Here is a 144,179-nt window from a genome sequence, read left to right on the forward strand (position 1 = left end):
TCCTTTGATTGAAAAAACTCCCTTATATACTCCCTTCTCGAGGGCGTAGCCGAAAAAGGAGGTGTGACAGCTCTGGCGACTCCGCTGGGGAACGGACCCAGAATCTCTGGTTCAGGGTTCAAGAATTCGAGCTTAGAATAATTGTATTATTTGGCTTTATTGATTATCTGATTTTTACATGTTTGTGCCTAATGTGCTAAATGTTGCTTTTTACTGCTTTGATATTATTAGAATTGTATATATAAACTGTTACGAAACCCTTCTTCTTTCTGAGTCTTCTGAATTTATGGTGCACACGTGCGCGTGGCCCACCTTTCTGTTAGAAGTCATACCAAATAGCGCGAAGTTGGGCCAAGTAACTAGGCCGGGTAGACTTTTGTGCTCCCGGTACGTTGCCCCCACTTCGGCTCAAGTTGTCCGCTTGGGTAAGCCAGGTCTAAAACAGTATACCCCAGGTTTTACACTTAGAATAACTCAGCTTCATATCGGGTCCCTAGTAGGAACGTTTGTTTGCATAATGTGCATTTGACTTCGGAGACTCAACACAGGGGGTGGGTCTGTCTAGGACAGGTGTACCCGAAATGAAAAGACCATCTTGATGCATCTTACTTGCTACTTGTGCATTCATTTGTTTCAGGTTTGCATGTTGACCAGCTTATAGGAAAAAATTAGAAAAGAAAAATCAATGTGAAAACCGAGAAAGAAAATTGGTTGTTTTCAAAAAAAAAAATTCCAAAATATTTTGAAATTCTGAAAAGAAAAGGAAATGTTGTGTTTCTTTTTAAAATAGTTTTATTATTTCGAACTACGTAAGTTTGATTCTCGCCAGATGTGAGATACGTAGGCAACCCACATCGGGCCCAATTATTTTAAAAAAAATAAAATAGATAATTAAAAGTGTGGGTACATAAATGTCATTGTGTTGTCATAAGTAAGGCGATGTCATTCTTGTCCAAAATATGCTGAATGTCCCCAAAAGGGCGTCGGAAGGCTGTTTTTGCAAGAACAGCCGCCTTTGGTCGTTTTTCTTCAAAATATATATATATATATATATATATATATATATATATATATATATATTTTGCCGGTCAGCAAACACAGCCTTCAAACCTTCTTCATCGAAGTGTTTTATTTTTGATACCTGATTTTTTTTCAAGATGAGTCTTGATTTTGGGTTTTTAAAATTTCCAGCGCTCATAGGTACAAAATGAGCACCATCCAAAACTCACCATTCACAGATGTAGATGAGTTTCTATTTCGGCTTTAGATGTGGTGGCATGAATTAGGAGGAGATGGTCAGAAATGGGTCATTAAGTATTTGGGAGCTCTCACATATATTATGAACGTTAAACCACGCAATGATTTGATTACGGCGCTAGTGACTTTTTGGGACCCTGTTCACAATGTCTTTCGCTTCTCTAATTTCGAGCTTACTCCCACATTGGAAGAAATAGCCGGATAATCCAGTTTTGACGGAGATTTGAGTAACCAGAATCTTATATTCCCAAAGGCTCCCTCAGTACACCGATTATTTAGTCTTTTGAATCTCAGTAATCAAATCAGAAAAAGCAACGTTGTCAAAGCGTGTTATTCTTTCAACTTCCTATATTCAAGGTTCGGAAAGCCGGATGGATTTGAAATTCATGAAAAGGGCCTTACCAACAAACAAAACAAGGACACCTGGCAGATTCACCGACGCTTCGCTTTCATGGTGGCTTTTCTGGGAATCATGGTTTTCCCAAACAAAGAGCGGACGATTGATATTCGCATAGCCAGAGTCGTACAAGTCCTCACTACCAAGGAATGTCACACCCTTGCCCCGATCATTATCTCAGACATTTATCGGGCGTTGACTTTATGTAAATCCGGGGCAAAATTCTTCGAAGGATGCAATATTTTGTTGCAAATATGGTTGACTGAACATCTCCGACATCACCCCAAGTTCATGCAGTATGGTCCAAGCAAGGACAATTTCATCGAGAGTTATGAAGAAAGAATAAAAGATTATAAATCTCCAGAAGGGGTGGAAGCCTGGATATCCCATTTAAGATCTTTAATGGCAAGTCAAGTTGAGTGGACTTTCGGATGGCTCCCGATAAGAGAGGTGATACACATGTCAACCTTGAAGAGTTATTTGCTGCTATTGGGTTTAAGAAGCGTCCAGCCGTATGCGCCACAGAGAGTTCTAAGACAGTTAGGGAGATACCAAGTGGTGCCTGATGATGAAGATTTGAGTGTGCAAGTGATCGAGCTACACCCCGAAGCCACTCTTACTGAGGCTTTAATCCAACAGATTTGGAATGGTTGTTGATACTTGAAAGATGATACTCAAGTTCCAGATCCTGCGAAAGGCGAGATAAATCCAGGATATGCTAGGTGGTTTGAGAAAAGATCCCGCGTTGATGATGCACCAGAACCTGATCTTATAAGGCCCGTAAAAAGACCGCATGTTCAAACCTTTGATGACAAAATCCAAGAACGGTTGGCTTGGGGTGAAAAGAAAAAGGGGTACAAAACAACTATTCATGCCTTAGAAGAAAGCCTGAGGAACCTCAATTTGGAGAAAGACTTACAAGCACAAGAAGCAGAAGGTGAAAGAAGAGTCTGATTAGCGAGAATAAAACTCTCCGTGCTCAGTTTCAACAGATAAAGAAAGCCTCTGAAGCGCCAGTGAGAAGTTGGAAAGATCAGAAAATCATTGCCAATCTGATGGAAAAAATGCAAGATTATGACTCCATTTTGACAAAGACTGAAAAGGCGTTAGATAAAGCTAATGGAAAAATCATACAGTTAAATGAGGAGGCCAAATCCAGTAAGGAACGCCAAGTAATAAGATTTGAAGAAGACATGGCTCAATTCAAGAGAGAGAAGGACCATTGGATACATTCAGAAGCTCGACTCCATGCACAGTTGGAAGAAATAAGAAGGTACAATAGAGAACATCAACACGCAGATATTGATAGGGAAAGAGCACAGGCAAGACTCGATCAGGCCAGACTTCGAGCTCAATTGGAGTCAGCTTTAGATCGCGAAGACCGCATAAGAGATATAGCCACCACTCGCCAACAGCAATTGCAAAACCAAGACCAAAACCTCCAAGATTTCAGAGCACAAATCCATGATTTGGCTGTTTACACCTCTCAAAGTTATGTAAACTGCCAAGGATGGATTATGAAAGGTTTCTAAAGCATGCACCTACTTTTGCCCGTCATCTTGCAAAGGAGTTAGAAAGAATGTACCGTACACTAGGAGGTCAGCCGGGTCAAGCCCCACCATGAGCAGATGTTCCAGTGATTGAAAGCAAAGGATTGCGGAATGGAGCGTAGTCATAGTTGTTGGAATTTTTTTTAATCATGTTTTAGTTTGAGTCTGTGTCAAGTCTTTTAAACCATTTTCTTAAAGTGTTGTCCCAAAGTAATGACATTTCTGTCTTTGTACTATTTTGTTTGTTAAAAAATAAATAAGAGTATTAATAATTATTTCCGCGAGAACTACGCACGGTCTGATGCATGCAAGGACATGATACGTAGGCAATCTCTATAAGATTCGACCACAACCAAAAGAAAAGAATAAAATGAAAAAAGGGAGGGAAGTAAAGTTAGGCGTGAGTGACAATAAAAGGAAAGATCAAGAAAAGCTGGGATGACACAAGCAACCGAGCAAATACATGATAGAAATGGTTAATTGCCTAGGTGCGTTGCATCCCAACGTGTAATTGCATATGTGTTAAACTCTAAAAACTAACAAATTTATTGTTTTTCAGAGAATTCAAGCAGTTAGTTTATCTAGAGTATACTGGCACATTATCATTACCAAACCAGATCAAAAGGACCAATACCCGAAATCATGTCTATCCCGGATGTCGACGCAAGTGTTGAGGTAGAGGAGCTGGATGTCAATAAAATGAAAGAGGAGATGCTTAAACTTAAGCAACAGATGTCCGAGATGTATCAGGCCTGGTCTAAAGGACAATCACCCCCAGGTTACCCTACTAACCCTGCTTCCACCCCACCACCGGCTCAAACTCAGGATCATCCTGCAACTGATCTATCCCCGAGCTTTCCCATTTACCAGCACTACCGGGGCACCACTTCTCATACACCACAATCTCCACCCCCTAAACCAATTCCATACCCTCCTTCACCAGTAACTCCTGTCTTCGTAGCACCTCCACCAACTACACTCCACAAATCTCCTAGCGAGCCTATATTCCAGGCCCACGACAACCAATACTACCCCTTGGAGCGCACTTTCAAAGCTTCAGAAATCCATTCATATCCTTCTCGCTTTGACCTCCCAATAGAAGCTGATAAACCAGTCAAAAATACCGAACATGAGGAGATGTTCAGGAAAGTTAAAAGCTTAGAACAATCGTTCCGATACATGCGGGGGTTAGGAGGGCAAGTCAGTGTGGCCTACAAGGACCTACTCCCAAATATGGAATTACCGGCCAGTTTCAAGATGCCCAAGTTCGATCTATACAACGGGCACGGTGATCCAGTAGCCCACTTAAGGGGGTTTTTGCAGCAAGATGAGGGGAGATGGAGGAAAAGACGAATTGTTAATGGCTTACTTCAGTCAGAGTTTGAGTGGATCGGCATTGGAATGGTATACCCACCAAGACCATAGGAGATGATACACATGGGATGATCTGGCGCAAGCATTTGCTTGTCACTTCCAGTACAATCTTGAGATCATTCCAGATCGACTGTCCTTGACTAAATTTGAGAAGAAGCATAGTGAAAGCTTTAGAGAATATGGTTTTCGGTGGAGGGAACAAGCAGCAAGGGTGGATCCCCCAATGAAGGAAAGTGAGATGGTAGATTACTTCCTACAGGCTTTGGAACCCACTTACTATGGTCATTTGGTCTCAGCTGTTGGAAAATCATTCAACGAAGTAGTAAAGATGGGGGGCATGGTAGAAGAAGGCCTCAAGTCGAATAAAATCATGAGCTATTCGGCTATCAAGGTGACTACTCAGGCTATTCAAGGCGGCATAGGAGGGATTGGAAAGAAGAAAAGAGTGGAAGCGGCAATGTTTGATTCAGGAACTTGGTCCGGATCCAAAGGTTCACCTTACCACTACAATCAACCTCGACCCCACCAACAAACCTATCACCATAATCCACCCCAACACTACTATCCCCCACCGGAACCTCATTTTTCCGTCCACCATGCACAAGCCTACAACCAACCTCCTGCCCACGCTCAATGGCGTGCTCCTGTCCTACCAAATACTTATCCACATCCACATGCCTACCAAAACACTCCCGGACCAAGTTTCAGGCCGAGTCAAGCACTCAAGGGTGAAAGGTTACAGAAAAAGAAAACCTTTACTCCGTTAGGAGAATCATACACTAGTCTGTTCCACAGGCTAAAACAGCTAGATATGCTAAGGCCGATACAGTCTAAACTGCCAAATCCTCCTACAAAGAATCTTGACTATACTGTCAGCTGTGAATATTGTTCTGGTACTCCGGGTCATGATACAGAAAGGTGCTGGCATTTGAAAAATGCAATACAGGAGCTGATTGATACCAATAGAATTGAAGTTCAAGCTCCCGAAGCACCCAATATCAACAGGAATCCGATGCCAGCCCATCAGGAGGCGAATATGATCGAAATAGTGCATGCAGAGGGGGAACCCAAGAAGCCATCGCAAACCGTCATGATGATTCGGTCTAGTGGAGTCAAGACAGATAAACAATCAGCAGATGAGAAGTTGGTGCTCAAGTAGAGCAAAAAGAGTGTTAAGCCATCTGTGGCAGTTGAGAAAGGGTATTTAAGCAAAGTTGCAATGAAATAGGAAGGGGTAAAGGTGATTGTACCGGGAGCGGCCAGCAAACCCATCATAATCGTGGAAGGAGACCGCTCAGATCGGGTTATTATCAAGCCAGTAACCCAGCTACCAGTAATAAACAGCAAGGCTATTCCATGGAATTACGAACGGGTAACGGTGATGTACAAAGGGAAGGAAGTCAAGGAAGAAATCTGTGAAGTACAGGGTTTGACTCGCTCGGGAAGGTGTTTTACTCCCGAGGAGTTAAGAAGAGCTAAACATAATCCAACACCAATGAAGAAAGCCGTAACTGAAGAAGAAGCAGAAGAATTCTTGAGGAAGATGAAGCTGCAAGACTATTCTATCATGGAACAATTAAGAAAGACGCCCGCTCAAATTTCACTATTGTCATTACTAATCCATTCGGACGAGCACCGTCAAGCTTTAATGAAGATCTTGAATGAGGCACACGTTCCCGATAAGATCTCCATGAATCACTTGGAAAAAATAGCCAACAAAATCTTTGAAGCAAATAGAGTCACGTTTTCTGATGATGAATTGCGTGTAGAAGGTACTGAGCACAACAGAGCTCTTTACCTCACATTAAAATGTGAAAACTCTATGGTGACCCGGGTATTGGTTGACAACGGGTCAAGCGCAAACATCTGTCCTCTCTCCACTCTAAGCAAGTTGAAAATAGAAGAGGAGAGGATCCATAAGAACAGTATTTGCGTGCGGGGATTTGACGGCGGAGGTAAAAATTCAGTTGGGGACATAGTGTTGGAGCTGATGATAGGGCCAGTCGAGTTCACAATGGAGTTTCAGGTGCTGGATATAGTTGTTTCCTATAACTTACTGTTGGGTCGACCCTGGATCCATGCCGCTAAAGCAGTCCCATCAACACTACACCAGGTAGTCAAATTTGAATGGGATAGACAAGAAATAGTTGTGCATGGGGAAGACAACTTATGTACTCGCAGCAATGCCATTGTACCAGTCATTGAAGTGGAAGATGACCAGGAACCGTGGGTCTACCAGGTTTCTGACACGATGTTAGTAGATAAAGTTCCGGAGGGGAAATACATTCCAAATCCAAAGATAACCACCGCATCAGTCATAGTAGCCTATGAGATGTTGAAGAATGGTTTTGTACTCGGTAAAGGTTTGGGCTCGTCACTGCAAGGCATCATACAGCCGGTGTCTCTTCCTGAAAACTTGGGAACATTTGATTTGGGATTCAAGCCCACTGCCACAGACATAAGAAAGGCCAGAAAGCTAAAACAGAAGGTATGGGTCCTTCCAAAGCCAGTCTCACGTCTTTCCAAATCATTTGTCAAGTCTGGTACCAGAAGTCGCCCGGTAACAACAATTTCCAGTTCTATGATTAATCCTGACGAGGAGTTAATTAAAAGATTTGAAAAGTTGTTTGATAGTGTGAACATGGTGGAAAGTGGTGAAGGTCCTAGCAACGCAGAAATTCAATTCGTTGGGCCAGAAACAAAGCTTAATAATTGGAAAGCCACTCATCTCCCCATTCGAAGGGAGTCTTGGTAGTTTATTTTGATTTTCCTTCAGTTTGTTTGGGTTATTCCAGGGTTGTAATCCAAATTTTTATCTTTCAGTCTGTTTGAAGTGTGCAAACCCTATTATCTTTCATCATTAAATAAAATGCAGTTTCCCTTCCTTTATCATTCCTGATAGTTTTTCTTTTGTTTTTTTTCTTTTCTTTTCTGTACAGTTCTTTTTACGCTGGCTCTAGTGATATGGCATGCATAAGGAATCCTCAGCCCAGTCTTAAAAATCAATCTGATTCTGAAATAATAGTTCAAGAAGTAGATTGTGATTACGAATCAGAATACGATGAAGATGAGGCCTTCGAAGAGATTAGTAAGGATTTAATTCACTTCGAAGAAAAACCCAAACCCAACCTGAATGATACAGAAGCCGTCAATTTAGGAGACACAGATAATATCCGAGAGACTAAAATAAGTGTCCACCTAAAGCCAAAGATCCGGGAAGAGTTAATCAAAGCACTCATCGAATTCAAAGATGTTTTTGCATGGTCATATGACGACATGCCGGGCTTGAGCACTGATTTAGTGGTCCACAAATTGCCCACCGATCCAGTGTTTCCTCCCGTCAAACAAAAGTTGAGGAAATTCAAAACTTATATGAGTGTGAAAATTAAAGAAGAAATCACCAAACAGTTGGATGCAAAAGTCATTCGCGTCACTCGATATCCTGCTTGGTTGGCTAATGTCGTGCATGTGCCAAAAAGAACGGTAAGATCAGAGTATGCGTCGATTACCGCAATCTCAACAAAGCTAGTCCGAAGGACAACTTCCTACTACCCAATATCCACATTTTAATCGATAATTGTGCCAAGCATGAGATAGTATCTTTTGTGGATTGCTATGTCGGGTATCATCAGATTCTGATGGATGAAGAACATGCAGAAAAGACGACATTCATCACACCATGGGGAACTTATTGCTACCGGGTAATGCCATTTGGTTTGAAGAACGCCGGGGCAACTTACAAGAGAGCAATGACTACAGTGTTTCATGATATGATACATAAGGAGATTGAGGTATACGTGGATGATATGATCATAAAATCAAAGCATCAGGCCAACCACGTTGGGGATTTGAGGAAATTCTTCCTAAGACTTCGCAGGTACAACCTTAAGCTTAACCCTGCCAAGTGCGCATTTGGTGTTCCATCCGGAAAGCTGTTGGGATTCATAGTCAGCCGGCGAGGCATCGAGTTGGACCCATCAAAGATCAAAGCCATCCAAGAATTTCCACCTCCGAGGAACAAGAATGAAGTAATGAGTATGTTAGGGAGGTTGAACTATATCAGCAGGTTTATTGCTCAGCTCACGACAACTTGTGAGCCTATTTTCAAATTGTTAAAGAATGATGTTGCGGTCGAATGGACTGATGAGTGTCAAGAAGCATTTGATAAGATAAAAGGATACTTGTCAAACCCACCCATGCTGGTTCCTCCAGAACCAGGAAGACCTTTAATTCTTTACTTGACAGTCTTGGAAAATTCATTTGGTTGTGTACTGGGGCAGCATGACATCACCGGCAGAAAGGAACATGCCATCTACTATCTTAGCAAGAAGTTCACGGCTTATGAGGTTAAGTACACTCATCTGGAAAGGACATGTTGCGCCCTAACTTGGGTGGCTTAGAAATTGAAACATTATTTGTCATCCTACACTACTTACCTCATTTCGCGTTTGGATCCATTGAAGTATATCTTTCAAAAGCCTATGCCGACAGGAAGACTTGCGAAGTGGCAAATATTGCTCACAGAGTTTGACATCATCTATGTAACTCGGACTGCGATGAAAGCCCAAGCATTGGCCGATCATTTGGCCGAAAACCCGGTCGATGAAGATTACGAGCCTTTGAGAACTTATTTTCCCGATGAAAAAGCGATGCATATCGATGAACTGGAGCAAATTGAAAAACCAGGCTGGAAACTTTTCTTTGATGGGACTGCCAACATGAAAGGAGTCGGGATAGGAGCTGTGATTATTTCTGAAACAGGGCATCACTATCCCGTTACGGCTCAGCTTCGGTTTTATTGCACCAACAATATGGCTGAGTATGAAGCATGTATTTTGGGTCTAAGGCTAGCTGCAAACATGGATATCCAGGAGATCTTGGTCTTGGGAGACTCGGATCTTCTGGTACATCAAATTCAAGGAGAATGGGAAACACGCGACTTGAAGCTCATACCGTACTAACAGTATTTACATGATCTTTGTCAACAGTTTCGATCAGTGGAATTCAGGCATATTCCAAGGGTCCATAATGAGGTCGCCGATACATTGGCTACCCTGGCATCAATGTTGCACCATCCGGACAAAGCTTATGTCGATCCTCTGCATATTCAAGTCCAAGATCAACATGCTTACTGTAACATGATTGAGGAAGAACTTGATGGTGAACCATGGTTCCACGATATCAAGGAATACATCAGAATATGGATATATCCAGTGCAAGCCACAGGGGATCAAAAGAGAACAATTAGACAGTTGGCAAATGGATTCTTCTTAAGTGGAGGAGTTTTGTATAAGAAAACGCCAGACCTTGGATTATTAAGATGCATAGATGCTAGACAAGCTACAGTTGTCATGTCCGAAGTACATTCGGGAGTCTGCGAACCACATATGAGCGGATATGTGTTGGCAAAGAAAATTCTCCGAGCAGGCTATTATTGGCTTACCATGAAGCGAGATTGTATCAATTTTGTGCGCAAATGTTATCAATGTCAGATACACGGAGATTTGATTCATTCTCCACCATCGGAATTGCACACAATGTCAGCATCATGGCCCTTCGTTGCTTGGGGCATGGATGTCATTGGACTAATTGAGCCAGCAGCATCCAACGGGCATAGGTTCATTCTGGTAGCCATTGATTTTTTCACCAAGTGGGTTTAGGCCAAAACATTCAAATCAGTGACCAAAAAAGCAGTGGTCGATTTCGTTCACTCGAATATCATCTGTCGATTCGGAATTCCAAAGGTGGTCATTACAGATAATAGTGCTAATCTTAATAGTAATTTTATGAAAGAGTTCTGTCAACAGTTTAAGATTACACATCGCAATTCTACCCCATATCGGCCCAAGGAAAATGGAGCAGTCGAGGCAGCCAACAAAAACATAAAGAAGATACTTCGGAAAATGGTAGAAGGTTCGAGGCAATGACACGAAAAATTACCATTTGCGTTGCTGGGATATCGCACTACCATTCGCACTTCGGTAGGTGCAACTCCTTATTTGTTGGTATATGGCACTGAAGCAGTAATACCTGCAGAAGTTGAAATCCCTTCCCTTCAGATTGTCGCTGAGGCTAAGGTTGATGATGATGAGTGGGTCAAAACCCGTTTGGAGCAGTTGAACTTGATTGATGAAAAAAGATTGGCAGCAGAATGTCATGGCCAGTTATATCAAAGAAGAATAGCAAGAGCATACAACAAAAGGGTGCGTCCCCGAAAGTTTGAAGTGATTCAGCAAGTGCTGAAACGTATTCTTCCACATCAGGTTGAAGAAAAAGGCAAGTTCGCCCCGAATTGGCAAGAGATATTATGTATAATTTCTTTGTTATAATTGTTGATTGTTTGTACTTGGCATTGTTTCAAAGATTGGAATGACGAAGACAATTTGTTCTACTATCTAAACACTTTACCCTTTGTTCCCCCTTTTTGAGCCGCATTTGTTTTTTTCATACCCCTCTTTTGGAATAAATAACAAAAAGAAAAGGACAAGAAAGAAAAAGAGAAAAGGAAAAGAAGTGAAAAGAGAAAGTATAACAACAAGCAATCAGGGTGTGAACTACGTTTGACCTGATTCCTGTTAAGGATATGTAGGCAGCCTCACGGCTCGGTCATAGTAAAATAAAATATCAAAAGATCCCCAAGCAAGAAACTGGGGCAGAAGTTGTACTTGTAATAAGAAATGTGATTCCAAGAGTTGTAATTTTAAACCCATGTCAAATTGCTTTGAGCCTTTGATACCCTTTCTTTCTAACCCCATCCAAAAGCCCACATTACGGTCCAAAGAAAGACCTTTCGATCAGTCTTCGAGAGATGCCAAGTTGAGCAAATAAAGGTAATTCGTATCAGGATAACACTCTGGTCCAAGCAGGAAAAGTAATGAAAATGAGAGAGTCTTATTGGTGAAAACCCTCATGGGCACCATGGGGCGAAAGTTGAGAGAAAGTATAAATGAGAGAGCCTTATCGGTGAAAACCTTCACGGGCACCATAAGGCGACAAGGAACTGAGGAACAAACGAATGAGAGAGGTTTGTCGGTGAAAACCCTTCAGGGCACTGCAAGTCAAACAAGGTCCGTAAGTTGGCGGAAAGTAAAATTGGGTTGTGGAAATTTTGGAGAACAAAGTAAAACAATTTGAAAAGAGATTGGTTAAATAGACTGGGCTGATTAATCCAAAATGCATACCATGATCATTGGTGTTAGTGACTCCGCTCAGATAAGTTCCTTGTTCCTATCTCCAACATTCATCCAAATTTGGATTTTCTTCTTTATTCTTAATTTTCAAAATTGTCGCATTTCATTGCTGTTAATTTTTACTCCTCTAAAGCTCTTCTGAGGTTAGCCTTGTTCCAACAAATAAGAAGGAATGTCAAGGTATACTACCAAGATTCAAAATTGCACAAAGGCAAAATACGGCTAGGATATGCTGGAGGTAATATGATGAGACATAGGGTGTAAGGAAAAGTTAAATCGGTGAAATAGTTCAGTAATGTCATGAGAGATGTATGGTTACGAATGGAAGGGTCAGAAGTGAAAACAACAGTTGGGGATCTTGCAGTTAAGGATCAATCATGAGGTCAAAACAGTCCTTTCGACCGGTTCAAAGCAGTCTGATGAAGCAAAGCAGGGCAAAGAGAAAACCCTCCCCAGCAAAAATGGCACAACTAACTACCACATTTTAAACTGACAAAATTTTCTTTGATTTGAAAACAGGGGCAAAGACGGCATTTGTTCCAGGAAGCACCCTGTGAGGAGAGCAAGTACCATGCAGGTTTGATTGTATAAATTCTCAGGACCCTCCTGGTAAATGGGACTTAGCTTTAATTCAAAACATTCATGAATACAAGATCTGGCATAAGCTCTACTTCGTGAAAATATAAGTTGGTTTGAATTTTATTTTATTTTTAAAAAAAAGACAAGGCTCGATTAGAAACTTCAGGACCCTCCTGGAAAATGGGACCTAGGTTAAACCTTAAAACAATCATAAGTAGTAAATGTAGGACAAATGTGCACCAAAGGGAATATAAGTTGGCTTCAAAGTTCGCGTAAGAGTTATCAGGACCCTCCTGGATAATAGGACATAACTTTCAAATTCTTAATTATATTTGGTAATATGATTTAGTTTTACAATCACATCTGTTCCCAACTACCAAACTAGGGCAAAAATTTTTCTTTGCTTTTGTCTATTTTGTTGAAATCAGGCGTCCACCTAGAAAACAAGGAACAACAGTTGAAGTTTCAGCAATCAGGAGCCCACCTGGAGAAAAAGGGAATACAATTCGAGTTTTCAGCAATCAGGCGTCCACCTGGAAAACAAGGAACAACAGTTGAAGTTTCAGCAATCAGGAGCCCACCTAGAGAACAAGGGAATACAATTCGAGTTTTCAGCAATCAGGCGTCCACCTGGAAAACAAGGAACAACAGTTGAAGTTTCAGCAATCAGGAGCCCACCTGGAGAACAATGGAATACAATTCGAGTTTTCAGCAATCAGGCGTCCACCTGGAGAACAAGGAACAACAATTCAAGTCGCAGCAATCAGGAGCCCACCTGGAGAATAAAGGAATGTAATTCGAGTTTTCAGCAATCAGGCGTCCACCTGGAGAACAAGGAACAACAATTCAAGTCGCAGCAATCAGGAGCCCACCTGGAGAATAAGGGAATACAATTCAAGTTTTCAGCAATCAGGCGTCCACCTGGAGAACAAGGAACAACAATTCAAGTCGCAACAATTAGGAGCCCACCTGGAGAACAAGGGAATACAATTCAAGTTTTCAGCAATCAGGCGTCCTCCTGGAGAACAAGGAACAACAATTCAAGTCGCAGCAATCAGGAGCCCACCTGGAGAACAAGGGAACACAATTCGAGTCGCAGCAATCAGGAGCCTACCTGGAGAACAATGGAATACAATTCAAGTTTCAGCAATCAGAAGCCCGCCTGAAGAAAGGAATGACGCTTTATTTTTCGAAGTTGTTGTTGAAGTCAGGAGCCCGCCTGAAGAAAGGAATGACGTTTTTATTTTTTCGAAGATGTTGTTGAGGTCAGGAGCCCTCCTGAAGAAAGGAATGACGTTTTATTTTTTCGAAGTTATTGATTGAAGTCAGGAGCCCGCCTGAAGAAAGGAATGGTGCTTTATTTTTCGAAGTTGTTGATTGAAGTCAGGAGCCCGCCTGAAGAAAGGAATGGTGCTATATTTTAAAAAGTAATTGTTGTTGAAGTCAGTAAAGCAGCGGGAAACAACAAAAATCCCCAGCAGAGGAAGGCAGTTCAAGATTCGAAGGAAAATAACGCGAAGGAAATAAACAATTCGAGATCGGCAATCAAGGGAGAATACAAGGCAAGTCAGAAGTAAAAGCAACATCAGAGGAAACACAAGACAACGAGGCAACACCAGTCACATGACCAAGTTTGAGAATAAATTTTTGTAATGCATAGATCATAGCTTAGTATAACTTCTTTATCTTTCATCAAGGTGTAATAAAGAGGTCAGTAAGAGGTAACATCAGCAGTAACAGCAGTAACAGCAAAAGGCAATCCTATGGTAGTCCCAGCTATCCAAAACTTTCTGAACTACATTGACCTGATTCCTTTATAGCCAAGAATATGTAGGAAACCTTTGAAGCAGAGGTTCGGTCAAATCTTTCAAAAAATGCTTCCCACGGAGTATTCAAACAGGCAAAAATCGCTCGTATCCGCTCACTTTATCTTTGCACGAAAACTCTTCGTGTTTCCGGACAAAGAGGGGCAGCTGTGAGCACGTGATTTTTGCCTCATACGAATTACTCCAAAATAATTCCCAAAATTATGTCTTTTCTTTAATTATGTGTTATTTTTAGGAAATATTGTGCGATTTTCCTGTTTGTTTGCATAGATATGTGTGCATGTTTAATTTTATTAATGCATTAAAAATACAAAAATATATAGCATTTGCATTTAGGATTGAATTTTTTATATTTTGGAATTAATTAATAATTAGGTGTTTTACAAAAATGAAAATTCACAGAAAATAACATATTATTTGTATTTTTGTCAAATTGTGTGATTTTCTTTTAATTTAAGTGTTTAATTGTTTGTGATGGGTGATATTTAAAGTTAATTAATATTTTTAAGTTAACTTAGGTTTTCTATAATTTAATGTAGGATCTTTAAGTTTAATTTTGAGAAAAAAAAAAGAAAAGAAAAGAAAAAGAGTTAATAAAAGAGAGGAACTCAAATTTGGGCCAGAAGATCCTCAAGCCCAAACAAAATCCGTCTAAACCCACGCCAAACCAGCCCAGACCCATCTACCATACCTGGTCTACCCCCACCAGAACCAAACGACGTTGTTTGGACACGTTTCAATCTGGACCGTTGATCTCAACTGATCAAACGGTCCCAAAGCCTTGACCAAACCCGACCCCCAACCCGTCACTCCAATACCCGGACCGCCCCAGTACTACTCCAAATGACACTGTTTGAGTTAAGTGAACTAATCTGGACCCTCGATCTCTCTTGATCGAACGGCCAAGATCAAACCATCCCCTCCGTATATAAACCTAACCCCTCTCCTCACACCCCCCTAAGCCATACCCTGTTCATCGTCTCTTTCAGAGACGAACCCAAGAAACCCTCCCAAACCCTAGCCACCCTGAAACCCCTTCGCTTGAAAGCCGGCGGCAACAACGCCGGTGACCACCAAAATAACACCCCTGAACCTCCTAACCACCCTCTCCACAAATCCCTTAACTGTTTTGCTCGAATCAGACTCCAGCTTCTCGAATCTCCAATCGAAGATTCGAGAATACTTGAAACCCACCCCAACCAGTCCCAAACTCACACCAAGGCAACCCCTGGCTACCCTCGTTATGGATCTGTTAACTTGCCTCGAATCAACCTCCAGCTTCTCGAATCTTCAATCGAAGATTCGAGCAAAACCTGGACACACCCCAATCTACCTTGAACTCACACCATGGCACCCCTTGACCTCCCTCATGACCAAACCACTGTTGGTTTGGTTCGAATCTGGCTAGAAACACTCGAACCCCAAATCGAAACAAACAGAACCCTAGAAAAACCAAAACTGGTTTCTGTCCGAATTTTAAGAGGTTTTGGGTGTTTAACTGACCTTAGTCGAAGTGTTCTCGGTTGAGAACACTCAATTAAAGTCCGTTTGACCTCAAAAAGTTCAAGTATGAGTTGATTCAAGTCCGTCCGTTCGTTGTTCCATTTTAAGGTATGTTTCTTATTTTTTCTTTTATTCTAGTTTTGATATTTTAAATGTCTATTTATGTGTTTAGTATTGTTATATTAATTTTCCAGTTCTGTCAATTGTTCTATTCTTCTCCTTCAGACTTTTTTATTTAGTCGAATTTATTTCTGTCTTTGTTGTGTATAATTAGGTTGTGTAATCGATTCGAATAAGTTCGTCGATTAGTTGTTTTATTATAAACCCCTGTCCTTGACAATGCCGAAGGAAATTGCCTGATTATCTATTTTCAGATTGGTTGTTATCAATTGTTGTAGGCAATCGGTTAATTAGTTTTCGTCGATTAATTCGTTCTTGTTTGTAAACCAATAAGTTCGTCAAATGATTGTTGTGTATGCTTGATCTGTGGACACTTAGCTTCAGGGCATTGTCAATATACTGACAAATGAACCTGCATTCATGTTACCTGCATTCATGATCATTTTGATTCAATTTTCAGTTTCAGTTATAATGATTCTGTTGAGTTCTGTGTTGTGATTCAAATTCAGTCCATGGGTTTCAATGAGAACTCGACCTTAATCATTCAGTTTGTTAGGAGAATTGGCTATAGTTGTTAATCAGAATTAGTTTTAGACAATTGTTAGTTTGAACAAGATTTTAGAGTTAAAGGTTTTAATGCAGATGAATGGTTTGTATTGGGACAATATTATTAAGGGGTTTCAGGGGTGATTTGGGAATGAAACAGTTAGGATAATATTAATGATAGTGTTTTGTTAGTGGGATATTAGTGCCTTATATGATAATGGGAACAAAAGGGAATGAGGGGCTGAAAATAAGGAAAAGTTTTCCTTAGTGGGATTTAAAGTGGAATGATTCAGATTTTAGTAGGAAAGGGGGGTAAGGCAGTAAGTTAAAAAAAGGTCGGGCATGATTGTATAAGAGGGGAGGAGGTCTATAAAGAGAGGGGGATTTAGAAAGACATTCAGAGAGAAAGATGGGCATTCAAAAAAAAAACAAAAAAAAACATTCGGGAAAATACTGGAAAGGATACAAAATATTACTGTTCCATTAAAATTTCTGAAATTCTTAAGGCTTTTCATTTCTGAAATAATTCCTAAATAATTAGATGTTAAAAATAATTTGAACTTGTTGATTTTCAAGTGTTTGGAGTGTTGGTTGCATTTTTTTTTTTTGATGAACTGATCATCATTTGATCTTTCTACTGGTTTGAATTTGGCTCAAAAATTGGTTTTCCTTGGTGTATTTCTGTTGCTGGGTCTTGCTGTTGATACTGCTAAATCTTACCCCTTCTTACTCTCATTTCCAGGTATATGTTTTTAGACTTATCTCATACAAGGTTTCGATATCGCAAGGAAATGAAATCCGGAGTTCCAAACATGTCCTCTGCCCATTTAAATCTATTAGTTTAAGTTTCAATTTTTTTTAGTTAATTAACATATCATATGCTCAACATGGGAGCTATTAGCCAACTGGCTTCTGTTGAAGTTAGCATAAGCTCTGCAGTAATTTTACTTATTTCTGAAGCTCATTGGTTATAGCTGCTTTCGAACTGTTGAGATGGGGAACTTGGTAGAAAGTTGACCATTAGTTAAATTTTGTTTTTAAGCCCTGTTAGCTAAGTGCAGGGTAGTATGGAAATATCAAGGAACCACAATAGTATATTTCGTCAAACATCGGAATTTTGTTTTAATTCTAGTTGATATAAGTATTCTTGTTTGTATGTAATCTTGTATGATAACAGCTATTGGGATAACCATAAGTTAAAGGTAAATTGATATAATCCATTATGCTTAAAGTATTGGAGTATTCTGAAAGGTTCAGTTGTGTATTCGTGGTATATGTAGTGTGAATTTATCAATTTGTAAACTAATTTTCTTTCTTAACAACAAATTGCCTATTTTAACTTAGGAGTACAATTAGCCCATTTCTTATAACAAAACATAATGTCAACATTATTACAAGGTATAGATTTGGTAGTTGTAAATAGTTTTCACAAGTTTTGGACAATAATTGGTTCGATTTTGTTCGTCTAAAACCCAATCGTCATAAGCAAATTAACAGAATAATTAGGACTTGTACTAAGAATAAAATGCGTAGAAGAGGATTGGGTTTATGAGTACTGATTTCGGCATTTTAAGTAGAGGATATACAAAGGTTGAGTTTGCTCCGGGTGGAGTGACGGTTATTTCATAAAACAAATGGTATGCATATCAGCTAAAATTTCTCCCAACTTTACACGTAAACCATTTTGCAAGTTTTAAACACATACAATTGGTCTCAAGCATAGGAAGAGAACAAACAACTTATGAATATGGTAATCAAGCTCTAGGCACATAATTAAATCACGGGTACTGTTTTCGCGGTATGGTTGTGATTTTTAATTTCAAGTTAGTTTTAATTATCTCCTTAATTCTTCTAGTTGAATAATTTTGAGGCATGTCATTCACACTTTTAAATCACATAACCTATGGCCATCACTTAATGAATCTTGATTCTTTGGAAATCGAGGCGCGCCATTCAGCGAATTCCCATGGCTCTCGTATTAATGTAGATATAAAAATAATAAACATTCGTAGAGAAACCTTTAGGGCCGTTTAAAATATTATCGTAATTGTGGACACGTTAGCGTGACATGATTACAATTCTAAAGACAATTCGGAGTATGCGTTCGCGCAACTTCGAACAAATTTTCTCAATAAAAAATGGGTTTTCGGAGGTTATTAAATTAATTTGTCTCATATAGTCCGAGGCGCGCCGCTTACCATTTAATCATACAAAAAATGACAAATGTTCGTAGTTTGTTTTAAGCACGCGTAATTTCGGCCAAATTCGTTTTTTTATAATAAAAAATGTTATTAATTTAATTGTGTATACGTACGCGTGACATGATTCTTTACATACTAAAAATAAAACGAATATACGTACGCGTGATTCGTTTCAAGACAATTCTATAATTACAAATAGTCAAGCTAAAAGCGGTAATAAAAGTTGAAAATACGCAATAAGTTCAAAAAATGTGTAATAAGTCAGATAATTAGGCCAAGTATAAATTGTTAAGCGACCGTGCTAGAACCACGGAATTCAGGAGTGCCTAACACCTTCTCCCGGGTTAACAGAATTCCTTACTCGGATTTCTGGTTCGCAGAATGTTAAACAGAGTCATATTTTCCTCGATTCGGGATTAAAACCGGTGACTTGGGACACCATAAATCTCCCAAGTGGCGACTCCGAAATAAAAAATATAAAAATCCCATTTTGATTGTCCTTTAATTGGAAAAACTCCCTTATATACTCCCTTCTCGGGGGCGTAGCCGAAAAAGGAGGTGTGACAAAAGCCACATAAGAAAATAAAATACTATATATTAGGTAACTTAATAGCAATAATAAAAAATTTAAAAATATTTAATATTATAAATAGAAGGGAAAGACGATTTGAACTTGAGATTTAGATTAAAATTATGGTGAAAACTCTCAAACTATGGATAAAACTACAAAATTAAATTTTTACTAGATAAAAAAACTAAAAATTAGATAACAAATTAAAACTAAGGAATTACAAAATAAATATCTCATATGGGTAATTTTATGAACGAAAATTAAAGTCTAATTTGTATCCTAACTTTAAAAGAGAAAGAAAATTTAATTACACGTGATACAAAAAACAATTATAAGAAAATTCAATAGATTTAAAATATAATAATAAAAAACTTATGTATTAATGTTTTTAAACTAATTCAAAGTTATAACTTAAAATAACATGTAATATTATATATTTTGTTTATTGGTAAAATATTAATGTAAAAAAACTAATTAAAAATTCATAGTAGGAAGAGGATGTATAAAGAGGAAAATAGAGATAGTGTGAGAATATTTATATTTGGAATTAATTAAGTATAAGTATATTAAATAATTAAATAATACTCAAATATATTATTGAAAGATTTAAATGAAAAAAGAGTTCCAAGTAAGAGGATAAAAGTACAATAATAAATTAAATTTTAGGAATAAAAAAACTTTGTATTTATATATGTTTATCAAAAAGGTAATAAGCAAGATATCAAGTCAATTGGTAAGCTAATAAAAGATGACATGAATATAACATTATTAAGTAATAGATAATGTAATAACTATAGGCAAAAATTAAAGAGAGAGTTGTTTTGGGTGAAAATGTAGAAGGATAAAACTTATTCGAATTTGTGATGAAACATAAAAAGGTAGTCAGAATTTTGTTAAATAATATGCTCAAACAAGATATATCACAAACGTGATATGTTTAGTATTATTTAATATTGACCACAAAATAAAATACAAGTACTAAATCAAGGAGTTGCATTATTACAGATATAAAATAAAAATATAAATAAAAAGAAACATGTTAGCTGGAAGTTTTAAATTTTAAGATAATTGCAATAACTCAAATTATAATTTGTTATTTTTGTCCGCGCATCGCGCGGGTACTAATACTAGTATTGTCTAATGACATTTTAACACGTCCAAATTATATCTTGTATATATACCAGCTCATTTGACAGCCGTAAATCACATTAATAATTAAAATGTAAAAGAGAAAATCAAATTAATTGCGTATAATAAAGTAGAATGTCCCCATTTATATCTGCTCTTTTATTCTGAAACGAAAGCTTCAATTCTTTCTTTAAAAAAAATTAAAATATCAAAGTTTCTCTTCTTAAAAAAATTGCTAAAGCACGCATGAATAATAACTTTTGTTCGTATTATAATTTATAGCAATAAAAACATTTCTTCTTTCCCTATTTTATGGATTCCTTTTAAAAATTCTAAAGTAATATTTCAATATTCAAGAATTTAATCACCACGGTAAAAGACGAAGTATGAAAAATCATTTTCTGTATTTATTTCAGCTTATATATGGGGAAAAAAAAAGGAAAAAGAAGAAAAGACCAACCATTTATCGTGAGGTTAAAAAGCAGGTATGAGTTTCCCTATCATGTCCAATGAGTCATTACATAATACTCATGAATTTCTCGCAGGTTTTCTAAAATGACAGTTGAAGTACTTCACTATACAGACACATTTGTTGTTGCTATCTATCCCAAGTTCTCTTCCAGAGTGTCTTTCACGTTATTCTTGCCCCCCCCCCCCCTCCAACCCCCCAATATATCGAGTGCGGATAAATTTTTACCCTTGTATATTTTTTTAAAATGTATGTTATTAGCCATCCTGAGCCGAGGGTCTATTGGAAACAGCTTCTCTATCTTCACAAGGTAAGGGTAAGGTCTATGTACACGCTACCCTCTCCAGACCCCACAGTGTGGGATATTATTGGGTATGTTGTTGTTGTTAGCCGCTTCCAAAAACAGTAGCTGACAAAGTATATATTTTTTGTATGTATGTGTATTTTATACAAAAAATAATACATTTTTTATATACTTTTCGACTAGCAAATGCAATAAATTTTACCCGACTGGCCGATTTTGTATTTTGCCTTTTTTTTTTCCTCAATCGAGACACACAAAAAAATTCTCTTTTTCTTTCTTTAAAAATATTATCATTGTTGAATTTTGTGACCAATTTATATAAAAGTTTTAAGGGATTAAGAATAGTAGTTTTATTTACGTAATTATATTTCCAACCCATTCCCTCACGTGCAAACCTAAATTTTTGTGATCCAAAGTGATTTTTTTTTTTTTTTGATAATAGGTCACAATAAAACTTAAATCCAAGACTTTTACAATCACATTAATGAATTGTGTGATCATCATACATGAAAGCTTAAAATGCTAGAAAGTATTTTTATCCGATTTTAAGAAATGGCAAATGGGGTTATTTGCTTTTTCAAGTCAATGGGGAAAAAGAAAAGATTCGTACCAACAAAAGGAGAGTTGAAAGACTAAAGTTCATAAATACAGTTATATATAAACTAGACTTACGTAAGTTTGTCTAGCTTTTTAAGGAGGTTAAGATTTTGTCTCAACTTGTCCCATGAACCTCAAAAATTGATTTATACCACCTTTAATGAATTGCAATAAAACATTTCTTTATATTCTAGTTTTCTTGAGTAAACTATTAGCATAAAATAAAACAGAAAATTCACAAAAATGACCAATATTAACTCACATCTATTCTATTTTGATGATTGAGAAGACAAAGATAAATAGAAAATTGATATTATTGTTTTTTAACTATATTAAACCTCAATATATGACCCATTATGAGCCATAAATAGGTAATATAATCAAGAAATATGGATAATGTTGTTAAATTGTTTTACAATTTTGTAAATACTATTTCTTCTCTGAACAACAGTTGCTCAAATTTACAATAAATTCAACGAGGAAAAAAAGTGTCATAAAAATAGTATTTATAAAAAGTTGCAATGAGCTTCTTATAAATTCAAAAGCATATATAATGAAATGATGCAATGCAGGTCTTACTTTCAACAAAGTTGTATATTCCTATGCATTAATTGAAAAAAGCTCTCCCCTGTGGATACGTTATTACTATAGCTAATTAATGGAACATAAAAATATAAGAAATATGATCATAACACACTTTAAATTGAATCAAAACCTTAGGCAGGGGAGCAATATTCCTTTTGAATTAATGGTTAAAGTGAGGAATGAACATGGTAAAAGTTGTTAGAAAAAGCAAATCTTTTCTTTACACATAAGCACTTTCCAAAATCCAAACTAGTGTAGTTCACTCAATATTCTCAATTGAAGTTAATGAAACGAGTGAAAATTATAAGGGATCGTCAAGAATAAAATTTCAACGTAAACAAAAACTTTAAGTAATTTTTTCTTATTTATTTAAATTTTGACTATCAGAATTATCTAGCATCTATACTGATAGAAAAAAGCAGAAATTCAATAAATAAACATAAATACACACAAACTGCTCCGGACAAAAAAAAAAGCTTGCAATTTGAATAGGGAGAAGCTAGGCACACTATCCAAGAGCATCAAAAAGCTAATAAAAAACAAATTTGTAAGAACACCAAGCTCACTTAGATTCTTTCACTCAAAATGTTGATACAGTCTTGGCATTCATTACAGTTTCAAGCCACCACTTTATGAGACACCACCAAAATCACAATACACTGCAACTCTAATTATTATGAAAAGCCCCAGGCAATGTGTGTATGTGAGAGAGAATTATGCTGAAGCAAAGACTATATATATATGTGTGTGCAGAGCAGTGTATATATTATATAGGTATGAAACAGTTGCAGGTATGGCACAGCAAAAAGGAACTCAGTCACTATTGTATAATTTCTAACACATGAGTAATAAAAGGGTAGCCCGATGCAATAAGCTCCCGTACGCAGTCTTATCCTGTATTTCTGTATGCATGAGGCTGTTTCCACGGCTCGAACTCGTGGCCGAGTGATCACATGTCAGTAACATTACCAATTACGCTAAGGCCCTCCTTCTAACGATGACTAACACATATACATTTATTTGAGAAGTCTGAGAATTGGTTATTCAATTGGTTTACCTGATAAAGGGAGACAGATTGACATAGCGAGACTTCTGAAGTCTGACTCAATAACATAATAACAAATCAAAAGATATGCCGTTAAGTTTCCAATTTATTGACTGACTCTACCAAAAAAAAATTCAGACTATCACCAATCCCAAGAATATATTGAAGTAAGAAAAATAATAATTAGACTATGGGATTAACATTTCAAAATCTTAGTATATTATTATCAATATTGCAAATAAATAGAGTGATCTGCCAATTAGAATTTGTAAGAACAAGAAACCAACATGTATAAACAAAAAGAGGGGAACAAAATTAGAGTTTATGTTTTATGGACAAATAAGGTCAAAATAACATTATATACAATCATAACATTTTCACAATCAGATCACTTAAAAGCTATTGCAGATAATTATTTAGTGACATTTATTGGTAACCTTGAATAAATGGTAATGCAATATATAACAAATTAAATTATACTAGTACTATACAAATATTCATTATACTGTCAATAATATATAACTTACATCCAAAAAATTGAAACTAGTAGTAGGACGTGCGACATCTTAATGCATCATGAGAATAAACAATAAAAGATCATCATCATCATCTTAAAACAATTACAATAAGTTCAATACTAAAAACTTTTAATTAGTGTCTTACTGAATTTAAATAACAAAAAAAAGAAAAGGAGAAAACAAAAACTAATTCCTGATTGTCTTAGCTATTTTTTCCATATTGATCTCCCTATTAACCAAAATGAACAAACTCAAAGAAAAGAAGGCCTAAATAGATTAGTATAAAATATGATTTCTTTCACCATTGTTTCATCAAATTGAACTAAGGCAGTGTACTATACTGATTCAAATTGCTCCAAGCTTGAATACTATTCCAATTGTTGTTGTTGTTCTGATCATTTGCATTTCCACTGCTACTATTTGTTGAAGTTGGATTTACTGTCCCAAATGAGTTATCAAAGAACCATTCAGTAGCTAAATTATTATTCCCATGATCACTTCCACTACCATGATCTTTTCTTGAATTAATATTATTTCCAAAAACTGCAGCTTCTTCTTCTTGTTGTTTTGATGAAATATCCAAGTTTTGAAACAAAATAGGCTGTGGCTTTTGAATTTGGTTTTGATCAAGATGAGGAATATGAGATGAAACAATGTTCTCTTTTTGATTTTGATCCCCACCAAAAAGCATGGCCAATCTTTGTTGTTGTAATTTCCAGTGTAAATCTTGGTTTATTGAACTCAAGGATTCTATTGAAGATGCCATTGTGCCGTGATGAATGCCCATCGACCCCATTTCTTGAACTCCTGCATTACCTGTCGAGACATAATATAATTAAGTAATTAAAAATGTAAATCGTTTAATCTTGTATATTAGTCATACACTTCAACATATATCTCATTTAGTACTTATTTTCATCACTTTTTTGGCCCATAAAAAAGTATGGTTACATATTTGAGGACGGATATAATATAATAAAAGTACTTTTTCGAATAACTTAAAATGTTAAATGAGATGGTTATACACTTCAACATTATCGAATCGTTTTGCACCACTATATTCTCACCTTGTTTTAGCATAGAACTTGAGAAAGGGAAATTATTGAATCCCAATAAAGAACCAGAACAACTTCCTGAAGGATCAAGACTAAAACAAGAACTTGATCCAATTGCAGCAGCAGAAGTAGTAGAAATGTCCCCAAACGAAGAAAACTGGTTGAAAATACTGCCAGATGTTGAAGTATTGCTACTTAATCTAGGAAAGTTTAGTCCTCCTAGCTGAAAATCCATAGCTGGTGAAAGACCATGAAAAAATTTAAGCCCACCAATATCTGAAGAAACGCTTGTATCTTTTGAATCACCAGAAAGCCTTGAAGAAGAAGAAGTCTTTATCTTCTTGTTTTTCCGGCAACCACCGCCTATCGGAACGTTGCGTAGCGCTCCCCCTTTAGTCCAGTATCTGTTGTCACATAATATAATTAAGTAAATAAAAAAATGCTCTCTCGAATAGTTTAAACTGTTGAATAGTTCATGAATTCAAATCTCACCGACACACACAAAAAAAAAAATATTAGATGAAAAGGTCACATAATTCAAAAGTATGTACCTTCTGCAAGTCTTGCAGAAATGTCTTGGTTGTGAAAGACTGTAATTGTTGTAATAACAAAACTTGGTGTTGGGAGAATCACATCTTGGACAATTCAATGATGGTTCTTGTGGCCTTGCCGCCGACGTTTTCCGGCCACCGCCACCGGAGCTCTGGCTTTCCTCTTTGTTATCTGGACTCGTCATAGGAGGAGGATTACAGTAGGCTAAATAACTAGCTTCTAGCTAGCTGTTTTTTTTTTTTTTGGGTCAAGTGTGAAGAGCTAGGGAAGAAACCCTAATAATGAATAGTGTAAAAATTGAATATAAAAATTATATATAGGAAAAGGTAAACAAAGGAGAGGTGGAGGAATAGAGGAAATTAAATTAGTTGTGTTTCAGTTTCCTTTGGAAGAGGCAAAGATTTCTTTCAATGATTTCATGCATGGATTTAATAGAGGATGTTGATGGCTGCTTGTGAACTTCATCAAGAAGGTTTTTTCTTTCTTTGGGTGTGAAGAGAAAAGAAAGAAAAAAATATAGAGAGATATTTGATTATTATAGAGATTGTGATAGAATAAATAAAGTAGGTTACATAGGAAAGAGAATTAGAGATCTCACTAGAAAGTATATATATTCTGATGTTTAAGAAAGAGAAGGATATAAAAAGACAAAAGAGAGTAGATGATCTGATACAGATGAGGCAGAATGGTGAGATCCACATGTAAGTGAAAACAAATAAAGTTAAAAAGGTAATAACTGAGGTTAAAAACAATAAATAATTGGGGAAAAAGAGAGGACTCAGGCTATGTATTTTTCATTTGAAAACAAATACTCACATGAAATAGTATTGGATGAAGTTGATTAATTAATTAACTATACTGTAATAAAAAGTTTTTCGGTCAGAGGCGGAGTTAAGATTTTGAGTTTATGGGTTCTAGAATTCTAAAAAAGATAATTTAATGGGTTCTGGATAATTTATTTATACAAATTAATTGAATTTTATAGTATAAATATAATGTTTGAAACACTGAGTTCTACCAAACTCGTGCGTGGGCTTGTGGCTCCGCCTCTGTTTTCAGTTATAATTAAGTAAAGAATTTGAAAATTAAGTTTTTTCTTAATCATGTATAGCTTTTACATTGTTGGTAATCATATGCGGATCCAGAATTTGAAGATCGGAGGTGCACTTTTTGGATTCAACTAAAATTTGTTTTGTATATAGGGTGCCCACTATTAATATATATTATTATTTTCCAAAAATATAGTTTACATCATACACGGAATTTTTGCCAAACTTTACAGGTGTCGATGACCCCTCTCAATATAGTATATACAGGTCCTCCTCTAGTTGGCAATATATACGATAATGTATCGTCTGAGATTTGTCTAAGATGAACTTAAACGGAACAGCATAGTTAGTGATGATTTATATATACCACCTCAATTTACTTGAAATTGAAGCATAATTATTGTTGTTATCGCGAGTAACAGTCTGTAACTAAGTTGTTACATATTAATTAATCCATTTCCCCAAAATATATTTAAAAATGGTTATTCCTTTGTAGGACAACTGCAGCACAAGCTCGACTGCAGTAAACTTAGATAATAGCTTTAATTCAAGCACCAATTGAATGCATGCATGCATGCAAACAACACCATTATCGAATTGTGGGAAGATGTCTAGCTCCAATAAATAGAATTTTTTTTTCATGCTAATGCATTGAATTACTGAATGGATGTGATAGGAGAGAATGTAGGTATCAAAGTGGAAATTAAGTATAATAGTACTCTAATTGTCCCTATATACTTTCTTTTTTAGTCTGTCAAAAAATAATATTTTCCTTGATTCTATCAATAACATAATTTTAAGACATAAATATGTCTATAACATATTCCCTTCATTCACTTTTACTTGTCATGTTTCGTTTTTCGAGAGTCAGTTTGACTAATTTTCGAAGTTAAATGCATTAGATTTAATTTTTTAATATTTTAAAATTATAATTTAAATATTCGAAAACCATATGAAAAGTATTATAATTTGTAATTTTTCTCATACTAATACGGTGAGAAAATACATGTTAAAATGTTGGTCAAAGTTTATGTAGTTTGACTTTCGAAAAGCGAAACATGACAAGTAAAAGTGAACGGAGAGAGTATTTTATACCACAAATTTCAAAAGAAAAATTCTTAAACTTCGTGTTCAACCAAATACCGTCGCATAAATTAGGACGGGCGGATAATGTATAGTGTGAAGAAAGTACAAAAAGAGTAGGAGAAGGATCTCAGAGTATAGGGTCAGTGCTAGTAGTGATGAGTGTGAGAAAAGAGGAAACAGTTGCTGTGTGGGAATGGCAGGGACAACAGCCTTGTCTCTTCCTTCTTATGTAATGTCCCTTTTACTCTCATTTAACCCCACCTTTTTTGCAGGCTTCCACATATTAAGAAGCTTACACCTTTTACAACCCCATCCCTGGCCCCCTCTACCGCTATTTAATTCTCTATTTCATTAATGTAATCTATTATGAGTAGCTCGTGTTTCGAGCCTGAGTATGAAATCGTCTTTGTTATGATCAGTTAGTTTTAATATGGGATCTTTTGATCCGTGCAAATTTGGATTTTGTTTGTTCTTAATACGAGTATCGGATATCTAGTGAAAAAATCAGAAAAAAGTCTTTTATAAGTGTACTACATTCTAGGCATATATATGCCGGAGCGGAGCTAGAGACCGAGGTGCAGAATGATTTCTCTTATAAGGATATATTAACTAGGAGGAAGCTACAAAGTTGACGTGATGCCACAAAAATAGCATTGGGTGACTTTCTTTTTTAAATAGAGAATAGTATTATTTAGAAAGACTAGACTTGTTCTCTAACCAGCTTTACATAGCTTTTGATATCACTGTTTAAAATTAACCTTCTTAATAAAAAAATTCCATGGAATTGCCAACTTATTGGAGATGACTTAATTATTATTCATTTACTTTTAAAATCACTAGCTAGGCTGCTTGAATATATTCGTACTATACTTTACTCGACATGACGGGATCTTTATTTTCTTTTCCATTCACTATCGGATACCCGCATTGAAGTCCAGCTAATCCGAATTCGCTTTGCATAAGCCCTATTAAAGAGAAAAGTGTTCCGTACCAATATCTTCCTATTCCAGAGATTGAACCCGAGAGGTCGAGACTTCTGATCAAGGATAGTGTGATCCTAAAAATATTTATCCTACTATAAGCCGTGGTAGTTGATCTTTATATTATTATTATTATTATTAAAATAACTCTTTGGCAAGAGAAGGACAAAGAGAGGAACAGTTGATGGTACCTTTCTTTTGTTATGGGCAAGATGTACGTACGATCACTGAATTAATGCAGTAGAAAAACGAATAATAACTGTAGCGACCAAGTTCTGATTGTGATTCATTGACTAAATTTTAGTTAATATACGACCAAGCTTCTACCTTTATGAACTGTCTCTACTTACTATTTGTATTTTGTACCTTTTGCATTATTTCCCCCCGGCATTTAAGTTTGTATGTTGCATTCTAATTAGCATGTTCTTTAATTCGATACCAAGGGAAAACTAAAAATATCATTTTGTTTCTCAATCTTAGTAGCAATAGAATATAACAATAGAATTAGGGGTGTACATAGATTGGGTTGGTTCGGATTTGACAATTACCAAACCAAACAAATTGTGTCGGATTATTAAATCTAAAGATCAAATCAATAAAACTCGGGGTTTTCACTCTCGGTTTTCTCGGGTTTGGTTTTTCGGGTTTTTTTCCCGAGTAAAATCTTCGTAGAACAAAACATATAAATTGTGCTCAAAATATTTCTTTAATCTAGTAAGATACAACTATATAAAGTATTTTCCAAGAAAATAATACAAAATATGAGATGTGTCATGGCATTATCCTAAAATATTCAACAATAAAGACAATAAAATTATGTAATATAAATATTGCTAATTAAAAAGCCATAATAAAAATAAACATAATCTAAAAGTACTAAGTCATGCTAAAATAAGTAGACTAATAAGGGAGTATTAATTACATGACTAAACGCTAAAGAAAAAATAAAAATATGTTATGTATTTTTATCTAAATTATTGCAAAACAAAATATAGATATTCAATACATTCTTGTTCATAGTATTGAATTAAATGTTTTTTGTTAGCATTAGCATTGATTTGATTTTGGTTTAGGCTTTTGTTAGCATTATTTAGTTTACTATTGTTAATGGCTATAAAACTTATTGGAACATTCAAAAGTTCTAAGTCCAACCTTGAAATAATACCTTAAAAGATAAAATTATGAAATTTTTTAAGAAATATTTATAAATTACATCACAATAAGTATATTTATATATTAAATATATCTAAAATTTCTATATATGTAATGTCGGGTTGGTTTGGTTTCGGTTTGACTTTCTTTAATTAAAACCAAACCAATTATGGTCGGGTTTTTTTTTATAAACACCAAACCAAATCAAATCAAACCATAGTCGGGTTTTTTTTCTCGATTTGGTACGGTTTGTCGGTTTCCTTTGTACACCCCTAAATAGAATTATTACGTCTGAGATGAGTTTGGGATATATATATATATATATATATATATATATATATATATATATATATATATATATATATATATATATGGCCGGACAACTATTTTAATTCTCCTCTTAAATAGGCCTTGAATCGACAATGTGAGCTAGCACGATTACTACTAATTTTTTTCCAATATTAGTCTATGGGACTAGGAGGTCATGAGTTTAAGCCGTGGAAACAACCTCTTGCAGAAATACAGGGTAAGGTTGCGTACTATAGACACCCTTGTGGTCCGACCCTTCCCCCGACCCCGTGCATAACGGGAGCTTAGTGCACCAAGCTGCCTTTTTTTTAATTAGTCTATTTGATGTATGACTATCCAACAGGACGGGACAGGACGGGACGACATTTAAGCGGGACGGCAGTGGGACGAGACGAAATGGTCGTCCCATCCCGTCCCGCTAACAAACGAGACGGGACGAGACGGGACGGGACGAGATGGGACGAGACGGGACGAGACGGGACGGAACGGGACGGGACGGGTTCGTGGGCGTTAAGTGTATTTTTTTTTTTAAAAAAAAACGTCTAGTTTTTTAAAAATTACTATGTTTTTAAAATTTGCAACGGCTAGATTTTTGACTTATTTAATAAACTTAAATGTTATTATGTTAAAACAAAAATTAGAAAACTAAGTAAAGAATTATAAAATATTAAAACAAAAGACTTGTAATGAAATATTCTAGTAATTGTAAATTTATAATAGAGTTATAATTTATTTAATATAATTTCAAAGTATTAACTATTAAGTAACTAAGACAATTCATAAAAAAAATTCAATGCTTAGAGCCTTTTATTTTATTAATGGAACTTTCAAATCTCAAATACAAATATAATTCTTTTGAAGAGTACCTATTCTACGCAGTCACCTTCTAGGAAGGGTTCTGTTTGAACTAGGCCTCTTAGTAGCCAATTACAAATTATCATACTAATATTTGTAAGCTCCTATATAGCTTCTTTGTAACTTATCAATAATATCTCTCGGACATTGTTCTGGAATTGGCAGTGTTGAATGTTGATTGATGTTCTATGAGCTCCATGTCGTCATCGGTCCCAGTGCTAAGTATCTCATTGTATTTTTCTTCTTCCCTAGTGTTAATTTTTCAAAACCAAGATTTCTTCTTTCTGCATTAATCCAATCTCTGAATAATACGGAAATCTCTAGGTTGTCCTCTGCTAATGAATGTCTATGATCTCCAATTTGAAATATTGTTGCGCTAAAAGCATTCTTTGGTACTAAGAATCAAGTTCATCATCAATAGAGGAATCAAAACATGTTATATCATCAATATCTTCCCATAAGAATTTTTACTCTAGACTTAGAAGTAAAAGGAACAGTTTCACCACTTGTTGTTTCTATAGATTTATATTTATCAATAAGTAAGTAAGACAATTCATAAAAAAAAATTCAACGCTTAGAGCCTTTTATTTTATTAACGAAACTTTCAAATCTCAAATACAAATATAATTCTTTTGAAGAGCACATAATCTACGCAGCCACCTTCTAGGAAGGGTTCTGTTTGAACTAGGCCTCTTAGTAGCCAATTACAAATTATCATACTAATATTTGTAAGCTCCTATATAGCTTCTTTGTAACTTATCAATAATATCTCTCGGACATTGTTCTGGAATTGGCAGTGTTGAATGTTGATTGATGTTCTATGAGCTCCATGTCGTCATCGATCCCATTGCTAAGTATCTCATTGTATTTTTCTTCTTCCCTAGTGTTAATTTTTCAAAACCAAGATTTCTTCTTTCTGCATTAATCCAATCTCTGAATAATACGGAAATCTCTAGGTTGTCCTCTGCTAATGAATGTCTATGATCTCCAATTTGAAATATTGTTGCGCTAAAAGCATTCTTTGGTACTAAGAATCAAGTTCATCATCAATAGAGGAATCAAAACATGTTATATCATCAATATCTTCCCATAAGAATTTTTACTCTAGACTTAGAAGTAGAAGGAACAGTTTCACCACTTGTTGTTTCTATAGATTTATATTTATCAATAAGTAAGTAAGACAATTCATAAAAAAAATTCAACGCTTAGAGCCTTTTATTTTATTAACGGAACTTTCAAATCTCAAATACAAATATAATTCTTTTGAAGAGCACATAATCTACGCAGCCACCTTCTAGGAAGGGTTCTGTTTGAACTAGGCCTCTTAGTAGCCAATTACAAATTATCATACTAATATTTGTAAGCTCCTATATAGCTTCTTTGTAACTTATCAATAATATCTCTCGGACATTGTTCTGGAATTGGCAGTGTTGAATGTTGATTGATGTTCTATGAGCTCCATGTCGTCATCGGTCCCAGTGCTAAGTATCTCATTGTATTTTTCTTCTTCCCTAGTGTTAATTTTTCAAAACCAAGATTTCTTCTTTCTGCATTAATCCAATCTCTGAATAATACGGAAATCTCTAGGTTGTCCTCTGCTAATGAATGTCTATGATCTCCAATTTGAAATATTGTTGCGCTAAAAGCATTCTTTGGTACTAAAAATCAAGTTCATCATCAATAGAGGAATCAAAACATGTTATATCATCAATATCTTCCCATAAGAATTTTTACTCTAGACTTAGAAGTAGAAGGAACAGTTTCACCACTTGTTGTTTCTATAGATTTATATTTATCAATAAGTAAGTAAAACAATTCATATAAAAAATTCAACGCTTAGAGCCTTTTATTTTATTAACGGAACTTTCAAATCTCAAATACAAATATAATTCTTTTGAAGAGCACATAATCTACGCAGCCACCTTCTAGGAAGGGTTCTGTTTGAACTAGGCCTCTTAGTAGCCAATTACAAATTATCATACTAATATTTGTAAGCTCCTATATAGCTTCTTTGTAACTTATCAATAATATCTCTCGGACATTGTTCTCGAATTGGCAGTGTTGAATGTTGATTGATGTTCTATGAGCTCCATGTCGTCATCGGTCCCAGTGCTAAGTATCTCATTGTATTTTTCTTCTTCCCTAGTGTTAATTTTTCAAAACCAAGATTTCTTCTTTCTGCATTAATCCAATCTCTGAATAATACGGAAATCTCTAGGTTGTCCTCTGCTAATGAATGTCTATGATCTCCAATTTGAAATATTGTTGCGCTAAAAGCATTCTTTGGTACTAAGAATCAAGTTCATCATCAATAGAGGAATCAAAATATGTTATATCATCAATATCTTCCCATAAGAATTTTTACTCTATACTTAGAAGTAGAAGGAACAGTTTCACCACTTGTTGTTTCTATAGATTTATATTTATCAATAAGTAAGTAAGACAATTCATAAAAAAAAAAATCAACGCTTAGAGCCTTTTATTTTATTAACGGAACTTACAAATCTCAAATACAAATATAATTCTTTTGAAGAGCACATAATCTACGCAGCCACCTTCTAGGAAGGGTTCTGTTTGAACTAGGCCTCTTAGTAGCCAATTACAAATTATCATACTAATATTTGTAAGCTCCTATATAGCTTCTTTGTAACTTATCAATAATATCTCTCGGACATTGTTCTGGAATTGGCAGTGTTGAATGTTGATTGATGTTCTATGAGCTCCATGTCGTCATCGGTCCCAGTGCTAAGTATCTCATTGTATTTTTCTTCTTCCCTAGTGTTAATTTTTCAAAACCAAGATTTCTTCTTTCTGCATTAATCCAATCTCTGAATAATACGGAAATCTCTAGGTTGTCCTCTGCTAATGAATGTCTATGATCTCCAATTTGAAATATTGTTGCGCTAAAAGCATTCTTTGGTACTAAAAATCAAGTTCATCATCAATAGAGGAATCAAAACATGTTATATCATCAATATCTTCCCATAAGAATTTTTACTCTAGACTTAGAAGTAGAAGGAACAGTTTCACCACTTGTTGTTTCTATAGATTTATATTTATCAAACGTTGATCTAGATTCTAACATAAGAATATATGTTAGCTTGGAAGTCTTAAGAGATGGTTGTTCATATTCTTGAATTGCTAAATTTTGATAAATTTTACGAACAAGTCCCTTTGCACCTCTTAATTTTAAATATGAATTAAGTATTGTAGAAATTAAATAAACTTGGGGAATAGAGAAAAAATACTTTTTAAATTTTGCAATCATTTCATTAATGGCCGATGCATAAGTTGGATTTGTTTTATACTAACCAAATATAATAGAAATTCCACAAATATACCATAAAAACTCGCGGGACAGTTTGAACAGGCGAGACGGGAACAAGCGGGATGAGACGGAACGGGACGAAGCGGGACGAAATGGGACGGGATAAACGGGACGAAATGGTCGTCCCGTCCCATCCCGTGTTCCGTTTAACATTGGCCCATCCCGTTTAAACAGGACCGGCCGTTGGACAGCCTTAATTTGACGTCCAAACTCATATACTTGATTTTGTCCTAACCCATTCCTAACTTGATGAAGAGATAACTTATATTCCAACTCATGACAACGTATGATTTTTATATACGTACCTTAACAAAACAAATTAAAATCGATATTAACTTTTTACCCTTCAATCTTGGAATGTCCTAGTTTGGTCCCAACCACCAAACTTTTCCATAGGTTTATTGCTACAATATACTAAAGAAAGCAAGAAATGATGAGGTGGGGAGTTGAAGTAAAGCGTGACAAATATGATTTGGCACTACTACCGCCCAAAAGAACTACTACTTAACATGAGAAGAGATGGACATATAATTGTATGCCACAAAATAAAAATAAACAGAGTGGCATACAAAATAAGTTGTAGTGTATGTGCTGGAAAATAAACGTGTAGACGCCGTAAAACAAGAGCTAAGTGACAGATAGAGAGAGCTAAGAAAGAGAGATCTCGTGAAAGGAAGAAGCTGGCTGGATTCCCGTGAGAAACAGACACAACACAATATGCATATACACATGAAGCCGTGATGTAAACTCCTCCCCGCCTTACGGGTTCGGCAGAACTTAGTAATTGTATTTATTTTAAGTAGTTTATTAATATAGAATCCTGAAATTATAAACTTTAAATTTTGGCTCCGCATCCCTAATCCTCCCTCCCCACAACACAATTCTTCTCATCCCACTCTAAAGATGGACTATATTTTTTATGGGTAAATATGTATTCTTGTCAGATGATTACGTTAAATCAAGCAGTTTAACCTTAACCGTTAAATATTAAAGCGAGAATGCATATAATATAATTATGGTTTAAGTGAGATATGTGCTCTATGAAAGTCACTTGTCTTGTATATATATTTATTGATTTGGTATAAACAGCAGATGCGACTAAGTTTTTACTTATTGACGGTGCAAACAAATTCATTATATATTCGACTTAAACTGTATTTTATAATTGAAAGTTCTTTTCTCTTGAAAGAATACTTGAATATTTATGTTCTAATAGAGAGTGTTTTCCCATTTAATGAGTTTTATGTGATGCGAATTCAAATTAATCAAACCCCAAAATATGTATGGGTAAATATGAATCCGCACCAGATGATTATACTAAATCAAACAGTTTAACCGTAATTGTTAAGTATTAAAGCGAGAATGCGCATAGCATAATTATAATTTGGTATAAATACCGGGTACGAGTAAGTTATTACTCATCGATGGTGCAATCAAATTCATTATATATTCGACTTAAACTGTATTTTATAATTGAAAATTCTTTTCTCTTGAGAAAATACTTAATTTATAGTTTATATACTTAATGAATTCAAATTAATCGAATGTTAAAACGCGTAATGAACCTAGAATAGAAAACAAACAAATTTGAAGAATCATCATCACCGTCATCATCAGACAAAACGTTACATCGCTTCTCACGGGCCATTCTCCTTATCTACCCTGCTGGGCTGCTGGCCACTTATCCTTGATTAATTTACCTTATTCTTTTTTTCTTTTTATTAGGGCCAGATGTATTTCCTTATTAATTACATTCCTTTTTCTCTTTTCTCTGTCAGTAAATCATCAATGGACACGTCATATTCTTATGTTACATTTTTTAAATCATTTATTAGTTTTTTTAGGTGATGGAATGTCATCCAAATTCATATGCTAAAAGTTTCTAGCGCCAGCTAAAAGTGATAATACGCAATAATATTTTGTGTGAAACATATTTAATGTCACCAATACTTAATGTGTGAAGACTTCCACATAAATTAATATCGCTAGACTATAAGCTTTGGTGACATCCATTCTTATTAAAAACATTTTAAGTTTTTCTTTTTCAATAGAAAACCTTTCCTAAGTTGGTATTTTTCGGAGCAGACTTAGGTTGTGGCAAGGGGTTTAATTGAATCCTATGCCCAAAAATTATAATTATAATTAAATAGGGTAAATATGAATTATTTTGCTATACACCCTTGAGCTAATGTAAGATTTTAGTATAATCGCAAATTATTGGGCATTAAAAAACTACTTTATATCATATGTCTGAACATTAGGTGTGATATTTTAGTATTTTTTTTAATCATCTTGTATAAATTTTTGGCTTTCCACAGCGGCTAATAGAACTTGAAGTTTAGTTATTCCGAGAAAGAGCCAAAGAAGGATACTGCTTCTATCTGGTAACTTTCCTCACTCTTTATTTTCCATATTTTAGCAGCTTTCATCTCTATATTGGCATATTGCAAGGATTTTTTGAAGAAAAAATCGTAGTGGTAGTAGAATTTTTAAGGAAAAATAATAAAATGAACGTGAAAGAGAAGAGGAATTTTGAGTTTATAGACTCTTAATTTTAGTTAAATTTTTTAATTAAGTATTAGATAAATTATCTATACATATTGTTTGCAACTAATTTTCAACATACGAAAAATAAACTGCAGTCACAAAATAAGAGAAAAATATTTTTACTAATCAACTGTGAGTACAATTCTGTTTCTCCCTTGATTCTTCTCTCCTAATTATCTCCGTGATTCGAGGGCTGAAGCACTGTATTTCTCGAATGTAGGATGGGCAAACCTCCTGAATATGTATTTGATCTCTAGCTTCTTGAACTATTTGATTGTCAAGAAGTATTCGGCCATATTTTAATCTCTTTGTGAATATCCCAAGATTTTATGGGAATTTTGAGACACCTTTTCAAGAGAATATGTATCTCTTTATATATGTGTGAGTTAGGGTTTTGGGTAGAGTACCCTCCAAAAAACCTAATAGACTCCTAGAATTTCAAGAGTCCTGTAGTATCTTTAATTTAGGATTTGACTTAATCCCTTAAAACTTTGATGTCTAAGACAAATATAAAAATCTGAATCAAAATTATTGAATTCCCAACTCCTTATTTCCATTATTATAATTTCTGCTACAAAATTATTTTTTGTCTCAGGAAAAAGTACGGTGCCTTGAAGTAGAAGCATCGCATGCTAGTATTATTTCGCTCACGTGCTTGTCATGTCGCTCTCGCCTCTCTATCTCTATGGTTTTGTTTTTGGTTTGTCAAACCGGTATAGAGTATAGTCGGAGCTAGCATTTAAAATTTTTGTGTTTGGAATTTTAGTTCTTTTAAATTACTAGGTTATAAATAAAAATTTGTACCTATTAAATGCAGAGGCGGATCTAGTGCAATAGGAGATTAGAGTTTTTGTATTCGGAATTTTAGTCTCTTTAAGTTACTAGGTTATAAATAAAAAATATGTTCCTATTAAATACAGAGGCGGATCTAATGCAATAGGATATTATTGTATATTAATTTGAGATTGTTTAAGAACCCATGAGTTAAAATTTCTGGACCCACATCTGATTAAATGGTAATTTTGTACAGAGTTTGAACAAAATTACTGCATTCGGCTGAACCTGTATCTTTAAGGTTAGTTCGGCCCCTGTCACTCGATGTCTAAAACTTGCATTGTAGTCTCGATTAATTCGAGTTTATGTAGCATAAGGCTTATTAAATGAGAAGCGCCCATATCGAATTTTTTTCATTCTCAAGGCTCGTAACTAAGACCTCTAATTAAAGGTGGATGGATCATCCATCCCTTCACAACACTTTTTGTAGTCTGGTTTCCTTTTGACTATTTGGTTTACAGCTTAATGTTTATTACGCTTTTTGTCTCTATTACTTGAAGAAAATAATTATTCTCATCCAGTTTTATTGTAAACCAATTAATATGACTTAAAAACTAACCAAGGAAGGTAAGAATACTTATTCAATAAATTTTTTAAAGGATGAAAGTTTATTTAAATAATACATGAAAAACATTTATTATCTTGGTACCCTAAGAAAAAAAATTAAACACTTACCTCAAAATTTTAATTTTGACACTTTTTAAATTTTTGAAACAGACAAATAAATAAATAAATAAATACTACTATGAGCTAGAAGATGATCCAGGCCCAAAAGAGAAGCTCAGAGCCCATAACATAAAGAAGCAAAGTGATTTTAATTCATTTGGACAGTTGCAATGATGACTTGTTTCAAGATGGATTTTTTTTGAGAAATTTTCATAAAACACTATCTTTTAATAGTAATTAGCCATCTATACATACCATTTGCTATATTACGGATTATAGATATATTTTATGTGGTTATAAGATGTATTTGATGTATTTAAGCTATTGTATTCATGAATACTATAGCAAAAATAGGCGTAAATCAAGGAAGTCCAGCTAATCAGTTGTTGTATTCGAGTGTATTCGACTGTATTCATGGAGTGAAATATGGGATTACAGCTGGACAAATTATTGTATTTGACTGTATTCACAGCGTGAAATAGGGGGATTACACTGTTTTTAAAACGGAAAGTGAATCAATTAATATAAAAGACTCCTAATATAACTCAACAAACTCAATTATAACAAACAACATTTGTATTTTCAGTTATAAAAAAAATTCTCAACCAAAAAATACCCCAAAGACATAGCAATCTTCAGAGAAATTATATATTACATGTGAATACATAAATTATATTAATTAAAAAGAACTTATGAATACATTCATGGCATATAGCGAGACAGTGAATACAATGAAATATATAAAATACAATGGGATACATTGAAATGCAATGAAAAAAAGACAGAGAATATAATAAAATACATGGAATACAACGAGATACATTGAATTACAATGAAAAATAAAGACAATGAATACAATGAAAATTATGAATACAACGTAATACGTTGAAATTACATTAAAATATATTAAAAGAAAATTTCTCATCACGAAAGAAAGAAATTGTCACTCGTTGGATCTCCGAAACTGAATCCTCTTTCCACGACCGCCGCCATCTCCTCGTTGGACTTGACGTCGAGTGGCGGCCCAGTTTCCACCGCAACGAGCAATTCAAAGTTGCAACTCTCCAGCTATGTGTCTAGCGTTGTTGCCTCATATTCCAACTCCTCTACTGCAGTTCAATTCCAGAAGAAAACAAAGCAAAAAGAAAGAAAAAAAGTTGGATGTTCTGATTTTCACCAAAAGTAGAAGTGTGTGTCGGAATTAATGTGGTGAATTTCATGTTTGATAGCTTTGATATATAGTGTTGTGGATTTCCTTTCTCGTAAATGGCACTCGTTAGATAATCAAGAGTTAAGAACGGCGGCGGAAGCTTTAATACGCTGGTGTAACTGATTTTACTTTTAATGGGATGAGAGAAGAGAATGGGATGTATCAAAGTAAGGCTGCTTGGTGGGCCGGGCCTGAACCGGACCGGACCGGGCCCGCGGTCATAACGGGCCTGGTGGGCCTGGTGGGCCGGTCCTGGTGGTCCTGAGAAGCCCGTGACGGGCCGGTCTTGTAGTATTAGCCCACGAGCCCGGGACCGTCAGACGGGCCTGGGCTGGTCCTGGCGGGCCCAACGGCTATTTTTTTTTTAAAAAAAAAATTAAAATTCTCCAACGGCCATATTTAAAATCTAGCCGTTTGGGCTGAAAATATGACCATTTTTAAGTTTAAAAAATGGTCATTTGGCCCCCAAACTTTATATAATTACACTTTTCCCCATTTTTCAACTATAAATACCCCCTCATTCTTTCATTTTTATTCACCAATTCATCAATATCTCTCAATATCTCTCAATCTCTCTCAATCTCTCTACTACAATTACTTAATTTATTGTTGAAATTTCGTGAAAAATTGTGAAGTTGTTGAATTGAAGTTTTCAAGTGTTCAACGATTTTCAATTTTCAAGAAGTTGTTCGGCAATCCGGTAAACTCGTTTCAACTCTTACGTTTTAAGAATATATTTTTGTGTGGTTTAGTTTGCATAATTATAATTAATATGGCATTTACTTTGAAAAAAATGTTTGGTAAAGGAAAAGATAAAACCGGTGAAAGTAGTGGCCAACCAACTACCCTTCCCCCGGCTCCCCGACCTAGAAAAGATAAGCAAGTTGAAAGTAGTCGCCAACCTAGACGTCCTCCTCCTTCCGTAATTCTTGATAGTGATCACCCTTGTTTTCAATTTACCGATAGTGAATTTTACCATAATGTTGCACCAGGTGAAAGATTAGATGATGAAATTATGAATGCTCTTTATCCTAATGAAACCATCTTAGAAAATAATGAGGAAAATGAGGATGATGATGAAACCCAAGCACCGGATTTAGATGATACACCTACTAGTCCTCTTAATAACCCAACTGATGCACCGGTCGACCCACCTGTAGAAACTCCTACTTTTAATAGAGAACCTGCTAAACGCCTAGAAACATCATTAGTTTGGAATTTTTTTACTCAAGTAAGAGAACAAAATAAGGCTAAGTGTAAAACTTGTGGGAAATTAATGGTGCATAAATATACTGGAGACCGTAGCGGCACGGGTAGTTTGACTAAGCACATAAAAACACACCCTAGAGATAAGGCTAGATTTTTTCAAATGAAAGCGCAACTAGAGGGGACAAGTGTAGATTCTGCGGTTAACCCTAGTACAGGTTCAAATCTAGTTCAACCAGGAATTAACACTGTCACCGGAGGTATTTTATATTACGATCCAAATAGAGATCGTGAAGAATTAGCAAAGATGATTACTGTTATGTGCTTACCTTATACTTTTGCATCTAATCCTAATTGGGTTCATTATATTAGAAGAGTTTTTAATCCTACTTATAAAGGTTGGCCTCGCGCAACAGTTAAGAGTGATATTTATAAATTCAAACATGAATATGAACAATATTTGCGGTATTTATTTACTCATATACCTAATCGGATTTCTATTACTACTGATATTGGTAGAAGTGGTAATGATTGTGATTATCTAACTGTTACAAGTCATTGGATAGATGAGGAATGGATAATGCAAAAACGCATAATTGCATATAGAATAATTAATTCGCGTCACACAGGTAAGTTTATAGCTAACACTGTTGCAGATATTTGTAGATATTTTTGCTTTAGCGATAAAATAATGGCAATTTCAATGGATAATGCTTCTAGTAACACCAGTGCTATAGGCATGCTTACAACAACACTAAATCCTGCATTTACTAATATTTTCCATGTTAGATGTATTTGTCATATTTATCATTTAATTGTCGGTGATGGTATGCGAATATTAAACATAGAAATTGAAAAGGTTAGAATGGCTCTTAATTGGCTTTTTTATTCAAACCGTAGAAGTAGACTTAGAGAGTATTTTAAAAAATGTGATGAATATGGCCTTAGAGAAAGAAAGGTTCCTAAACCTTGCCCGACTAGATGGAATTGTATGTACGAAAGTTTAGTAGTAGCATATGAATATAGAAACCCAATTAATGCAACGTTTAATTCTCGGGTAGGTGGTGAGGATGATGATGAAATGCTTACTACTCAAGATTGGACGAATGTTAAAATTCTTTTAGATTTTTTAGAACATTTTCAAATTGCTACAAATGCATTTTCTGGGCAATATTATCCTACTATTTCAAACTGTTTAGTTTATATTGCAGCACTATCTGATTTGTTTGTTGAATTTGGTGAGGGTGGGGACATTTATGAACTTGCTATAAATGAAATGAAACAAAAGTTTAAAAAATATTTTTTTCCTATCCCTCCTATTTATGGTCTTGCTGCAATGCTAAATCCTACAATGAAATTGGGAGGTCCTCATTTTTGGTATTCAAATATTTATAAGGCTTTAGATCTTTCAAATGAGGAAATTGCTACACTTGCAGATGCAAAAGCTTCAATTAAAATTAATGCTCAAACAGTTTATAATGCTTATCAACTTGCCTTAGAGCATGCTAGGCCAACTATTCCAACCCCTACTTCGTCTAGCTCACAATCGTCTAAAAGAGTTGCGGGCTTAAAAGCTCTTAAATCTTGGACGGAGTTCAGGGGTTCTCAAGGTGAAAATTATGATGAAACTTCACATCTAAATGAGCTTCAAGTTTATTTGTCTCAGGGACTTGAAAAGGAGAATCCAGACGGCTCTTTTGATCTTTTGGAATGGTGGAAGGCAAGGGAAAAACATTTTCCTGTTCTTGCAAGGATGGCTCGGGATATTTTATCAATTCAAGCTTCAACTGTTGCATCAGAGAGCGCTTTCAGTCAAGCAAGACTGCAAATAGGTGATCATAGAGCGTCTATGAGGGATAGCTTGGAAAAATCAGTATTGTTTAGAGATTGGATCCGCTCGGAAAGAAGAAACTTTGGAATTGCAGAAGCACAACCGGCGATAGATGAAGCTTATGAAGAAATGATAGCGGAACTTGCGGAGGATTCGGCTTCGCCCGGAAGTGGTGATGAACAAGCTTCTTTTCCACCACCACCAACGCAACCTCCTCCGAACCTTGAAGGATTTATGAGATTTGTTAGAGATAATACATAGACTAATATGTAACTTGTATTTTGGCACATCTTCCTTAGTTTTTTTTTCCTTTTAATGGTGGTATAAGTACTTTGTTGTGCTCATTCCATTGGGGGAAGGATGACTAAGAAAGATATGCCATTTTTGGTAATAAAATTTATTGCTTCTACCCTTGAATATCATTTCGCAATATTTCTTTGTCTTTACTTAGAATTATTTATAAGCTACAAAATATACATAAGATACAATATATATACTACAAGAAAATATATATAAGAGAATATATATACATAAGATACAATATATATGCTACAAGAAAATATATAAGAGAATATATATACATAAGATACAATATACATACTACAAGACAATATATTATGCGAATATATATACATAAGATACAATATATATACTACAAGACAATATATTATGCGAAAATATATACATAAGATACAATATATATACTACAAGAAAATATATAAGAGAATATATATACATAAGATACAATATATATACTACAAGACAATATATTATGCGAATATATATACATAAGATACAATATATATACTACAAGACAATATATTATGCGAATATATATACATAAGATACAATATATATACTACAAGAAAATATATTATGCGAATATATATACATAAGATACAATATATATACTACAAGAAAATATATAAGAGAATATATATACATAAGATACAATATATATACTACAAGACAATATATTATGCGAATATATATACATAAGATACAATATATATACTACAAGAAAATATATTATGCGAATATATATACATAAGATACAATATATATACTACAAGAAAATATATAAGAGAATATATATACATAAGATACAATATATATACTACAAGACAATATATTATGCGAATATATATACATAAGATACAATATATATACTACAAGAAAATATATAAGAGAATATATATACATAAGATACAATATATATACTACAAGAAAATATATAAGAGAATATATATACATAAGATACAATATATATACTACAAGACAATATATTATGCATGACAATTTAGTGTTTTACTATTGTTTTGTTATTTTCTTTTTCGTCAAGCACTTTAATAATTAGATCTACATATATACTACATATATATTTTTAATATAGCCATGATACTACAAGAAATTGCCTTAAAAAAAAAACCGCTAGGCCCGCGAAGCCCACGAGCCCGACCCGTTAAGCACAAAACCATGTGGGCTTAAGCCCGTCACGGGCCGGTTCCACCCATTGAGCCCACGAAGCCCGGGACCGCCAGAGCCCAGGCCCACGAAACCCGGCCCGTTAGGCCCACTAAGGCCCGGGCCCGGGCCAGAATACAGCACTATATCAAAGTAGAGAGAGAAAGAAAATAGTGTAACTGATTAGCGTATTTAGTGGCTTAGGGCTAGGAGGTAACCAAAATTAAATATTTTGCTATAAACCTTAAAAGGTATCTATAGAATATAATTTTTTAAAATGGTATTTATTTAAAATAAATAAGGTGTTAATATTTGCTACAGGAGGTAATTTTTTTTTTTTTTGAAGAATTAACCCAAATAGCACCCCAGTCTATCACTTAAACTAAAATAGTCGGTGAATGTATAATATATGCATAATTTATGTATTACATATGTATAATTATATATAATCAATGTATAATATATGCATATGATTAAAAAAATAAACAATTAATATGACCGGCTATTTGTGTAAAGATGTCATTTTTTTGTGGGAAGAGAACTTTTGGGAATTAATAAGAGAAATTTTCATAAAGCACTATCTTTTAGTGGTAATTAGCTATCTATGGATACCATTTGCTATATTACGGATTGTAGATACATTTTCTGTTGTTATAAGATGTATTAGATGTATTTAAGCTACTGTATTCATGAATACAGTAATAAAAATAGGCGTGAATCAGGGAAGTCCAGCTAATCAGCTGTTGTATTCGAGTGTATTCGACTGTATTCATGGCGTGAACACATGGGATTACAGCTGGACAGATTATTGTATTCGACTGTATTCACGGCGTGAGACGGGAGATTACACTATTTTTAAACGGAAAGTGAATCAATTAACATAATAGACTCCTAATATAACTCAACAAACTCAATTATAACACACAAAATTTGTATTTCCAGTTATAAAAAAGATTCTCAACCGAAAAATACCCTAAAAATATAGCAATCTTCAGAGAAATTATATAACACATCTGAATACATAAATTATATTAATTAAAAAATATATATGAATACATTCATGGCATATAGCGAGACAGTGAATACAATGAAATACATAAAATAAAGCGGGATACATTGAAATACAATGAAAAAAATAGTGAATACAATGAAATACATGAAATACAACGAGATACATTGAATTACAATGAAAAAAAAGACAATGAATACAATGAAGTACATAAAAATACAGTGTAATACGTTGAAAAAATATTGAAATATAATAGCAGAAAATCAAGGATAGTCCAGCTGCATGAAGTAGCTACTAAAGATCATGCCAGAATTCATACTGTTTCTGAATCGTAACTAATAGTTCTTGTATCTTTCTCTTGAAATCTCTATAGAAAATTACATCTTTGTCGGACACAGTCAACTAAGCATATGCCTAGGAGGACTTTGAACAGAGATGCGCGCAAGAATGGAATGACTTCAAGTTTCCCATAAAAAATTCCTCAAATTGTAGCAAAGGTTTCAGGAAAATTGCATCTTTACCATTGCAGAACGAATGTTAACACATTAGTAAAATAACTAAAATCCAATACAAATTGACCAAACTCCGTCGTCTTTGTTCAACAAAAAATCCTAATTTCCGGCGAATCCGTCGTCGAGAAAAAAACCTGAATCTTACTGTGGATTCAATTTCAGTTGCAGAAATTACTAACACTGTTAGGGGACCCGTGACTGTCTTGTCAGAGGAGACATCCATAGCCGCACGACCATTTTTCTTATTCTTGTTTCTGTTCTTCGCCATAGCTATGCGAACACGGAGGCGTAAGGATTTCTTCTACAGTTGTAATTGCAACGGAAGGGTTTAGTATTCAACACATCGAAATAGTCTAGCTTGTCTTGTCGGATTGCCTGATGGGCCAGGAGGCTGCTCACTAGCTGGAAGTCTTCGTGGTATACCAGGCAAAATAATTGTTTGTGACTAATGGTAGGTGATGTGGGTGAGAGGAATTTTGAGATTGAGCATCGTGTGGGAGAAGAGAATGACATGTATCAAAGTAGAGAGAGAAAGAAAATAGTGTAACTGAATAGCGTATTTAGTGGCTTAGGGGTAGGAGGTAACCAAAATTATATATTTTGCTATAAACATTAAAAGGTATCTATAAAATATAATTTTCTTAAATGGTATTTATTTAAAATAAATAAGGTGTTAACCTTTGATATAGGAGGTAAAAATTCCAATTAATAAAGTAAAATAAGTTAGACAGTGTAAAAGAGTTTAACCATATGTACAGGTTAATTTTTACCCTATTTTCTTGGTTACTAATCAAACTTATCACAATTTAAATGAACTTTGAACAAATAATTACTCCACACATCTATTAGTTTAGTTCATTTTAATCCGCTCAAATTTAGACAAACTTTATTCATCTGATCCCATTTGATCGAAGTAGCAAATAGATTTCACAATGTGTCAATTGAGTTATATGATGTTAGCTCTAAGTGTGAGATCTTATCGAAGCACTTTATTTCATTTGATTAATCATGCTTATTCCATAGGCGAATCTACCATTAGGTAGGGGAGCCACTAGCCCCTATATATATATATCTTAAATAACATCATTTGTTTTGATTCATCCTAAACTTGATGCTTAGTCAGTTGCATTACTCAATTTGGGGGTACATCTTGACTTTTAATATTCATTCTTGGTTCAATTTTCTGTTTCAACATATGCTCAAATTTTTATTCGATAGCGATGTTCCTTCTACTTTCAAATCCTGAGTCTGCCTTTATTTATTTCAAGACATTATTATTTTTAGGATTCGAATCAATTATTCAATTAATAAAAATTATTGTTGGATATAAAAAGCCATTACGGGGCATGTACCGATTATCAAAATTACAGAAAGTAAAAGTAATAAAAGTTAACAAAAATAACCCCAAAAAAAAGAAATAGAAAAAGAAAAAGAAAAAGAAAAAGAAAAGGTATTGATTTTATTTTATAAAGTTCCAATTTATAACTTTGCCGCTCTAAACTCCTAAGAAAGAGAAATACGTTCGCTCCCTAAGCTCTGAGAGGGCAAAAAAAAAAAAAAAAGCTGTTTGTGAAGTAGAGAGGCATATATCGAAGAAGATAAAAATTCCATTAACGCCCATCACTTGTAAGCACTCCTTAGTCCTTTCAATTTTTCTTTTACGTTGCAGTTTGAATGTTCTTTGTTGTTGACACTATGCACACCTGCTATTTGATAAAGTGCTTACAAGAAGTATCAGCCTCTTATGTCAACCGATACATAAAAATCAAAATTCCCAATTGTTGGTGTCCTCAGTTGCTCTGAAAAATAGCGAAAAAATTTGAGATATGAAGAAAAGATGTAATCTTTGCTAATTGTAGGTTTATTATTATTGTGTCACTTGTGTAATATCTTTTTTTATATCCTATCGGGGTTGTTACCATAACTGATTGAATTTCTATTCTTAAGGGACATTAGCATGTTCTCAAATGCTGAAAATGTGAGCACATTTCATATACTTACAATGTACAAACATTATTTAGCTTGTGTAAATTCATAGGTAGAGCCAACATTTGAAGCTTATGGGTTCAGGATTCTAAATTATAATTTGCACATGTTCCATAGATCCCTTGATAATAACAGAGTTTGAACCAAAGCTAATGGGTTCCACCGAACACGTAACCAAAGAGCTAGCTCCGCAGCTGTGTGCAATAGGTTTTGCGGGGCACATGAACTTGGTTGAGGTTCATGAATTATGCTTTATGATGGTGCTGTGACTATTTTGTGGTGCTCATTATTTGTTATGTTGTATGTTTGGTTTTGTTTTCTTTATAGTTCTGCAGTTGCCCGATATTTTATTTTGGTCATTTATTTGTTCTTGGAAGTGACAAGTCTAGAAAGAATAACCTCTATGTTCTATTAAGATTATAGTAAGATAAGTTCATGTGATGCCACAAATTTTTCAGTTGCTAGCTGTAACATGTGACTTGAGATTTGTTTACTTTGGTTGAGCTTTGTTCTCAATTTTGCTTCCTTCTTTTTATGAAGAGTTGATCTATAAGAAGCTTCATGGCTTCAAGTAGGCCACGTGGCAGCAGTTTCTCTCGAAACATATCTAGTGCAGCTACATCTCAGATTCCTGGAGTAAAGCTTGGTCCAAATGGCACATCATTTCTTTCATCAGGCATACCAGATCTTGACCGTAATTCCCACTACACCTCCTTTAATGTCTCTTTCCTTTTCTTTGTTCTCAGCATTATTATTTTTCTTTCTTTTGTTACTAGCTAGCGTTATATATATGAACTTTTTTTTTCCCATTTGCTTGTTATATTCTCTTTCCAGAGATTTTGGGAGGTGGCTTTACTTTGGGAAGCCTAGTCATGGTAATGGAAGACCCTGAGGCACCTCATCATATGCTTTTACTGAGAAATTTCATGTCTCAGGGCCTGGTTCACAAGCAACCCCTGCTTTATGCCAGCCCGGAAAGAGATCCACGAGGCTTTCTTGGAACTTTGCCTAGCCCAATGGCTTCTAAGGATGAGAAGCCTCATGAACGGCCTGCTGAACAGGTTTATACCTTTCTTTCCGACATCTTAACAAAATATTATAAATGAAACTATGGATACATGATGTTATGTTAATGTAGACCTTGTCAGTTCTAAAAAGCTGAACTTTTAATCCATTTTACATTACAGGATTCGAATTTAAGAATCGCTTGGCAATATAAGAAGTATTTGGGGGAACAGAATTCAGAGGTCCAAAGAGGTAAAACCGCTTGAAGCTGATTTGTTTCAATTCATTCACTTTTGAACTCGTACAGCTAATAATGACTATTTTTCCTCTGAAGAAGTTGGCTTCAGTTTGATACGGTAATTTTTTCCTGCGGTGTCTAAGTCAAGTTTGTTTTGAATTGGGCTGTCTTGCGAAGAGGTGACTAAAAATGTCCATGTATCATTTACTGGTTAAAGCATAAAGAAAGAGGAAATGGATCTTGTCACAAGTATGCTAAGGGCATTCTGCAATGAGATTGACTCAACAATGCCCTAGGAAATCTAGTAGATTAAATTTTATACCTCTGGTTAAGTTTTCAACCAAATGATGCCTTTTTGAAGTGCGTATTTACTATTTTGAAATTTCCTTAAAGCCACAAATAAAATGTTTCTACGCTTAAACAACTTGTAAGATTGAGTTGCAATTTCCATAGCTGTCCAGATTTTAGGTGGACATGCGACTCCAGTTATCTTCATGAAATTTACTTCTAGAAGAAAATCTTTAGGGCCATACGTTGATCATTACATTTGGTAGTGTCTGTTGATTTTTGGCTCCCTGTTTCTGTCCTACTTGACTCTTCGAAATAATATCATCCGTCATAAAGATAAAACGGCTAACAGTTTGAAGGCTTTGGTAATGCTACGAAATAATCGTTTAAAATGTGTGACAAGTCACATTTCTGTAATCAAGTACTTTGGGCAGTGTTCTTTTTGTAGTTGCCCAAAGACTTTCTATTCATTTGTTTGTAACTATGCTGTTAATTGAAAGCGAGACCTATGCTGAATCTGACGATTAGCTTGTGCATCATCATGCAGGTGGAAAAGCTGAATATTGCAATGACTTCGACGTGCGAAAGCCCCTGGAAAGGCACTTCTATAGTGGGCAGCGGGTTGATTGCATTAGTCTTCGAGATTCTCCCAATCTAGTGCCTCTACTGGAACGTTGTGCAGCCTTTTCATCTCAAATCTCAAAGTATTGTCACTCCTTCTTTCATACATTCAGTTACAGTTTTCATGTTCACTGTGTTTTATGAACCAAAAATGCAATTTATTAAGTTTCCAAATAAAGGATAAGGATATCTTTGATACATGTCTTTCAATAGGATACGAAAATGGGATATGGGTCTGCATTTGGAAGATGTAAAAAGTTGTTGGATACCATTGTGAGCCGAGGCCTGCCATAGTTATCTTAAAAGTGGTGGTATGACATAGGGATAACCTAGAGACTCTTCTGTGTGGAAACATGCATCAAGGAATTGGTAATAGGTAAAAAGGCTGGGAAAAAGGATAGAAAAATAGACAAAGTTGATTGCCTTTCCACGATAAGAATGTAATCTGACATAAGTTGGCTGGATAATCTTTCATATCATTTGATTCAAAATATCTAAAATATGGATATAGAATCACAATCCACTTTAAGCGTTTCTTAAACGCTTCTTCTTTACATTTGTGCAATTCTGATGTCTACTATAGGTATTCTGGCAATTAAAAGATCTAGCAGATACGAGTTCGAGCCTTGGGTATGGAAAAATACTTGGTAAGGAGCGCTACCCCCGAATGGGGCCCTACCCGGCGCGAATACGGCTATAGTCGGGCTCCAATGCGGGTACTGGACACCGGGTGGGAAACCAAAAAAAAAAAAAAGATCTAGCAGATACACAATGTCCTTCTAACCTGTAGTTTCATTATAGTGTATCACTACATGGAAGCCTATTGATTATGCTTTCTTTTTCCCTTTTCAAGTAACTTTAGAGACTGAATAATATTTTTCTTATCAGTGAATAATGAAAGAACAAATAATATTGTTAATCATTCTTCTTTCAAAACATCATTACTCCATCTCAACAAAGCAAATAAACATGCATGATAAGTCATAATTAAGCTAGTGGCTTAATTGAAAAGAATTGATGATTTGCTGATAGTTTAATAAAGCATCAGACTGCTATTTTATGTCCAGTTTGGCCCCCTCCTCAATATTGCTGTTATCAGGATTATCTCTCAAATTGTTGTTTTTGTCAATTAAGGTCTGTTACCTTTTGAACGATACTTGTATGAGGATTCTTTTTGAGATTAAGTTTTTGATTACGTGGATCCTTTAGTTCTGATTAGATAGGATTGAACTGTTGAATATGTGTAAAAGTTTCTTCTAATACTCTGTCAGATCTGATGGCAACATCACATGTGCCGGTCGTATTGCCATTCAGTCACTATGTTCTCCTCAGTGCGACTTCTCTGACAAGGTTATTTTCTGGACTTTGGTTACTTGTAATCTAGTTATTCTTTAAGAAAAAATATTCTCCATTAATAACTCACCGCAGGACTAATGGCCATCAAAATCATTAGTTTTTTGTTGTTTCTAGAGAGGTGGTATTTTTTGGGGGGGTGTTAGGAAGGGCGGCATAACGGAATATACGCATGAGAAATTGTTTTTGGGCTCTTTTTGGGTTCATGTTGCCCTGTGGGACTGTTCAGTGAAAAATTTGATTCTGTACTTGCATCTCGTTGCAGGATTGGGATATGCTTTCTTTTATAAGAACCTTGAAAGGTATGATTCGATCTTCGGGTGCAGTTGCGGTCATATCTTTTCCGCCCTCACTTGTCTCACCAACCTTTTTAAAGAGATGGCAGCATCTGGCTGATACCTTGATATCTGTCAAAGCAATTCCTGGTATGCCTCCATTTAATCCATTATAGAAAGCTTCATCTCGTTCTGCTATCAAATGTGACTAAAGCTTGCTGCAGATGAGCACAAGGAGTTGGCCAAGCTCCTCACTGGTTACCAAGATATGCTGGGCCTTCTGAGTGTACACAAAGTGGCTCGCATAAATACACAGGTGAATGACCTTTTCTGCATTGACTATTAACTACAGCAGTTGATCGCGTCCTAATATTTTCTGGAATGCTTATTTTCTTTGAATGGGTAAATAAGCTAAACATTCAAATGATGTTTGGATTTTAACTTAAAAGAAACATAAACACTTTCTAAAAGCATTAATGAGTCGATAAAATGCATGTTGTTCTTTGCTCTCTTCTTTCCTTATCTAACCCTCAAAAGCATAATTAATTTACATGAACCTTATCAGAAATGATAGAGAGAAATACCGGTAAAGTGGAGTTTGATGATAATTAACAGACTTGTTTTGGAACATCAAAAGTGCAACCAATCATCCTTGGGGGAAGCGATACTATTTCTAAATTCTGTGTTATTTGCTGTTATTTTCTGTCTATCGAATTTATTGCGTAAGTTGATGCGAAACTTTTAACAGGTCCCTGCAATTCTGGAAGCCACAACATTCTCAATAAAGCTGCGAAAGCGAAGGGCATTGATTTTAGAATGCCTTAATCAAGCCCCTGTTGATGGTTCAAGTGGAAGTTCATATGGTACTTCTAGTAGTTGTTCTGGAAGTTCTAAGACAGGGAACCTTGACTTCTAGATGATATTAAGCGCGTTTGCTTCAATTTGTCACAACCTAAGTCATGCTCCTGTAATTGCTGGATTTGCTGGTTCAAACTTTGTCACTGTCAGTTGCAAGCTGCAATCAGGGGTCGGATGGAAGCTGGATTTAGCATACATTCTTACAATTCCGAATTTTGTTGATGAAAGCCGGTCAAGAGGAGGAATGCCAGGACGGATAGTTCTACTCACTGTATCATAATGTTCTACAGTTGCATCAATTTACAATTATGAGCTGGACTTGTTAGGCTGTGCTAATTGAGTACATTATGTTTATCCTTACGATCAAATATTTAGGAAATTGTATTGAAGGATATGCATTACAGTTAAACTTATCTTGAGTCAGCTTTCTTAATTCCTGAATTTCAATAATGACTAGAATCAGCATAATTTAATTTAGCTATTTCACTGGGATTGCCATCAGTGTGATGAGTTTGGATTCAATGATAGCAACTCAAAGGCTGAACTCATAAAATTTAAATTTTGGCTATGTCTTTGACGACCCCTTGATCAAGTTTATTGCACAGTTTTTTTGTAACATATGATTAATCTCATTGATACTAAACCTCCATCCTATAGAGAGGTAACACAAGCGAATGGTTTGACTGCATTGAAGATAAACGATCCTCAATATAATTTCCAATATTTGAGAAGCTACTCTTAATTCATCATATAATTTTCACAAGAAGAAATCAAACTCATCAGTTTTGCGCCCAAAACATCATAAAATACTAGAATTAGACGAAGCAAAACTCCTAATCATTCTGTTTTAAGAGTCTTGGCAACGTCAATGACAAAACGGTACTTAACATCACCTTTAGCGAGACGCTCCAATGCAGTATTTACATAATCCATTGGAATGACTTCAACTTCTGCTGTTATATTGTGTTTTGCAGCAAAATCAAGCATTTCTTGTGTCTCTGTCATCCCTCCTATCCCACTTCCAGCTACAAGCTTCCTCCCTGTCATTATATGTAGTAACTCTCAACTTATACATTTGTAGGAGCTAAAAAAGAGTTTAAATATGAGACAGTAATTACTCTAAAATCTTGATAAAATATAATCCACTTACCCATAAGTAATGGAAAGACAGGTAGCTCGACGGGTTTTTCAGGTGCACCAAGAAATATAAGCTTCCCATGAGACTTCAATAGCCCAATCAATGGATGTATGGGATGATCTGCGGAGACTGTGTCAAGAATGCCATCCATTGTGCCCATAGCAGCCTATGGATATAGGAAACAATGTCAAGAACCAAAATGTTATTCAATGACAACAGATGCTTGAAGTAAAGATTTCAAGATTACAAGTAATTACCTGCAGCTGATCCTCATCCGTGCTGACCAAAAACGAATCAGCACTGAGGCGCTCAAGAGCTTCCTTCTGTTTATTTCGAGATGTACTAATTACTGTCACCTTTAGCCCCATGGCTTTGGCAAACTTGACACCAACATGACCAAGTCCACCTAGACCTACTACACCAATGTGAAGGCCTGGTTTGTCTAGTCCAAAGTATCTCAACGGACTGTACATTGTAATTCCAGCACAAAGAAGAGGGGCTGCAGTAGCTAGGGGCAAGTTTTCTGGGACATGAAAGACGAAATGTTCATCGACAACAATCATGTTCGAGTAGCCTCCATACGTTGGTGTTCCGTCATGGTAGATTGCATTGTAGGTGGCTATTCCCTTGGAACAATAATTTTCAAGATCGTTGGTGCAGTTTTCACAAGATCGACATGATCCACAATACCCTCCCACAGCAACTTTATCCCCGGCTTTGAACTTCTCTACCTTGATACCAACCTCAGTTACTTCGCCCACGATCTCATGTCTGAATCCATCAAATAACTATAAGGGGTCGTTTGGTATGATGGATAAGTAAAAGTACTAATCCTTAGATAAGTTATTCTAGGATTAAAAATAGCACCAGAATAACTTATACCTGCCAAAGGGTGGAATAATAATCCCAGGATAAGTTATCCCATGATAAAACAATAAAAATAACAATCCCAGGAATGATTCAATATAGTACCAGCTAGTCAATAAGAAATAATACCAGGATAACTAATCCCATCATAACTAATCTCATTGTAACTAATCCCAACATTAAAGTTTAGACAAATGACTAATCTTTTTCATGTAAGTGTAAATGACACCTTACTAATAATCAAGAATCTAAAATTGAGACCATACCCAGGGACCAGAGGATATAGAGAAGATCCCCATTCATTCTTCAACTGATGAATATCAGAGTGACAGATACCACAGTAAAGAAGCTTCAATTTAACATCCTTGTCACCAGTTGCCCTGCAAACATCATTTGAAAACAAAAGATTACAAACATTAATCAAGATGATCAAAACAAAATCTTGTCTTTGTTACAAAATAACTTCATAGATAAACTCAAGTGTATCACTTATTTTCCGAAGAGGGTTCTCTCCGCATGAAGGAGAGCCTTGGTGTAACTGTTAAAGTTGCTGCCATGTGACTAGGAGGTCACGGGTTCGAATCGTGGAAACAGACTCTTGCAAAAATGCAAGGTAAGGCTGCGTATAATAAACCCTTGTGATTCGGCCATTCCCCGCACCTTAACAGAGTCGGACCCAGGATTTTAACGTGAGAGGGGCACCATTATTTTGCTCGACCAATGCCCCCTAAAGACTTAGTGTTCATGAGGGTGCCAAGTTATTTATATAATCATTTTCAAGATATACACATAAACATATACAAGATTTTTGCCGAAGTTTGCGGGGTCCGGTGACCCCTCAACACTATACATAGGTCCGCCTCTTACCTCACGCATAGCAGGAGCTTAGTGCACCAGACTGCCTTTTTAGGGTTCTCTCGCATGAGATTGTTTAAATGGATGTCGTGGTTTGACCAAGTGAACTACAAGCTAAGGCAACAATTTTCCATGATTTTGAGAGGAATGCTCAAACTTGCGAAGTGAAGTTTTTTCTCCGTTTACTCCCAGTCGCATGAGCTATAGTGAAGCTATACTCACACTCCGAGTAAATTTCATGGGTGGCCATTTAACTTTGTGTTCATTATCCAAAATTTACTCTTTTTTTTGTTACTTAAATGATTCAACTATGCGTTTATTACCCAAAGTCACTTTTCTTTTTTTTGTTACACAAAAATTATTTTACTTTGCTCTATTTATCATAAAATAGAGCAATGGAAGGTTCTTTAAATGTAAGTGATAATGCATATAGAGAAGACGATTATGTGAACGCACGACGATATTATTGAACAACACATCCAAAAGGTTAGAGAATAACTCAATCTTGACTATGTATTGGATGATTTGACCTTGATATGATTATCCTGAATCCGATGACAAGTTGAAGACATTCTAAATCAGTTCAACACAAGTTAAGATACAGAGTAACAGAGATTTGAGAGTATATCAATATTCCCTCATATAGTATTTTAAAAAATAATAATAAATATATTATATAAATAAAAGTACCTTCTGGAGAATTTGAAGGAGGAGAGGAAACCAGAAGTGTCTCTAGCAGCCCAACCAAATGCCATAACTGGGTGCAATTCCTCTGGTGATTTCTCCATATCCCAATTCTTGAATTTTTTACTAACTCAAAGATAATTCAATTTCACTGCACAATTCTGCTACAAATATAACTATAAGGTATTATTATTTGGTGGTGTAACTATAGCAATGAGAAGGAAAAGTGTAAATTTAATTGTTATAAGCATTTGGCAATAGTTAGAGAACAAAATTCTTTGAAATTTTGATTTGCTTCCTGCCATAGTTGCCAATACGGACTGGAGTTAAAAAAGTGTTTTTATTTTTGAATGGACCTTAGACACAACATATTGGCCTTCATAATTGACGTTCCGTTTATTTTAAGAATTATTTGAGACACCAAAAAATGGTTGACAAATTTCTGTTTTTAAAATCACTAACTCAATATACTCACTATATTCTACTCTTTCTCTTATAATAATAATAATAATAATAATAATAGAAGCAACAGTTGAGGTTCTTCAACTGTCTGTGTCATCAACATGCTTGATCAGCATATAAGAAGGGTCATTTTAGTAAATTTAGCTAAGCTGGTTATTTTGATTGGCCCGGACATATTTATAGTTACTGTAGCTGCTTCAATGTTTTATGTTTGTCTAGACAGTTTTGCCCGTGGATGATGCATTTTACACTAACAGTGCGACGCATTTTCACTTTTCTTTTGCAATCCTGCAAGTGGCGATGAGTTGTAAGCCTTCAAAGCATTTCTTCATGGCTAAAGAGATTGATTGCAAAGCGCATGGCAAAGAAGCAGCCAGCGGCAGGTACCCACAACCGCCGTAACGAAGGAATGAATCTATTAAGTGGGAAAGAGCCCTCGTAAGGCCTCTCTCATCCCTTGCTTATGCTGAATCGAGATTTTATTGGTCTTCTTTGACCCGCGGGTGCGAATCGGTAGCTGTGAAACTAGCTCTGGCTTGATGACTGCTTTACTTTTAGCTTTTTCCTGGGGCATAGAAGGAGTTGATCCTGGTCGAGGTAAATGGATTTAGGAATTCATACCCGGTTCAAGGGAAAAGGCAAGGAACCTTCAACCGGCATGCAAATGAACATTCACAATATATTAAGTTAAAAATGGATATAGTAAAGAAAGAACTTCACTCAAATTTCCCTTTCTCTTGAGAGTATCATAGCCCAATCCCAAATATTCACACACAGCTCTTTAACTGCATTTTACAAATGCATTATAATTATGTTTTTCCTTCAATTTTATTGTGGCTATTGGCTTCAATAGCTTCTACCAAGTTATTGACTTTGGAATCAAAGACTCTTGCAATTTTGTTACTATTAATTATTTTTCTTACTTGATTGATTATTTAATATATATTATCCATGAATAACAAATTCACGAGATCCCATATTTATTATTCGTCAATAACAAATTCAAAAGGCCACAATAATCCGACGATGTCAAAACACAATATCATTATCTTCTTCTAAATAATTTTCATCTAATACTTGAACTGAAATTGTTTTCTATCTATAAGTATTTTAATTTCAGCATGAAAAAAATGTTTAGCCAACTTAGGAGGAGAAGAACAGATGCCCCAGTTACGATGTGTGAGAGGTTAACCTTGGGGGTAAGAGGAAAGGTAGAGATAGGCCAAAGAAGTCTTGGGAAAAGGTGATCAGGTGGGACATGACACAGTTTGAGCTAATCGAGGACATGGTAGAAGGTTAGTAGGCAGTCGTATGTTTACCTTTATCTTCAATAGTTCATTAGTGTTAGTGTTAGTATGGTACCCTTTTATCCTGAGTTTTCTATTTTTGCATATCTTATTCTGTTACTACCTGTCACCAATACTTCCTTAGTTTGCTATCAGTGCTCCTTTTATATTCTCTATTGCTATCAGACCCCACTTGTGAAATTTCACTGAGTTGTTGTTGTAAAACAAAAGATGTACCAAATAGTCTTAGCCAACATAGATCTTAGTTAAAATTGTGAAAGATAGGCTGTTTTAATTGTACTTCGAATATTTTTAAAAAGGGAAATTGAATTTGTGAGTTTATGATAAGGTTTTGATTATATTATTGAGAGCTTTCATTCGCAAAATTGTGTATAGAGAATGATAATCACTTAATAGGAATTACATATATGCAATATTTTAAAATATGAATAAATATTATTTGAAGTTTGAGTCAATTAAATTTTTTAAAAAGTTTAGCTTCTGTCGGGAAAAAGAGAAAGAAGCAAATTCTTTCAAGCTTTGCTTGAATGTAATGAGCATTTAAGACATTTAAAAGAATTAATTTAAATAGTTACCCACCCAATTATATATTTAGTTAATAGATGTATAATATATGTATAATTCATTTATACATAGAGGAGAAAAATAAAATTCCACCCCTTTGGCTAGGGCATTTTTATATATACCCACTTTTGGGGTCACCATTGAAGTTATACCCTCATAGCATAAAATTTTATAAAGTGTATCCGCTTAGATCTGAAGTAGTTTAATCTCTTTAATGTAATTTCAGAAATTAAATCCGAAGTTCTTCTATCTTTCAAGTGCAACTTCAGAAATTCGAATCTGATGTAGTTTAATCTCTTCAATGCAAATTCAGAAATCGAATATGAAGTTTTTCTATCTTTCAAATACAACTTCAGAAATTCGAATCTTAAGTAGTTCAACATATTGAATGAAACTTCAGATTTTGAATCTTATGTTCTGAAACATAAACTTGTTCTTCGATTTTCAACAATCAAATATATGATTCAATGCTCAAATCCACTCAAAATGAGCTTTAATTTGAAACATAACTTTTAAATATCATAAAAAATAAATTTCAGTCATCAAATTGTCGAAACAACATCAAATTTAACAAACCTTTTTTGCAACTAAGAAGAAGGACAAGGAACTCTAAGCACAAGAAGAAGAAAATAGCATTAAAGAAGAAAAGAAAGCTATATGTATCAAAAGTTGTTTAAAAATTTAGTATCAGCTTTTTTTAAAAGTAGGTATAAATTCAACAAATGATGCAAAATTGGACGCTACTTGAAAATTTAACCTTTGACTATGATTGTTGGGCCCACACAGCCCGAGCTAATCATAGCTAGTTTAATTATAGGTAGCACTAATTATTTTTTTTAGTGCTTAAAGAAAATACATCTTTTATGTTACCTTTACTACATGCTTTTATATTCACAAAAATGACATGACAATGTTAAGACCATTACTTTTAAAAATCTTTTTATTTTCTTGAACTTAATATGTAACTATATGAAAAACAGACTACAGAGGCAATATAGGAGAAGACAAAGTTCCAATAGCGCCATCACTTGTAAGCAGGGGTGTTCATGGTTCGGTTTGGATTGGTTTTTCCCTAAAAAGAAACCAAACCAAGTAAGTCGGTTTTTTAAATATTAGAAACAAACCAAACCAATTAAGTCGGTTTTTTCTTGATTAGGTTTATGTCGATTTTTCGGTTTTTTCGGTTATTTTTCGATTTTTTTCTTAAATATAAGACATACACTACCAAACACATATTTTGGCGACCACATTTTTAATGTAACACTATCAAATCAATTGCCCTTAGAGAAATCTATTATTTACCAAGATATATTGATGATAATTGAATCAAATAGTGATGAATAATTTAAGGACTCAATTACAAATATATTATTTTTAACATGAAATAGATTCTTACATTTAACAAAAGAAAACTACCAATCAAACTAGAATATAAAGGTAAAGAACTGTACTAAAAGTGCAAATGATTAACATTTACTATAAATTTTTTGAAACTTTGTATAACAGTATACATATATATAAGTGTAATTCTAAATTTAAAATAACTACTCCTATATTCGGTTTGGTTCGATTTTTTTTTTTGATTAAAACCAAAACCAAACCAAATTTGATCGGTTTTTAAATTTCAAAACCAAAACCAAACCAAAAAGTATCGATTTTTTTGGTCGGTTTTTCGGATTTTTATGAGCACCCCTAATTGTAAGCTCTACTTCCTTTTTTGATTTAGTTAATGTCTGTAACAACAAGTCCAAATAATAGCTACAGCTCCAGTTAAGATTGAAACAATTGGAACTGAAACTAAAGTTAATTAGCAGAGAAATTCGGTAATTTTGTTTTTACAGTAATGCATACTAGCCGTTTGATAAAATGCTTAACAGAAGTACCTGCCTTTCTTGTCAATCAATTTTTAAATTTGAATATTGAGATATGAAGAAAAGAAAAAGAAGTAATCTTTGCTACCAATAGACAGTGATTAATTCTTGATAGTGAGTAACTGAAAATATGCTGAGCATGAGATCATGAGTATAGATGGTAGTCCATAGATAGAGTAACGTGAGTGTAGAAGCTTTAGTAAGGTGCTGAAGTTCGTAAACATAGTTATGCAGAAGCCTGTGAGAAAAAATAGTATAGTGGATTTATAGCAGAAACTGAGCAGCACAGAGGCAGAAGCAAAAAAGATGGAAAGCTTTGTTCTTTAAGGAACAATATTAACATGTTGAATATGTTATTCTTTAGGTGAACAATATTAATATGTTTCAGATGCTTAAATTGGATGCACATTCAAGATGTTTACAAGGATTATCTAGCTTGTGGAACTCTGGTTTCCATAGGCTTATGAACTGGTTAGATGTTCAGGAATTCTACTTTATACTGGCATGATTTTATTCTTTGTGTCTCCTATGGTTCAGATTATGTAGGACTGAATAGGGCTGTTCATTCGGATCGGATATCTGAAATCCGAACCGATCCATTCAATTTCGGATTTTGGATTTTGGATTGTATTTATTAAAATTTCGGATTTCGGATCGGATTCGGATTGGTATATTTTAATCCGATCCGATCCGAAATCCGAAATTATTAGGCAATGTATAAATACTACAATTTAATTTCGGATAGTTTACTTCCTTTACATCTTACTCCAAGTTATTACCTTTACAATTGCTAGATTTAACTATATTGGCACCATAGTACTCTCATAATTGCATAAACATGAATTTTTCTTAATGTATTACCTCTTTTACAGAGAAAATATACATATTAGTTTGCAATTTTGAGTATAATACGATCCGAAATCCGATCCGATCCAAACTTTAAAATCCGATCCAATCCGATATAATTCGGATCGGATTCGGATTGCATTTTCTAAAATCCGAAATCCGAAATTCGAATCCGAAATGTGCTAAATCCGATCCAATCCGATCCGTGCACAGCCTAGGACTGATATCTTGAATTGAATGGGTTGTAAAAGTTTCTTCTTATGTATTGCCATTCAGTCGGTATGTGCTCCGTTTGACTTCTCTAACAAGGTTAGTTTCTGGATTTTTTGGTTACCTGTAATGTAACTTGTTTATGGGAAACTATTCTCCAGGAAGAAATCGACTAACTTTTTTCGTTGCTGGTGGAATTTTCTTGTTTAGTAAATCATATAAATTTATTTCCATCTTCTAGAGAGCAACACATATATTTGGCTTCACTGAAGATAGGGCAGCCCGTGCACTAAGATCCTACTACGACGTGAGGTCCAGGGAAGGGCCGGACCACAAGGGTTTATTCTACGCAGCCTTACCCATTTCTACTAGAGACTGTTTCCACAGCTTGAACCTCCGGGTTCATATTGAAGATAAAAGACATAAAATAATTTCCAATATTTGGAAAAACTACTCAACTTTCATTATTTATTTTCTTAACAATGTTTCACTTAGTAATCAAAATCATTGTTTTATGCCCAAAACATCATAAAATACTGGAATTACATGAAGCAGAACTCTTAATCATTCTGTTTTAAGGGTCTTAGCAACATCAATGACAAAACGGTATTTAACATCAGCTTTGGCAAGACGCTCCATTGCAGTGTTTACATAATCCATCGGAATAACTTCAACATCTGCTGTTATATTGTGTTTTGCAGCAAAATCAAGCATTTCTTGCGTCTCTTTCATCCCTCCTATACCACTTCCAGCTACAAGCTTCCTCCCTGTCATTATATGCAATTCTCAACTTACTTACACTACTATAGCAACTAAAAGATTTTAAATATGAGATGATAACACATTCCTTGCACCGTCATACCAAAATCTAGACAGTGAGAGTAGTCAACTCACCCATAAGCAATGAAAAGACTGGTAGCTCGACAGGTTTTGCAGGTGCACCAAGAAATATAAGCTTCCCATGAGACTTCAATAGCCCAATCAATGGATGTATGGGATGGTCCGCGGAGACTGTGTCAAGAATTCCATCCATTGTGCCCATAGCAGCCTATGGATATAGGAACCACAGTTGAGTACTACTATGTTAATCTATGACAATTAGATATTTGTTTTTATTTAAGTGATTCAAAATTTAATGTACTCCCCTATTGTTGTAAAGATACAATATTTTCTAAAAAGATGTATCAAATCTTTGTAGAACACATCTATTCATTAACGGAATAGATGTATACATTCTTCGTAGAAGGACATATCTATTCACTAAAATGTGCCTTGGTTATATTTCACGCACTATATGAATACCTACCCCACCATCCCAAGGAATTGACCAGTTAATCTTCCATATGACCTTGCCTTCCTCTAACTTTGTTCTTTAGTTCTTTCTCATTTCACTCTCGTCAAAAAGTGTCTTATCTAAATAATTACAAAAGCAGTTGAAGATTTAAGAGTTATTTGGAGCTTCTATTTGAGTGCACATTAGAAGACTCTTGAGTGGTTAGTTGTATTTTAGGAGTAGGACGTCATTTTGCTAATGCAGTTATCTACTACGGATACAGAGTCCTCAATAGCGTGCCTCAAACCGGTTTTCTTGCATCCTCAATTTTATCCCTTCATTTATTGTTAGCTATTGCATCTTGTGTGTCATAAAGTGTTCTTCTAGTTAGGACATTCATCTTTAGTATTTTATCCAGCAATAAATGGTAGAGAGAAAGAGATAAAGATTGATTAAAAGTAGTTACCTGCAGCTGATCCGGATCAGTACTAATCAAAAACGAATCAGCACCAAGATGTTCAATGGCTTCCTTCTGTTTGCTTTGAGATGTACTAATTACCGTCACCTTTAGCCCTAAAGCCTTGGCAAACTTGACACCAACATGACCGAGTCCACCAAGACCTACTACACCAATATGAAGACCTGGTTTATCTAGTCCAAAGTATCTCAATGGGCTGTAGGTTGTAATTCCAGCACAAAGGAGAGGAGCTGCAGCAGCTAGGGGCATGTTTTCTGGGACATGAATGACAAAATGTTCATCAACAACAATCATGTCTGAGTAGCCTCCATACGTTGGTGTTCCATCGTGGTAGATTGCATTGTAGGTGGCTATTCCCTTGGAACAATAATTTTCAAGATCGTTGGTGCAGTTTTCACAAGATCGACATGATCCAACTAGACACCCCACACCAGCTTTCTCCCCAACTTTGAATTTCTCCACCTTGCTACCAACCTCGGTTACTTCACCCACAATCTCATGTCTGCATCCATCATAAGAGTTAGAATTCAAATTTAAAGTATGAAAGCAAATAGAGCTATTGAATTTGAAGGTTGCAAGGAATGATCCTTAACTGAGCCAAAAACACTTGGACCTTAGCCAAGAACTACTAATGTTTGAGTTATATTTCGATACACTTACTGTCTAAAAGAGGTTGTGAGTTCGAGTCTCCCCAAGAGCAAGGTGGGAAGTTCTTGGAGGGAAGGATGCCGAGGGTCTATTTGGAAACAACCTCTCTACCCCAGGGTAGGGGTAAGGCCTGCGTACACACTACCCTCCCTAGACCCCACTAAGTGGGATTATACTGGGTTGTTGTTGTTGTTACTGTCTAAAAGAATTTTTAGACTATCAAGTCACATAACCGATAACTACCAGTAACGGTCCATACAAAGTGGGATTAGTAACATAGAGATAAGTCATGTTACTAGCTAGAAGAGGTTAAAATATGCAGATGGTGTAAAATATCTTTATACCGTCGGTGCTTATAAGTTAAATCCTAATGTTTTGACAAAGGACAAATTTTTCGGATGCAAGCATAAATGACCTTACTAATAATCCACTAAGCTCCCATTAACATGTTTCTATAACTCAAAAATTAGTTCAAGGGAATCATAGTTTAATTTATTTTTCTCTGAACTTCATACAGTTTCAGCAACAAATTCTCCTGTTTTAAATGAGGGGAACTCATGCCCACCTCCCAGCTATGACTTGTTAAGAGGTTATTTCCAATTCCTGGCTAAATTAAAATATTTGGTGGTACCATATGTCAAGAGCAATGTTATAAATGTGCAATATGTTGTAAATATCATAAGGTAGTAAGAGTTCTGCATATGCATGAAATATAATACTTTCAAGAATCTGAAATTGACACCATACCCAGGGACCATAGGATATTGAGAAAATCCCCATTCATTTTTCACTTGATGAAGATCAGTATGACAGATACCACAATAAAGAATCTTCAATTTCACATCCTTATCCCCAGTTTCCCTACAAACATTAAGTTGATAAAATCAAAATCTTGTCCTTATTACAAAAAATGATATCTTGTATAAAATCAATTACCTTCTGGAGAATTTAAAGGGGGAAAGTAACCCAGAAGTATCTTTAGCTGCCCAACCAAAAGCCTTAACAGGGTGCACTTCCTCTAGTGATTTCTCCATATTCCAATTCTTGAATTTCCTCTTTTCTTTTAGATGAAAAATTTAAAGGAAAAATGGGTGGTTCAGACAATGTTATTATTGGTAGTGGAACTATGGAAAATGGTGAAGTAAAGTGTAAGCGATGGGCTGTTTGTTAATGATGTATATAAGTAGAGTTTTTGGTCCCTCAAATATAACCTCGAGCATATTTAGTCCCTTAAGTATGCTAAGATAGAGCACCTTTAGTCTCACTAACACAATGTGTTCAAAAACTAATGGTGTTACCCAACTCTAATTCATGAAGCAAATCTTTTGCTCTGAAGCAAAACGTTTCCTATCCTTTTATTAGATAATGCAAATTATCACTATAATTCCTCATTTTTAGATAATGTCTTCTAAAATTTTGACCTTGAAAATATCCCCTTCTGTGCCAGTTTTCAATGAAAAAAGACATTGTATTGCCATTGTAAAAATAATAGCCAAAAAATATATAAAATTTGTATATATATATATATATATATATATATATATATATTATTTTGTATATATATACATTTTGTATGTTAATATACAAAAATTATACAAATTTTATATACTTTTTCGGCTACCAGATGTAAATAGTTTCTAGCACTGGCTAAAAGTGATAATACAACCTGGTTATCCGTTTGCTGCAATAATATGCCTAGAAGTGATCCTGGCAACTCTATTTTTTTTTTCAAATTTTAACTTTTCTTTTTGGAAAAAACAACCAAAATTTTTAAATGTTAATATATATATAAAAATATACACTTTTAGTAAAAATTTTCGGCTAATTATTTTTACATCGGTTACACATTATCATTTTCTCATTAAAAATCGGCGCAGGAGAGGATATTTTCAATGTCAAAATTTTAGAAGTCATTATCTAAAAATAAGGAATTAAAGTAATAGTTTACGGTATCTAATAAAACGAGAGGAAATATTTTGTTTCAGAGCAGAAGATTTGCTTCACGAATCAGAGTTGAGTAACACCGTTAGTTTTTTAACACACTGTGTTAGTGAGACTAAAAGTGCTTCACTTTAGCATACTTAAAGGACTAAATATGTTCAGTGTTATATTTGAGGGATCAAAATAAATATACCCTAAAAGATAAGGGATAATATTGGTCAAAAACCCTATATAAGTATGGCAAAATGACGTCATTGGTGATGTATTATAGAACTAAATTCTTGAAAAGTTGCTGTTGCTTCCTACCCATAGTTACCAATGTGGACTGGCAATTATGGACAAGAGAAAAAGTGTTCATTTGAATAGTTCTTAGACACAACATATTGGCCATCTTTAAACATAATTTGGACACGTTTGACGTCTTTGTTATTACCGTCATTATCTTTATCATTTTCTCCAAAGAAAAAGAAGTTAATAGAATAAACTTTAGTAGCTTACTAAAAAAAATGGTGGACAGATCAATGTTTGAAAATGACTAACATAGTGGCACTATCAATAACTCAATGTTTCGTTCAAGTTCAAAAGAAAAAATAGTATCAAATGAGATTGTTCGTGTTCCTTTGGGTAAATAACTAAGACCTAGTATCAAAAAAGAATAAATTATTTGATCCGATCCGTATTTGAGACGGTTAAAAATGGGTTATCCGGCGGATATTATCCATAATATGAATATTCATATTATCGATGACTTCTTGAATATGATCACTTTTGGGAGAATTCCTAATCTCCCAAACTTGAGGAACCCCCAGTTAGGGGTGTACATGGACTGAGTTGATTGGTTTTGATAAAAACCAAACCAAACCAACCATATCGGTGTGAATTGATTCGGTTTTATTGGGTTTTTTCGGATTTTTCGAGTTTTGTCACTTAAATACTATTTCAATCTTACTTTGTTAAATTTTTTTATAAGTAAATATATGTTTAGTAGAAATATAAAAATTGGCAAGCATATTATCTATTAAAATATTCTTACGAGTGAAGTTTCTTAGTAACATATAATAGTTATATTTTTAGTCGTTTGACAATAATTTTTCGTTGATGTACACTTTCAAGGTTAACCGAATTAGTAATTAAACATAAAAATCAATATGATACCTAACTAATAATAATCACTTCACATTCGAAATATATATAAGAATTTAATAGATCTTAACTTATGATACGAATATGGAAGAACAAAGAGATTACGCATTTCAGCAATACTTGATGAGAAATCGATCATATAACTCATTATTTAAGGTTATAAATATGGATTACTTCATATTCTATTAAATATTATATCCTGCAAGAGAATCCCAAATATTTCTAGATTTTTTTTAGAAAAAAGTCTATATAAAATCTTAAAAATATATATAAAAATTATATATTTATATGTCGGTTTGGTTCGATTTTTTTTTACTCAATACCAAATCAAATCAAACCAAACCTAGTCGAGTTTTTTAATCGGTTTGGGTAGACTTTTCGGTTTTTTGTGATTTTTCGGTTCGATTTGTACACCCCTACCCCCAGTTTGAGGCTTTACAAATATAAAAGTTAAACACATTAGTCATTCATTGGTTATCCATTTGGTTATTCATTTTTCAAGTGGATAATATGATTTTTATCCATATTCGATCCGTTTATAAAAAGTTCATTGTCTAGCCCATTTTTTAATGAATAATATGGATAGATAACTCTTCCTTCGAGATTTTTACACGGCTGATCTCTTCTTAAAAATTATTGTCATAAATAATAACATTTTCTGTTTATTCCAAAAATAACAGATTTTTTTTTACCTTTTTAGCAGTTTTGATAAATTATGTGGTTGTTTAAATTTAACTAACCCGCAATTTAAGGGATAGTTTTGATCATTATTAAATTTAACTAATTTAAAACTTTAACTAAACGTGGTATCTAATTAATTACTACCTTACGGCTGCCACCCCAGGGGCGGATCTAAAGGTGTGAGTATGGTTCCCGGGAACCCAGTAGCTTTTGGCTAGATCCCGTATTTGTATTAAGGAAATCTTTTAATGTATAAGAATATTTAGTTGGGAACCCAGTTCTTTAGTCTGGTTATTATAATATATTAATTTAAAATCGATGTAGGAACCCATAAACTAAAAATTCTAGATCCGACTCTGTGCCACCCTATTTTCTGATGCATTGTGTCCTTATCCTCACACCTTTTATATCCTTATTCATATATTTTTCTATGATCTGTAAGAAGTCCAGTGATCAGAAGCATTTTTCATATTTCTACTCAACCAAAATTAAATGGTATTTGAGACTTATTCTTCTTCAATGTCTCTTGTTCTTCGGGAAAAAAACATCATTTCACTTTTTCCGCACAATTTTTCTTTTCTATTTTGCTATTAAAGGAATAACATACGGATATACATGTATAGTCCGAAATTATACATTATATATATATACATGGACGAAGCTAAGTTGGCCCAATGGTGGTCAACTGAACATCCTTCGCCGAAAATTATACTAGGTATAAGGCAAAATATTACTTCTAATTAATTAAATATAGACTTTTAGTACCCTTGCATAGCCCATGGCAAAAGGTGTTCATATATATATTAATTATATTTTATATAATATAATTGGTAGTGGTTTGGTAATCCTTGTATATTATTCATATAAATTTGGTATAATATGTGTATAGAATTGAAAAAATATCACATAAACTGCTTATACACATATTATACTAAATACATGTATATATACATGGGCTTTTCCTTATAAATACATGGTTTCAAATGTATATATACCGAGCTGTTTATATGCATATTATACTAAATATATGTATATACATATGGTTTTTTTTTTAAGTAACTTTATTACCAAGGGCAAAATATGTACAATCATGATATTACTACTAAACATTTATCTACTATCCCCTTCTCGCTTATGGTATTATCTATTCAATACTAAGGAAATGTTCAGACTCATTACTACTAAAATGTCAATATTATCCTACTCTTCTTCTAACTCTTTTCCTCCGGGACAATTTTCAGGGGTAGAAATTCATGGATTCCAGTTGCTTTGTAATCTTCAAGTTGTGGCTCCCTCGACAGTGTATATCTTGCACTATTAGCATGCCCAGATTGTCAACAGTTCTTCTTCTTCTTTGAAATATTCTTTGATTTCTCTCTTTCCAAATATAGTAAACACTACATGCCAGCACCATTCTATACATTTCTGCTTTTGCGTTTTTCTCATTTGCAAATTTAATCGCCCACTCCTGCTCTTGCACCCATCCCATAATTTGTTTATGCACTCCTTGCCATATGAGTAATTTATTCCATAGAGCTGCAGAGAAGCTACACTTAAAAAATAAGTGATCAAGTGATTCATTATCATGTTCACACAATGGACAAACCAAATTATTAGCAATGCCCCACTTGGCTAATCGATCTCTTGTGTACAATCTTCCATGTGCTACCAACGTCAAATTGAATACCCATTTAGGACACCCTGCATTATTACAGACAAGTCTCTTCCAAGTAACCTTTGGGAAAGTAACTCTCAATCTCTGATAAAGTTTTTTGATAGAAAAGGAATTCAGGGCTAGAATATCAGAATGAGTGTATCTTGCTTCTTCAAAATTCTTTTTGGCCTTCATTATTTTCCTAACCATCGAGGAAGCTTGGTTTGGATATGTATCCCAAACTTGCCTCCCTTTAATATAGTAGCAATTAATCCATTGAATCCACAACTTGTCCTTCTTTTTGCTCAAGTTCCAGTAATGTTTGCTTACTGCTGCCTTATTCCATATATGGACCATAACATTAAAGCCACCAGCTGAGTGAGGATAGCAGAACTTCTCCCAAGCCAGGAGAGATTTATGTGACGTTTCATTTCCCCCAGTCCAAAGGAACTTTCTACACACAGCTTCCATCTACACACAGCTCCATTCATCCCGGTGCTTAAGTTCTTCCAAATTCGTATGTTTAGGGTTGGGTACATTTTGACCTAATAGTTTGATGGATCATTTCAAATTTAACTTGTTAGGTCAAGTCAACAAATAGGTCATGACCTATTTAGTCCATCGCATCCCCGTGCTTTCATGTCATCAATATCCTTTAATGCTAGGAATACTTCTGCACTAGTTACTGACCTTATTAGATCCCTCTGTTGTTTATTGAGAAGTACCAGACCATCCCTTATAATTGCTGGATAAATTGCAGGCAATGCCACAACTGCTGTACCCAAAAGCTTCTTGAAAAAACCTATTACTTCTGTTTTTATCCCAGCGGCAGCTTGAATTTGCACACCTTGTTCATCTGACAGACTGCTAATATTATTTTGGGAATATCTGCTCGTCATGTTTGCAAAAAAGTAGGCTGAGTTTGAATCCCCTACTTTCAACCATTGGACTCTTGACTTTTGTTTATAGATACTCTCCTCAATCATCCCCCATGTCTCCAATTGCCTTCTCAGTTTTTTTTCCTCTTCAATCAAAATACTATCCTGCTTATGTTGTCCCATTCTTTCCTGTATTTCTCGTAATTGATTCCTGATATGCTTCAGTTTGCCTTCTACTCCCTTAAATTGCTCTATGTTCAGTGTTTTCAACCTCTGCTTAATGCACTTCAATTTATTCCATATTCTTCTCATATATGTTTCAGGAGTAGGTAGCTTCCAACAATTATCAATTAAAAGTAAGAAGTCTTGATGTTCAGCTATACAATTAAAAAATCTGAACGGCTTATTTTTTCCCCCTATGTATTGATCAAATTTAATCTTCATGGGAGAGTGATCAGAGAACTGTGGCTCCATAATATGGGTGTTTTCTTATAAATACATGGTTTCAATGTATATATACTACATACATGCATTAAATTTTTAAGCAAAATATATGCATATTCTTTTTCTAGATATGCAAAGAAATGATAGTTAAATAAATATATAAATGGTATAATATGTTCTACATAAAATAGACAAAATATTTGATTTTGTACATAGAAACTAGTATAATTTTGCTAGGGTTATATTTATATAAAAGAGTCCATGTACGGAAAGGAAAAAATTTGCTATGGAATGATTTGGTTTCCAACGAAAAAATAGGAAAAGATATTTCCATTAAGTTTTTTATAAGAAATTGATTTACATTCAAAAAAAGGAAAGGATATTAAATATGATACGGCCGTTTTTACTGTTGTAGCTTGATTTTGGTAAGACATTACCATATTTGAATCGAAAAGAATCTGCTATATGTATAAATATCTTACTGCCTTACTTGTTAATCATTATCTGATGCCAATCTTCCGTGATATCTCTTTAAAAGTGTGCTAGTAATGAAAATCTCTCTTTCTTATTCAACCAAGTGCATCATTCGGCTTTATTAGAGCATGTGTACCAACAGATAAATACATACATAAAATACCTAATTTGGTGGAGAGACTATGGATTCACATATCCATAAATTACCCTATAAATACGCCCAAGTTTAAAGGAACGAGACCAGAAGTTGTGATAAAATAGCACAGCCAAATAAAAAAAATACAGAGTAGTTATTCTCTACTAAGACAAACCAGAAAGTCTCGAGCCTTTTTAAAAGATTGGACAACTATAGAGCTAAGCAAAGACAATGCTATTATTAAGACTTGTTTAACACACGAGCTGAGAAAATCAACAGTGATTTTCAAGAACCAAAAAATGATTTAAGCTTAAGTAGAGTTTGACTGGTTGCCAATATCGAGCACGAATCGATACTTCACATCAGACTTCAGTAGGCGATCGACAGCAGTGTTCACATAGTCCATTGGCACGACTTCAACATCTGGTGTTATATTATGCTTTGACGCAAAATCTAACATTTCCTGAGTTTCTTTTATTCCTCCTATAGCACTCCCAGCCACTAGCTTCCTTCCTGTTTTCCACGTTATGTACATCAGTATGAAGTTTAATAGTAGTTTAAATTATATACACCGTTATTGTAAGAAAGGAAAAAAAGGAAAAGAAAAAGCGATGTGCTTACCCAAAAGCAAGGGAAAAACTGGCAGTTGAAGTGGTTTTGCATATGCACCAACCATAACAAGCTTCCCATTAGGCTTTAACATACCAAGCAATGGCAAAAGTGGATGATCTGCTGAAACTGTATCGATAATGCCATCCATTGTGTTCAATGCACCCTGTTATAATAGCCAACATAAAACAAAGATTTAAATTACATGTGGTAAAATCAACCCATTTTTTAGTAATCCGCCCAATTTTAAACCGTTTAGGTCATGACCTATTTGTTGACTTGACCTAACAGGTTAAATTTGAAATGATCCATCAAACTATTAGGTCAAAATGTAACCCGAACCTAAACAAACAAATTTGGAAGAATTTAAGCAAATGATTTGTAAAAAAAATATATTCGCTTTTACAACTTCTTTCAATAAGGAGGTAAGATTGTCTCGTGTTGGACGGATTGAGTATGACAATGACCCGTTATTCACCCATCTTAAGAAAAAGGGTAGCCTGATTCACTAAGCTCCCGCTATGCGTGGGGTCCGAGAAAGAGCGGTACCCAAGAGTTTATTGTATGCAACTAGGGCTGTCAAATTTGGCCCAAGCCCAAATGACCCGCCGAACCCGCCCAAGGTTGGGTTGGTTATTGACCCGCCCATTTATTGAACTTAGCTCATCTTTACCCAACTCATCTCAACCCAATTAAAGTTGGGCTAAATTTTAGCCCAAATTGATCCATGAACAAGTTTGTCAAAATATCTTAAGAATAATTTTATTTTTTGTTTAATATTTTAAATATGACCATAACAAAAGCAAAAAAGCCTTATTTAGTAATTATACAATTTATAAGAAAATAACACATATTAATTAAAGTTTAATAAGAGTTGGGCGGGTTGGGTTATAACCCGAATTTTAACCCATTTTGACCCAACCCATCTTAGCCCAAGTAACTTTGACCCGCCCAATTATTGACAACCCATTTTAACCCGCCCAAAATTGACCCAACCCGCCCATTTGACACCCCTATATGCAACCTTACCCTGCATTTCTGCAAGAGGCTGTTTCCACGGGTTGAACCCGTGATCTCTTGGTTGGGTCATTACACAATGTACTAATTAACCAGTTTAGACCTGCCCAAGTTTGACTCGTCCATTTGCCATCTCCAATTTAAAGCAACATACCATATACAATCTCCATTCAACAAATAAAAAACCACTGAATTATACACACCTGAATCTCCTTAGGCTGGCTGCTAAGTACAAACAAATCAGCACCAAGATGTTGAAGAGCTTCATCTTTTTTACCAATAGAGGTACTAATAACTGTGACTTTAGCTCCAAAAGCCTTAGCAAATTTCACAGCCATATGACCAAGACCACCAAGACCAACAACACCAATATGCATTCCAGGCTTATCTAGTCCAAAATATTTCATTGGACTATAAGTTGTGATCCCAGCACACAGTAAAGGAGCTGCTTCCATTGGCAAATTCTCAGGCCAATGAACTACAAAATGTTCATCAGAAACCATGATATCGGAGTAACCTCCATACGTTACTGTTCCATCGGAGTTAGTACCATTAGCAGTCGGTATCTGACCAGGACAGTAATTCTCCATATCATTGTCACAGCTTGCACATTTACGACATGATCCTACCATGTATCCAACTCCTACTTTGTCTCCAACTTTAAAATTCTCAACTTTTGTACCGACTTCAGTCACCACACCCACAATCTCATGCCTATTTCAAATAATTCAAGTAAAGACTTTAGTTCTATACACGGAAAGTATAAAAAAGTATTTTATACAATCAGATTATCTTGGTACATATGAATTGATTAGCGGATAAACATGTAACTAGCTTTAGTATCACAATTACTACATAGTGAAAAAATATTATGTGCATATAAGTTAAATCCTTTACGGAAATAAACAAACGTCAAATATGTTAATGTTTTGTAGTTTCGAACTACTCCCTCTGTTTTCAATTTAGATGACATATTGACAACAGCTTGGCCTCGTTATTGCTCATGACTTGATATAGAGCCGTGTAGTCGTCGGTTTACCACCAAAATGCCTATGAGATTGTGGTCGGCCTTTCGAAAGCTTTCTTCTTAACTTTTCTGAGAAGCCTTTTACAACTATACTGTAAAGGACAGGGGATGTTCACCTTTGGAAACTTAGCTACTTAAGTCCTTCTCAAAAAGTCCTTATCGAAAGTCAATTGGACTAAACTTTGAAGCTAAATTAGATTAGTTTAATTCAATATTTTAAAAATGAAATTTAGCTATTCAAAAACTATATGAAAAGTACTATAAGTTGTAATTTTTCTCATATAAATATGATTAAAAATATATATTTTAAAATGATGGTCAAACTTCATACATTTTGATCTAAATTGGAACGAAACGTGTCATCTAAATTGGATCGGAGTCACCATTACTTTGACAAGTTGTAGGGGCATGGAGTAGAGTTATTGGCTCTTGTCAGTCCCACCTACATTTGGGGCAGGCACTGAAGGCAAACTTTATTAACCCATTAAAGATTTAAAGGCTGTCTTCACTCCATCACTTCTGAGAATATTAATAAGATTTAGATCTAGTGAAAATTAAACGTACAACCCGAGATCTAAAAATAATACACAAGAAATTTTTATAGAATCATTTTTTTCTATTAAAACTATAGAATTATGCTGAATAATTTCCTTGTATCATTTTTTGGGTTTGAAATATTGTACAAAGATTAATTCTTTCTTATTTTGTATAAGTACCTATAGTAGAAACATAAAATGGACGAGTTTACCCCCTGTGTTAATTTTATTCTTTTTTTTAACCTTACATTATTTTGATTTTCTTTCATTGGATGCATCACATACTTTAATCCTTTTACGACAACTTTTTAAAGTTATATCTTTCAATAACAATGATGAAGAAAATATATTTGTCTCGAAATGCGCAAAAAGGAACAAAATTAAAGGCAAAAGAAAATGAAGAAACACATTACCCAGGTACAACAGGATATCTAGTGACTCCCCATTCATTCTTGATAAAGTGAAGATCTGTATGGCAAATTCCACAATACAAGACTTTGAATTGCACATCTTTCTCCCCAGTAGCCCTGCACCATTCAAAAGATTTTTCACATACATGGAAGTGACTCAGGGGCGGATTTAGGGGGGCGCAAGGGGTTCATCCGAACCCCCTTCGCCGAAAACATACACTGTATATATAAGGCAAAATCTGTTTTTTACCTCTATATATTAAGTTTTGAACCCCTTAACACAATCCAAAAGTGTAGTTTAGTGGTCAAGGGGGTTCAGAATCTACATAAGGTTATGAGTTCAATTCCCACTAGATACAATTTTTTTTTTTAACCCCCTTCGTGGAGATCCTGCCTCCGCCACTACATGGAACCATTTTTCTAAAAAGAAAAAAAAAAGAGAAAAAGTTTAAAAATTTTATGTACTAACAACTTAAAAAAATATTTACACAATCAAATCACTTACAATGTAATAATAGGCAAATATCTATGTCCCATTTAGTGATATATAACTAGTAGCAGAGCCAGAAATTTTGCATGTTCAAAAATTTATTATATATTTATAAAAAGTAATTTTTGACCTATATACATAGTATAATTTTCTATATAATCACCATAATTTTCCTATTTGAACACGCTTCATTCTGTGTGGCTACGCAATTGTATATAACATGACAAGAATAGTAACTATTAACATACTAGAATAGGTTAAACTACACCGATCGCGTAAAATATAATTACGTTAATACCTTCTTGAAAAGTTGAAAGGAGAAAGAACCCCAGAAGTGTCTCTAGCTGCAAATCCAAAAGCCTTCACTGAATGCTCTTCTTCTGGGTTTTTTGCCATTTCACCTAATTAAAAAATATAACCAAAAAATATAGCTAGCTATAACTAAGAATGCCTAGAAAATGAGACTGAGAAAACGCATGGACAAAGACAATATATTTATAGTATTAGTTGGGAAGGTTTTTGCTTTATTACTATTTTAACTTGTTTCAAGAAATATACAATGGATTTAAAGGAAACTTTCTACTGTATGTGGAGATGGGGCTAAATGAATTTATTTTTGAGTGTACAAGTAGTTGAATTAGAGAAATGAAGTAAATGCTTGCAATAATGGTTCAACTACTAGGTTTGATGAAAGTTAATACAACGACAATGGTTTGCCATCAATTTTGGTCCGGAATCTCGTGAGACTCGTGCTTTCTAGGGAAAAACCTTAGTCACACCTGGTTCTTGTTTTACTCAAAGATGAAGAGGTAAATCCTAATTAAAGATAATTAACTCTAGATCCGAGATGAATAATATGAATAGAAAAATATATCCGAGTATAAATGTTGGCCGTGATTATGGCCAAATTTAATAGCATAAAGAAAGATGCATTAAATAATAAAATGTAAATAAGGGAAAAGATTCACCAAATCTTGAGTGGAGCGGATCCTCTTTCATTTGATAAAGACGAATGATAACAGATACAAGAACCTCAGGACCCTTTTTGGATCTGATGAAGGTCCGGGATCATAGATCCTCTAATCTCTTTAAAGAGGTATGTTTACATATTTTCTAGAAAGAGGGAGAGGGAGAGAGAGCCAGCCCCCTTTTTTGGAAGTCCTCTCTTCCTATTTATAAGGGGTATCCATAGAAAATCCTAAAAAAGTACAATTAGAGGGAATATTCTACTGAATATTCTACTGAATATTCCCTTTGAGGATTCCAAAGCAAACTAGCTATTTCATCACTGTCCGACCTTGGCCTTATTGATGACTGCCCGACCTCGGCCTTATTGATGACTGCCTGACTTTGGCTATTGGTGACTGTCCGACCTCGACTATTGATGACTGTCCGACCTTGGCCTTATTGATGACTGTTCGATCCCGGCCTGTCCGACCTCGACCTTATATCTTTGCGTGCCGAATTTCTCTGATCTAATTTTGACCCATACAGTTCTAACCTTTGAAATCAGCTTATTTTGAAAAATATTTATATAAAAGTACTTTCTAAAAAAATACTTTTGCTGATTAATTAATTTATATTTGACTGAATAATTTAAAAAACACATTGAAGCAACAATTAGTGTTTGACCAAGCTTTTAGAAAATGCTTCGAAATGTATTTTTCTTATAAGTGCTTTTGAAAAAAAATACTACTCTTTCTATTTCTCAAAAACGGCTTCAACTCAAAAAAGAAATTCCCTTTCTAAAAGCTTGGCCAAATAGTTTAACTTTGAAAAAAAAATACTTTGAACCAAAATGAAGCTTGACCAAACAAGCTATATAACATGCATCTTTTAACTCTTATTACTTAATCATGGTTATTCAATATAGGAAAACTATCAGCTATGTCCATATAAAAGTAGCTCATTATAAAAATTGGCCAATTCATAAAATATTACTAATTTTAGCCAAATATTACTAATATTAGCCAATTAGCTATTTGTAGCAAAAAAATGTCAAAATTTTGCTTTCTTTTGAGTGGGTGTTATTAGGATAGATTGAGTACATTTTAAAGAGTTTGAATCTCAGATTTGGGATGATTTGGTGGAATTTAATAATGTTTGAATTGAAAATTCAAAGTAGAAGGAAAACATGAAAAAAATATATGTCTATCATACTGTGCATCATTTGTGTATCACATATGTATCATATTTTGTATTAATTATGTATCACATGTATATTCATGTATATCTGTGTATGAGATACATGCGTGATACATGTTTGATAGTGTCGCAGAAGAATTTTTTGAACTCGATTTTAACTACGAATTTTGATACCAAATCACCTTCAATCTTTCTCAAATTTTGAATATTGACTCATCTACATGTTTTCAATGAATGAATTTTAATCATACTCACTAAAAAAGGTCATTTTTTGCTTAGATTTTTAGAATTTTGTATATATTTATTTTTTGTATTTCATCAATTTATTTTCTATCTCATTCATAAAATTTTCTTTCCGTCTTGCATCTAATGTTGCTGATCACGCTTAAAAATATGAAAGGAGATCTTTGCGTGTGATTATTGGAGAGAAGAACCTTATTTATTTGGATTTTTAATTTTTATATGTGCTTGGATAGTTTTAGTAAATCTATGATTAATGACTAGAGATTGATAAGTTAAGACTTATTTGGGACATTTGTGTAAGATTCCCTTCTATATATACTTTTTGTTGTATTTTTCTAATCATAGTAAATAATATAACCATCAGGTAGGGGTAAATCATGGGTGCATGTGTTTGATAGAAAAACCAGGGATAAGTCTTTACCATTAATATAGTTCTAGGTAAAACCACAAAATAGAGACAAGTCAAATTTCAGCCAACAACAGTAAGGAAAATGACCGATAATTCAAGGCTTAAGAGGAAAAGACAGATATGCAATACTGCCTAATCGCAAAAATTTACTAAATAAACCATAAATAAACTCTTCAAGTTTCTCGCAAAATATAAAATACTTTATTTTTTAATAGTGTTCAGACCAGCTTGCTCGCACGCTAATTACTCTTAATCAGCTGTCAATGTTTTCCCAACATCAAGCACAAACCGATACTTGACATCCGATTTCAGAAGTCGTTCCAACGCAGTATTCACATAATCCATTGCAACAATCTCAACATCTGGTATTATATTATGCTTTGCTGCAAAATCAAGCATCTCTTGTGTCTCTTTCATTCCTCCAATAATACTTCCTCCAACTATTTTCCTCCCTGTAATTTTTAAAAAAATTATTAGTACTTCGATTTTAAGGAAGGGCAGTCCGCTGCATTAAGCTCCCGCTATGTACGGGGTTCGGAAAAGGGCCGGACCACAAGAGTCTATTATAAGCACTACGCAGCCTTGCCCTTCATTTCTGCAAGAGGCTGTTTCCACGGCTTGAACCCGTGACCTCCTGGTCACGTGGCAACAACATTACCAGTTACGCCAAGGCTCCCTTCTTAATTTTAAGAAAATAAAAAGAAAAGAAAAATTGATATTAAGATACTTTACCCATAATAATGGGAAAAACTGGCAACTCAAGTGGCTTTGGTGGTGCACCAACCACTACAAGTTTTCCATGAGGTTTTAGTATATTGAGCAATGGAAGAATAGGATGGTCTGCTGAAACTGTGTCTATTATGCCATCCAATGTGCTTGCTGCAGCCTATACAAATACAAAGCATAAATGATAACCATAAATTTGCCTGTCAAACTTAACATATGTATAGGGACGTATGGACAAATTTTTGTAAACGGTGTCAAAATTTATAAAAGAACAAAAATAATAACTTTAATTATCATGCTTCTAAACAAGAAATAGACTTAGTCTATCGGTTTTGTTGAGTCTTAAGTTAGAAAAGGTTCCGAGTTTAATTTCACTTCATCACAATTTTTAACCACAAAGGCTCTCTAAAATATTTGCAAAAAAGTTGTGCTAGTTAAGGTTCAAATTTTTGACCTCTTAGAATAAAATCAAAAGCATAACCAACACACCAAGAGACATTGTATATCAAATGGTGTCATTTTTTCCTACTTAATTATCCGTTTCTCACACTATTAATACATATATTTAAGTAGCATTTTCCGACAAAACTGTGTCGCGCGACATTGCTTTGTTAAAGGTGCATCCACCCCTGCCTATGTATAATATATATTGCTACCCCCCCCCCCCCAATCGTTTAAATTAAAAATAGCCGGCAGATGTATAATATAAGTATAATCGTTGTTTAAAATATGTTTAATCAGGGTATAAAATGTATACCAGTTAGGAAAAGTAAATAGTAAATCCGGAAGGCTATTTGTGTAAAGATCCCAAACAATTTTGAGTTGGGCTATTGTGTCGTGTTCATTATTTATATGACATATTTTCCTTAATAGTCCATTCCAGAATTGAATGACGCATTTCTATACTTATAAATAATTTAACTTTAAACTTTCTCTTTTATGCATTTACCCTCAATGAGAGAATTTTATAGCTACACAAATGCCGTGAACCTGCAAAGCTTTTACCCCTTAAGATTTTAGAAGCTGAAATTTCGAAAGTCTTTTTTCTATTAAACTCGATGCTAGGTATAACTGCCTCATATAAATTGAAACTGAGGGAGTAGAATTTCAAGTATAGAATAAAATATTTACCTGCAGTTGTTCAGGATCACGACTGAGCAAGAAAGAATCAGCACCAAGACGTTCAATAGCTTCATCCTTCTTATTAACCGAAGTACTGATCACAGTAACCTTACAACCAAAAGCCTTAGCAAATTTCACAGCCATATGACCAAGTCCACCAAGTCCCACAACACCAATGTTCAATCCAGGCTTATCAAGTCCAAAATATTTCAAAGGACTATATGTTGTAATTCCAGCACATAACAATGGAGCAGCTTCCGCTGACAAATTCTCCGGCCAACGAACCACGAAATGCTGATCAGTAACCATGAGATTTGAGTAGCCTCCATATGTTGTGGTTCCATCATAATAAGTTGTACTATATGTGGCGATGTGGCTAGAACAATATTGTTCGAGGTCATTGGTACAATTCTCACATTTTTGACACGATCCTACGAGTACTCCAACACCTACTTTGTCACCAATTTTAACTTTCTCGACATTGCTGCCTGCCTCAGTTACCACGCCCACAATCTCGTGCCTGTGCAACAAAAGTAAGATGCAATATAGTCAATATCTTCAGTTTTAAATTTCATGTTAAGTCTACACTTCCTTCTAAAGGTGGATAGACAATCTTAGGGCCGTAAAATTTGGCCCAAGCCCAAATGACCCGTCCACCGTCCAAAGTTGGGCTGGTTATTGACCCGCACATTTAAAATTGGGCTGATTTTTAGCTCAAATTAATTCATGAGTAACTTTGCTAGAATATCTTAGAAATAATCTTTTTTGTTTCATATGTAAAGCTTGATAGGAGTTGGCGGGTTGGACTATGACTTAAATTTTAGCTCATCTTAGCCCAATTAGCTTTGACTCAACTTGTTTTGACATGTCCAAAATCGGCCCAAAACGCCCATTTGACACCCCTATACAATCTTATAAGTAATGATTGGGTAAAGTGCCAGTGTATCTACCGGGATTACACCCAATAATATTGAAAATTGATGGTCTTGATTTTTTGACAGTCGCTTGCCCCACAGGCAAACCTATAGAGTCAAAAATCGAATACGTTACCATGGGATAAGACAGGGGCAACACTTGCTAAATTTGAAGCTAGGCAAGTGAGGCTAAAGATCAATAGTAGCACCAAAGTGTTCTATTTGTGCAGATCACCCTGACAGGCTAATACGAACCAAACCAGGGTGAGTGTTGTCGTTTCCGCTTCGCCGTTTTACCGGGCGAACCCGGTCCAAACATGGGCCTTCCTGACCCAACTAACAGGTTTACTAGTAAGGTGTTTGTATTAGAAAATAGGAAATTTATCAATATCTCGAAAAAATGTTGGGATAGGATAAGAATAGTGACACCACTTAGATTTGTAGCAGAGCACGCTTTTATTGTAGGGCTCACAGCCTCACAAATGTGAGTTGATGTTATAGTGATGAACTTTTGTGCCCATACTTGCACTGTCTCCTTAAAATGGTACCATTATAATTTCTTGAAGGAGTTACAAGAACTAGACACTTATGGACTTATGGTCAATGGTAGAACTAGAAATTTTAATAACACGATTTAAAGTAATTTTTTTTTAACTACATTCTCTTGTATCACGAGAAAAAATTATTTATTGAAAATATAACAGATATTTTAATATTCTTTATATCAAGGATAACTTTTGAAAAAAAGAAAAGAAATTAATTCATTCTTGATATCTGAAAAAAATTAAATATTGTGGACCATAAAAAAAGGCCACAAATTCAATTAAACTGTATCAGACGGACTCTGACAGCTTAGGGAAGAATGATGGGTCGCTAACGAGGCCCCTAAATGACCGCTCAGAAGGCCTACCTATTTTTTTTTCCAATCTGTCACTTGCTCGTACTTCTCTCATGAAAATGGTCTCTCCTCTCTCGGCGGCTTAGACTTATGTCTATAGTCAGTTGCTAAGATGATTCCCATTCAAGCATTCTCATTCAATGTCGAGTAAATAGGAGAAAAATATTAACCAGGTATTAGAAAGGAATTAAAATATGGTCCGAATCAAATATTTGGTTTCAAACCAAAAGGAAAGACAAACTACTGAAACTAGCAGGCCAGAGGGAAGAAAGTACGTGATCTCATGCGATATTATTTTCTTTCCTTTTTTGCTCACAAACGAAACAATAAAAATAAATCCTATCAAAAAGTTTCCTTTCTCACCCAAAGTCTTCATAGCTTAAAATTTGGACAAATTACAATACTGATCGGTAGCCACAACTAATTGTATTCACTAGCTAAAAAGTATATTATATATATATATATATATATATATATATATATATATATATATTTTAAGAGCCGCAAAAATATACATTTCTCTTAAATTTTTATATGAGAGGAAAATGAGGACAAAATTGAATTTACCCGGGCACAATAGGATACTTGGAATTGCCCCACTCATTCTTGAGCATATGAAGATCTGAGTGACAAATTCCACAATACAACACTTTGAACTGCACATCATTCTTCCCTGTAGCCCTGCACCCAGAAATGAACAAACAAGAATAAAAAAAAAATATTATGAGCATTTAAAAACACTATGATCAACAAAACTAGAGTTTAGCCACCATATATAGTTATAATTCCACCAAGATTTGCAAATCCATAAAGACAAAGAAAACACTAGGTGATCTTTTCTCATCTGTCGAAACAAACCGAGTGGTAACTAATATTGTGCCGGTGGCAAGTAGCATCACACATGCAGGTCATTGTTGTTATTTGTGTATATTTGTGCTGGTGGTAAGTAGCATCACACAAGCAAGTCATTGTCATTACTTGTGCGGATGAAATGCAACAAATACCCATTGAATTAGACGAGGTGCGCAAATCAACCTCGACACCAACGTAGTCATAACTCTACCTAAGTTGTAAATGTAACCTTAACCCTATTCAAAAATGCACCCAAGCAAACCAAAAAAATAAAGGGAATATATACTCTTTGTATATAGTAAAAAGCAAAAGGCCTAGATTATACTTTTCCATATTTTTCTCTCTTTTTTGAATCAAAGCAACATACCTTCTTGAGAAGTTGAAAGGAGAAAGAACACCAGATGTGTCACGGGCAGCCCATCCAAAGGCTTTGATTGGGTGCTCAGTTTCTGGGGATTTCGCCATTTTTTCACCAAAAATGTAGTTAGAGAGTCACCTAAAAAATCAGAGTACAAAATGTGCACAAGTTAAAACCATGAGGCCGTTTAGTATCCATATTTATAATGTTGCACATTGGGGATGTCACTTGCCTGGCCCCATCATCATTTTTGAATTCTAAAGGATAAAAAAAGAAAAAAAGGAAAATAAAGAAAATAATTGAAAACATAATTTTTAAAGATTTTGTCCCTTTATTAGAGATAATATTTAAAGAGAAATATGATTGTGAAAAAGTTAAGGAAATAATGAGATTGAAGGTTACATGCCTATTAAGCCTAAATTAAAGGAGAAGCTCTGTCAATATTTTCTTTTTTGTTATGATCTTTTCCAAAAGAGAGCAATGTGAATTAAATATGAGATATGATCCTTTGTAAAATTTTGTACCAATTCAAGAAAGTGAATCTCTGATTGATTACAGTTCAATTGCCTTAGATTTCTTTTATTCCATAATAATCTTTGTCATTCATCTTACAAAAGGAAATACAATTTTTTCTGCATCAGATATTCAATAAACAATATGCGAAATATTCATAAGTTTTTGATAAAATGAATCACAGATGGTGTTTATGCCAAACTAATAAAGATAAGAAATATATCTTTTATATATTTATTTAACAACAACAACAACAACCCAGTAAAATCCCATCACTGGGGTCTGGGGAGGGTAGAGTGTACGCATATGTTACTCCTACCTCGGAGGGGGTAGAGAGACTGTTTCCGGGAGACCCTGGGCTCATAGACACTAGATCTGTAACAACAAAAATCTGAAAAATAATATCAGCAATGCAAGAGACATCAAATAAATGAAAAAGCAGTAAAATAAATATTATGCAAAAGTGTAAAACATAACATAAATTTGGGTCATCACTTGTGTTGCAATGAAATTCTTCGTTCTGAGGCCTTAAAAACCTCCCTTAGCACCACCTTGATTTGCGTGCGCAGTCCGGGCGCGTAGCCAGAAAGCTTAAATCTGAAAATCTATGAAAAATGATAAGTTTTGACTATAAAATGAATAAATTTGACTTCGGTCAACGTTTTGGGTAAACAGACACGGGCCCGTGATTTGACGGTGCCGGAGGGTCCGTAGGAAAATATGGGACTTGGGCGTATGCCCGGAATCGAATTCCGAGGTCTCAAGCCCGAGAGGAAATTGTTTAAAGAAAATTGAAATGAAATTTGCTTAGAACATGATGGTATCGGGCCCGTATTTTTGGTTCCGGCGCCCAATACAGGTCTTATATATGATTTAAGACGTTTCTGTGGAATTTGGTGAAAAACGGATGTCACTTGACGTGATTCGAACTTAAATTGCAAAATTGATATTTAAAGAAGTTTTGAGAAATTTCATTGATCTCGAGGTTTAATTTGATGTTCATGATGTTATTTTGGTAATTTGATTACACGAATAAGTCCGTAGGATGTTCTTGAGGTTTTGTGTGCACTTGGTTTGCAGTTCCGATGGCTCGGGTGAATTATGGGTAGGTTCGGGATGTTTTAGACTTAAAACCAGAAGTTGCAAGTCTCTGAACCCGTCAGTGCGGTCCGCACAAAAGCGTGTGCGACCGCGGAAGGGGGGCAGTGCGGTCCGCGGTCGGTTTCGTGCGGTACGCGGTGGGGGTCTGTGCGGTCGCGGTCCATTTCGTGTGGTCCGCACAGGGCACTGGACCGCAGTACCCTCAGGAAGGCCTGTGTGGCCGCAGTCCATTTTGTGCGGTCCGCACATGGGGTCTGAGAGGGGTATAAATAGACGAGATTTTCAGTTATTTTTCATTTTTCAAAAACCCCAAAAAACATAAGAGGCGAATTTTCAAACAACTTTTCTTCTCCAAATCAATTGTAAGTCATTTTTTTAACTAGTTTTCTTCAATCATTAACATCTTTTAACATGATATCAACTTCAAATCAATGATTTTCATGGGAGAAATTGGGTGTTTTGGGTAGAACCTAGGTTTTTCAAAAATTGGGGATTTGGACCTCGATTTGAGGTCCGATTTCAAAATAAATTACATATTTGAGCTCGTGGGGGAATGGGTAATCGGGTTTTGGTTCGAACCTCGGGTTTTGACCACGTGGGTCCGGGGGCGATTTTGACTTTTTGGGTAAAACTTTGGAAAACTCATTTTCATGCATTCAAATAATTTATTTAGTGTTTATTGATGTAATTAAGTAACTTGTGGCTAGATACGAGCGAATTGGCGGAGGAATCAAGGGGTAAAGCTATAATTGAAACTTGAGTTGTATTTGAGCCATTGAGGTAAGTGTTTGTCTAACCTTAGCTTGAGGGATTAAGAGTTGTGTCTTATTTGCTACATGTTAATTGTGGAGTACGACGTATAGGTATGGTGACGAGTATCTATACGTTGGTGTCAAGCATGCCCGTGAGTCTTGTATTATAATTGTTATGACTCCGTTGTGGTTTATTGCGCTTCATATGTTATTATCACCATTGTTCCCTTGCCGGGATGTTTGTTTGATATTAATGATCCCTTGCCGGGATGTTTGTTTTGATAGTATTGTTCCCTTGCCGGGATGTTTGTTTGATATTATTGTTCCTTTGCAGGGATATTGTTGAAATATCATTGTTCCCTTGCCGGGAAGTTGTTATATTGCTCTTGTACCCTTGTCGGGATTCCTTGTGATTATTGTTGGCTTGTAAATGGGAGCGGGTGGTACGCCTACCACCAGATATAATGAAATGGGAGCGGGTGGTACGCCTATCACAAGATATAATGAAATGGGAGCGGGTGGTACACCTGCCACAAGATATAATGAAATGGGAGCGGGTGGTACGCCTACCACGAGATAAATGAAATGGGAGCGGGTGGCACACCTGCCACGAGATACAGGACATGGGATCGGGTTGCACGCCTGCAACAAGACGTGAAAAGAAAGTGAAATCTGCCTTTGTTTCCCTTATTCTTGTTAGTGGTTGGATTTTGATTCCTTTATACTTCTCTTGATATTTTGTTTTACCTGCTATTCCCCGAAGTATGTTTCCCCCTCCCATCTTTACTTGTTTATTCCTGCTTTACTTTCCGCTGTATATCATATAACTGCACAGGTTTATCTGGAGTCTGGTCCTAGCCTCGTCACTACCTCGCCGGGTTTAGGCCAGGTACTTACTGGCACATGGGGTCGGTTGTACTGATGCTATACTCTGCACTTATGTGCAGATACCAGAGCAGCATTGGGTCAGCAACAGTAGCTTGAGAGTTAGCCTTCAGGCCACCGAGATTCCGAGGTAGTCCTGCACGCGTTCGCAGTCCTGGCGTCTCTTCTATCAGTTATTTTGTTCTGTTATCATTTTATCCGAGACAGACAATGTTCCTTCTTTCAAACGTATGTATGTAGTAATAATAGATAGTCCGTGAATGTTGTGATACTAGTTTTTGGATATAGGCATATGTTGATTTCCGTATTATTTTGGTTTATTTCGTTTAAGTCTTCCGCTTAATCTCATATTCCGCTATTATTTAAATGTTTATCACCTGTTAAAACAAGTTGTTAAAAGGATTAAAACAAAGAAGTAAAGAATTTTCTAAATTCCGTGGCTTGCCTAGCTTCTATGAGTAGCCGCCATCACGACTCCCGAGGGTGAAAAATCCGGGTCATGACAAGTTGGTATCAGAGCTCTATATTACATAGGTCTCACAATTTACGGACAAGCTCAGTAGAGTCTGAGGGATCGGTACGAAGCATCTGTATTTATCCCGAAAGGCTACAGGGTTAGGAAAAACTTCACATTCGTTCTTTCTTATCGTGCGGTTTGTTTCTCAATGCTAATTTAATTTCTACTCTGTTCTTTCGCAGATGGCAAGAATACGTGCTTCCTCATCCACCACTCAGCAGCCCGATCCCCCAACAACAGCTTCCACGAGGGGCAGAGGGCGAGGCCGAAGAAGTGCTAGAGGCCGAAGTAGGGACAGAGCTTAGCCCCGAGCAGCAGCACCAGTGACGGAGCCTTAGGCTGAGTTTGATGAGGAGATTCCAACCCCAGCAGTTCCGGTGGGCCCAGCTCAGGTCCCAGAGGGGTTTATTGCTACCCTAGTTCTTCAGGATACTCTGGTCAGATTAATGGGCCTCATGAAGAGTGTCACCCAAGCAGGCTTGCTTCCTATAGCACCAGCCATCTCTCAGGCTGGAGGAGGGGCCCAGACTCCTACTACTCGTACTCCGGAGCAGGTAGCTCCCCAGATTCAAACTCCAGCGGTTCATCCAGTTGGAGCAGTTCAGCCGGGTGTGGTAGCTCAGACCGGCGATGGAGCGGCTATGTCTGTCGATGCTTTGTGGAGGCTGGATAAGTTCACGAAGCTCTTCACTTCTACTTTCAGCGGTGCATCTGCTGAGGATCCCTAGGATTACCTAGACAGCTGCCACGAGGTTCTCAGGAACATGGGTATCGTTGAGACCAATGGAGTCAATTTTGCTATGTTTTGCTTGTCTGGATCCGCCAAGACTTGGTAGAGGGATTATTGCTTAGCTAGACCAGCTGGATCGCCAGCCTTGACTTGGGAGTAGTTCACACAGCTATTTTTGAAGAAGTTTCTCCCCATTACTTAGAGAGAGGCCTATCGGAGGCAGTTTGAGCGCCTCCAGTAGGGTTCGATAATGGTTATCCAGTATGAGACCAGATTCATCGACTTGGCTCGCCATGCCCTTGTCATACTTCCTACCGGGAGAGATAGGGTGAGGAGGTTTATTGATGGTCTTATTCAGCAGATTCGTCTTCAGATGGCTAGGGAGGCTGGGAGTGAGATTACTTTTCAGGAGGCGGCCAATATGTCCAGGAGAGTGGAGATGGTTTTGTCACAGGGAGGTGGTCATGGGTCAGATAAGAGGCCCCGTCATTTGGGCAGATTCAGTGCTACCTCTTTTGGAGGTAGAGATTCATATGGTAGAGGCCATCCCCCTAGGCCTTTCTAGTCAGCACTTCAGGTTTCTCACGGTGCTTCAGGTAGCTGTGGTCCTCAGATGCAGTATTCTGATTAGCAGTCCTACAGTGCACCACCAGCACCTATCAATGCACCACCACTTCAGAGTTTCCAGGGTCGTCAACCCTAGCAACCGAGGGCTTGTTTTACTTGTGGCGACACGAGGCAAATTGCTAGGTATTGCCCTCAAGCTTTGAGAAGTTCTCTGCATTAGGGTTCCCGTGCTATGGTTCAGGCACCAGGTGTCCCACAGGCCGCCCAGCCAGCTAGAGGTGGGGGTAGAGGTGCTAGAGGTAGAGGTAGAGGTGCTAGAGGTGGAGCTCAGGCCGCTAGAGGTGGAGGCCAGCCAGCTGCAGGACATCCCAGAGATGTAGTTCAGGGTGGTGGGGCCCAACCCCGATATTATGCTCTCCCGGCCAGGCCCGAGGCTGAGGCTTCAGATGCAGTTATTACAGGTACAGTTCTAGTTTGTGATAGAGATGCTTCAGTGTTGTTTGATCCAGGGTCTACATACTCGTATGTGTTATCTTATTTTGTACCGTATCTGATCATGCCTAGTGATTCATTGAGTGTTCCTATTTATGTGTCTACACTAGTGGGTGATTCTATTGTAGTTGATCGAGTCCATCATTCTTGTATTGTGGTGATTGGGGGTCTTGATACTCATATAGATTTGTTGCTTTTAGACATGGTCGATGTCGATGTTATATTGGGGATGGACTGGTTATCACCTTACCATGCTATCTTGGACTGTCATGCCAAGACTGTGACCTTATCCTTATCGGGTTTGCCTTGTTTAGAGTGGAGAGGGGCTCCTGGTCATTCTACCCGTAATGTTATCTCTTATGTGAAGGCTCGGCATATGGTCGAGAAGGGGTGTTTGGCCTATTTGGCATATGTTCGTGATTCTAGTGATGAGGTTCCCTCTATTGATTCTGTGCCCGTTGTTCGTAATTTTCCGAAGGTATTCCCTTCAGACTTGCCGGGTATGCCACCCAACAGGGATATTGATTTTTGCATTGATTTGGCTCCGGGCACTCAGCCCATTTCTATCTTGCCGTATCGTATGGCTCCGCCTGAGTTGAAAGAGTTGAAGGAACAGTTGCAAGGCTTGCTTGAGAAGGGTTTCATTAGACCCAGTGTTTCGCCTTGGGGTGCGGTGGTGTTATTTGTTAAGAAGAAAGATGGGTCGATGAGAATGTGTATTAATTATCGGCAGTTGAACAAGGTTACAATCAAGAATAAGTATCCATTGCCGAGGATTGATGATCTGTTTGATCAGCTTCAGGGTGCCAAGGTATTTTCAAAGATTGACTTCAGATCTAGCTATCATCAGTTGAGGATTAGGGCATCCGATGTCCCTAAGACAGCTTTCCGTATTCGGTACGGGCATTATGAGTTCTTGGTGATGTCATTCAGGTTGACAAATGCCCCAGCAGCTTTTATGGATTGATGAACCGAGTGTTCAGGCCTTACTTGGATTCGTTCGTGATAGTCTTCATTGATGATATTTTAATATATTCCCGTAGCCAGAGGAGCACGAGTAGCATCTTAGAGTGGTTCTTCAAACCTTGAGGGATAGTCAGTTATATGCTAAGTTCTCGAAGTGTGAGTTCTGGTTGAGTTCAGTTGCATTCCTGGGTCATGTTGTGTCCGCAGAGAGTATTCAGGTTGATCTAAAGAAGATTGAGGCAGTCAAGAACTGGCCTAGACCAGCATCAGCTACAGAGATTCAGAGTTTCTTAGGATTAGCAGGCTACTATCGTCGGTTCGTGGAGGGGTTCTCATCTATCGCAGCCCCGATGACCAGGTTGACCCAGAAGGGTGCCCAGTTCAGATGGTCGGACGAGTATGAGGCGAGCTTTCAGAAGCTCAAGACAGCTCTGACTACGGCACCAGTGTTGGTTTTGCCCACAGCTTCAAGGCCTTATACAATCTATTGTGATGCATCTCGTATTGGACTCAGTGCAGTGTTGATGCAGGATGGCAAGGTCATTGCCTATGCTTCGCGGTAGCTGAAGATTCATGAGAAGAACTATTCGGTTCATGATTTGGAGTTGGCAGCCATTGTTCACGCGTTGAAGATTTGGAGGCATTATCTATATGGCGTGGCATGTGAGGTGTTCACGGATCACAAGAGTCTTCAGTATTTGTTTAAGCAAAAGGAGTTGAATTTGAGGCAGAGGAGGTGGTTGGAGTTGTTGAAAGATTATGATATCACTATTTTATATCATCCGGGAAAGGCCAATGTGGTGGCCGATGCTTTAAGTAGAAAGTCAGCTAGTATGGGCAGTCTTGCTTATATTCCAGTCGGTGAGAGACCGCTCGCATTGGATGTTCAGGCTTTGGCCAATCAGTTCATGAGGTTGGATGTTTCTGAGCCCAGTCAGGTATTAGCTTACACAGTTGCTCGTTCTTCTTTATTGGAGCGTATCCGTGATCGGCAGTATGATGATCCCCATTTGTACACGGTGCAGCATGGAGGTACCAAGTAGGTTACCTTAGATGATGATGGAGTTTTGAGATTGCAGGGTCGAGTGTGTGTGCCAAATGTGGATGGGCTTCGAGAGTTGATTTTAAAGGAGGCCCATAGCTCCCGGTACTCTATTCATCCGGGCGTCGCGAAGATGTATCAAGATTTGCGGCAAAATTATTGGTGGCGTAGAATGAAGAAGGATGTTGTTGCATATGTGCCTCGATGTTTGAATTGTCAGCAAGTTAAGTACGAACATTAGAGGCCTGATGGTTTATTTCAGAGGTTTGAGCTTCTTGAGTGGAAGTGGGAGCGGATCACTATGGATTTCGTTGTTAGACTCCCGCAGACTCGGAGGAATTTCGACGCAATATGTGTCATTGTTGATAGGTTGACCAAGTCAGCGCATTTCATTCCTGTGGCAATCTCCTATTCATCTGAGAGGTTAGCTGAGATCTATATTCGGGAGATAGTTCGTCTTCATGGTATGCCTGTGTCTATCATTTCAGACCGAGGTACGCAGTTTACCTCGCATTTCTGGAGAGCAGTTCAGTGAGAGTTGGGCACTCAGGTTGAGTTGAGTACAGCATTTCATCCTCAGATGGACGGGCAGTCCGAGCGGACTATTCAGATTTTGGAGGCTATGCTCCGAGCTTATGTCACTGACTTTGGGGGTTCGTGGGATCAGTTCTTGCCTTTAACAGAGTTTGCCTACAACAATAGCTACCAGTCGAGTATCCAGATGGCTCCTTATGAGGCTTTATATGGTAGGCAATGTCGATCTCCGGTTGGATGATTTGAGTCGGGAGAGGCTCGGTTGTTGGGTACGGATCTGGTTCAGGAGGCCTTGGACAAGGTCAAGATTATTCAGGATAGGTTTCATACAGCTCAGTCCAGGCAAAAAAGTTATGCAGACCGCAAGATTTGAGATGTGAATTTTATGGTCGGTGAGCGGGTATTGCTCCGAGTGTCGCCTTTGAAGGGCGTGATAAGGTTTTGGAAGAAGGGCAAGCTTAGTCCTAGGTTAATTGGCCCATTTGGGATTCTTGATCGAGTGGGAGAGGTGGCTTATAGACTTGCTTTGCCGTCGAGCTTATCAGCCGTGTATCCAGTGTTTCATGTGTCCATGCTTCGGAATTATCATGTCAACCCATCCCACGTGTTGGATTTCAACACTGTCCAGTTGGACAAAGATTTATCTTATGAGGAGGAGTCGGTGGCTATTCTAGACCAGCAGGTTCGTCAATTGAGGTCGAAGAGTTTTCCTTCTGTTCGTGTTCAGTGGAGATGTCAGCCTCCTGAGGCATCGACCTGGGAGTTCGAGTCCGATATGCGGAGAAGTTATCCCCATCTTTTCCCCAACTCATGTACTTCCTTCTTCTGTCCGTTCGAGGATGAATGATTGTTTTAGAAGTGGAGAATGTGATGACCCAAAAGGTTATCACTTGTGTTGCAATGAAATTCTACGTTTTGAGGCCTTAAAAACCTCTCTTAGCACCACCTCGATTTACGTACGCAGTCCGGGCGCGTAACCGGAAAGCTTAAATGTGAAAATCTGTGAAAAATGATAAGTTTTGACTGTAAAATGAATAAATTTAACTTTGGTCAATATTTTGGGTAAATGGACCTGGACCCGTGATTTGATAGTCCCGGAGGGTCCGTAGGAAAATATGGGACTTGGGCGTATGCCCGGAATCCAATTACGAGGTCCCAAGCCCGAGAAATGCACAAAATGGACTGCTGCCACACAGGCCTTCCTGAGGGAACTGCGGTTCAGTGCCCTATGCGGATCGCACGAAATGGACCGCGGCCGCACAAGCCCCCACTGCGCACCGCACGAAACCGACCGCGGACCACACAGGCCCTTTCCGCGGTCGCACACGTTTTTGTGCGGACCGCACTGGCGGGTTCAGAGACCTGCAACTTCTGGTTTTAAGTCTAAAACATCCCGAAACTCACCCGAGCCCTCAGAACTCTAAACCAAGTACACACAAAACCTCAAGAACATCCTACAGACTTATTCGTGTAATCAAATCACCAAAATAACATCATAAACATCAAATTAAACCTCGAGATCAATGAATTTATCAAAACTTCTTTAAACATCAATTTTGCAATTTAAGTCCGAATCACGTCAAATGACATCCGTTTTTCACCAAATTCCACAGAAACGTCTTAAATCATATATAAGACATGTACCGGGCGCCGGAACCAAATATACGAGCCCGATACCATCATGTTCTAAGCAAATTTCATTTCAAATTTCTTTAAACAATTTCGTTTATCCGCACAGGGGGTCTCAGAGGGGTATAAATAGATGAGATTTTCAGTTATTTTGCATTTTTAAAAAACCCCAAAAAACATAAGAGGCGATTTTTCATACAATCTTTCTTCTCTAAATTTCATATTTGAGCTCGTGAGGGAATGGGTAATCGGATTTTGGTTTGAACCTCGGGTTTTGACCACGTGGGCCCGGGGGCAATTTTGAATTTTTGGGTAAAACTTTGGAAAACTCATTTTCATGCATTCAAATTGATTCATTTAGCGTTTATTGATGTAATTAAGTAACTTGTGGCTAGATACGAGCGAATTGGCGGAGGAATCAAGGGGTAAAGCTATAATTGAAACTTGAGTTGTGTTCGAGGCATCGAGGTAAGGTGTTTGGTCTAACCTTAGCTTGAGGGATTAGGAGTTGTGTCTTATTTGCTACATGTTAATTGTGGAGTACGACGTATAGGCATGGTGACGAGTATCTATACGTTGGTGTCAAGCATGCCCGTGAGTCTTGTATTATATGTTATGACTCTGTTGTGGTTTATTGCGCTTCATATGTTATTATCACCATTGTTCCCTTGCCAGGATGTTTGTTTGATATTAATGATCCCTTGCTGGGATTTTTGTTTTGATAGTATTGTTCCCTTCCCGGGATGTTTGTTTGATATTATTGTTCCCTTGCCGGGATGTTGTTGAAATATCATTGTTCCATTGCCGGGAAGTTGTTATATTGCTCTTGCACCCTTGTGAGGATTCCTTGTGATTATTGTTGGCTTGTAAATGGGAGCGGGTGGTACGCCTACCACAAGATATAATGAAATGGGAGCGGGTGGTATGCCTACCACAAGATATAATGAAATGGGAGCGGGTGGTATGCCTACCACGAGATAAATGAAATGGGAGCAGGTGGCACGCCTGCCACGAGATACAGGATATGGGATCGGGTTGCACGCCTGCAACAAGACTTGAAAAGAAAGTGAAATCTGCCTTAGTTTCCCTTATTCTTGTTAGTGGTTGGATTTTGATTGCCTTATACTTCTCTTGATATTTTGTTTTACCTGCTATTCCCCGAAGCATGTTTCCCTCTCCCATCCTTACTTGTTTATTCCTGCTTTACTCTCCGCTGTATATCATATAACTGCACAGGTTTATTTGGAGTCTGGTCCTAGCCTTGTCACTACCTCGCTGGGGTTAGGCCAGACACTTACCAGCACATGGGGTCGGTTGTGCTGATGCTACACTCTGCACTTATGTGTAGATACCGGAGCAGCATTGGGTCAGCAGAGTAGCTTGGGAGCCAGCCTTCAGTCCACCGAGATTTCGAGGTAGTCCTGCAGGCGTTCGTAAGCCCGACGTCTCTTCTACCGGTTATTTTGTTCTGTTATCATTTTATCCGAGACAGACAGTGTTCCTTCTTTCAAGCGTATGTATGTAGTAATCATAGATAGTCCGTGAATGTTGTGACACCAGTTTCTGGGTAGAGGCATATGTTGATTTCCGTATTATTTTGGTTTATTTCGTTTAAGTCTTCCGCTTAATCTCATATTCCGCTATTATTTAAATATTTATCACCTGTTAAAGTAAGTTGTTAAAAGGATTAAAACAAAGAAGTAAGGAATTTTCTAAATTTCGTGGCTTGCCTAGCTTCTACGAGTAGGCGCCATCACGACTCCCGAGGGTGGAAATTCGGGTCGTGACAAAATCACTAGCAGTTCCAGATAAAACACTATCATACTCGTCAGAACAAAGAGGGAAACATGGACAAAGAGAAAAATTGCTCGACGACCCCTTAACCTACTATCGCGACCCGGATTTTTCACCCTCGGTAGTCGTGATGGCGCCTACTCATAGAAGATAGGCAATCCACGAAATTCAGAGATCTTTAACTCCTTTGTTTTAATCTTTTGAACAACTTGCATTTAACAGGTGATAAACATTAAATAACAGCGGAATGTGAGATTAGCGGAAGACTTAGGCAAATATAAAACTAAAATAATAAGAAATCCAACATATATCTCTACCCAGAAACCGGTGTCACAAAATTCACGGACTAACTATGATTTCTACATACAAATGTTTGAAAGAAAGAAATAACGTCTGTCTTGGATACAAGTGATACAAAACATAATAAAAGATAGAGGAGACGCCGGGGCCTGCTAACACCTGCAAGACTACCTCGGAGTCTCGGTGGACTGAAGGCTGGCTCCCCTACTGCTGCTGACCAAGCACTGCTCCGGTATCTTCATAGAGTGCAGAGTGTAGTATCAGCACAACCGACCCCATGTGCTGGTAAGTGCCTGGCCTAACCCCAGCGAGGTAGTGACGAGGCTAGGACCAGACTCCAGATAAACCTGTGCAGTTATATAATATACAACGAAAAATGAACAGGAAATAAGCAGTTTAAAAGGGAGGGGGAAACATGCTTCAGGGATCGTATCGAATTTAGCAAAAACTAAATAGAAATCTGAAAGGACAGTACAATATTTACAACAATTTTATAACACCACTGTTGTGGCGCGCAACCCGATCCCTTAACATTTAACATTGTTGCGGCATGCAACCCGATCCACATATATAACGGTTGCGGCGTGCAACCCGATCCACATATATAACTATTGCGGCGTGCAACCCGATCTACGTATATAATTGTTGCAACGTGCAACCCGATCCACATATATAACTGTTGCGGCGTGCAACCGATCCAATATAATATAATAATAATGTCGCAGCGCGCAACCCGTTCCAAATATACAGTCAATAATAATCATAATAACCGTTCCGGCAAGGGATCAACAATAAACTACACTATCCCGGCAAGGGAACTCAACAGTACAAGTGTATACGTCCCGACAAGGGAGAATCAACTATAACCAATCTTAACTCAACTCCTACTCATCTCAGTTATCACCATTACTCAATCATAAGTAAATTCCACAAGAATAACTAAGTCTTTGCTCAATGTCAAGAATTCATCCACTAAAACATCCGTAATATCATTTAAGAATACAACAAGTATCAATTTAAGACTCACGGTCATGCTCGACACCAATGTAGATACTTGTCACCATGCCTATACGTCGTACTCAACAAGAAGCAATTAGCAAATAGGACTCAACTCCTAATCCCTCAAGCTAAAGTTAGACCGGACACTTACCTTGAACTTCCACGGCCAACTCAAGCCTCAAACACCACTTTTCATGTCAAATTTGGCTCCAACCCAATCGAATCTATACATAATCGACTTAATAACATCAATAAATGCTAAACAATCCAATTCCAATGCTTAATTATAGCTTTCTAATCATTCTTCCCAAAAATTGACCCCGGGCCCGCTTGGTCAAAACACGAGGTTCGGACCAAAACCCGATCACCCATTCACCCATGAGCCCGAATATGTAATTTGTTTTCAAATCCGACCCCAAAACGAGGTCTAAATGATAAATAATCAAAACCCCTAATTCTACCCAATTCCCTAATTTTCTACCCTTAATCACATGATTTAGGCCTAGAAATCTAGTGGGTGTTGATAAAAATGGAAGAAAACAAGTTAAAGATTACTTACCCAAGAGATTATGGTGAAGAAATGCTTCGAAAATCGCTTAAGAGCTTTGGAGAAGACGAGGTTTGTGAAATTTTGCAAAAATCCAGTAAGTGTTCTGTTTTTGAGACTTTTAAATAACTGGGCAAAATTACCCTTCGCGTTCGCGAGAGACCCATCGCGTGCGCGAGAGACCCATCGCGTTCGCGATGAATTAGGCCTGAAGACCTTCACGTTCGCGACATAGGGCTCGCGTTCGCGGAGCTTTTGTCCCTCGAGCCCTTGCGTTCACGTCCAACGGTTCGCGTTCGCGTAAGACAACTACCCCATCCCCTGCCCAGGCCCACTTGGCCTTCGCGTTCACGTGGCCAGGACCGCGTTCGCGAAGGGATAACACCCCAATGCCTCACGTTCGCGACCTGTGCTACGCGTTCCCGTAGAAGGAAGTTCCTTCAGCAAATATTAATGCATCGCGTTCACGTGGGTTCTTCCGCGAACGCGAAGAAGAACACATCAGTACACCAGATCGGTTGTTTCTGCAATTTTTCTTAAGTCCAAAACTTTCCGAAACACATCTGAAACACACCCGAGCCCTCGGGGCTCCTAAACCAAACACACGTACTAACTCAAAAACATCATAAGAACTTATCCGTGTGATCAAATCGCCAAAATAACCTCAATAACAACGAATTAAACCTCAATATCAAAGATTTTCCTCAAACTTCTTAAAACATCAACTTTAGCAATTTAGGTCCGAATCACGTCAAATGACATCTGTTTTTCACCAAATTTTACAGAAATGTCTTAAATAATATATAAGACCTGTATCGGGTGCCAGAACCAAAATACGGGCCCGATACCATTATGTTCTAATCAAATTTTATTTCAAATTTTCTTAAATAATTTCCTTTAAAAATTTATTTCTCGGGCTTGGGACCTCGGAATTCGATTCCAGGCATACGCCTAAGTCCCATATTTTCCTACGGACTCTCCGGGACCATCAAATCACGAGTCCGGGTTCGTTTACCCAAAACATTGATCGAAGTCAAATTAACTCATTTTATAGCCAAATTTTATCATTTTTCATAGATTGTCATATTTAAGCTTTCCGGCTACGCGCCCGGATTGTGCATGCAAATCGAGGTGATGATAAATGAGGCTTTCAAGGCCTCGAATGCATAGAATTTCATTTTAAAACAAGTGATGACCTTTTGAGTCATCACACCTACAACCCTAATGCTCGACCTCCCCACCTTCCTATCAAGAGCCACGTCCTCAGATATTTGGAGATGCGTCATGTCCTGTATAATCACCTCGCCCCAATACTTCTTAGGCCGTCCTTTGCCTCTTCTCGTACCTTCCAAAGACAACCTGTCACACCTCCTAACCGGGGAATTTAGGCTTCTCCTCTGCACGTGCCCGAACCATCTAAGTCGCGCTTCCTGCATCTTATCGTCCACCGGAGCCACGCCCACCTTCTCCCGAATATCTTTATTCCTAATCTTATCCAGCCTAGTGTGCCCACACATCCATCTTAACATCCTCATTTCTGCTACTTTCATCTTCTGGATATGTGAATTCTTGACTGGTCAACACTCAACCCATACAACATGGTCGATCTAACCACTGCTCTATAGAACTTACCTTTGAGTTTTGGTGGCATAGTCTTGTCGCACAGGACTCCAGACGCTAACCTCCATTTCATCCACCCCACCCTAATATGGTACGTAACATCCCCGTCGATCTCCCCATCTCCCTTGATAATTAACCCTAAGTACTTAAAACTTTCTCTCTTGAGGATCACTTGTGAGTCAAGCCTGACTTCCACGTCCATTTCCTCCGTCACATCACTGAACTTAAATTCCATATATTCCGTCTTAGTCCTACTCAACTTGAAGCCTTTAGACTCCAGGGTCTGCCTCCATACCTCCAGTCTCCTATTAATGCCACCTCACGTCTCATCAATCAGAACTATATCATCAGCGAACAACATACACCATGGCACCTCTCCTTGGATAAAGTGTGTCAATGTGTCCATCGCAAGGGCAAATAAGAATGGGCTGAGCGCCGATCCTTGGTGTAACCCCATAACCACCGGAAAAAACTTTGAGTCACCTCCCACAGTCCTAACCCGAGTCATAGCTCCATCATACATATTCTTTTTCGCCCTAATGTAAGCCACCGATACACCTTTCGCCTCCATACATCTCCGAAGGGCGTCCCTAGGGACCTTGTCATACGCCTTCTCTAGGTCAATAAATACCATATGCAAATCCCTCTTCCTATCCCTGTATTGTTCCACAACCCTCCTGATAAGGTGGATAGCTTCCGTAGTAGAACGACCTGTCATGAACCCGAACTGGTTTTCTGATATAGACATCGCCCTCCTTATCCTCCCTTCCACCACCCTCTTCCAAACTTTCATGGTATGACTTAGTAACTTGATACCCCTATAGTTATTACAATTCTGGATATCCCCTTTGCTCTTGTACACCGGAACTATTGTACTCCACCGCCACTCATCAAGCATATATATTATTTATCACCTAACTATAATTAAGTAATATATAGTCTCACTTAGCTTTAAATATTAAATTGATCGATTTAGTGTAAATATTCGATGTTCTCCATTCTAGTTTATGTGAACCTATTCTTTTTGTTCTGTTCCAAAAATAATGCATCCTTTCTAAATTTGAAAATAATTTAGCTTAAAATGTCAATTCTACCCTTACTGAAAAGTTTTTATAACTATACAAATACTCTGGATCCCTTTTTGATTTGTTTAGGATTACAAATTTTAAAAGTTTTTATTTTTTCTTAAACTCCGTGTCGAGTCAAACGTATTTACATAAATTAAATCAGAGGGAGTAATATCTATTGTTTCGTTTTTTGGGGTTGAACATTTAGTCCTATCCTTTAGGTTATGCTCCAATACCCTACCCCCAAACCAAAACCATTCTTTTGAAGGTGTTTGGATTACTTTATGGTTTTGTACTTTTCAACTCTGCATTGAAAGTACGTTGTTGAATTTAATGTCAACACCTCGTATACACCAAACGTTTGTTGAACATTTAACGTATGTGGGCATTGTTGCTTCTTTTGTAATCTTTAGGATTGTGCTTAGGTCATCTCCTATCCTCCGCCCATTTTCTCATCCAAATTGAAATTAATTTTAAAATGAAGTAAATTATTTTATTTTTTACTTCAAAAACGAAGATTCTATTTTATATTCTTCTTTCTTCAATATAATATTATTATCTTTTATTTAAATTTTATTTCCTTATTTCTATTAAAGAGTTCTAGCTTTTTTTCTTTTTTAAATATTCATCACATATAATTGATATTCCTTTCTTATATAATTATTTAATATAAAATTATTTTATACCATAAATTTTTAATTAATATAATTTATGAGCAAATATTATAGATTATATATATATATATTAACGGACAATTCAAATAAAAGTAAAATCATTGAGAAACAATATAATTAAATACATATTATATTATGGTAAAATTCAGATCAAATACTGCATAAATATTCAACTTCCACTTCCAGTATACTCACATAAATGATGGCAAATTTCTCCAAAAATACAGCAGCGTTGGAGCCAAATTTCTCCAAAAACCAACTGCATTATGGCAAAATGCAACAAAGTTTGAGATGACCTTAATCAAATGTTTAATCGTATATACCATGTTAACTCAAATGTTTAATCAAAATTTTTCTCATAAAAAATAATTAATTTACGTTCCCAGGGGAAATAAAAGAAGGTTTATATATGATCTATTCAGATACAAAAAGTGAGAATCGCTATCATACACAAAAAAGAAAGAAAAAAAGCAACTTGACATAATAGTGTTTAGCTATATATATATACCTCAAAATTCACTAAGGCAAAAACATATTAGGTTTTGAGCTTCCTAAAGGGAATGACTTAGAGCCCGTTTGAATTGACTTATTTTAAGTGTTTTTAAATCAAATTTGTAGCGTTTGGATATAATAAAAAAGTGCTTCTAAACACTTGTTTTAAGCTAAAATAACCCCAAAAAAATAATAAATCAAAAGCTAAAAGCTAGAATTCCTAACTTATGACTGTCACACCTCCTTTTTACCCGAGGGGGATATACGAGAGTTTTTCCAATTAAAGTGAATTCCTAACTTATGACTGTCACACCTCCTTTTTACCCGAGGGGGGATATACGGGAGTTTTCTAATTAAAGTGACATTTAATCGAAATGAGATTATTTATTTATTCAGAGTCGCCACTTGGAATAATTTATGGTGTCCCAAGCTACTGATTTATTTTAAATCCCTAATCGAGGAAAATTTGACTTCGTTTAAAGTCTACGAAACCAGAAAGACTAGGTAAGAAATTCTGTTAACTCGGTAGAAGGTGCTAGGCATTCCTGGATTCCGTGATTTTAACATGGTCGCTTAACAATTTATACTTGGCTATTTCGTCTAATTACCCATTTTAAGACCTATGCTTATTTTACCTTTTACCGCTATTAATCACTTGATGATCCATATTTAAAGAATTAATCTTAAGATGAGTTACGCGTACGCATACTCAATTCCTAACACTTAGTTTATTTAAGAAAAAGGTTTGGCCAAAGTTGCGCGAACACATACTTTCAATTTATTTGAGAAAAACGTAATCATAATAACAATTTAAAACTCGCGCCTAAAGTATTTCTACGAATGTTTGATTAAGGCATTTTAATAAATAAAAAAACGTTTAACCATGGTTACGCGAACATATACCTTGGCATCACAACTATGTCACGCATGCGTATACATAATTGCAATAGTTAGTCTAATTTTAAAGTGAACCTAAAATTGCGATTATGTCTCTTAGTATTCTACATCATTTAGCTAGGTGTAAAAGTTCAAAACTATGTGAGATATTTATTTAATTAATTAGATAGTTCACATATTAGCGGCCCATTTGGTAAATTAATTCATTTTGCCCAATTATCCCCTAATGTTGAAACACCATTTAAAACTCAAAATTCCCAAAATAATGTCAAACCCCAAATCTGGTTCCTTGTATCCTACTATTCACTAATTATAAAAGTCTAAAACTTAATTCTTAATCCCAAAACCCATTTAAATAAGGTCAACCAAACAAACTTCATGATCATTATCTAACAATAAAAGCTAACAGAATGTAATACTAATAAACATAAATTCAACCACAATTAACAAATTAACATTAATCGTGAATTAATATTAAGGCTAACAACATCTAGCAACCAAAAAAAATGACCAACAAAAATATGATATGACATATTAAATCAAATCATCTATAAATCTGCTAAATTAGTCACAAACATTAAAGCAGTAGAAATTAACAAAGTGATCGAAATGGACCTTCTAATAGCTGAAATATAATCTTCAACATATAAGGAGCAAAGATCTGCTAAAACTTTCGTACAAACAAACCACTGACCCGAGACCCACGTCGGAAACCTTGAACCCAACTCAAAAAAAAAAACGCGACTGAACGTGAGTGATCTTATACAGTTGAACCGAAGCTCTGTTTGTCGGCAAATATGGTGCGATGCCGACACTTTTTTGGGGAGTTTAGTGCTGCATTTTAGCTGAGTAAAACGTGGTTTTGGGGTGATTCAAAACCGATGTTTTGGATAGTTTAGAGAGTGTTTTTGGGTGATTTTCGGGCTGTTTAAAGAGGCTGATTTGGAGGTCATTTTTGAGGTATTTTTGGAGGATATTTTTAGCTCGTTTTGGAGCTATTTTGGAGGTGATTTGGAGAAGATTTTGTGGCTTTTTAGCTTCTGTTCTGAAGTGATTTTTGTAGGGGTTTTAATGTGGAAACAGGGCTGGTTTTTGGACTATTTTTGCAGCTGCTTCAACTACGTTTTCTGAGCTGTTCGGAGATGCTTTGGGGGTGTATTGGAGCTAATATTTGGTGGATTTCGTGGTTGATTTTCATAGCTTTTTGGAGTTGAAGTTTGGGTTATAATGGAATGTTTTTGGCGGAAGAAGAAGGCAGCAGCTATTGTGTTTTGTTCTTAGAGAAAGAAGCTGATGCACATCTTTTTTTTAAAAAAAATCTCTAGGGTCCTTTCTTTCATCTGTTTAGGTCTAGTCTAAATATGTGTGTCCTTCAATTTATAATCTAGCTTAGGGAATTTATTGGTTGAAGAGATAAGAATTGTGAGTGTGATTGTCTAGGGTAGGTGATATGTGTAGGAAATTGCTAGGAAAGTACGTGTGAATTAGTTATCAAATGATAAGAGAGAATCTTTTGCCATGTGACAATTTTCCATTGGCTCCTTTTTTTCCTTGATAATTACTAAAACAAATCTACTCCTAATAAATAAGTAAATAAAAGCAAGGTAAAATTACTACACTCAATATTTATTTCTCAAAACCTCTCACTTAAAATTAAACTAAGCTAAATAAAATTACATCTCTTTTTTTTTCTTTGTTGAAACTTTTCTTTCTTTGTAAAATGAAAATAAAACTAATACTCTAGAAATATGTAACTCCTTTTGTAATTTTCAATTTATCTAAAATATACCTATAAAAAGGTGAAATAAACTAAAATATTAAAATTAAACTTGAAATCTATTTAAATACTAAAAAGTTAGTGGAAAACCAAAAATGGTCAAAAATTAGGTGCTCACAACAGCCCCTCTTTGCTTGGAAATATGAAGAGTTTTTAGGCGAAGACAAAGTGAGTCGTGTGACTAATTTTTGACCAATTTTTTATTCAAAAGGGAAAATAAACAAAGAAAATGGTGCAACCGAGTCATGGTTTTGGACAACCTACATATCCGGGCTATAAGGGAATCAGGTCGTGTGTAGTTCAAGAAAAATGATGGAATGATAAGTTCGAGGGTCGAGCGAGGTTTCGTCAAGGCTCCGGTCCGTGGTGCTGTTATTACATCAAAATCAAAATGAAAAAGACTAACTAAGCCTATCAGCTACGAGTTACAAGATTCCTATATATGAGTCTTCTGGAGCTTGTTCTTGCGTCATGGCTGGTTCTTTATGCAGACTCTGATCTGAATCTTGATGTTTGTTAGATGCAGGTACTGGTTCATTTTTTCAGCTTTCTTGGATCAAGGCGGGACATGCAAAGCTTATGACCTCAATCATGTGTTGAGCAACCCACATCTTTTCTCCGCTTCTGCACTTTGAGTTCACTTCTTCTTCTTTTCTTCTTTTTCTTTTATTCCGGATTGATTTGATTGTCTCGAACCCTGTGTCTCGAGGTATAACCTGCTCAGGCACCAAAACAAGCGAAACGAATGAAATTTTTCTGCGCTAGTTTTCACTAGGAAACTTTCGTGAGTTATTTATAACCAAAACTCTATACTACTTCATTATTGAAAGCAATAAAATCAGGATTGTGTATCCTTAGGAAAAAGAGATTAAGAAGTAGAGACCCAATATCTATAATGAAATCAACTAGGGTTTGGAGACCCTATTGTTGAAAAATTATCAACTAGGAAGTGGTGATCCTATGTTGGCATCAGGTTATGCTTGTATTAACTAGGGAACGAAGACCCTATGTTGGAAAATCATCAGGTTATGCTGGCATCCACTAGGGAGTGGAGACCATATGTTGGAAAGTCATCAAGTTATGCTGGCATCCACTAGGGAGTGGGGAGCCTATATTGAAAAGTCATCAGGTTATGCTGGCATCAACTAGGGAGTGAGACCCTATATTGAAAAGTCATCAGGTTATGCTGGCATCAACTAGGAAGTGTGACCCTATGTTGGAAAGTCATCAGGTTATGCTGGCATCAACTAGGGAGTGAGACCATATGTTGGAAAGGTCATCAGGTTATGCTAGCATCAACTAGGGAGTTGGACCCTTTGTTGAAAAAATCATCAGGTTATGCTGGCATCAACTAGGGAATGAGACCTTATGTTGGAAAAGTCATCAGGTTATGCTGGCATCAACTAGGGAGTGTGACCCTATGTTAGAAAAGTCATCAGATTATGCTTGCATCAACTAGGGAGTGGGACCCTATGTTGGAAAAGTCATCAGGTTATGCTGGCATCAATTGGGGAATGGGACCCTATATTGGAGAGGTCATCATGTTATGTTGGCATCAACTAGGGAATGGGACCCTATGTTGGAAAGGTCATCATGTTATGCTGACATCAACTAGGGAATGAGACCCTATGTTGGAAAAGTCCTCAGGTTATGTTGGCATCAACTAGGGAGTAGGACCCTATGTTGGAAAAGTCATCAGGTTATGCTGACATCAATTGAGGAATGAGACCCTATGTTGGAGAGGTCATCATGTTATGCTGGTATCAACTAGGGAATAGGACCCTATGTTGGAAAAGTCATCAGGTTATGCTGGCATCAACTAGGGAGTGGAGACTCTATGTTGGAACTAGGGAGTGGTGACCCTATGTTGGCATCAGGTTATGCTGGCATCAACTAGGGAATGAAGACTCTATGTTGGCATCAACTAGGGAGTGGTGACCCTATGTTGGCATCAGGTTATGCTCGTATCAACTAAGGAGTGGAGACCCTATGTTGGCATCAACTAGGGAGTGGTGACCCTATGTTGGCATCAGGTTATGCTGACATCAACTAAGGAGTGGAGACCCTATGTTGGCAAAACGACTAGGCAGTGGAGACCTTGTGTCTAAAATAAAATCAACTTGGGATTGGAGACTTTATGTTGGAAAATGTTGTTAGGGATTGGAGACCCTATACTGCCATAATTTTGAATTTTTCTTCTTTTCTTTCTCTTCATTTCATTTTTTTCATCATTTTTTTATTTAATGAGTAAAAATGCAGGAAAGAATTTGGAGGAGACTTCCCTTATGGATTGATTATTGCTACAGAGCTATTTTAGCCTCTGCACGATTTCCTTTTGTTGCACCTGCTTCTTGCAAGCTTGCTTTTGGATTGCACTCGTTCCTATTTTCAAACAAAGAACAATTGTTAGTTTGTAATGGTGGTTGGTTTTGGCCTTGATTATTTCAGTCACTTGATCTTGGTCGGCTTCTTTGATGATACTTTCAATTGCAACTGGCTGTTTCTTGAAGACCGATTTCATTTTTGGCCCTGGAGAAACTTTGGCTTTCCAAACTTTAATGTGACAGCTAGCCACGTGGGATTTAACCTTTTTAACTTTATTTTGCCTTTGTGGGCCTTTTCCTTCTGACATGTTGCTTTTTTTTTAAAACTTCGGAGCATTGGGGAACTTTTGGCTACCTCAAACTTTGGCGCAACAGCTAGTCTCGTGGGACTTAACCTTTTCCAACATTGCTTCGCATTCGTAGGCCTTTCATTTCTGGATTCTTTCTTCCGACTTCAAGTTCAGAGCATTTGGGGTACCTTGGTTTTTCAAACCTTTTCCAAAACGGTTAGCCACGTAGGACTTGACCTTTTTAACTTCATTTGTCTTTATAGGTACTTCGATTTGATTTTCTCATTCTAAGAGTTTTGATTTTGAAGCATCGGCCACCATGGCTGATCGAGGTCGACTTGATGCCCTTGACGAGGCTGGATGCCTTTTTGCATATTAGCTTGTATCAAATGAGAATACTGTAAATCAGTCTTACCATCCTTTCTTTGTTTTAGTTTCGGAACAGAGTTAGACCGAAAGGGATTCAAAGAAAACAAGCAATGGAATGGAGAATGAGTTTAAAATAAGAAGTGTCCCTTTCAGGGAAAGGAAAGAAGGACTTATCTGGAGTACATGCAGGCTTCAATGAACATGACATGCCTTTTGGACTGGATGCCTGATATGTGTAAACCACCTGACTCTTAGAAATTCATCACAACTTTTACCTCAAAACTGAGAAACCTTGCCCAGGACTGTGTCAATGTCAGTGACTGAAGATCCTCTTTTTCGATCAGTGGTGCCCTTTGCGGGTTTTCACGAGCTGACCTCTCTCATTTCTCTTCTCATAATCGCTTTGTAGTGCTCTTTGTGAGTTTTCACTACAAAATTCTCTCATTTTAGTTTCTTTACTTACCATCGCCATATGGTGCCCGTGTGGGTTTTCACCAATAAGACTCTCTCATTTTATTTCTCTCATTTGATTATATTAGATCCAAGTAACCATATCCTCCAATTTTGAAAATCCTTACCGATTGATCGGAAGGACTTGAATGGGATTTAGGGTAAAAAAAAATTGGATTGAATTACAACTTTGGAACCTTTCAGACAAAACTATTGTCGGATAATTGTAACTTCTGCCCCAGTTTCAATTTTGGGGAAATGTGGATTATTGTTTTGGTGTGACTGAACTCCAGAGAGAGGCTTCATACGTATCCTTTCGGTATCAAGTCGAATGTAGTTCAGGGAACTTTGTTTTTGATTTTCTTTTCTTTTGCTTTTCTTCTGTTTTGTTTTGTTTTCTTATTCTTTTTCCTTTCCTTTTTCCTTTCCCTTTTTTTCATTTTTCATTTCATTTTCTTTTTGCCGTTTCTTCCTTTTTTGTATTTTTCGTTTTCTTCTCTTTTCAACCCCTGCATTAAGTCCCCAAAGTCAAATGCACATGATGCAAACAAACGTTTCTACTAGAGATCCGGCATGAGGTTATGTTTTTCTAGGTTTAAACTTGGGGTTGTGTTCTAAACGTGGCTTACCCAAGCGTACAACTTAAGCCGAGGTGGGAGCGACGTACCGAGAGCACGAAAGTATACCCGGCCTAGTGACTGATCCATCCTCGTTCTATTTAGTATGACCTTTAACAGAAAAGCGGGCCACGCGAACGTGTGCACCATGTTTTAGAAGACTCAAAAGGGAGGCGTAAGAAGACGGTTTAATATAGTTTAAATAATATCAAAGCGGTAAATAAGAAACAATTAACACATTAGGTCCACGAAATACAGTAATATCAACAATTAATAAAGCCAAGTAAAAATTACATTAACAAGCTTGAATTCTTGAACCCTGAACCAGAGATTCTGGATTCGATCTCCAGCAGAGTCGCCAGAGCTGTAACACCTCCTGTTTACCCGAGGGGGATATAAGGGAGTTTTTCCAATTAAAGTGACATTAATCGAAATGGAATTATTTATTTATTCAGAGTCGCCGCTTGGAATATATATTATACCTCAAAATTCACTAAGGCAAAAACATATTAGGTTTTAGGGCTTCCTAAAGGGAATGATTTAGAGCCTGTTTGAATTGACTTATTTTAAATGCTTTTAAGTCAAATTTGTATCGTTTGGATATAATAAAAAACGCTTTTAAACACTTATTTTTAAGTTAAAATTACCCCAAAAAAGAAGACGCCAAAAACCAAAAGCTAGAATTCCAAACGTATGACTGTCATGCCTCCTTTTTATCCGAGAGGAATATAAGGGAGTTTTTCCAATTAAAGTAACATTAATCGAAATGAGATTATTTATTTATTTATTTATTCAGAGTCGTCACTTGGAATAATTTATGGTGTCCCAAGTCACCGGTTTATTTTAAATCCCAAATAGAGGAAAATTTGACTTCGTTTAAAGTTTGCAAAACATGAAAGACTAGGTAAGAAATTCTGTTAACACGGGAGAAGGTGCTAGGTAATCCCGGATTCCGTGATTTTAGCACGGTCGCTTAGCAATTTATACTTGGCTTATTTCGTCTAATTACTCATTTTAAGACCTATGCTTATTTTACCTTTTACTGCTATTAATCACTTGATGATCCATATTTAAAAATTAATCTTAAGATAAGTTACGCGTACGTACACTCAATTCCTAATACTTAGTTTATTTAAGAAAAAAGTTTGGTCAAAGTTGCGCGAACACATACTTTGAATTTATTTGAGAAAAACGTAATCATAATAATAATTTAAAACTCACGCCTAAAGCATTTCTATGATTTTTTTATTAAGGCATTTTAATAAATAAAAAACGTTTTAACATGGTTACGCGAATGTAGACCTTGGCATCACAACTATGTCACACATGCGTATACATAATTGCAATAGTTAGTTAATTTTAAAGTGAACCTAAAGTTGCGATTATGTCTCTAAGTATTCTATAGCATTTAGCTAGGTGTAAAGGTTCAAAACTATGTGAGATATTTATTTAATTAATTAGGTAGTTCACATATTAGCTGCCCATTTGGTAAATTAATTCACTTTGCCCAATTATCCCCTAATGTTGAAACCACCGTTTAAAACTCAAAATTCCCAAAATATTGTCAAACCCTAAATTTGGTTCCTTGTATCCTACTATCTACTAATTATGAAAGTCTAAAACTTAATTTTTAATTCCAAAACCCATTTAAATAAGCTCAATCAAACAAACTTCATGTTTATTATCTAACAATAAAAGCTAACAGAATGTAATGCTAATAAACAGTAATTCAATCTCAATTAATAAATAAAGATTAATCGTGAATTGATATTAAGGCAAACAACATCTAGCAACCAAAAAAAAGACCAACAAAAATGTGATAGGGCTTATTAAATCAAATCATGTTTAAATATGCTGAATTAGTCACAAACATTTGTGATGACATCACTTGTTATAAAATAAAATTCTACGTTTCGAGGTTTTAAAAATCTCTTTTAGCATTACCTCTATTTGTGTGCACAGTCCGGCCAAGTAGCCGGAAAGCTTATATGTGAAAATGTGTGAAAAATAATAAGTTTTGACTATAAAATGAATTAATTTGACTTCGGTCAACGTTTTGGGTAAACGGACCCGAACCCGGGGTTTGTCGGTCCCGGAGGGTCTGTAGGAAAATATGGGACTTGGGCGTATGCCTTGAATCGAATTCCGAGGTCCAAGACCGAGAAATGAATTTTTGAAGAAAATTATTTTCTAAAATTGTTTATAAGGTTTGGAAATGAATTTTTGATTAGAACATATTGGTATCGGGCCCGTATTTTGGTTCCAGTGCCTGGTATAGATCTTATATGTGATTTACGATAATTTTGTGAAGTTTGGTAAGAAACGGAATCCATTTGACGTGATTTGGACCTTAAATGCAAATTTGATGTTTAAAGAAGTTTTGAGAAATTTCATTGATTTTGAGGTTTAATTCGATGTTCATGATGTTATTTTGGTAATTTTATTACACGAATAAGTCCGTAGTATGTTTTTGAGGTTGTGTGTATGTTTGGTTTGGAGCCCCGAGGGCTCAGATGAGTTTTGGATAGGCCACGGGGTGCATTTTGAACTTAGAAAATTACAAATTTCAGTTGTGCTGTGTGAAGCCTGGCTCGCAAATGCGATATCGCAAAGGCGAGTGGCTGATCGCAAATGCGAAGGAAGCCAGGCCAGCTCCAGTCTCACAAATGCGAGATTTCCTTTCGCAAATGCGAAACTCCCCTGTTCAGCCTTGGGTCGCAAATGCGACCCTGTCTTCGCAATTCCCATCTCACAATTGTGAGACCCCCTTCGCATTTCCCAACCTAACAGAGGTTGGGGTTCGCAATTGCGAACCCCTGTTCACAATTGCGAACCCATGTTCGAAATCCCCACATCTGAGACCTGCAACTTTTATACTTAGACGATTTTCAACCCATTTTCACATCTTTTCAAAGCACAAACTCCCTAGGGTGATTTCCCAGAACAACTCTTCTTCCAAATCGATTGTAAGTTAATTTAATTCATTTCCTTCAATCATTAACATCTTTTAACATGATTTCAACTCAAAATCAATGATTTTCATGGGGAAATTGGGTGTTTTGGGTAGAACCTAAGCTTTTCAAAAATTGGGGATTTGGACCTCGATTTGAGGTCCGATTTCAAAATAAATTATATATTTAGGTTCGTGGGGGAATGGGTAATCGGGTTTTGACCATGTGGGTCCGGGGGCGATTTTTGACTTTTTGGGCAAAACTTTGGGAAATTCATTTTCATGCATTCATATTGATTCATTTAGTGTTTATTGATGTAATTAAGTAATGTGTGACTAGATACGAGCGAATTGGCGGTGGAATCAAGGGGTAAAGCTATAATTGAAATTTGACTTGTGTTCGTGGCATCGAGGTAAGTATTCGGTCTAACCTTAGCTTGAGGGATTAAGAGTTGTGTCCTATTTGCTATTTGCTTCTTGTTGAGCATGACGTATAGGCATGGTGACGAGTATCTATACGTTGGCGTCGAGCATGACCGTGAGTCTTAAATTGCAATTTATTTTATGTTCTTAAATAGTACTACGGATGCTTCAATTGATGATTCTCGATATTGAGCAAAGATTAAGTTTGTTTTTGTGAAAATTACTTATGATTGAGTATTGATGTTAGCTGAGATGAGAGAAGTTGGGTTAAAATTTGTTATAGTTGTTTCTCCCTTGCCGGGACGTATTTATTTTTATTGTCGAATCCTTTACCGGGATAGTGTAGCTTATTGTTGATCCCTTGCCGGTACTCTTGGTATGGTTGTTACTAAAGGTATATAAATATTATGTTGGATCGGGTTGCATGCCGCAACAATACTATATATGGAACGAGTTGCACGCCACAACAATGGTATGTTGGATCAGGTTGCACGCCGCAACAATGTTATATTGGATCGGGTTGCACGCCGCAACAATGTTATGTTGGATCGAGTTGCACGCCGCAACAATGTTATGTTGGATCGGGTTGCACGCCGCAATAATGTTATATTGGATCAGGTTGCACGCCGCAACAGTGATATAAATGGATCGGGTTGCACGCCGCAACAGTGATATAAATGGATCGGGTTGCACGCCGCAACATTGTTAAATGATAGGGATCGGGTTGTGCGCCGCAACAATGTTATTATGGTTTTATTGTAAATCTTGAATTGTTCTCTCATATTTCTCTTAAGTTTCTGCTAGATTCGATATTTCCCACGTAGCATGTACCCCTCCCATGTTAATTGTTTATTCCTGTTTATTTTCCGTTGTATATTATATAACTGCACAGGTTTATCTAGAGTCTGGTCCTAGCCTCGTCACTATCTCGTCGGGGTTAGGCCAGACACTTACCAGCACATAGGGTCGGTTGTGTCGATGCTACACTCTGCACTATGTGCAGATTCCGGAACAGCTTTTGGACAGTAGCACTTGGGGAGCATGCCTTCAGTCCAGCCAGAGATCCCGAGGTTGTCCTGCAGGCGTCTGAGGCCCGGTGTTCTCTTCTACTTTATTATGTACTCTGTTTTCATTAGATTTCGAGACAGATTATATTTCTTTCAGACATTTGTTGTAGTAATCTTAGTCCATCCGTGATCTTGTGACACCGGATTCCGGGTAGAGATGTGTGTTGTCATTATTGTACTGGTCTTAGTTATTATATTAGATTAAGTCTTCCGCTTGATTTCATTTATCGTTAATTTCTAAATGTTGGATACCTGTTAATTCAGATTGTTAAAAAGGGTTAAAAATGAAAGAGTTAGAAATTTTCTATGTTTAGTGGCTTGCCTAGTTTCTACGAGTAGGCGTCATCACGACTCCCGAGGGTGGAAAATCCGGGTCGTGACAACATTAAAGTAGTAGAAGTGAACATAGTGATCGAAATGGACCTTCTAATAGCTGAAATATAATCTTCAACACATAAGGAGCATTGATCTGCTAAAACTTTCGTACAAACAAACCACTGACCCGAGACCCATGTCGGAAACCTTGAACCCAAATCAAAAACAAAAAAAACGCGACTGAACGTTGGTGATCTTACATAGTTGAAGTGAAGCTCTGTTTGTCGGCAAATATGGTGCGACTGCGACCCCTTTTTTGGGGGTTTAGTGCTGCATTTCAGCTGTGTAAAAGGTGGTTTTGGGGTGATTCAAAGCTAATGTTTTGGACAGTTTAGAGAGTGTTTTTGGGTGATTTTCGGGCTGTTCAAAGAGGGTGATTTGGAGGTCATTTTTGAGGTGTTTTTGGAGGAGATTTTCAGCTCGTTTTGGAATTATTTTGGAGGTGATTTTGAGCAGATTTTATAGCTTTTTAGCTTCTGTTCTGAACTGATTTTCGCAGGGGTTTTGATGTGGAAACAGGGCTGGTTTTTGGACTATTTTTGCAGCTGCTTCAGCTGCGTTTTCTGAGCTGTTCGGAGATGATTGGGGGGGGGGGTGAATTGGAGCTGATTTTTGGTGGATTTCGTGGCTGATTTTCATGACTTTTTGGAGTTGAAGTTTGGATTATAATGGAATGTGTTTGGCGAAAGAAGAAAGGCAGCAACTGCTACGTTTTGTTCTTAGAGAAAGAAGTTGATGCGCAACTTTTTTAAAAAAAAAAGCTCTAGGGTCCTTTCTTTCTTCTGATTAGGTCTAGTCTAAATGTGTGTCCTTCAATTTATAATCTAGCTTAAGAAATTTATTGGTGGAAGAGATAATAATTCGGAGTGTGATTGTCTAGGGTAGGTGATATGTGTAGGAAATTGCTAGGAAAGTGCATGTGAATTAGTTATCAAATGATAAGAGAGAATCTTTTGTCATGTGACAATTTTCCATTGGCTCCTTTTTTTCTTTTCTTGATTATTACTAAAAAAAAATCTACTCCTACTAAATAAGTAAATAAAAGCAAGGTAAAATTACTACACTCAATATTTATTTTTCAAAACCTCACTTAAAATTAAACTAAGCTAAATAAAATTACATCTCTGTTTTTTTTCTTTGTTGAAACTTTTCTTTCTTTGTAAAATGAAAATAAAACTAATACTCTAAAAATATGTAACTCTTTTTGTAATTTTCAATTTATCTAAAATAAACCTATAAAAAGGTGAAATAAACTAAAATATTAAAATTAAACTTGAAATCTATTTAAATACTAAAAAGTGAGTGGAAAAATAAAAAATGGTCAAAAATTAGATGCTCACAATGACTTATGCTTAAAAATCACTTAAAATAAGCCCATCCAAAAGGGCTTTTAATCTGAACAGACACAAACTCTTCCTTGCAGCAAATCTCCTTTCTAAATTTTCAATTTGTTATTTCAATTTCTTAAGTCCTTTTAACTGTAAAATGTTACAGAATATTTTGGAATTTTGAATCAAATTACTTAAATTTTGATATTAGTAAATAAATTCTTTTGCAACAACATCCAAGATGGTGTATTGCAAAAGCATGGCTCACTGCTAACCTAAATAACTCTTTTTACTAATATAAATCAATTGTATGTATAACTTAGTAATTCACTCTAGTGATGGAATAAAGCTGGACTTAACGACTTAATATAGTTGAAATACTTTCAGTTTATGCATATATTTGGCTTAAAATTATGCAACTTTGTTGCAGCTTTTCATCTGTTAATATGTTCCATCAGACATAGTTGCATTCAGACAAGTAAGATCAACAAGTGAAACAAAATTACTTCTCAACTCAGGTAGGATGGTGTAACTTATTTTGTTGAAACTTGTATTAGTAGAGGTTGTACTAAAGCATTGCTCAAGTTAGTATTTTGTTTAAATCCTCTGGAAACTTGAAAACTTCTCTGATACTAACGTTCTGTGTGTCTTATGAAATGGTATAGCTATTTGTTGTCAAACATATGAGAGCTTAAAGAAACACACTAGAGTGTCGGTTGGTTGTGTGGTGAAACAAGAGGATGCCAACACTTTATGCACTCTCCCACATATGCACATAAGCATTCCTCTAACGAATGTAAAGAAAATTGATATTAAATATTTTTTCAATGTTCTGATTTAGAAAGTGAACAATAAGGTGATATTATAACTAGATTGAAGGAATTCTGCAACACTTTAGATTTTAGAGAAAAGCTCTTTTGCTAGATTTACCAAGCTTTTTGCGAATATGTAGTCTGTGTTAGTAAGCACCATGATATTATTGATAAATCATTGCAGTGATGATAAAAGTATACTTTAAAGAGTTATATTGTTGATGATACTTTATGCTTGTTGGTTAGGGATGACAATGGGGCGGTGCGAGTGCGGGGCGGGATGGGTTTATATATATGCGGGTGCGGGACGGGGCGAGTTAAACTAAAAGAAAAACAATTTTTTGCGGGTGCGGGTGCAAGTTCAAATACTCATTTTTCACATAACTAAAGAGGAATAAAAAATGTTTAATTTCAACAAATCCAATCTCGTACACTATAAATTAATGTTCTCCCATTATGAGAAAAACAATCATGCCACTTGACGAATAAGTATAATACAAATCTCTACAATAACTATATGAAAACAGAGATTAAATTAAAAACTTTAACAATAACATAAAATGAGAAAATTACTTTCTACTTCTGATTGAAATAAATTAAGATAGTTAATATTTATTCTGACTATGTGTGTGTATATAAGTTAAATAAAAAGTTGTAGTAAATAAACAACTCATAGGCAAGTTGAGCTAGAGTATCGTTTCGAAGTTCTGTAGAATTCAGTAGCTTTAGACCAAACTTTATATATATAATAAGAAATTTATTAAAAATATGTGAATTATTAATTAAGAACTTAATAACTTATAAAGATTATACTTTTGAATTCTTAAACATTAAATTCTACTTTCGTCACGGTACAACTTAGAGGTTGTAAGAGAGACAGTAGTAAAAAGGTAATGAAGACACACTACACACACGTGACGGTCAGTCACTTCAACGTTAATCCCGCGTTAATTGATCGCAAAACTAAAATAAGACAAATTGAAAAGAAAAAAAAAAGTTGCGGAGCGGGGCGGGGCGGGACGGATGAACGCGGGTGTGGTGCGGAGCGGGTGAATGCGGGTTGAAAAAGCTATGCGGGGCGGCACGGGGGTTGAAATTTTGGGAGTTATGAGAGAACCCGCCCCGCATTGCACCGCTTGCATCCCTATTGTTGGTATCTTTTGAAATCCTTGATTGATATATGTGATCCTTATCCACCCAACTGTTTGAGGAAGGTGACACAAATTTAAGATGCAAGTAAGCTATTGCGTATTTTCATACGATATTGGATGGTCTTATGTTATATAATTTTCTGCCAACATGATTGTCTTTGAATCTTGGCAATAACACCTCATTCTTTTAAGAAATGCCTTGTCCACTTCAAAAAAGGTGTGACACCATATGTTTCCTCAAGATATAATGTTCTAATCTTTTTTTTCAGCAGATAATATAACAACAACAAAGGTGTTTATGGGACAAGGGTGCATCTTCTTTTGTCTTTATCATTCTCATTAAAGCAAGCTAAAGAAAGTATTGTGTTAAAAATTACATATTTCAGATCTCGTACAATTTTGTTCCTCAAATGATGTGCATATATAGTAAAATGTTATTACGTTAGTGTTTACCCTTAGAATCAGATAACAATTAAACTTATATGTAGTTTTAACGACACGTGATTTCACTTTGTACAAACTAATCAATACGAGAATTAATGCTAGAAATTAACAAAAAAGTAAAGCAAACCAGTATTGAAATGCAATTCAGCCCTCGAGCAAGGTCGCCCTCGAACCGACTGAGAATAAGTTATGGGGTATGAAATAAACTGATGAATAAGAGAGCATAAGAGAAAAGAATATTGTATTACTTTCATATGCCAGCATAAGATGGTAACAAGTGATTAGAACCCCCTTTATATAGTAGAGGAATTTCACTTATGGTACAAGTCTAATTATAGAAGAAAATTCCATGATTAGCGAAACACCCGTACTTGACTTGATCCTTTCCGAGATTTCCGCCATGATTCTCGACCAATCGCAGATATCTCGCTTTTCCGTTATTATGCTATCTTCGGCCTTGTTCGATGTCTATCTCATTTGGTCTCGATCATTGTCACACCTCCTTTTACCTACACCCCATGAAGGGTGTATAAAGGGAGTTTTTCCAATTAAAGGACAATCGAAACGAGATTTATTTATTTGAAGATTTAGAGTCGCCACTTGGGATGATTTGTAGTGTCCCAAGTCACCGGTTCAAATCCCGAGTCGAGGAAAGATTGACTCTGTATTACAGTCCGCGAACCAGAAATCTAGGTAAGGAATTCTGTTAACCCGGGAGAAAGTGTTAGGCATTCCCGAGTTCCGTGGTCCTAGCACGGTCGCTCAACCGTTATATTCGGCTTAGTTATCGATTTTAAACAATTATGAACCTATGTGCAGATTATAGTTTTTAACCGCTCTTATTCAATTTTAAAGAAGATTGAACGTCGTTTAAAACACGTCTTTGGATCGCGTCACATAAAATGCATCCGCAATCCTAAACATATTTTATTCAACGTTTTAAGATTTGATTTGGGTCACATGAAATGCATACCCGAGTTTAAGAAGGTAATATTATTAGAATAAGTGCCTAAAGAAACTAATGCATTTGCAACTTTGCGAGGGCCATGGAAAATTCGTTAAATGGCACGCCTCGGATTCTAAGGATGAACGAGATTAATTAAGTGAGGGCCATGCAATTTGAGGTTTTGTTCAGCATGGCACATCTCGAGTTTCTATTTTAAAAGGAAATTCAAACTAAATCTCGGAGGGACATAAGCTATTTGCGTCATCTAATATGGCTCACCTCCCAACTTTACTAGTTAAAAAAACCAATTGATTGATATAATTAATTGCAGAGATTGAAAATCATGCTAAACTAAAGCTCAAAATCGATCCGCCAAACTAGCAATTTCGATATCCAAGCACTCATCTGAGACTTATGTCTAATGAGCAGCCCAATGGCCCAATACGGCTGCAAGACAATGGAATTATAGGCTTCATGTTAAATTCTACTCGGGCCCAAAAGGAGGGCCAAGCATTGATGAAACGCACACCAAATGGAAGCCAAAGGTGTGCATTTCGAACCCTAACAAGAACAAAAATGGCACTTAAATTTTTTTTAAAAGAAGACACTGACAATGGCCAGATTTTGCACATGACAAATTACTAATTACGCATGGAGAATCGTCATTCAAAATAACCGCAAATAGCTTCAATCAACAGGAATTGTATTGATCTATCTAAACCTCCTTCAATCTCGGCATATGTACATCAAACATTTTATTAATGATCGAATGGATTCTCAAGAACACATACTTCAACTTTTACTAAGTGGATTCAGAAGTCCAACTTGGCATGATTACTATTCTTAATTCTAACTTCAGATCTCAATTGACCTTTTAACATCAAATCCAATCATACTACACTCAAATGACAATGAAAAAATCACAACACACTCAATTGTCATGGTCAAAGAAAGACTATGACTTTTCTTTTAACTACAACTAACTATTCATGATGCTGATAATCAGACGAAGGAATCAACCCATTTAAAATTCCCAATCTATATCATAACTCGTTGTTCATGATGAGCATTCTATCAAAAGCATTTCTAAAGCTAGTTATTACAAACCATGCAAGAAATTGAAAGAGGGAAAGGGATGAGACATAAAACAGATAACAGTAATTATTTTCATATTTCCAGATCCAAGCCTCAAATTACATTTAAGGGAAGTTCATGATGTTGGCAGAATACCTGGAGATGGAGGGAAACAAGATGTGAAGAATCAGCAGTAACAATAGTAGAAATCAACAGCAGGAAATAACCAGTGACACCAATTCCAAACCAAGAAATGAGGTGCAACAATCTGAAAGATAGATAGTTTCAATAGAACAGTAACCCAAGCAAACTTCAAACCAAGCCCTTTTTTTAAAAAAAAAAAAACAAGAAAACACCAAACTCAATCCATTTCAACCTCAAGTGATTTAGAAATTGTTTCAGAGATTGAAGACCTTCAAAATCATAGAAAAATTCAATAGAACAGTGTTTGTATTGCAATTTCAGCCGTTTTTTAATTTTTCAGATTTTTATCTCTTCAAAAAAAAATCCCCTTGAAATGTAAGATAGGTGTGCCTTTATAGGTAAGGAAATAGGGCAGCAATAGAGAAATCAGATTTGCACTTCAGCCCTTTGTGAATGTTTATTTTAGCTTAAAAATCCCTAGTGTAAATCTCAGAATTTCAAAACAGTCCCCAACCCTACTTCCTAGAAGCTTCCTCTTCAGTTACTGAGAGATTCCACTACCTCTATTCTCCAATTTACCCTTAACAGTCCTGACATTTACCCTTTAAACCCAATGGGTATGGGTCAATGCTGACCCAAAGTTCAAACCCCCAAATGACCGGCCAGAATTTGAACTTATTGGCCGGATGTCATTTAGAATCCTGTTTAGCTAAATCAATGAGAAGCAGAAAGGAGAAATAAATGAACCACTTCAAAAGCCCAAAATCTAAACTAACAATTGATCTTCTTTTTAAGCTAAAATACCAAATCTGAACTAAATTAACAAAGGTCTAACTTAAGCTAATTATCAAAAGGACAGTGTTATAATTAACCGAAAGAAAACAGATAACATCGTTCAAAAATTTGAAAGGGGGAAACTGAGAATTCACATGAACAAATACGACCACTGCTTTAACCAAAAGGGAAAACTAGACTTGAGACTTTTATCACTTTTTAATCAGAGAATCAGGCATTAGAAGAAACGAAAATAGAAGAAAGAAGTATGAAGGTGAAACAACACGAAACTGAAAAGATAAGAAAAAATGAAGAAGGCTTACCAACTAAAACTACGAACCCGAACTGATTTAACGAAACTAATGTTATTCATTTGTTCTTTGTCAAGAACAAATGAACCACCTCAATTTGTGATGAACCAGAGCTCCAAACTTGGGATGAACGAAGTCCCATGGTCATGCATGCCAATGGAGTCAAAGATAAAGTGGTGTGATATTCTAGGGTTCCGAACTCATAATTGGGATTCGAAGAGATTGAGAGGGATTCAGGAGGAACTGGGTTGAGATTTGGAGGGAGGAGGATGAAAGGGTTCAGGGGTATGATTTTGGTGGCGAACGGAGGTGGTGCCGCTAGGCTAGGGCAGTGGGAATTAGGGCGGCGAATTAGGGTTTCGGGGTGTCTCTGAAGAGACGAGGGTGAGTAAGAGACGATGAGGGGGTTAGGGGGGGGGTTCCGACATTTATATATCAAGATAGAGTCAGTTCCGGACAGTTTAATCAGCTGAGATCGGCGGTCCAGATAAAAAAGGGCGAAACGACGTCGTTTAGTTTTAAGGTGGGGCGGACCGGGTATTGGGGTAATTTGGGACAGATTCAAAATGGGCATTTGGCAAATTGTTTAGGCCTGGATGGATTGAATTAGAATTAGCCCAAACTGATTTCCCTCTTCTTTCTTTTCTTTTTCATTTCTTTTTCTAATTTCTTTTAAATTGAAATTAAAAATAAAACCTAAATTAATTCCTAATCAAATTATCCTATCAAATTAAATTAACTAACTCTAAATAATAATTACCACAACTAATTAAATACCAAATTATAGAAAAACCTACAAAATTCGAGACTAAAAATTAAAAATGCAAAAATAAGTTATTTTTTGTGATTTTTTCATTTTTATAAAACAACTAATTTGTCAATTAATCCTACAATGTAAAATTAAATCCTAAATACGAATGCAACATATTTTTGTATTTTTCATTAATTAAATAAAATAAACATGCACAGACAAATGCAAACAATAACAAACAATAACAAACGAAAATCTAAGAAATTGTAAAAAAATGAAAAAAAAATTATTTTGTTTTGAATTTATGGGAGTAATTCATATAGGAAAAAAATGATGTGCTCACAGCTGCCCCTCTTTGCCCGAAAACACGAAGAGTTTTCGTGCAAAGATAAAATGAGCGGATACGAGCGATTTTTGCCTGTTTGAATACTCCGTGGGAAGCATTTTGAAAGATTTGACTGCACCCTACTTCCGAGGTTGCCTACTCATCCTTGGCTATAAAGGAATCAGGTCAGTGTAGTTCGGAAAGTTTTGGTAGCTGGGACTACCATGAAGCTGTGATTTCACTGTTGTTGTTGCTGCTGCTACTGCTTACTGAACCCCTTATTACACCATGATAAAAATAAAAAGAAGCTAGACTAGACTATGATCTATGCATTACAAAATCCTATCTATATCTTCAAACTTGCTCTTGTGGTTCTTGTTTCCCTGTTGACTTTCATTCTCCCGGTGGAATCCCCTTGTTGCCACTTTGAATTGTAATCTGAGATGTTTTCCCTTTCTCCAAGTGGACGCCTGATTACTGAAACTTGAATGTATTCCCTTGTTCTTCAGGTGGGCGCCTGATTACCGAAACTTGAAAATGTATTCCCTTGTTCTTCAGGTGGACGCCTGATTACCGAAACTTGAAAATGCATTCCCTTGTTATCCAGGTGGACGCCTGATTACCAAAGCTTGAAATGTATTCCCTAGTTATCCAAGTGGGCTCCTGATTACCAAAGGTGGGCGCCTGATTACTGAACTTGAAATGTATTTTCTTGTTCTCCAGGTGGGCGCCTGATTGCTGAAACTTGAAAATGTATTCCCTTGTTCTCCAGGTGGGCGCCTGATTATCGAAACTTGAAAATGTATTCCCTTGTTCTCCAGGTGGGCGCCTGATTACTGAACTTGAAAAATGTATTCCCTTATTTTGCAGGTGGGCGCCTGATTACCAAAACTTGAAATGTATTCCTTTGTTCTTCTGGTGGGCGCCTGATTACTGAACTTAAAATGTATTCCCCTATTCTCCATGTGGGCGCCTGATTGCCGAAACTTGAAAATATATTCCCTTGTTCTCCAGGTGGGTGCCTGATTACTGAACTTGAAAAATGTATTCCCTTGTTATCCAGCTGGGCGCCTGATTACCAAAACTTGAAATATATTCCCTTGTTCTTCAGGTGGGCGCCTGATTGCTGGATTTGGAAATGTATTCCCTTGTTCTCCAGTTGGGCGCCTGATTACCAAAACTTGAAAATGTATTCCCTTGTTCTCCAGGTGGGCGCCTGATTTCAACAAAAATAGACAAAACAAGAAAATTTTCTGCCCCAGTTTGATGCCGGGCGCATTGAATCATGTTACCAAATATCTCTACGAATTTGAAAACTAAATTCCATTATCCAGGAGGGTCCTGAAAACTCCTAGTTAAATGATGGCTTTAAAATCTAAATTATATCATCTAAAAGTGTGACTCCTGCTACATCTTGTTATCTAAGAAAGTCTTAAACTACATCCCATTATCCAGGAAGGTCCTAAAAATCAAAAACCAAGTCTTATCTCAATAGTGACTGTTCTTTTTCGGCCGAATTATGCTGCCCCACAATAGAACTTATGTTGTTATCTAATTGAAATCTTAAAACTAAGTCCCATTATTCAGGACGGTCCTGAGAATTTCAAATTGAATCTTATCCTAAGCATGAAAACTTCAAAGCCAAACTTATATTTCCTCAAGGTAGAGCCTAGCTAGATCTTGTTACTCATGAACATTTGAATTTTAACTAAGTCCTATTGTCCAGGTGGGACCTGAGAATTTTAAGATTAAATCTCATTATCCAGGAGGGCCCTGAAATTTTGAAATTAAATCCCATTATCAAGGAGGGTCCTGAAAATTTAAAACTAAATCCCATTATCCAGGAGGGTCCTGAAAACTTAAAACTAAATCCCATTATCCAGGAGGGTCCTGAAAACTTAAAACTAAATCCCATTATCCAGGAGGGTCCTGAGGTTTTAAAATTAAATCCCATTATCCAGGAGGGCCTTGAAATTTTGAAATTAAATCCCATTATTCAGGAGGATCCTGAAAATTTAAAAACTAAATCCCATTATCCAAGAGGGTCCTGAAAACTTAAAATTAAATCTCATTATCCAGGAGGGTCCTGAGGTTTTAAAATTAAATCCCATTATCCAGGAGGATCCTGAGGTTTTAAAATTAAATCCCATTATCCAGGAGGGTCCTAAAAACTCCTACCTGAATTCTATCTCAAACATGGAAACTTGAAACCATTTTGCATTCCTTGGGGTACATTTATGCTAGATTTTACTACTCATGATTGTTTTGATTTTTAAGCTAGGTCCTATTTTTCAGGAGGGTCCTGAAAATTTCAAATTAAATTCCATTATCCATGCGGGTCCTGAAAATTTCAAATATCGAACCTGTCTGGTGCTTGCCTTTCCCCTGCGGCGAATTTCCCTGGGACAACTGAAATTTTCTGCCCCTGTTTCAATCAAAGAAAATCTTGTCAGTTTAAAATGTGATGGTTAATTGACGACATTCTTTGCTCAAGACCTCTCCACTTCCATGCTTTGTTTTGATTGGCTTCCTTTGCACTGGCTAAGAACCACTTGACTTTTCGACTGAATTTGGAACCCCCATGACTTTGGATGACCCGAGTGTTCTATACCCGAACCGTTGTTTCACACCTCTGACCCCTTTAACGAACCTCTGCATCTCCTATGAAATTACTAAATCATTCTGCCGATGGAAATTTTGCTGGCACTTTATCCCACTTTAAACCATGCCATCTTCGGTATACTCTGGCCGCACTATGCTTTGCAATTTTTTGAAGCTGGTAGTGAGCTTTGAAATTCCTTCTTATTTGATTAAACAGAACTGACATTGGAAACATCTTAGAGAAATAAACCCAAACGAAATGAAATGCAATGACTTTCAAAGTTAAGGATAAGAAAATCCAAAACTGGAAGACTATTTGAAGAGGAAAAAGAAAAGAGACTTATCTGAGAGGAGAATCTGGCACTAATGATCATGACATGCGTTTAGATTAATCGGCCCAATCTGTCCGACCAATCAACTTTCAGTTGCCATACTTTGCTGCCCTGGAGTTTCCATAACCTGATTTTCCCCCAAAACCTTGACTTGTTCGGCCTGCGGTGCCCTGAAGGGTTATCTCCAACAAGCCTTTCTCATTTGTTCATCTCTCAGCTCACTTTTGCCTCACGGTGCCCGTGAGGGTTTTCACCAATAAGACTCTCTCATTTTTAATTTCTCTCAGCTCTCGTCACCTTATGGTGTCCGCGAGGGTTTTCACCAATAAGACTCTCTCGTTTTCAATATTTTCTACTTGGCCCAGAGTGTTGCCCTTGATATGAATCACCTCCACTTTCTTGACTTGGCATCTCTCGAAGACTGATCGGAAGGTCTTTCTTTGGACCGTAACGTAGGCTTTTGGATAGGGTTAGAAAGAAAGGATATCAAAGGCTCAAAACAATTCGAATGGGTTCAAAATTACAACTTTCGGAATCAGATTTCTGACAACAACCAGAACTTCTGCCCCAGTTTCTTGTTTGGGGACTTTTGGATTTTTATTTTGATGAGACTGAACCGTGAGGCTGCCTACGTATCCTTAAAAGGAATCAGGTCGAACGTAGTTCATGTCATAGAAATTACTTTGTTGTTGTGATTTTCTCTTTTCTCTCTTTTTTATTATTCTTTTTTTGTTGTTTTTCTTCTTTTCTTTTCTTTTTCCCTTTTCATTATTTTCTTTCTCTTATCATTCTTTCCTTTCTCTTTTCTTTTTTCTTTCTCTTTTTCTCTTCTTCCTTTACTTATCTTTCACGCTTGTGTTTCTGATGTTTTCTACTGATTCCGAAAGAGAGATATGAAAGAAAATAAATAAGGCTCAAAGGGGGTAACAAATGATAAAGTGTTTAGATAGCAGAACAAAATGCCTTCATCATTCCAAATCTTCAAAAATATGCCAAGTACAAACAAATATAAATTAACCAAAGAAAATCATACATAGTATCTCTTGACCGCATCGGAATTGATGTTCATCTCTACACACTTGTCTTCTATATCTGTTAAATACAAAGCACCATTTGACAACACTCTAGTTACGATGAATGGCCCCTGCCAATTTGGGGCGAACTTGCCTTTTGCTTCGGCCTGATGAGGAAGGATACGTTTCAATACTAACTGACCCACTTCAAACTTCCATGGACGCACCTTCTTGTTATATGCTCTTGCCATTCTCTGTTGATACAACTGGCCATGACAAACTGCTGCCAATCTTTTCTCGTCGATTAAAATCAATTGTTCCAAACGGGTTTTGACCCACTCATCATCATCGATTTCTGCCTCTGCGACAATTCGAAGGGATGGGATTTCCACTTCTGCGGGTATCACTGCTTCGGTGCCATACACCAACAAATAAGGAGTTGCCCCTACTGAAGTACGTGCAGTAGTGCGATAACCCAGCAATGCAAAAGGTAATTTCTCATGCCATTGCCTGGAACCTTCCACCATTTTCTGAAGTATCTTCTTTATGTTTTTGTTGGCCACCTCAACTGCTCTGTTTGCCTTAGGGCAGTACGGGGTAGAATTGCGATGTGTAATCTTGAATTGCTGACATACCTCTTTCATCAGATGACTATTGATATTTCCCCATTGTCTGTAATGATCACCTTTGGTATCCCAAACCGGCAAATGATATTTGAGTGCACAAAATCAACCACCGCCTTCTTGGTTACAGACTTGAATGTTTTAGCCTCTACCCACTTTGTGAAGTAGTCTATGGCCACCAGAACGAACTTGTGCCCGTTTGATGCTGATGGCTCGATTGGCCCAATGACATCCATGCCCCAAGCAAAAAAAGGCCATGGTGCGGACATTAGGTGTAATTCAGATGGAGAAGAATGAATCAAATCTTCATGCACTTGGCACTGATGACATTTACACATAAAACTGATACAATCCCACTCCATAGTGATCCAATAATAACCTGCTCGGAGACTCTTCTTTGCCAACACATACCTACTCATGTGCGGTCCACATACTCCAGAATGTACTTTGGTCATAATAGTTGTAGCCTGCCTAGCATCTATGTATATCAGCAGCCCAAGATCTGGGGTCATTTTGTACAGAACCCCTCCGCTGAAGAAAAAACTGCTTGCCAACTACCTAATTGTTCTTTTTTGATCACCTGTGGCTTGTACTGGATACACCCCCATCCTGATGTATTCCTTGATATCGTGAAACCAAGGCTCCCCATTGAGCTCTTCTTCCACCACATTATAGTAAGCATGCTGGTCATGGATCTGAATATGCAATGGGTCAACATAAGCCTTATCCGGATGATGTAACATTGACGCCAGAGTAGCCAAATCATCAGCAACCTCATTATGAATCCTCAGAATATGCCTGAACTCTATTGATTGGAACTGCTGACAAAGATCATGGAAACATTGTCGATACGGTATAAGTTTTAAATCTCGTGTTTCCCATTCTCCCTCAATCTGGTGCACTAGAAGGTCCGAGTCACCAAAGATCAAGACTTCTTGGACACCCATATCCACAGCCATCCTCAAACCCAAAATGCATGTCTTGTACTCAGCCATATTGTTAGTATAGTAGAACCAAAGCTGAGCCGTAACAGGGTAGTGATGCTCTGTTTCAGAAACAAGTACCGCTCTTATCCCAACGCCTTTCATGTTAGCAGCCCCATCAAAGAAAAGTTTCCATCCTGGCTTTTCAATCTGTTCCAACTCATCAATGTGCATTACCTCTTCATCAGGGAAATAAATCTTCAAAGGTTCGTATTCTTCATCCACAGGATTCTCAGCCAAATGGTCGGCCAACGCTTGTGCTTTCATCTCAGTCCGAGTCACGTAGACGATGCCAAATTCTGTGAGTAAGATCTGCCACTTTGCGAGCCTTCCCGTGGGCATAGGCTTCTGGAAGATATACTTCAACGGATCCAAGCGAGAGATGAGGTAAGTAGTATAAGATGACAAATAATGTTTCAGCTTCTGGGCTACCCAAGTTAAGGCACAATACATCCTCTCAAGATGAGTGTACTTAACCTCGTAAGATGTGAACTTCTTACTGAGATAATAGATGGCTTTCTCCTTCCTGTCGGTAATGTCATGCTGACCCAATACACAACCGAACGAATTGTCCAAAATTGTCAAATACAGAATCAAAGGTCTCCCTGGTTCTGGCGGGACCAACACAGGTGGGTTTGACAAGTACCCCTTTATTTTATCAAATGCTTCCTGGCATTCATCTGTCCACTTGACCGCAACATCTTTCTTTAACAGTTTGTAGATAGGCTCACAAGTTGTCGTGAGCTGTGCAATAAACTTGCTGATGTAATTCAATCTTCCCAACAGACTCATCACCTCAGTCTTGTTCTTTGAGGGTGACAACTCCTAGATAGCTTTGATCTTTTACGGGTCTAATTCAATATCTCGGCAGCTGACTATGAATCCCAATAACTTTCCAGACGGAACACCGAACGCGCATTTTGCAGGATTAAGCTTGAGATTGTACCTGCGAAACCTTTGGAAGAACTTTCTCAGATCTCTGACATGGTCAAACTGCTTTCTAGACTTGACAATCACATCATCCACATAAACCTCGATCTCCCTATGTATCATGTCGTGGAATATGGTCGACATTGACCTCATGTAGGTTGCCCCAGCATTTTTCAAACCAAATGGCATGACTCGATAGTAGTACGTTCATCATGGCGTGATGAATGCCGTCTTTTCTGCATCCTCCTCATCCATTAAGATCAGGTGGTAGCCTGCATAACAATCCACAAAAGAACCAATCTCATGTTTGGCACAATTATCGATTAATATATGGATGTTCGGCAATGGGAAGTTATCCTTGGGACTTGCCTTGTTGAGATCTCGATAATAACCACACACCCTGGTCTTGCCATCCTTCTTCGGCACAAGCACAACATTGGCTAACTAGGTGGCATACCGGGTGACCCGGATGACTTTGGCCTCAAACTATTTGGTGACCTCTTCCTTAATCTTCACACTCGTATCAATTTTAAATTTCCTCAGCTTCTACTTGATAGAGGGGAATGCCAGGTCAGTGGGCAATTTGTGAACCACCAAGTCAGTGCTTAGACCTGGCATGTCGTCATAGGACCATGCAAAAACATCTTTATACTCGAATAGTTCTTTAATTATCTCCTCATGCATGTCATATCATTGAAGCCAGCATAAAAAGAACTGTACAGGGAAGAAAAGAAAAAGAAAATAAGACTATCAGGAAGGGAAAAAAGGAAATTGCATTTCATTGAAATTAAAGATAATAAGGTTTATACATCCAAACGGACGACACATAGAATCTGAATTATAACCCTGGAATAATCCAGATAAACTGAAAGAAAATCAAAGCAAACTACCAAAACTCCCTCTGAATAGGAAGAGGAGTAGCTTCCCAATTGTTAATCTTTACACTAGGCCTCACAAACTGCACATCCGCTTTACTCGAACTCTCTCCAGCTTCCAACACGTTCACATCAGTGAATAGCCTCTTGAACATTTCCATCAGATCTCCATCCATATCAACCACTGAATTGGGAACCGTCGTTACTGGGCGCTTTCTGGTACCAGGCCTGACAAATGATCTAGAAAGACGTGGGACCGGTTTTGGTAGGGCCCACGCCCTATGTTTCATTTTTCTGGCTCTTCTTACGTCTGCGTCTGTGGGCTTGAATCCCAAACCAAATGTATCCAAGTTTTTAGGAAGAGAAACCGGTTGTACGATGCCTTGTAGAGATGCACCCAAACCCTTGCCCGGTACAAAACCATTTTTCAACATTTCAACGGCTACCATGACTGATACAGTAGCTACCCTTAGAGTTGGCACGCACTTCCCTTCTGGAATTTTCTCTACCGATATCGTGTCAAAAACCTGATAAACTTATGGCCCCTTGTCGTCTTCAAACTCTATGAACGGAACAATGGCATCACTGGAACACACAAATTATCTTTGTCGTGCACAACAATTTCCTGTCTATACCATTCAAACTTGACCATTTGATGCAGAGTGGACGGGACCGCTTTGGCAGCATGAATCCAGGGTCGACCTAACAACAAATTGTAAGAAACGGCCACATCGAGCACCTGGAATTTCATAGTAAATTCAACTGGCCCTATTGTAAGCTCAAGCACTATGTCCCCGACTGAATCTTTCCCTCCACCGTCGAATCCCCGAACGTAGATACTGTTCTTGTGAATTCTTTCATCATCCACCTTCAACTTGTTCAGAGTGGAGAGGGGGAAAATGTTCGCGCTGGAACCATTGTCAACCAGTACCTGAGTAACCACGGAATCTTCACATTTCACCATCAGATAGAGGGCTCTATTGTGCTCAGTACCCTCCACGGGCAACTCATCATCAGAAAAAGTGACTCTGTTTACCTCAAATATCTTGTTAGCTATCTTCTCCAAGTGGTTCACTGAGATTTTGTCAGGAACGTGGGCCTCATTCAAGATCTTCATCAAAGCCCAACAGTGCTCATCTGAATGGATCAATAATGACAATAATGAAATCTGAGCCGGTATTTTCCTCAACTGCTCCACAATGGAATAGTCCTGCACTTTCATCTTTCTCAAGAACTCCTCTGCTTCTTCCTCGGTCACAGCTTTCTTCGCCAATATTGGGTTATCGTTGGAGCTTTTAGCTTTTCTCAACTCTTCTGGGGTAAAGCATCTCCCCGATCGAGTCAAGCCATGGATCTCACAAACTTCTTCTTTAACCTCTTTCCCCTTGTAAGTCACTGTCACTCGTTCATAATTCTACGGGACCGTCTTGTTGTTGTCTATTGGTAATTGAGTTACCAGTTTGATAATGACAGGATCTATACGGGCACCCTCCACAACTACCACAGGCTTGTCTCCAGTCCTAGCACAACCACTTTTGCTATTTCATGTTTCCCTGCAACGTCACTTGAAGACCCTTTCTTGACCACCACCGATGGTTCACTATTTGTCCCACTCAACTTAATCACAGACGTCTCACTTGTTGACTTTTCAACCGGCCTGGCTTCAGGGGACCGAATCATCATGACAGTTTGCGAAGGTTTCTTAGGCTCCCTTCCCTTATGCACTATCTCAATCATATTCGTCTCATGATGGGCTGACAATGGGTTCTGGTTGATATTAGGTGCCTCCGGAGCCTAGACCTCAATCCGATTAGTATCAATGAGCTCTTGAATAGCTATTTTCAATTGCCAACACTTCTCTGTGTCATACCCCGGAGCACCAGAACAATATTCGCAGCTCACGGAGTGATCAAGATTCCTCGGGGGAGGATTTGGCAATTTTGGCTCGATCAGACTCAGCATACCCAATTGTCTCAACCTGTGGAATAAACTGGTATAGGATTATCCCAATGGAGTGAAAGTCTTCTTCTTCTATAATCTCTCTTTTTGGTGGCCTAATTGGGCCTGAAACCTGTTCTAGGGGGATTTCAGTAGGCTCTCGGGGGTGGATAAGTATTTTGCGGGGCTGGGTATGGATTGGGTGGAGTTGGCACACGCCATTGCACGTGGGCAGGAGGTTGAGGATATGTTTGTGCATGATTGACAGAAAAATGGGGATCTGGTGGTGGGTAATAGTGTTGTGGTGTGCTATATGGAGTATGGGGGTAAGTTTGGTGATAGGGTCGAGGTTGGTTGTGGTAATGTGAAGGGCCCCCGGATCCGACCCAAGCTCCTGACTCAACCATCGCAACATCCTCTTTCTTCTTTTTCCCAAGTACACCTCCAGTACCGTTTTGAATGGCCTGGGCGGTTGCTTTGATTGCTGAATAATTCATGATCTTGTTGGACTTGAGTCCTTCCTCAACCACGCCTCCCATTTTTACAACCTCATTAAAGGACTTGCCCACTACTGACACCAAATGACCAAAGTAAGTGGGCTCCAAAGCCTACAAGAAATAATCAACCATCTCACTTTCTTTCATCGGAGGGTCAACCCTCGATGTCTGCTCTCTCCAACGGAATCCGTATTCCCTGAAACTCTCACCGGGCTTCTTTTCCATCTTCGTCAATGAGAGACGGTCTGGGATAATTTCAAGATTGTACTGAAAATGGCAAGCAAAGGCTTGGGCCAAGTCATCTCATGTGTACCACCTACTGTGATCTTGTTTGGTATACCATTCCAATGCCGGTCCACTCAGACTCTAGCTGAAATATGTCATCAATAATTCATCTCTTCCGCCTGCCCCTCTCATCTTGCTACATAATCCTCTTAAGTGTGCTATTGGGTCACCATGCCCATCGTAAAGATCAAACTTGGGCATCTTGAACCCTGCTGGTAACTGAACATCTGGGAACAGACATAAATCCTTATAGGCCACACTTACTTAACCTCCCAACCCCCTCATATCTCTGAATGATTGTTCCAAACTTTTGACCTTTCTGATCATCTCCTCATGTTCGGGATTTTTGGATAGCTTCTCGGTCTCTGCCGGGAGATCAAGATGATGTGTGTAAGAATATGATTTCGGTACTTTGAAGGTGGGTTCAAGGGGATAATACTGGTTGTCGTGAGTCTGGAACAGAGGTTCACTAGAAGATCAGTGTAATGCAGCAGGTGGAGGTGCCACAAAAATGGGAATGACTGGTGGAGAAAGGTATGGAACTTGTTTGGGTGGTGAAGCTTGAGAAGTATGAGAAGTGGTGTCATAGCATTGTTAGTAGAGGGGAAAGGCTGGAGATGAGTTCACAGTGGGAGGCTCCTGAGGTTGGGCCGATGATGGGATATAAGCAGCATTGGCGGGATAAACCGGTGGTTGATGACCCTTTGCCCAGGCCTGGTACATTTAAGCCATTTGCTGCTTTAACTTATATATTTCTTCCTTCATTGTATTAACATCCAATTCTTCCACCTCTTTTGACGGATCAACAATACTTGTCTCCGGTTCTTGGTTGGCCATGTTCAGCTTGTCTTTTAATCGGGTATTGTAGGAGTGAGTTGCCAGAATGCCAATCAACTAACCACCTGCCTGAACTCAGTATATCCACAACAACCTTGTTAGTGATTATGGCTTTAACAAATTGGTAATCGCACATTTGGGGAGTGAATGCACCTAAGTAGTTAACCGTTTCTATTATGCATTTGATCGGTTGCTTGCGTCATCCCGGCTTTTCCTTATTTCCATCTGCAACTTCTCTTTTCCCTCTCTTTTTTTCTTCTCTCTTTTTTTTCATTCTGGCCTTTGCTTTTTCTTTGTTTTTATCCTCTCATTTCCCTCTTGTTTTGCCATTGTTTCTTTCTCTTGGTTCTCTTATTTTTCTCTCTTTTCTTTTCTTTTTTTCTCTCTTGTTTTTTCTCTCTCTTTTCCTTTTCTTATCTCTTTTTCTTTTGGTTATGGTCGAATCCTATAGAGATTGCCTACGTATCATGACCCTGCATGAATTAGACCGAGCGTAGTTCTGGGAGATAAGTGTGAAAGTAAATAGTAAAACATTTTGGGATTTTCAATTTTCATAAAAAGCCAATGCTTTGATTACAAAGACTCAAAACTAACAGACTTCAAAAGTAACTAACAGACTCTGATGAAAAGACGAAATACAGACTCCAAAAATAAGCTACCATATTCCAACAGAAGAAAATACAGACTCGAAAACAACTGACAAACCTCAGCAAAAAGAAAATACATACTCAAAACAACTGACAGACTCTAACAGAAAAGTAAATACAGACTCAAATTTAAAATCATGAATACATTAATGCTCCTGGCACCCGCGGGACATCATTCGGTCTCGCCGCGGGCCTATATGCAAGCTCCCTTTGAAGTCGATCCAAGTCACTCATTATCTGTTTAACAAATGTCATCACTGCCGCGAAGAAGGTGGTGCGAGTCATATCCTCACAGGCTTGGCACTTCACAACAATGTAATCGGCGATGTTTCTAATTCTCTCTCTTATGACACCTTTTTCTTGTAACAAACGCCCGATCTGCTGGGCCCTGGCTTCCAAAGTTTGCTTGACCACATGATTCTGCTCCTGAAGTTGTTGCAAATCTATTTCTAATTGTGCCAATGCTGTATAACAATGTTCCCTTTCAACCTTGAAGTCTTTTGCCTGTTTGATCATTTTGTTTTCCGCGGCGATGACCCTTTTCTTTAATCCCGTGACCTCATTGTCGTACTTTTCTTTCAACTGCTTAACCAGGCGTGCTCGTTCATCTGCATTTTTAGCCAATTGCTTTCGAGACCTGGCTAGTTCACTTTCTGCTTTGTTCAAATCAAAACTATAATCGTTCACTTTCTGCCTCAGGTTATCTATGAGTTTTTCATCTTTGGCACTTCGAGCGGGGTTTTCTACCGCTATTTTTATTTTCTGAATTTGGGCTCGAAGGGTCTCATTTTCTTTGGCTAGCTTTTTCTTTTCTCCTTCATCTGTCGCGGCTTGCAAGCTATTCTCGAATTGAAGTTCTCTAACTTGTTTTTCCAATTTACTTATGATAACCCTGTACTCGTTTTCTTTGGTCAACTAGTCCCATTGCACTTGTGCTCCGTCGGTGAACTATTGGACATGGGGTCTCTTTGCGGGCCTTTCGGGCTCATGATGAACTCAGGATCTTTTACCATACCAAGCAGTGTAACTAGGCTTCACCTCACCTCTAGATAGATCTCGTACTTTAGTATTAGGCCCTAAGAATCTGCACTGATGCCAAATCCGACGCACTTTTTCTTCTGGGAGGGCAGATCTTGGTTCTAACTCAATGACCTGCCGACTCAAATATTCATCGTGTGGGATGGTCTGGTATTGGCCTAACTGACGTAGGACTCTGTGCAGAGCATAAGGCTGGATACTCCAAAGACCCATCAACAGCAAAAAAAACACCTCAACCGACATATAGATTGCTTGACTAACCGAGAGCCACCCGATCATCCATTCGATCTTGTTTGCAGTCAAAGATCTCAAATGAGCATGACATGCTTCCGCACCATCCGGTAACTCATAACCCTCTACCTGCTTTTCATGTTTTTCGATGCATTCAAGGCCAGTCATACCACAATTCAAGTATCCGGGACGGTGGCAACGGTGTTCCTCCATCCACAGTTCTAACAGCATATTGCACCCTTCAAAGAACTTCCCTCCTTCTTGACAAAGGGTCAGAGCTCGGTAAATTTCCGCCAAGATCAGCGGCACTATAGTCCCATTTGCCTTTTTCATCATAAAGTCAGTTATCCCTACAAGCCCCAACTTTATGTTCCCGTCTTTTCTGGAACAAACCAAAATACCCACGAACGCCACTATGAAAGCTAATCCTCTCCGAGTTTTCCACTTGTCTTGGTTTCCCGCGTGAGTAAGACCGGTATCTGGCGTATCGAAGCCACGGGGATTCCTGTAATATCGATACAAAAAGTAGAAAGTACAGAATCCTTTGGCCAAATTTCCGTCTCGGATGTCCCGACTGATGTTTAACAAGTCCAAAAATTTGTGAGGGGCTATTTTTCTCGGTGCTATCGGGTATTGACTTCTAAAATTCCCCTCAAAACCGGCATAACCTGCTATCTCTTCCAGTGTAGGAGTTAACTCGAAATCAGCAAAGTGGAATACATTATGTATTGGGTCCCAAAATGGTGTCAAGGCCTCAATCACGTCTTTTCTTGGCTTAACTTTCAAGAGCCCGATAGTCACAACTTTCTTGCTGTCGTCCCCCAAATCATGCCACCACATATGTAACTCTAAAAGGATCTCTTCACGAACTGAGAAAGGTTCATTTTGAATTGTGCTCATCCTGCACATTTATTAAGGTGATTTTAATTAAAAGAAAACTATGACTCACTTTGACTTAAGAGAAATGACCATTTTTTTCAAGATTTTCACAAAATATCCGGCCTTGCCAATACGGCCTTTCAGCACTTCGAAAACGAAGATTTTAAGGTTGTGTCGGCTAACCAGCCAAAACCTTTAAAAGTGACTAAAGGTGGCTGTTCTTGCAAAAATAGCCTTCCGGTGCCCTTTTAGGGACATTCGGCTATTTTTTGCAAGAATGGCATCACCCTAATTATTTTCAAATTGAAGTAAAATTTTTGTTCTTTTGGGCTATTTGCAAAAAGGAAGTTGGATTCGATGGGGGTTGCCTACGTATCTCACACCCTGTGAGAATCAAACTGGTTTAGTTCGAATAAATAAAACAAACTATTTTTGAAAACAAGACTCTTTTTTTTTCATTTTTCATTTCGTTTTTTTTTCTCAAAAATTCGGCAGAGTTTCAGCACTATTTGGATATTGGTTTTTCTCAAAACAAGTGATTAACTCTCATAACCCTCTACACTGCTATTTCTCTTTTCTCGCCCTTTCCCAATATTCATAAGCCGGCCAGCATGCAAGTCCAAAGCAAATAAATACACAAGTAGCAAGTAAGATGCATCAAGATGGTCCTTTTCATTTTTGGTATACTTGTCCTAGACAGACCCAACCCCTGTGTTGAGTATCCAAAGTTAAATGCACATGATGCAAGCAAACGTTCCTACTAGGGATCCGACATGAGGTCTTGTTGTACTAGGTTCAAAACCTAACTTTATTGTTCTAGACCTGGCTTACCCGAGCGGACAGCTCGAGTCGGGGGAGCGTACCGGGAATACTGAAGCTTCATCGGCTTTGCAACTTGTCCGAACCTCGTTCTAAATTTGGAGTGACTCTAACAGAAAAGAAGTCACACAAAGTGCACACTTCTTCATGATTTAGAAGACTCGGAGAGAAGAGGGATTTCGCAACAGTTTATATATAGTTCACGAAACATCAAAGCGGTAAAAGCAATCAGTTAGCACATTAGGCCCAAGTCATGTAACAAATTCAAATAATGGATAAAGTCAACTATAACAATTATTCTAAGCTCGAATTCTTGAATCCTAAACCAGAGATTCTGGGTTTGATCCCCAGCAGATTCGCCAGAGCTGTCACACCTCTTTTTACCTACACCCCATGAAGGGTGTATAAAGAGAGTTTTTCTAATTAAAGGACAATCGAATGGGATTTATTTATTTGAAGATTCAGAGTCGCCACTTGGGATGATTTGTGGTGTCCCAAGTCACCGGTTCAAATCCCGAGTCGAGGAAAGATTAACTCTGTATTACAGTCCGCGAACTAGAAATCCAGGTAAGGAGTTTTGTTAACCCGGGAGAAGGTGTTAGGCATTCCCGAGTTCCGTGGTCGTAGCACGGTCGCTCAACCATTATATTCGGCTTAGTTGTCCGATTTTAAACAATTATGAACCTATGTGCAGATTTTAGTTCTTAACCGCTCTTATTCAATTTTAAAGAAGATTGAACGTCATTTAAAATACGTCTTTGAATCGCGCCACATGAAATTCACCCGCAATCCTAAACATATTTTATTCAACGTTTTAAGATTTGATTTGGGTCACATGAAATGCACACCCGAGTTTAAGAAGGTAATATTATTAGAATATGTGCCTAAAGAAACTAACGAATTTGCAGCTTTGCAAGGGCCATGGAAAATTCGCTAAATGGCACGCCTCGAATTCTAAGGTTGAACGAGATTAATTAAGTGAGGGCCATGCAATTTGAGGTTTTGTTCAGCATGGCACACCTCGAGTTTCTATTTTAAAAGAAAATTCAAACTAAATCTCGGAGGGCCATAAGCCGTTTGCGTCATCTAATATGGCTCACCTCCCAACTTTACTAGTTAAAAAACCAATTGATTGATATAATTAATTGCATAGATTGAAAATCGTGCTAAACTAAAGCTCAAAATCGATCCGCCAATATCCAAGCACTCATCTGAGGCTTATGTCTAATGAGCAGCCCAATGGCCCAATACGGCTGCAAAACAATGGAATTACAGGCTTCATGTTAAATTCTACTCAGGCCCAAAAGGAGGGTCAAACATTGATGAAACACACACTAGATGTAAGCCAAAGGTGTGCATTTCGAACCCAAACAAGAACAAAAATGGCACTTAAATTTTTTTTAAAAGAAGACCCAACAATGGTAAGATTTTGCACATAACAAATTACTAATTACACATGGAGAATCGTCATTCAAAATAACCGCAAATAGCTTCAATCAACAGGAATTGTACTGAGCTATCTAAACCTCCATCAACCTCGGCATATGTACATCAAACATTTTATTAATGATCGAATGGATTCTCAAAAACACATACTTCAACTTTTACTAAGTGGATTCAGAAGTCCAACTTGGCGTGATTACTATTCTTAATTCTAACTTCAGATCCCAATTGACCTTTTAACATCAAATCCAATCATACTACACTCAAATGACAATGAAAAAATCACAACACACTCAATTGTCATGGTCAAAGGCAGACTATGGCTTTTCTTTTAACTACAACTAACTATTCATGATGCTGATAATCAGACGAAGGAATCAACCCATTTAAAATTCCCAATCTATACCATAACCCTTTGTTCATGATGAGCATTCTATCAAAAGCATTTCTAAAGCTAGTTATTACAAACCATGTGTCGACGCCCCCCTTTTTCCCTCCTGAAAGAAGGAAAAATCGGGTTTACGACATTATGGGCAAAACAACTCTTATTCCCCTTTCGAGGAATCAGGATATGGAATTTGAAGAGTCACCACCTAATGATTATAGTGCATTAGGACACTTAAAAAAAGGGATTTTGAAAGATAAACCAGAGTTTGGGTAAGGGCTTGAGATTATCTCGAGGGGAAGGTGTTAGGCACCCCTCAAGATCCACTAGTGTGGTTCCCGACCGTGCTTAATTATGACTTTAAGAAGAGTAGGAATAAACAAGCAAGGTTTGCACAGAGGAAGTATAAACAAGTTAGAAAATTTTGAAAGAAGAAAGACACAAGTGATTTTAAAAGAAGAAAGCTTAGTTGAAGAAACATTAATTTAAGAAAACATCAATAACTAAAGAAGGAGAAAAGGGGTCCTAGGTTTAAATATAATATGAATCAGTTTGGTGCAATACCCAGCAATCATTCTCGCACGAGATATTAGCGCACTGTTATCATTTCCATATTCTACCCTTCCCACCCCGTCAAGGTATTAAATGCGTGGATTGGTCACGAGTGCTTATTGTGTGCTATTACCCGTCCCGTCCTATAGGTCCTAGAGGGTATTTAGGACCACTACTCCTATAATGCAAGAACTAGGCTGAACCCTTAGGTTTAAAGATCAAAATACTAGGCGACATACAAAAACAAATAGGACTTCATGTAAGGGATCACATAAAGGCATGTAAAAGGCTCAAATATCCCTCCACGGATAGACATATAATTAGCACGCCTCAATCATATTTAAGGTCTAAGGAAATGAGAGTTAAAAGCTAGAATGTTCGAAAATAAGCAAAAATAGAAGCTGAAAAGTTTAAACGGAATTCACAGAAAAAGAGTTGGACGAAAACGTTTAGAACTTGAGAAAAATGCAGTAGATGCGTAGCAGTTTAGGAAACATTTTTTAACACACTCGAGAATATATAGTAAAACAGTTTTCGGACAGGAGAGGTAGAAGAACAGATGTAGTATTCTGCAGAGGGAAGAAAATAGTTTCGGACAGATGTAAAATTATTCAGGATTGCGGAAGTATAAAGAAAGAAAGTAGTAAACATATTAGTACCTTTTGAAAATTACAAAAGACATAGTATTCTAATAAGTTTTAGGAAAACAGTAGTCCAGTCTTGGACTGGAAAAGTAACTTGGTTGAAAAAAATATAGGTGAAAAGTAAGACGGGATTTTAGTAGGAAAACCAAGCGGACTTCAAAGAGGCAAAAAAAATTCGGATAGTTTAAAGAGGTTGAATAGCTTAAACATGACTTAAGACGATTAATAGGCGTGGCCTGACCATAAAAGAAAGTGGACATGCATGCTTGATTTCCAGCTTATAAATATACTATTAACTTGACTCATGTTATTGGATAGAACATACTAACGAGGCATTCAAATAATAGAATCCTAATTACATGATATCTAATGCACATAAAGGTCTTAAAACATGGTATCTAATGTAGTAATGACTGATTGCGATTATGAAGTGAGTATACAAATATAAAGTAAAGAGCCTAAAGCAGGATTTCTATATGTGGGATGCATGCCCTATACATGGCTTCTATTGCGCAAATAAGTAAGTAAAATCCTATAGACATGTTTTCTACCCATTACTTTAAGCTAAGCATGCATAATCCCACCCAATTTTCACTATAGCCCCAATTATTCATTACAAGTTATTACAGACGGAGTAATTAAATTACAATAGTAAAGAGTAAAATAAGAAGTTATTCTATAGGGAGCCTTCAGCCAGGCCCAAACCTCCAACCTCACTTCTTTCGAGCTTCACAACCTTCACCAAGAGTTTGGGTGCGGCAAAGTTCCCTAGGGGTCTCTTGAGATCCCGGCCAATACCAGGCACCCAAAACAAATCACCATTGATAAGTGCGAGTGTGGAATTGCCAACCTTGTGCATCAAAGTTCAGTGGGTACTCAAGGTACCCAAAGCAATGCTCACACAAGGGGGCAGAACCTAATTCTAAGAATAGTGTGATTGTGATGGAATTTGAAGGAGTTGAGTTGAAAAAGGTTTCATGAAGGACAGTTTGAGAAAAACAGTAGAAGAGTGAAAAACTTAACTGAGTTTGAAAACAGTTACTTTGGGACCAGTTTTGAAAGCAACAGTCACACAGACAAAGGTAAAGGTAAAGGGAACAAACAGCTCACAAACACGACAATCAGTCACACACATTAAAGGAGAGTTCATGCATCAAACAGGAGTCCAGTTCTTACAGCACCAGACACCAAACCAAATCATCCTCAGGAAGGTATTTTAGGGCTATGAAGTAGCCCAGAGGATGCTAGTAGTATACAGAAGCAAGGGGGAAACATGCATTGGGGTAGGCAAATGGGGTAATGAACATGCTAGGCTTACTAATTAGTATAGGTACATGCTAGTTGCAATAGGAACAACAGAACCACAAGTAGAAACACACAAGGAACAAAAGAAAGTGCAGCACTAATAGAAACATATTATTTTTGAGGCTGTAGCTTAAATAGGATGCATACCAGTTGAAAATAATGTAAACACAGAGCAATAGTGAGCAATATTGTGCAGAGAAGTGAGCAGTAGTGTGCAGGGAGAAGCAGAGAGCAGGGCAACAGTATGCAAGAAGTGAGCAGCAGGCAGACCCAAAGCAAGTAACACAGTAGAGGCCAGCAGAGAGATAAAAGTGACCAGGATCACTCAATCTCAGCCAATTGAGTGATTAGCATTCAACAGGAAACTGAAAGAAGTTGTGTATAAACAACAAAGAGCATCAAATATGTTTTTGTGAAAAGAGAGAGAGAGAGTTCAGAACATTGAGTGTAAGTGATATGCAATGTTCGTTGATGTCTCGCAAAGAGAATGGGGGAGGGGTACTTATAGTACTGAATGTGAGTAAACAAACAAGGCAGCAGTCCCTTAATTAAAGGACTGGTATCAATCACAATCCAGTCAGTAGTTGGACTACCCTTTAATTAAGGGATCCCAAATCAAACGGTAATAATCAGTCATTTGAAAGGAAAGAAATCACAAAGGTATAATCACATAAGGAAACAGAGTAGCATAAAGCATGCAATAAGGACTAAATACATGACCATCTAATTAAGAAAATAGGTCAGGCAAATCAATCAACAAATTGGTGTACGTATATAAGGCAAAATACCATCGTAATTCTGAATGAATAATTTTCAAAATAATGATCAAGATTGAAAACCTTAGGAAATCAGTATTAATTGAGGGAAGTATCCCGTAAATTAGGGAAGAAATTGAAACTATAGGCAAAATACACGGAATCACACTTTGAAAACAAATATCACCATCTCAAAGAGGGTTCGAGGAATCAGTATAAAATCACCATGCAAGCAATAAGAGAAACACAGAAGGAACGACACACTAACAACAAGGGGCATAGAACTCGGAGAGGAGTCCAGAAGAACACAAAATAAGCAAATAATGCAAACACAAACAACCAAAATTAGGGTTTCATCAGACTAAAGTAAAATGTTTAGAAGAATCACGAATAGTACTCAAAAATCAGAAAGTAAAAATGATTTCGAAACGGGGGTCAGAAACCCTAATTTCAAAAAGGGAACAAAATCGTTTGAAACTGGAGTAATCGTAAAGATCGAATAGAAAATAGTGCAAAACATAAAGGTACAAGTTAAAATCGTTAAAAAAATCAGAGATTTGAGAGGTTTGGGTCAAGATTAGGGTTTCATAAGAAACCAGTGAGAGAAGTAAGAGAAACCTGGCGGTGAAACTCAAGGGTAATGGAGTTTAAAGCACCATCGGACCAAACCCATTGGAGAAAGGCCGGAAATGGACCCCGGCGAGGCTTTAGTGACCGTCTTTCATGGTGGAAGCTTCTGGGGCTTCCAACCTTGGAGAGGAGCAACGATATAGGATTCTATGGTGACTAGAGGTCGAGAGAAGTAAGGACGGAGTATGGCCGGAGAGGCGATGAAGCTTGTCAGAGAAGAAGGAGAGAACCAGAAGGTTCTAGAGAGAATGTAGAGCAAGCGTTAGAGAGAGAGCGAGAGAGAGACCGGTCTCTGATGGAATGAGGGGTCAGGGGGGTAGATTAGATTTATTTTAGGCAAATGAATCTGGACCGTTGATCTCCTTTGATCAACGGCTCAGATTGAGGCAAGGCTGGATCGGGTTAAATTAATTGGGTATGGGTCGTCGGAAATGGGGCTAAAATTGGGTTTAAAAATGGGGTTAATTTAGGCTATAATTGAAAGTAAAGAGGCTACAATTTAAATAGCCAATTTTTCCCATTTTGAATTTATAAAAATAGTAAATGGTGTTAAAAAAATCCAATTAAAAATACTGAGTTAACAAAAAATGCATAAGTATTAATTTAAAAATATTAGAAATGATTTTGTGATTAAAAATGCTATTAAATATAGAAATAGTCTAAAATTGCAACTTCATGCAATTTTAGTTTAAAAAAAAAAATACCAAATGGACTTGTAATATTATGCAAAAGTCAAGTAAACTATATTTTGATGTAAATGTGAGAACAAAATAATTATTCACCAAAATGACAAGTTTTTTGGGAATAATTATTGATTTTTATAGTGCAAAATAGGCCATAAATTGGTTTTAAAAATCTTTAAAATTTTGGGAAAATACCAAAGCCTTTGGGCGTGCTTGTATATGCATACATATGCTATTTTGAAAGTATTTTGAGTATAAAAATACATAGGAAAAAATTGGGTATCAACACCATGCAAGAAATTGAAAGAGGGAAAGGGATGAGACATAAAACAGATAATAGTAATTATTGTCATATTTCCAGATCCAAGCCTCAAATTACATTTAAGTGAAGTCCATGATGTTGGCAGAATACCTGGAGATGGAGGGAAACAAGATGTGAAGAATCAATAGTAACAATAGTAGAAATCAACAGCAGGAAATAACCAGTGACACCAATTCCAAACCAAGAAATGAGGTGCAACAATCCGAAAGATAGACGGTTTCAATAGAACAGTAGCCCAAACAAACTTCAAACCAAGCCCTTTTTTAAAAAAAAAAACAAGAAAACACCAAACTCAATCCATTTCAACCTCAAGTGATTCAGAAATTGTTTCAGAGATTGAAGATCTTCAAAATCATAGAAAATTCAATAGAACAGTGTTTGTATTGAAATTTCAGCCATTTTTAAATTTTTCAGATTTTTATCTCTTCAAAAAAAATCCCCTTGAAATGTAAGATAGGTGTGCCTTTATAAGTAAGGAAATAGGGCAGCAATAGAGAAATCAGATTTGCACTTCAGCCCTTTATGAATTTCCATTTTAGCTTAGAAAACCCTATTGTAAATCTCAGAATTTTAAAACAGTCCCCAACCCCACTTCCTAGAAGCTTCCTCTTCAGTTACTGAGAGATTTCCCTACCTATATTCCCCAATTTACCCTTAACAACCCTGGCATTTACCCTTTAAACCCAATGGATATGGGTCAATGCTGACCCAAAGTCCAAACCCCCAAATGACGGGCCAGAATTTGAACTTATGGGCCGGACGTCATTTAGAATCCTGTTTAGATAAATAAATGAGAAGCAGAAAGGAGAAACAAATGAACCACTTCAAAAGCCCAAAATCTAAACTAACAATTGATCTTCTTTTTAAGCTAAAATACCAAATCCGAACTAAATTAACAAAGGTCTAACTTAAGCTAATTATCAAAAGGACAGTGTAATTAACCGAAAGAAAACAGATAACATCGTTCAAAAATTTGAAAGGGGGAAACTGAGAATTCACATGAACAAATACGACCACTGCTTTAACCAAAAGGGAAAACTAGACTTAAGACTTTTATCACCTTTTAATCAGAGAAACAGGTATTAGAAGAAACGAAAACAGAAGAAAGAAGTATGAAGGTGAAACAACACGAAACTGAAAAGATAAGAAAAAATGAAGAAGACTTACCAACTAATACTATGAACCCGAACTGATTTAACGAAACTAATGTTATTCATTTGTTCCTTGTCAAGAACAAATGAACCACCTCAATTTGTGATGAACTAGAGCTCCAAACTTGGGATGAACGAAGTCCCATGGCCATGCATTCCAATGGAGTCAAAGATAAGGTGGTGTGATATTCTAGGGTTCCGAACTCAGATTTGGGATTCGAAGAGATCGAGAGGTATTCGAGAGGAACTGGGTTGAGATTGGGAGGGAGGAGGATGAAAGGGTTCAGGGGTGTGATTTTGGTGGCGAATGGAGGTGGCGCCGCCGGGCTAGGGCGGTGGGAATTAGGGCAGCGAATTAGGGTTTCGGGGGTGTCTCTGAAGAGACGAGGGTGAGTGAGAGACGATGAAGGGGGTGAGAGGGGGGGGTTCCGACATTTATATATCAATATAGAGTCAGTTCCAGACCGTTTGATCAGCTGAGATCAACGGTCCAGATCAAAAAGTGCGAAACGACGTCGTTTAGTTTTAAGGTGGGGCGGACCGGGTATTGGGGTAATTTGGGCCGGATTCAGAATGGGTATTTGGCAAATTGTTTAGGCCTGGATGGATTGAATTAGAATTGGCCCAAACTAATTTCCCTCTTCTTTCTTTTCTTTTTCTTTTTTCATTTCTTTTTCTAATTTCTTTTAAATTGAAATTAAAAATAAAACCTAAATTAATTCCTAATCAAATTATCCTATCAAATTAAATTAACTAACTCTAAATAATAATTACCACAACTAATTAAATACCAAATTAAAGAAAAACCTACAAAATTCAAGACTAAAAATTAAAAATGCAAAAATAAGTTATTTTTTGTGATTTTTCCATTTTTATAAAACAACTAATTTGTCAATTAATCCTACAATGTAAAATTAAATCCTAAATGCGAATGCAACATATTTTTGTATTTTTTATTAATTAAATAAAATAAACATGCACAGACAAATGCAAACAATAACAAACAAAAATCTACGAAATTTCAAGCAAATGAAAAAAAAATTATTTTGTTTTGAATTTATGGGAGTAATTCATATAGGGCAAAAATCACGTGCTCTCAATCATTACTGGTCTCGATCTTGACAGGTACTTCGAATCCCGAACTCGGTACCTTATCCTCATGTCTCGTTCTGATATACTACGGGGTCGATCCACGATCCATACCTCGAGTCTCGAATAATCAGTAAAATCGGGTGGACCCAGTTTTAATTGTATATAGATAGTCCCCTCATTTTTTGGAGTATAACGACAAGAAATGAATTGAGTCCTCGATCTTTACCTCGATTTGCCATGACGTCATCACCTTGATGTAAGCGACAGTGGAAACAAAATCTCGGAAGCTGGCCTTTCCCGAGAAAGACTCCGAGAACTCTAACGATCCTGGCGGTGGAGAAAATTCTGAGGGCGAAGATACTTCTACTGATAAGGATCGTGCTGCTTAGGCTTTGTGCTTTTCGTAAATTTTTGCTTTTATTTTGAGGTTGATCGTCCCTTGTAAAGAATTCTTGATCGAGACCTATAGCCCTTGTAAAAAGGTTTTGACGAATATATAAAAAAAATTCCCTTCCACGACTTATGAATCTGTTATCCTTTTATGCGGGTCAAAGCGCCTTAGGATAAAATTGATTTTGAAGGTCCAGAGTTTGAGATTGTAAGGACCGACAACACGTACTGCCCTCAACCGTTTCTGATCGATGAACCCTGAATGATCATTTGAACTTGAGTTTATGTAGCTCTTAGGCTTTATGGTCGAGTGAGGACATGCTTGAACTCGAGATTAGATGGCCCTTGGGCTCGAAATATAGTCCCCGAGTGAGAATATATTCGATCTCGAGTAGCCCTTGGGCTTAGTAGTCGAGTCAGTACTTGCTCGAACTTGAAATGAAAATAGCTCTTAGGCTTCATGGTCGGGTAAGGACATGCTCGAACTCGAGATAAGGTGGCCTTTGGGCTTGAATGATAGTCCCCGAGTGAGAATTTATTCGAATTTGGGCAGCACTTGGCCTTAATAGTTGAGTGAGTACTTGCTCGAACTCAAAATGAAATAGACCTTAGGCTTTATGGTCGAGTAAGGACTTGTTCGAACTCGAAGCAAAGTTAGCTTTTAAGCTTTATGATCGAGTGAGGACTTTCTCGAACTCAAAGTAAAAATAGCCCTTAGGCTTGATAGATAGTCCCCGAGTGAGAGTTTGCTCGAACTCGGGTTAAGATAGCCCTTGGGCTTTTATGATCGAGTGAGGACTTGCTCGAACTCGAAGTAAAAATAGCCCTTAGGCCTTTGTATTTGTTACGGATTTCAGACGTCTCCGATCCGTGTTAATTTGGCCGTAACCTCTTTAGTTCGGAACTTGCCCTTTGGGCTCATTTTCTGTTTCACTTTGAGCTTGCCCAAAATGTCGGTCCCCGAGTGGGATGGCGATGGAATGTAAAGATCGAGGGTTGCCTTTAAGTTCTTATGATCTTGGCGTTTTAATAATTCGATTTCGTTTGTTTTTTGGACGGCAATCCCCAAGCGTGGGTTTAGTTGTTCGAACTTCTGTCATGATCGGACCTTAAGCCTGTTTACGCAATAGATCAAGAGTA

At 36.8% G+C, this 144,179-nt stretch overlaps 9 protein-coding genes across 12 annotated transcripts; 1 reads left to right on the top strand and 8 right to left on the bottom strand.

The window, feature by feature from the left end:
• Positions 1 to 23,821: 23,821 nt before the first annotated feature.
• LOC104224357 (dof zinc finger protein DOF5.7) lies at positions 23,822 to 25,914 on the bottom strand. Its single transcript, XM_009775988.2, has 3 exons — positions 25,367 to 25,914; positions 24,828 to 25,219; positions 23,822 to 24,576 (listed from the first exon to the last, which is right to left on the bottom strand). The coding sequence occupies exons 1-3, from the start codon at positions 25,549 to 25,551 to the stop codon at positions 24,083 to 24,085; spliced, it is 1,071 nt and encodes a 356-aa protein (XP_009774290.1). The 5' UTR covers positions 25,552 to 25,914; the 3' UTR covers positions 23,822 to 24,082.
• A 20,990-nt stretch (positions 25,915 to 46,904) lies between these two features.
• Positions 46,905 to 52,452, top strand: LOC104216601 (elongator complex protein 4). The gene is made up of 9 exons (XM_009766694.2): positions 46,905 to 47,031; positions 47,932 to 48,085; positions 48,226 to 48,452; positions 48,579 to 48,648; positions 49,470 to 49,626; positions 50,815 to 50,893; positions 51,162 to 51,321; positions 51,396 to 51,487; positions 51,920 to 52,452. The coding sequence occupies exons 2-9, from the start codon at positions 47,953 to 47,955 to the stop codon at positions 52,085 to 52,087; spliced, it is 1,086 nt and encodes a 361-aa protein (XP_009764996.1). The 5' UTR covers positions 46,905 to 47,031; positions 47,932 to 47,952; the 3' UTR covers positions 52,088 to 52,452.
• Positions 52,453 to 52,713: 261 nt separating this feature from the next.
• Positions 52,714 to 55,879, bottom strand: LOC104216599 (probable mannitol dehydrogenase). The gene is made up of 5 exons (XM_009766692.2): positions 55,580 to 55,879; positions 54,301 to 54,414; positions 53,425 to 53,938; positions 53,180 to 53,333; positions 52,714 to 53,069 (listed from the first exon to the last, which is right to left on the bottom strand). The coding sequence occupies exons 1-5, from the start codon at positions 55,675 to 55,677 to the stop codon at positions 52,867 to 52,869; spliced, it is 1,083 nt and encodes a 360-aa protein (XP_009764994.1). The 5' UTR covers positions 55,678 to 55,879; the 3' UTR covers positions 52,714 to 52,866.
• Positions 55,880 to 61,273: 5,394 nt separating this feature from the next.
• Positions 61,274 to 64,386, bottom strand: LOC104216600 (probable mannitol dehydrogenase). Its single transcript, XM_009766693.2, has 5 exons — positions 64,169 to 64,386; positions 63,980 to 64,093; positions 62,573 to 63,086; positions 61,728 to 61,881; positions 61,274 to 61,600 (listed from the first exon to the last, which is right to left on the bottom strand). The coding sequence occupies exons 1-5, from the start codon at positions 64,264 to 64,266 to the stop codon at positions 61,398 to 61,400; spliced, it is 1,083 nt and encodes a 360-aa protein (XP_009764995.1). The 5' UTR covers positions 64,267 to 64,386; the 3' UTR covers positions 61,274 to 61,397.
• Positions 64,387 to 68,234: 3,848 nt separating this feature from the next.
• On the bottom strand, positions 68,235 to 69,122 carry LOC138869685 (uncharacterized). Its single transcript, XM_070147327.1, has one exon. The coding sequence runs from the start codon at positions 69,120 to 69,122 to the stop codon at positions 68,235 to 68,237; it is 888 nt and encodes a 295-aa protein (XP_070003428.1).
• A 131-nt stretch (positions 69,123 to 69,253) lies between these two features.
• On the bottom strand, positions 69,254 to 69,841 carry LOC104216602 (uncharacterized). Its single transcript, XM_009766695.1, has one exon. It carries the CDS (start codon positions 69,839 to 69,841, stop codon positions 69,254 to 69,256), a length of 588 nt encoding a protein of 195 aa, XP_009764997.1.
• An 831-nt stretch (positions 69,842 to 70,672) lies between these two features.
• On the bottom strand, positions 70,673 to 75,268 carry LOC104216598 (8-hydroxygeraniol dehydrogenase-like). The gene is made up of 5 exons (XM_009766691.2): positions 74,971 to 75,268; positions 74,186 to 74,299; positions 72,413 to 72,923; positions 71,205 to 71,358; positions 70,673 to 71,096 (listed from the first exon to the last, which is right to left on the bottom strand). Exons 1-5 carry the CDS (start codon positions 75,066 to 75,068, stop codon positions 70,894 to 70,896), a joined length of 1,080 nt encoding a protein of 359 aa, XP_009764993.1. The 5' UTR covers positions 75,069 to 75,268; the 3' UTR covers positions 70,673 to 70,893.
• Positions 75,269 to 77,450: 2,182 nt separating this feature from the next.
• On the bottom strand, positions 77,451 to 101,820 carry LOC104216597 (8-hydroxygeraniol dehydrogenase-like). 4 transcript variants are annotated; one of them, XM_070145681.1, is made up of 9 exons: positions 101,073 to 101,820; positions 99,264 to 99,327; positions 83,348 to 83,449; positions 83,172 to 83,243; positions 82,349 to 82,477; positions 81,697 to 81,810; positions 79,327 to 79,837; positions 78,202 to 78,355; positions 77,451 to 77,921 (listed from the first exon to the last, which is right to left on the bottom strand). In XM_070145681.1, the coding sequence occupies exons 5-9, from the start codon at positions 82,444 to 82,446 to the stop codon at positions 77,719 to 77,721; spliced, it is 1,080 nt and encodes a 359-aa protein (XP_070001782.1). In that variant the 5' UTR covers positions 82,447 to 82,477; positions 83,172 to 83,243; positions 83,348 to 83,449; positions 99,264 to 99,327; positions 101,073 to 101,820; the 3' UTR covers positions 77,451 to 77,718. The 4 variants fall into 4 exon arrangements, with proteins under 4 accessions (XP_070001782.1, XP_070001781.1, XP_009764992.1 ...); XM_070145680.1 differs by having other exon boundaries at positions 83,348 to 83,457; XM_009766690.2 differs by lacking the exon at positions 83,348 to 83,449.
• On the bottom strand, positions 97,647 to 98,075 carry LOC138869686 (secreted RxLR effector protein 78-like). Its single transcript, XM_070147328.1, has one exon. The coding sequence runs from the start codon at positions 98,073 to 98,075 to the stop codon at positions 97,647 to 97,649; it is 429 nt and encodes a 142-aa protein (XP_070003429.1).
• Positions 101,821 to 144,179: the final 42,359 nt, after the last annotated feature.

This window comes from Nicotiana sylvestris, chromosome 5 (assembly GCF_000393655.2).
Source record: "Nicotiana sylvestris chromosome 5, ASM39365v2, whole genome shotgun sequence".
In the NCBI taxonomy this organism is placed as follows: domain Eukaryota; kingdom Viridiplantae; phylum Streptophyta; class Magnoliopsida; order Solanales; family Solanaceae; genus Nicotiana; species Nicotiana sylvestris.

Coding starts and splice junctions, on each gene's coding strand:
- LOC138869685 (XM_070147327.1), bottom strand. CDS start 69,122: ATGGAAGCTGTGTGTAGAAAGTTCCTTTGGACTGGGGGAAATGAAACG.
- LOC104216599 (XM_009766692.2), bottom strand. CDS start 55,677: ATGGAGAAATCACCAGAGGAATTGCACCCAGTTATGGCATTTGGTTGG. Junction 54,415..55,579: donor TCCTTCAAATTCTCCAGAAG/GTACTTTTATTT, acceptor TGATGTTTGCAG/GGCAACTGGTGACAAGGATG. Junction 53,334..53,424: donor CGGATGAGGATCAGCTGCAG/GTAATTACTTGT, acceptor CTATATCCATAG/GCTGCTATGGGCACAATGGA.
- LOC104216602 (XM_009766695.1), bottom strand. CDS start 69,841: ATGAGAAGAATATGGAATAAATTGAAGTGCATTAAGCAGAGGTTGAAA.
- LOC138869686 (XM_070147328.1), bottom strand. CDS start 98,075: ATGTCTATATCAGAAAACCAGTTCGGGTTCATGACAGGTCGTTCTACT.
- LOC104216600 (XM_009766693.2), bottom strand. CDS start 64,266: ATGGAGAAATCACTAGAGGAAGTGCACCCTGTTAAGGCTTTTGGTTGG. Junction 63,087..63,979: donor CAATATCCTATGGTCCCTGG/GTATGGTGTCAA, acceptor TGATGGATGCAG/ACATGAGATTGTGGGTGAAG. Junction 61,882..62,572: donor CTGATCCGGATCAGCTGCAG/GTAACTACTTTT, acceptor CTATATCCATAG/GCTGCTATGGGCACAATGGA.
- LOC104216601 (XM_009766694.2), top strand. CDS start 47,953: ATGGCTTCAAGTAGGCCACGTGGCAGCAGTTTCTCTCGAAACATATCT. Junction 48,086..48,225: donor AGGCATACCAGATCTTGACC/GTAATTCCCACT, acceptor TTCTCTTTCCAG/AGATTTTGGGAGGTGGCTTT. Junction 50,894..51,161: donor AGTGCGACTTCTCTGACAAG/GTTATTTTCTGG, acceptor ATCTCGTTGCAG/GATTGGGATATGCTTTCTTT.
- LOC104224357 (XM_009775988.2), bottom strand. CDS start 25,551: ATGACGAGTCCAGATAACAAAGAGGAAAGCCAGAGCTCCGGTGGCGGT. Junction 25,220..25,366: donor TTCTGCAAGACTTGCAGAAG/GTACATACTTTT, acceptor ATGTGACAACAG/ATACTGGACTAAAGGGGGAG. Junction 24,577..24,827: donor AAGTTCTATGCTAAAACAAG/GTGAGAATATAG, acceptor ATGTCTCGACAG/GTAATGCAGGAGTTCAAGAA.
- LOC104216597 (XM_009766690.2), bottom strand. CDS start 82,446: ATGGCGAAATCCCCAGAAACTGAGCACCCAATCAAAGCCTTTGGATGG. Junction 81,811..82,348: donor CCTTTCAACTTCTCAAGAAG/GTATGTTGCTTT, acceptor TTCTGGGTGCAG/GGCTACAGGGAAGAATGATG. Junction 77,922..78,201: donor AGTTTTTCCCATTATTATGG/GTAAAGTATCTT, acceptor TAAAAATTACAG/GGAGGAAAATAGTTGGAGGA.
- LOC104216598 (XM_009766691.2), bottom strand. CDS start 75,068: ATGGCAAAAAACCCAGAAGAAGAGCATTCAGTGAAGGCTTTTGGATTT. Junction 74,300..74,970: donor CCTTTCAACTTTTCAAGAAG/GTATTAACGTAA, acceptor TGAATGGTGCAG/GGCTACTGGGGAGAAAGATG. Junction 72,924..74,185: donor AGATATCCTGTTGTACCTGG/GTAATGTGTTTC, acceptor TATTTGAAATAG/GCATGAGATTGTGGGTGTGG.